The 144,179-nt window shown below is 38.3% G+C and overlaps 1 protein-coding gene and 1 pseudogene across 1 annotated transcript; both read right to left on the bottom strand.

The window, feature by feature from the left end:
- Nucleotides 1-63,511: 63,511 nt before the first annotated feature.
- On the bottom strand, nucleotides 63,512-63,832 carry LOC118851866 (eukaryotic translation initiation factor 1-like). Its single transcript, XM_036761440.1, has one exon. The coding sequence runs from the start codon at nucleotides 63,830-63,832 to the stop codon at nucleotides 63,512-63,514; it is 321 nt and encodes a 106-aa protein (XP_036617335.1).
- Nucleotides 63,833-78,392: 14,560 nt separating this feature from the next.
- LOC118851117 lies at nucleotides 78,393-138,494 on the bottom strand (annotated as a pseudogene).
- Nucleotides 138,495-144,179: the final 5,685 nt, after the last annotated feature.

The following is a 144,179-nucleotide window of genomic DNA, read 5'->3' as shown; positions in this document are numbered from 1 at the left end:
GAAGCCTATGTATTTTCTTTCATGCATTTAAAAATAGTGCTCCCAGAAAAGATCCATGTATTTCACCAGACTGCCAGAGGGGTCCATGACACATACACATAAAATTATAAAGAACCCCTGATCTAGACAGTTGAGACTTATGGATCAGCAAGACTTCTGGGTAAGGCTATTAATCTGACACTAAATTAAATGATACCGAACTACCAATCTTGGAAACATGGGGCATTATTTCTTGTATTACACTTGACAAAACCCAACTTATGGCACAAATGTATCAGCTATCTAGTTTATATTTACTGGAATATTTCTCTGAAGCAGCCCTTTGGTGGGGTGTGGGGTGGGGGGAGGTGTCAGGATTCTTTTCCCATTGTAAATGGGATCTAAATGCCTAAGAAACAAAGCTTCCTTTGTTCTCCTAGGCTTTGATAGAACAACTTTCTCAGGATTTTCACATTTCCTTTTCTGTACTAAGAATGCTTAACACATTGCAACAGTTACTACGATTTGGTAAATTATATGGACGATTATGATATCTCTTAGTATTTTACAGATGGTGGTGAATATGGATTTCCTCCATCACAGTGGTATCATCAGCCTAAGGTAAGAACTTTCTCAAGAAAGGATGTCCTTCTGGAGAAGACTCAGTTAGTAAAATATTCTGTAATACTTTGAACAGTCTGGAGTCTTAATCAGTACTGGTACTCCAGAGATGTTTGCCAGGTTTGAACATAGAAGAGCTAAGGTAGACCCCTTGTTACCGACATTCGATGGCATCCCTAAGGACCTTTGTACTTAGGTAGCTCATGTACATATAGTTCTTCTCACCCAGCCCACAGAGGCCTAGCCCCTACAAAAACTGAACAGGTGTATTTTTGCAAATGTCTCTCACAGAATTACTGAACAAAATCATCACCTGTGATCCACTATCTGCCAGAGTAGGACACTCTACACCTTGGTGTGGACCTAGTATTAAAATACAAGATGCAAACCTAGTATTAAAATTGCTTTTATCATAAGCATGAGGATTTTTTAAAATGGAATACAATTTTGCTATGAGAAATGATGAAAAAGCAGATTTCACAAAAATCTGGAAAGCCTTATATGAACTGATACTGAGTGAAGTGAACCAGGACAACATTGTACACAGTAACAGCAACACTGTGCAGTGATCGACTATGATTGACTTAGCTCTTCTCAGCAACACAATGATACAAGACAGCTGCAAAAGATTCATGATAGAAAATACTGTCCACGTCTAGAGAAAGAACTGATGGAGTCTGAATGCAGATCAAAGCATAATATTTTCACTTTCTTTGTTCTTTTTCATGTTTTTTTTCCTTTTGTTCTGTTTCTTTTTTCACAACATGACTAATGTGTAAATATGTTTTGCATGATTGCACGTATATTGCTATTTTGGGTTGGGGGAATGGGAGGGAGGAAAGGATAAAAACTTGGAATTCAAAATCTTATAAAAAACAAATGCTGAAAATTGTCTTTATGTGTAATTGGGAAAAATAGAATACCATTTACATTAAAACATAAAGATACTAAATACCTTGACTGAAGGGTAGTCTTGAGAGTCAGGAGGTGTGCCCCAGGTGCCACATAGATTAGCTCCAATAATTTTCCAGTGTCTTAGCCCTAGCTTTAAGGTAGCAGCAGAACAGCTTGAAATCTGCATATCAAAAATTTCCAAAGATGAAAATGAACCTTGAAGGATACAAAATAAGGGGAGGGTTTGTTTTATTTATTTATATTACATTTTAATCTTTTTTTCAGCTCTGAATTCTTTCCCTCCCACCCCCAACATCAATTGAGAAAGCAAGAAAAATAAAATCAGTTACAAACATGTATAGTTGAGGAAAACTAGTTCCTGCATTAGCCAGGTTCCTCTTCTCTCAATATGCCTCAGTTTGTATTCTGAGTCCATCACCTTCTGTCTGAAAGTGAGTAGTATATCTCATCATGAGGAATCTGGAATTATGGTTGGTCATTATGTTGATCAGAGTTCCTAAGTCTTTTAAAATTGTTTGTCTTTATTATATTGTTGTTATTGTATAAACTATTCTCTTGGTTCTGCTCATTTCATTTTGCATCAGTTCATACAAGTCTTCTCAGGTTTCTCTGAAACCATCTAGGGGAGAGTCTAAATAGCTGAAATAGCCCTGGAAGCAAGGGGGATTTAAACCAGCTACAACTGGCACCAGGAAGAGAATGCAAAGGATAAGACTGAACCAAAATGAACATGATATGTCAAGTTCACTTTGAGTGGATTTTCTATAGGGAAGAATGCCTGATTCCTCTCCCACTTACTAGTGTGTAAAGCAGTGTGATGGCTGCTCGTGAAACTACCTTCTTTCATTTCTTTTTCATGTTGAATTGGGTGTCTGTGCTGAAGACCCATGGATAGGTTCTGCATTCCTGACCTTAAATATGTCTTTGGGATGCTCATGTGTGGAAAAGGTTGCTGAACTAAAGTGCCTTTTCCTCTTTGGCTTTTTCTAATCCTTCCCCAGATAGACACCATCAAAGCCATAGCCAAGGAAGAGGGTACTGTGACTTATATGTTATTGAGGACACTTATGCTCCTTCAATAGCCTAGAAACAACTCAGTTGAGCACATAGTTTGCAAGGATAATTAAAATAGGAAAAGAAGAACTGGTAGCTCTCCACCTTACCACAGTAGTCCCACTCTAGTAGGACTCTTCCCTAGCTTGTCTCTGATCCATTCTCTTCTACCTCCTAAAAGGTATCCTAATCTCTCTCTCTTCCCACCATAGAGTTGAGTCTCTGGGTATTTCTTCCCATTGAACTATGTTCCAACGTCTCTTTTAATTTTTAAAATTTGATTATGCCCTAGGCATGTCTTATAACATGTGTTCCAGGAACCAAAGTTGATAGTTACTGTGCTGGGAATGATTCCTCATATCTCCTGTAGCACTTCATACCTTTCCATGCCCTTTTCACATTCCAATTTGTATTATAATTCTTTCAATCTCTTCTACTAAGCTGTTAGCTCTTTTAGGTTAAAGACTCTGTCTTACTAGTCTTTGTATCCCCAGTGTCCATGTACATTTCAATACTGAATTAAGTTAATAATTAAGTTGAATAATTTCAATATGAATTAAGTTTAAGCTAACTTTTTGCTGGGTAAGCAAGGCAGTGCAATGAATAGAGTGCCCAGCCTGGAGTGGGAAAGACTCCTCCTCCCAAGTTCACATCCAGCCTTGGACACTTACTAGCTGTGTGATGCTAGACAAGTCACTTTACCCTGTTTGCTTCAGTTTCCTCATCTGTAAAATGAGTTGTAGAAGGAAATGTGACCCAAAAGAGGTCACAAAGAGTCATACATGACTAAAAAATGTCTGAACAACAACAAACTCTTTGCAACCCAGGATCAGAGAAGAAGCCTCATCCTTAGACACTTGATAGTTATATGCTATAATTTGATCATAAAGCTCTAACTTACGTTCAGTGAGGTATAGAGAGCCATAAAATAGAACCAAAGCCAGCAGAGATCTAGAGTTGACCTTGGACAGCATACTAAGACACACATTTTTCACATAAAATGGCAGCAGAGTCGGGAGGCAATATATTTCTCTTCTAAGAGGCAATGTATCTCTCATCCTGACCATGAAATTGTTAAATTTGTAGTTGGATAACTAAAATCTATAAAAGTGAGCCAAGTTTTGATAAGAGAGCCCTGGAAGAAAGAGATCAGGAAATCCCAAAGATAAGGAAGAGAAATTGAATAAAAATTATGGGCCACCTTAGAAAACAGCTGGTTCCTTTAGAATGAAGTACCCATTTCTACAATGTGAAGACTCCACCAAATGAAGAATGCCTGTACCTTTCTGTTTAGACAAAAAACTTTTTAAAATATGTGTATTTGCACAGACTTCTCCCACGCCTAGAATGATCTCTCTCCTCACCTTTGCTTCATGGAACTCTTGGAACCCCAAGACTTGATTAAAGGCCAGCTTCAAGGCCAGCTTTCTCTGGTGTGTGTGCGTGTGTGTGTGTGTGTGTGTGTGTGTGTGTGTGTGTGTGTGTATCTCCTGTATTTATAAATAAATTGTATCTCTATAGTAGAATGGAACTTTCTTGAGGGCAAGAATTATCTCACTTTTGTATTTGTGGATATTTGTAGCCCCAGCACTTAATACAGTGTCCAGTACTTAATAGGAGATTAATAAATGCTTGTTGATTGATACTACTCATTCTGGCACCTCTGTTAGCTTGGTAGGGATGGTAAAAAGATGTTAAGACTTTTTTTAAGCCTGCTTATAAAAGAATCTGGTTCACAGTGCAAGTATGTACTATTATAAAAGCGAGTCTACAAAGAGAACAATTAAGAACTTGAAAACCTCTACTTTCCCAAGAAATTTCTCTTATCCGTAATGGTATAATATGGTAAAAATTACATAAATGGACATTTCACTTTAAAGGTGGCCCAAGCCACCCTCTGAAACCATGTAAAAGCCAATCCAAACCTTTACTCAAACTGACTTGATGTGTTTTTTATTTTTTCACATGATGACTAAGAATGGAAAAAATGTTCTCCTGAGCTGACCCATTCTGCTTGAGGAGGGATGGGATAACTCAGGCTTCTCATTGCATTTCTCTTCAAGGATGCCTAAAATTATCGTACTACCTCTAACTGTAAGTGGGTTGAAAAGTGAATAAAATGAGATAATTAATATGGTTCCTTGAAAAGCATAAAGTGTTTTTCTTTATGAAGGATGTCTGTTTTGCCCATGTAGGTTATATTCCAAGATACTGGGTTTGTCTAAATGTAACATGAAGGGAGGCGTGAATAGAAATTTCTGGAATTTCCTCCACCCTTCTCCAAGGGAGGTTTTGATTCTGGCCTGGAAGGGAGCAGGAGAAGAAGCCATAAGGCTAATTACTCCAGTTTCCTCAGAGGGTGGGTCTCAGATTAGAATTATACATCCACCATCTCCTTCAAAATTGTTAATCCAAGGTAAATGATTTTTTGAGTTTAAGTTGTTCTCATGGTTACTCTCTCTTATCAGAGGAGTGCCTCAAGCTTATATCCAAAGACTTGATTTCCCCATCAAATGTTACTTACACAAAAAAAAGAATAGAGAATAAATACATTTATCCAAGCCAATAGCAGACAGAAATCAGAGAAGTTATACAGATTAGTCTGTATCAGACAATCAGACAATCAGAACAAATGTGCTCTCTTACTGGGAGTGAGATGAGAGAGACAGAGAGAGAGAGAGAAAGAGAGAGAGAGAGAGAGAGCTAGAGACAGAGTCAGAGACACAGAGATAGAGACAGAGACACAGAGACAGACAGAGACAGAGAGACAGAGAAAGAGACAGACAGAACTAGACAGAGATGGGGGACAGAGTCAAAAAAAGAGAGAAAGAACAGATAGAAAGGGAGAGAGATAGAGACAGAGAGACTTCAATCTTGCCCAAGGGGAATTCCCCAAAGTCTCTAGGAAAACAAACTGGAAATCAGGGACTCGTTGAGGTGTTGCCTCTTCCCTCTACATATTTGCTACGTCCCAGAGTATTTTCTCTCTCTCCAGAAGTCTCTCCTTGAAGATCTTGGATGGGTTCTCTTTTTATGCTGGAAGCCAGAAGATCTTTCCACTCCTAAATTCTTGTGGCAACTCCACCCCTCATGTAGGCACACAGCATTGAGCAATGGTTCTCTTCACCAATGCGGAAAGTCTTATGTGAATCCATCGTGCTTGACCCCCAGCTTATATTTACAAACACAAGGTGTGACTTGGTTCTTATTGTCTTATTAGGCCAACTTGCTTCCTTATTTCTCCAATTGTAAGGATAAACAATAGAGCACTGAAGACTTGATTTCAAATTCTGCCCTCATTGAATACTATCTCTGTGACCCTGGGTAAGTCACTTAACCTTTCTCAGCCACTGTAAAATGAGCATAATAATAGCACCTCCGTCACAAGGATTATGATGAGGATCTATTGAGATAACTTAGGTAAGGCACTGTGCAAAATGTGAGGAGCTACATAAATGCTAGCTATTATCACAATTATTACTATGTAGGTCTTGAATAAGAGTCCTTTCAATCTAACAGATAATCCAAATAAAGTTTTATTACTGAACTTTTTCTTAGAAAAAGAACAAAGAGGAAGTAAATAGTCGGTGTGTTGAATTTCACTGTCTGGATTATTTTGGGTTCACTAGAGTCTGGTGTACGTAAGTGTTTTGAAATTGAATGTAGCACAAGTAAGCCCTACCAAAATCCTGAGTTTGTCTCTCAAATTTGAGAGGACTCCTTTTCCTCTGATCTTTCCTTCTCTTGCATACCAGCTAATGGCAGCCAAATTGGTACACATTTAAGAATCATATTGACTCTGGTGAAATAGAAATTGAATTGGGTCCTTAAGTTTTTTCTTTTGTGAAATTCTGATCACTTTAGGATATCTTTGCTTTCCATTTTAAGTCACTCAGAGTGCCACATATGCTAAGTATTAGCTGGTGATGATAAACTTCTTGGTGTCAGATGGGACCCCAAATGGAGGAATAGAAATACACTGACAAAAGCTGGCCTACTGCTATTTCCAAATAACTTGGCAAGTAAAAAGGGTGAAAATCTCATTAAAGAGACATCTGTCCTGTGATACTAGGCCAGAGAGGTTTGGATAATTTTGAGAAAGTTTAAATAGTACACAAAATTTTAATTAGCGCCTCAAATTGCAAAGTCTATTTGTTGTCTATATGTTAATTGTATATTCCAATGTCTTCCTCTTTGACCCATACCTTCCCAACATGAGTAAGGTGGCTTGGTGAACTAATAGACACACACACACACGTGTATATATACATACATACACATACATATAAATATATACACATGTGTATATGTATGTATACAAAAATGTATGTATATATCTTTTAATTGAATATAAAATATAAATGATCATAAGTTAACAATGGATTCTTGACTTTTCCAATGTATGTAAGATAGCTTCCAGACTTCTTCTTTTACGTATAGTGTGCTTTCACTTAGTCTCTCTATGTTCACTGCTGTTAAGCCTGTGTTAATGTTTTCCTGTACATTAAAAGATAACACCAATGCCAAAATCAGACTTCTGACTACTTTGAAACTTTCATTTGTCAGTAAGGAATTTTTTGTGGTTGTGAATCTTACCCACTTCCGCTTCCTCTGTTTTCTCTTTTCTGAGGCCAACCTTTCTAATAGTGCCCAGATCCCAAACCCTTCTGTTTCTTCCAGCTCCATTTTCCCTTAGTTATTTGCTCACTATGCAACATCTTCAGTCTCTCCCTTTCTTCTAGATTCTTCCTCTCTGCCTCAAAATATATAGACAGGTCTCTCCAATTTAAAAAACATATTCTTGACCCAGCTCTTCTGTCTAGGTGTCAATCTCTTGCCTCGCTTTCACTTTCGGACTGGATCGTTGAGCCACAGAGTCAGGCTCTATTTCTACTCCACTAACTCTCTCCTTAACCCTTGGAATCTGGCTTCTCCTCCCCTTTACTGAAGCTGTTCTTTTGAAATTCATCATGTACTTCCTAATCATCTAATCCATACATTTTTTCAGTCCTTATTCTCAGTGACATCTGAGCAATACTTGACTCCATTAACTACTCTACCCCTTCGTTTAGCAGAATTGTGAGATGACAAAATCCAAAGAAGACTCCACAGAGGCTATTGGCTCTCAACCAGCCATTTACTAGGAAACCAGGGCTACCCAGCACAAGCATGTTATTTGCCCTGACAGTGCCCACTTTTCTCCTCATGAGGACCTGGACACTCAGGGACCAAGATCTGAACTCCCCACTCTGGGGTAATTAATCTCATTAGTTTTTCTTCCCTGAGTTGAGTCCTAGTTGGCAGGTGAATGAGCAAAAATTCATTGAACCCAGCCCATCATATCCTGAATAGCCTCTTTCACATCACAAGGGTTAGAGTCACAGTGCCCCAGAGATCTAGAAAACCTATGTAAAATTTTTATCTCTCCTTTTGTACCAGAGAAGAAGTCTGAATTATTATGGTATTAAAAGATATAATATGTTAATATTATACATACTCTACATATACTTTATGCATTTCTGGATTTCTAAATTTTTTCTATATTGTCTACTGGCCTTTGTGTGTTGTCTGCAGCTTCTGCAAAACTCCCCACTAACATTCTCATTTAATTTCTTATGCCACCCTGTGACATATTGAAATCATGATGGGAAAAGTTGCCATGTGGAAGGAATAACTATATTTACCTTTTTTAGTTGCAGTGTCAAAACATCGATTCATATTGGGTTTACAGTCCAATTACATCCTCAAATCTTTTTCCCAGAACTTTTCCTTTAAGGTTCACCTTCTCTTTTTATATTACACATTGTAGATCTTTGTTGCTACATCTACCAGCCTCTAGGTCACTATTTTCTCAAATAGTTTTGTACTAGGTTCCCAGTTTTATTCTCTACCCTAACACTTACCCTTCATGTTAAGGGATTTCAATATACATTCTGATATGCCCTCAAACATCCTGGCCTTCCAATTCACTAATGTCCTCAATTCTCATGACCTGCATTTTCATTCTACCTCAGTCATCCATAAGGATGATCTTATCTTAGATCTCACCCTTACCTATGATTGTGCCATTCACATTATCCTAACTCTGTAATTTGTCTCATTAAAAAAAGACCCTCCTGGCTTTCGACCTCTTCCACTAACTACCCCACCCCTCATAAAGCCACACTTCTTTCTTGTCACTCCTTCACTCCCTGTTCATGGGACCACTGCTGAATGGAAACTGCTTTAAGGTTTCCAATGATCTCTTAATTGCAAATCCAATGACCTTTTATCAGTTCTTATCCTTCTTGAACTCTCTGAACCTTTTAACACCATTGGCCAACCCCTTCTCCTGGATCTTCTGTCTTCCATCAGCTTTCATGCCAAAACTTACTCCTGGATTTTCTCTTACCTCTCTAACAAGTCTTCCCTATTTCTTTCACTGGATAACTCTACATGTCTCCTGAGTTTCTGCATTGGGTCACTTTTTATTTTCTTCTCTTTTTCATTGTCTCTGGATATGATCATCACCTTCTTCCATAGATTCAGTTGTGATCTCTATGCCAATGGCTCTAAAATCTATTCATCTAGCTGTAATTTCTCTCCCTCTCTCTCTCTCTCTCTCTCTCTCTCTCTCTCTCTCTCTCTCTCTCTCTCTTTCTCCTTCCTGCAATACCAAGTCTTGAAGAATACATCCACCTGGGTATGCCACAATATCTCAAACCCAACATACACAAAACAGAACTTGTCTCCACCCCACCCTCCACACTTCTCTATTTCCATCCAGCATACAACAATCTTTCCAGCTACCTAGCTTTACAATTTTGGAGTTATCCTTGAGTCCTCTCTTCTTCCTCTCTCCCTATTTCCAAGCAGTTGCTAAGTTTCTTTGCTGAAACCTCTGCATCATCTCTTAAATCTATTTCTTCTTAATCATGTGATCACTATCCTCTTTCAGACTATCATCATGTGTCACCTAAAATTTTTTAACTGACTCCTGATTGGGCCATTTGAAATCACCAATGAAATATTTAATCTTTCTCGCACGGTTTTACAGGGGCAGGGAACCTTTTGTTCTGTGAAGTTTGGATTCAGTCAAAGGATCACACTTGAGGACCTCCAGGGCCACATGTGGCCTTGGGGCCAGAGGTTTCCTACCTCTGGTTAGAAAATGAGGAACTATGCTGAGAGGAAAAAAGTAGATTCACAATCAGGCAATCTGAATCAATTGCTAGGGAACAGAGTTAAGAAGTCAGATTCAAAAAAAGTAAGCTGTCAATGCTTGAGAAAGCTGCAAAGAAATGACAAAGGCTGTAGTAATATGGGTTTGACTCAGAGAATGAGCAATACTTCTTAGATATAATCAGGAACGAAACACTAACCCCCACCCCACTGCACTACTGGCTCATCTCCTTTTTAATTCTCTTTCTCTCTCTGGGTTCAAAAAGGGCAGTGCAATGTGGATGCTCTGAAATACTTTTAAGAAATTACCAAAATTGCAGGATCTCTAATTGGCTCATGCTTTACCCTAGGGTAAAACTAAGAAAATCTCTTCTTCCATGAGTTTGCTTCCTCTCTCTCAGTTTTAAAACTTACAAGCTTAGATAAAATCACCATTAATGGTCGCTTAACTTTTTAGCTATATTAAGTATCATGTAAATGCTGATAAATATTCAAACAAAATTTGCTATAGAGTTTGCAGCTAAGGCTACTTTTCTTCTGCATCATACTTCCTATGGTTGCTGAAGAAAGGGACTGAGATTTCAACTCTAGGTATGGATTTTCCCAGCACTTTCTTCTGGGCCTTCAATTTTAGTGACTTCCATAACTGCTGATTTTACCTGGTCTCAGCTCCAGGACACTTCTGTAATATACCTTTCTTCTTTCTCTTAATCTCCAGTCTGCACACATATGCACTCATATCTCTCCATATCCCCTTTCTGGCAACCTAGCATTTGAATGCAAGTCCTTTTCTCTAGGCCATTGGAATGCTTATATCAGGAGAGCTCCAAATTAAGCTCTTCTAAATTTCTGTGAATAATATAATGCAAAGATTTTGTATTTTCCCTGGAAGGTCCTTGGGTCTCTGTGATGATGAAGTTGTCCTATGCCTCTGTGATTTAAGAGTATAGACAACCAGGGCTACAGAATGAAATACTCTCCTGAGCAGCCCATCTGAGGACAATTGTGAACTATTAAGTCACACACCTCTTATTTAGGTAATAAAGAAACATGCCAAGGGTGAAAGACAAAGTCATGGTCAGGAAGTCCGAGTCGGCTGCTAAGGAAGAAGGAAAGGACCAGAGACAAAAGAGCCAGGTTTAAGCAAATGAGTAAGGTTCGTGTCTGGAAAGCCTACAACAGAACTACAAGGGTTGAAACAAAAGTTTACGGGACTGGGAGAATCAGAGATACTATTCTCAAAGACTTTAAGCTAGTCAAAAGGGGACTCAGGTAAAAAGAGAAAGAGATGTTTCTGAAACCTGGTTCTAGCAGTTATCAGGAGAGGTTGAACGCTCTTGTTGCTCACAAATTTTTGAGTTGGGAGGGACCTTGGAGGCTATTATGTCCTTCCTATTCTGTAAGGGAATCCCCACTCAAATATACCAGACAAGTGGCAGTCTGGCCTCTGCTTGAAGACCTGCAGTGAGGTCTTCCACCCACTCCCTCCCAAAGCAGGAACAACTCTAATAGATAGAAAGTGTTTCTTGGGGTAAACCTGAAATTTGTCCTTCTTCAACATCTATTCATTACTTTTTGTTCTGCCCTTCAGCACCAAACAGAACAAATCTAATCTTTTCTACATGGCAGCTCTTAAAATACTTGAACATAGCTATTGTCCCCTTTGACTCTCCTCTTTTCTTTGTTGTTGTTCAGTTGTGCCCTACTCTTTGTTACCTCATTTGGCAAAGATACAAATGGTATGGCATTCCCTTCTTTAGCTCATTTTACAGATGAAGAAACTGAGGCAAACAGGGTTAAGTGACTTACCCATGATCACATAGCTAGTAAGTATCTAAGGCTAGATTTGAACTCAGGTCTTCCTGACTCCAGAGCAAGTGCTCTATCTACTGTACCACCTACCTGCCCTTCTCTACATTAAACATTCCCAATTCCTTCAGTTGTTTCTCACTTGGCATGAACTCATGTCCCTCTAATATTATGATTAACTTTCTCTGATTGTTCTCTAGATTATCAAGGATCCCTTTTAAACAATGGCACCTAGACCTAAACACAATACTCTGGATGTGGTCTGACCAGGGCAGAGTACAGCAGAACTATCACCTCCTCATTCCTGGAAGCTATACTTTTTTTTTTTAATGTAGCCTAGGATTGTGTTAGCTTTTTTGGCTGCCGTATCACAATATTAACACATGCTGAACTTGTGTTCCACTAAGACCCTCAGCTCTTTTTCTGACAAGTCAACCATGTTATCATCTAGCCCATATTCCTTATTTTTTTGTCCACATTAATACTATGAGATATTTTATCAAATGCTTTTCTAAGATCTAGGTAAATGACACCTATAGCATTTCCATCATGTACAAATTTAATGACTCTGTTGTCAAAATAGGAAATAAGGTTACTGTGGTGGAACCTTCCTAATGAAGTCATGCTGGCCTTTTGTAATCTATGCTTCCTTTTCTATATATTCACCATCTCTTTAATGATGCATAGTATCAGGTATCACACAAAGTGAGTTTAAAGGAAGCTAGTGATTCTAAAAGGCAGGAGGGTGGAAGGAGTGGAGCCCAGTTATTGATCAACAAGAAGATGAGAGATGATGGAAAGCTGATGGATGTGAGATACTGTGGAGGTAGAATATGTAACATTTGACAGCTGATTGATGAGGGAAGAGTCAAGATTTCTCAGAGACTGTAAACTTGTGTAACCAGGAGGGTAATGGTGTCCTCAATAAAACTAAAGAAGTCTGGAGGAGATATTTTTTTCTCCCAAAATGTAATTAATTCTGTTTTGGACATATTGCATTTGATATATCCATGGAAAATTCAGATGGAGATTTCCAATTGGCATTTGGTGATATAGGACTGATGTTTAAGAGACAGATTTGAACTGGATTTGTTCATTTGGGAGTCATTGGCAAAGAATTAGTAATTGAAACTATAGAAACTGGTGGTATCTCTAAAAGAGAGGTTATAGAGGAAACAAAATAGCCCTGGATAGAATATTGGAGCACATCATTGTTGGGGGAAGGACATGGATGATGACCTAGTAAATGAAACTCAGAAGAACTTGTAGGAAATACCAGTAGGGGAAGAGTCCAAAAAGGCCAGCGGGGTGAGATCCAAAGGAATAGAGTGTATTCTGGTCAATGCTATGGTGCAGGGTCAATAAAATCAAAAACCACTGAGAATTCAAGAATAATGAGGACTGTGCAATGAATAATCATTAATTTAATGAGTAAGAGATTATCAATTACCTTGGTGAGAGCATTTTCAGTTAAGTGGTAGGTTTCAAGGGATAGAGGAATGTGGAGATGGGGATGGCAAGTAAGTGGAGACAACAAGCATAGATGACCTTTTTCTAGAAGTTTGCTTATGAGAGATATGACAGCCCTTAAGGGAACATCAGGTCAAATGAAGTATATTTTTTTAGGGTTAGGAGAGAACTGGGTATATTTTTAGGCCAAAGAAAAATCTAAATACGTCAAGGAGAGATTAAAGATGAGACAGAGAAGGGATTGATGCAACCTCTCAGGGGAGATTATGACCATTTAACTTGTCTGGGTCTCAGTTTCTTTACCTACAAAGAGAGGGGTTTGGACTTTGTGACCTCAAAAGTCCTATCCAGTTCTAATATTCCATAACTCTATAACTGTGATGAAGAAAGGAGTCATTGAATCAGAACATTCCAAAGGTAGAAAGGATCTGAAAAGTCATCTACTCCAACTCCTTGTATGATGCCTGAATCTTTTCCGTAATATCCCTGCTAAGTGTTCTTTCTGCACTAACTTGAAAACTGCGAGTGGAAGGAAACCAGGCATCATGAGGTAGTTCATTTCATTTTGGGGCAATAATTTTCTAATGGTTAAAAAAGTATTCCTCACATTGAGCTTGAATTTGACTCCATATAAATTTGCCACATTCTAGTTCCACACTTTAAAGTTGGAATAAATTCCTCAACATGGCAATTCTTAAACTATTCAAAGACAGTAATCACGCCCTGCTTGAATCTCCTCTTTTCCAGGATTAAAATCTCCAAGTTCCTTCAATGAATATCAAGCCTTCTAAACCTATTTGACTATCCAGTGGAGAGATTTCCCCAGGATCCTGGGTTAGGCATTGGGCCAAAAGATGTGTGGCATCCTTAAAAGTTAATCCAGGTACAACCCTTCCAGAAAACAAGAGGGAATTATACACAAAAGTCACTAAACAGTGAATGCCCTTTGACTCAACTCTGCTGCCACTAGGCCTATGTCCAAAGGAGACTGAAAAAAGAGGGAAGGCCTCCATATGTATAAAAATATTTCTTGCTGCTCTTTTTAAAAAATGTATTTTTTATTTTTCCCCAAATTACACATTAAAACAATTTTTAACATTTTTAAACATTTTGAGTTCCAAATTCTATCCTTCCTTCCCTTCCTCCCCTCCCCTCACACTAAGATGGTAAGCAGATATAGATTACACATGTGCAATCATATAAAACATTTCTATATTAGTCATTTTGTACAAGAAAATTTGAATAAAAGAAAAGAATGAAAGAAAGTGAAAAATAGCATGCATCAGTCTGTAGTCAAACATCCGTTCTTTCTCTAGAGGCAGATAGCATACTTCATCATGAGTCCTTTGGGATTTTCTTGAATGAATAGCTAAGTCATTCACAGTCAATCCTCATACAATATCGCTTTGGCTGTGTACAACATGGATCTTCATACAACATCGCTTTTGCAATGTACAATGTGGATCTTCATACAATATTGCTTTTCCTGTGAACAATGTTCTCCTGGTTCTGCTCACTTTGCTTTTTTGGCTGCTCTTTTTGTGGTGAAAAAACAACAATAACAACAAAAAACTAAGAGGATATCTAGCAATTGAAGAATAGCTAATGTAAATTGTGGTATAGGAACGTGGTGGAATACTATTGTGCCATGAGGAAATCGATGATTTTGAAAAGACATAGAAAGATTTATATGAACTGATGCAGAGGGAAGTGAGGAGAACCAGAATAATAATTTATACTATAATACCAATCTTATCAAGATAGATAATTTTGTGAACTTTTATAAACAGATGAAGAATAGAATGAGCAGAACCAGAAGAGCAATTTGTACAACGGGATTTGTTGTTGTTGTTTGGTCATTTCAGTCATGTCTGACTCTCCATGACCCTATTTTGGGATTTTCTTGGCAAAGATACTGGAATGGTTTGCCATTTCCTTCTCCAGCTCATTTTACAGATGAGGAAATGAGGCAAAGAGGGTTAAGTGACTTGCCTAGGGTCACACAGCTAGTAAGTGTCTGAGGCCTGACTTGAACTCAGGTTCTCTTAACTCCAGGGCTGGTGCTCTATCCACTGTGCTACCTAAAACAACACTCCAAAAACAAAGAAGATTTTAACCTGTAAGAAGTATGATAAATATAATGACCTTTCATGATTCCTGTGGACTGAGGATGAAACGCATGTTATCCATTATAGAGAAGTGATGGATTTAGGGTGCAGAATGAGACACATATTATTTTATATATAGCCATTGAGGAAATTTGTTTTGCTTTACTCTTCATATTTGTTAAAATAGATTTGTTCTTCCTTTTATTTTTCCAATGGAAAAGTAGATGGGATAGAAAAAAATAGATTTCAGTTAATTAAAAAAATAGTAGAATGCTACAGATGTGGAATGTTCCATGCCCTTTCAGATGAGATCATTACATTATTGGTTTTATTGAATTATTTTGCTCTGTTGCAAGAGGCTTCTTACAAAGTAAGAATAATATGTAACTGTTTATAATGTAAAAACTTTTTTTAAAAAAAAGTTTAAAAAAAAGAAAGGAAATCTGGACTTATGCTATAGGGTGATGCAAGGCTTACATGTTATCACAAAACTTAAAGGTTTTGACAAGGGAACCAGAGAGAGTCCTTCACAAAGAGTGTTAAGAAGTATAGATTCCACCGAATCCTAGCCAAGATTTTGACAAAATATCTTTCAAGGTTTAGCAATAGGTCCCAGCCCAAGACATGCTTGGTCAATGTTTGGAACCTGATGTCTCAGAGTGAGTGTAAATAGCAATTGTTTCTGTTTTGACCAAAAACCTGGAGGGCCTTCCCATACCAGGTTGATTTATTTTTTTTTTTTTGACTAGGTAGAAGGGGTCATTCTTTGCCTCATTTCTTACCTAGCCTTAATCATGGAATGGGTGTTGCCTCAGACAAACTGAGACCTGGGAAAGACCTTAGCTTAAAAAGGCCAAGATTTCCCACTGCATCTGGGGCCATCTCCAGTCATCCTGATCTGTTATTGCAGAATCCAGATGGCTCCAAAGGATAAAGTGAGGCTTGTCACTTTGCACAGCCCTGACTCACTTAAATCCAATTCACTTGCAAGTCATGACATCTCTTTCCTGATGTCACAGTCCTCTTTGAGAATGAAGGACAAACAACAACAATGTGACCATGAGCAAGTCCTTTAGCTTTTCTGAACCCTCATTTCCTCTTTAGTAAAATGAAGGGGTTGGAGATTAGATGTCCTCAAATATCCCTTCCAGCTTTAAATCTTTCCTCCTATGACTGATTCAAAGTTCAGTGCTCTTTCTACTATGCTGAATTGCTTTGTCACACATAGTAGACACTTTATAGAGTCTTCTCTATGTTTTTCAAATTGAATTGATATAGTTATTAGAGCCTTTGTGACACTGTTATGATTGTTCAGCTATCTGGGTATACTATATGTCCAAGACCTCAGTCACTGAATACAACTTTTCTGAGACTGCATACAATACACAGAGACACACTAGGAAAGTCCCCTGGAAAACTAGATCTCCGGAGGCATGTTGCCCTGCCATGTGCCTCTTTTGGTCTGCCTCCTTGTGGCACATTTTACTCTTTACCCAGAGTATTACAGACAATTTGGGAAAAGAAGCTCAGAGCCTATGGCAGCATGCCTCCACTCACCCTCAGGGTGAGGGAGACTGGGGCATTAGTCCTCCTTATTATAGCTCAGCTGCTTTTCTCCCCAAATTGCTGTAAGTTCCCAAATTCTTGTTCTGCTAGATGACATTGGGACCTAGCACATGCATTCACTATATCATGTAATTACACTGACTGTTTCAATATGCTTTTAAAACTCTGGAAGTAAGAGAAGATGGGGAAAGATTCAGACATTCCAAATGGGCCAGGCACTTAATGCTATCAATTAGATACCAGTGTGGTAGAATGTGATGTGTATCTGCTGCCACAGCATTCATCAAAGTAGTCAAACACCAACCCCACCAGCAGCTATCTGATTCTCATATCTTTGGCTACACTTTTCTGAAACTAGCAGCCTATCATTCAATCACTTAGACTGCCTTCCTAAGGACGAGCTCAGCCTAGTAACATGGCCTTACTTAGCCTTATATTGTAGTTCTCAAAATTTTGTGAAAGCAATGTTGTGGTCTACGGGTGCTGGGCAACAGACACAGGTCCTGCCTTGAAAGAATTTGACCCAAGCCTTCTTTCAGTCAGAGACCAGGTTTATTAATACACTGGTTGGAGTGGGCGAGACTCCTAGAGAGTCTGTGCTATTGGCTAGATTTTAAGAATCTGAGCATTTGTATCACTAATGCAAGTGGCCATATTCTTAAGGAATCTGAGCCCTTTAATGGATGCAAGATGGACCTTTTATACCCAAGACTGTGAAATCTGGATGTGATCTAGGAGTGGCCAAGTAGTCTGGGGTGACTGGGAGGTAACAAGCGTAGATGGAATTAAGACAGTCTAGGCCACAATGAAAGGGCAATTGAAAGGATTATTAACTGGGAAGGGCTGTATGCCCCAGGTGAATGCCAGGGACCTGGGCAACATGGGAAAGTAGTGCCCCATCAGCAGAATGCTTCACTTTACATGAAACATCGACGGAAGCCTTTGCATTAAAAATCTTTTTTGGATGATATTTTCAAATGTCTAAAATGAAAGGGACCACATAAAAAAAAACTTCATTTTTTATTGCACTTTTTCAGATAAATTTTTTTCTGAACCTGACAATATTATACACAATTTACATAAGAAGTACGCAATTGTTTGTTCTCAGTAGATGTCTCGTAATTGGGAACAATATTGCATATGATAGCTTACCTTATCAGTTTCAGGGCCCTGAAAACACTGACTGCCCAGAGCCCATTATCATTGACATATGCTAGTACCAGAGAATAGAAAAAAGCTTACATGGTGTTATCAAGGATGCCAGCTGTCATTTACCTTGTGACACAACTTAATCACTGTCTAAAGCCTTTGGTGTTCATTGTGCTCCAAACCTCATTCAATGTACAGCATGACCTGGCTCTTGAGAGACAGTCAGGGATACATACAACACAGGTAAATGCAAAGACACACAGGGAACTCTATTCATGAAAAAAGAAAACCTCCCTCTCACCTCCATCTCCTGCCAGATTCTCACTGCTCCTTCATGGAGCAATTGAACTTGGGTTATTATTTGTCTCTCCTTCTTCCAAAAGGATTCCTACAAGTTGAAGTAGAATGGATTAACCTTATGAAGTTTTGCTTCTGCCCCCAAGTTTTGCTTCTCCTTACATTTTGTCCACTACCTGCAGGCAATTCCCAGAGGAACAGTTGCTGGAAAAGTCCTCAGGGCCAACCTATTCCCTCATATGTCCAAGAGATGAATTTCATGTTAGTCTCCTTAGGGAATTGTAACTCTGAGATCACAAATGTCTCTTTTGAGGCATTAATGCCTATAAACATGCAATGACCCCCCTCACAACTTTCCTTCGATAAAACTGATTCAAAATCACACTCCATAGCTCAGGCATGACACCTTCAAGTATTATGGAGTAAATGAGGAAAACATTCCATTATCTGAAAACCCAGATATCCTGGTGCTTAATACTTTTGAAATTTCTTTTCCATTATTTCCTTCACTAAACCCTGTGTCACAGAACTAAAATGGAAAATTAACTCTTTATCTTGTCTTTTCAGTGAGACCCAAGTCTCTTTGAGTAGGACAAATTATTTTTCTAGGAGCAACCAATCCCTGGGCATCGAAAGTGTAGTAACTAGCTATATGTAATGAGAGCTTGTAATTGTACCTAGGAATCCTATATGCAGGGTGTATTCTATAATGACATACTGCAAAGAATTTCAGAAGTTCCCTATATATAATGATGCTTAGTAAGCAAGGAACCATCTTGCATATTTAAGTGTTTTTACTCTACCAGCCAAATTAGCCCAGAATTCTCATTTCCTGGCTAGGCAGCAGGATGCAGTGACCTCGGCTTGGATGGGTATTCAACATATCACTCAAACAATGTGGGAGTGATGACTGGAGGTATAACAGCTGACATGTCCTCTATGCCACTATTCTTGGCAACAAAGCAATTTGTAACATCTCTGAGGGGAGAAATGTGCAAGCTCAGTATTTCCAGGAAGAATGAATGTCTTTATTCTACCTGGGGACCCAGAATGACTTTATTCAAGAATTGTAGAAGTAGGAATATATGATATAGTTGAGGATATGGTAGCAGGATATTTTGTTATTTAACATTTTACTTCTTGTGGGTGCCCTAATGCTGAAGTGACTATAAAAGCGTTTTCAAATTTGCTTCCTTAATCCTTTCTCATCTTCAAGGCAGAATAGGTGTAGCATTAGCTGCAGAAATGGAAATCCTAATTTACATCTCCACAGGTAATTTAAAAAACTGATTCAACTTGACGAGACCTAAACCTAAATGACTTCTTTCTCTGGCTAAGTGGAAAAGCACTTGGCTCTAGAGGCTGGCACACACCATCATAGATGAGCTAAGGTGCTTTTCGCTGTGAGAATCATTCAGTCAGTCATTGACTTGAGGGTTTGCTTTGGACCTGTTAGCCAGAAATAGATCTGTATAGCTATTTGGAAAGACGGTGTGGTTGATGAGTACAAGGCTACCAGTTAACGTACTTTCATGTTGCCTCTGATACTGACTTTCCTAAGTAGGCTTGCTTAAGTTAGTTAATGTAGATCTGCAAAAGGTGTATCCACCTACCTTGTAAATCGAGTGAAACAGCAATGTAAAAACTTCAACATACACAAAAAAAAAGGGAAGGCAAGAAGCAAGCAAGGAAGGAAGGAAGGAAGGGAGAGAAGAGGAGAGAGAGGGAGGGAGAAAAGGAGGGAAGGAGGAAGGAAGGAAGAGAAAATAGGGAGGGAAGGAAGGAAGGGAAGAGAGAAAAGGAAGGGAGGAAGGGAAAATAGGAAGGGAAAGAAGGGAAGGAAAGAAGGGAAAGGGAAAAGGGAGGAAGGAAGTATGGGAGAGAAGGAGGGAGGGGAGGAAGGGAGAAAGGAAGGAAAGAAAGAGAAAAAAGATAGAAAGAAATTCACCAAATTGAAAAATTAAAATTAATATGCCAACAATGTTGAGCTAGCAGTTGTGCTTAGAAATAATTGACCTGTTCTAGTTTACAAAGAAATAGTAATATTTCTGTGATCAACAATAAACATGATATTATGTAGCCTATATTCTAGTTTTATAATCTAAATAGCACGACAGTACTAGCACTGGATTCAGAGCCTGAGGACCTCAGCTGGAATCCCAGCTCAGCCACTTCAATACTGGTGTGATCTTGGGGAAGTTTTTCCTCTTACTTCCTCTCTAGAGTGAGTTTTTTGAACTCAGTTGCTTCTAAGATCCCTTCTATTTCTATACTATGATATTCACTTTTATAATAAGCAATCTTTAAGACTTTTATTTTCCTTTAGTCAATACCAGAGAGCTTAGTGCATAATTACATATTGTCTTATATTCTTATATAATCGTTTCATATGCATTTTTCTGGATTGTAACAACTAGATTGTAAGTTCCTTGAGGACAGGAACCAGGTATATTTCTGTTATAATAAAAAGCTATTGGTATTGACTATAAAGATAATTTCAAATAAGTGTGAAATCAAGGCGAGGCAAGGCAACAAGCTTTTATTAAGCAATTACTATATGCAAAGCACTCTGACTAAGGGGGTGGGGTGATACACATACATCGAAGAAGAAATACAATTCCCCCAAGGTGCTTAGAGTACTGATTGAGGAATTGAAAAGGGAAGGGAGGAAGAATCAGTGCAGACTCCTGTAATTAAATTTCCAAGATGTACTGCACAACAGTGTTCTTGCCCCACTAACCTTCTACTTACATCAGTATGGCTGATCTAAACCAGAAGTGGGAATGGAGACTGGGGTCAGGAGGATGAGAGGAAAATAATTTTGTTTCTTTGGGTTCTAAGGAGAAAGATGGTTTTACCATTGGGTTCTTAAAGTCTTAGAATAGAAGAGCACTTTGGGCTTATCTAGTCCAATCTTCTGCTTAATAGATGAATCTTCTCTACAATTCTGAGAAATGGTCTTACCATCTATATAAAAAGGAAGTAATGACTTCACAAGGCAATTGATTTCATGTTGGGGCATCTAACTCTGCTTGTTATTAAGTTCTTCCTTACAGTGATCCAAAATCTGCCTCAGCCTTGTGGAGCTACACAGAAAATGTTTAATTGCTCTTTAATATGGAAGCTCTTAGAATTACTGCCATTAGGTGTCATGTTCCTTCTTGGTCTTCTCTTCTCCCTACTCAATTTCTTTAAATATGAAATAGTTTGGAATTCCTTCATCATTTTTGCCCTCCTCCCTGCATGTGCCCTAGTTTTTAACAAAGCTTCTCCTAAAATGTTTCCCCAAACTGTACTTAGTACCACAGAAGTGGTCTATCCACTGCAGAATACTCCCCTCACATGTTGACCCTATTAAAGTGAAAATACCTTCACCATCTATTTACCTCTAGTTCTGGGGTCTGAGTGAAAGTATAGGTTTCATATCTTTGCAGTTTTGATTTTTAGTTGCATGCTTTAATTAAATCAAACTCTATCTGGAACTACGGTTTCTATTCTATATTCTGCTGATGCACAATAGCAATTATTGTGCCAGGGAAAAATATTAGTACTCATATTGGAAATGTCAGATTCTAATGGCTATGCTAATTCTGTACACAATCATGAGGGGATGTTGCTCCTGCTCTATTAGGTTGTATGATGTATGTATAGGGGTGATTCTGTGTTGTATGGACTCATGACTACTGAAGGGAAAAAAATATCACATAAACTACCATATAGAGCAAAAGAACATAAGTGAACCCATCATTATATTTATTATCTATGCTTAGCACTCATGTTTGTCAACGTAACTGCTTTGGTCAGGCTGATGAGGCATTTACTCAATATAATGACTATATAATAAATAATACAAAGTATATACAAAGTAATTTCAAGAAGCAGGGAAGACAAGTAAATGGACAGATCAAGAAAGACCTCATGCAAGACTTGGTGCCTGAGCTATATTTCAGAATGAATTAAGAATTTTACAAAGCACAGATGGGTCAAAGACAGTATTCCAGACATGCGGGACCACTTTTGCAAAGATACAAAAGTGAGAGATAGACTGCAATATCCAAGGGAGAACTAGTAGCCCAGTTGGGTCAGAATGGAAAGTCATTGAACCTGGGGGTACAAGTGGAGGTGGGGAACATAGGTGGGGCCCAGAAGGCTTTCTCTGCCAGGACATTTTGGTGATCTGTATACACTTACGCAAGGAAGTCTGTTGTTGCAGAAGATGTGTTGGGTTTTGTAGTTAGAATGCTCACAGGACAATATGAACTAGGATGTTCCTTGCCAAAATATTGGAATTCTTTGTCTTATTCACAGAATCACAGAATCTCAGAATTGGAAGAGACTCCAGAAGGTAATCTAGTGCAGACATACGTGAAAAAGACTCATCTACGTAACATACCCTGTGAGTGGTTGTCCAGCCTTTGCTTGAAGGCCTCCAGTGAGAAGAAACCCATTGTCTTCCAAAATATCCCATTCGACTTTTTTGTTAAGAAAGGTTTCCCCCTCTCTGACACTGGTATAGGCCCTCATCACTTCATGCCTGGACTATTGCAATAAATAGCCTGCTGGTGGATCTGCCTGCTGCAAGTCTCTCCCCACTCCAAGCCATACTCCATTTGCCCACCAAAGTTAATTTTTTTAAAGTGTCGGTTTGATCATGTACCCTCACTACTCAATAAACTATAGTGGCTTCCTTTTGCCCCTAGGAGTAAATACCAAGTGCTCTGTTTGGCATTCAAAACCCTTCAGAAGCTAGCCCCCTGCTACCTTTGCAGTCATCTTACACCTTACTCCTCAACTTGTACTCTTCAATTCAATGACACTGTGTAATGGCCAGCAAAGTGGAACTTTTGGTTTTGCTCTTTTTTTCTTTTGGGATTTCTAGTTCTTCTCAGCACTAAGGCAAACAAATGCCTTTGATTGAGCCTTGCTTTTGTTTGAATCAAGAGTCTTTGATTGAATCAGGAGTCTCTGATGACCTGCTTAAGTCACAAGAAAGCCTAAGTCACAAGAGTTTGAATCACATGGTTGTGATGCCCTCTGACTCTGAAGACGTGTGTGTGTGTGTGTGTGTGTGTGTGTGTGTGCTCTGAGGTTAGCATTTTGCTTTGGATGCTCACTCTTTGGAAGAGTGTTTGTGTGATTTGGCCAGATGAGACTCTGGGTAGCTGGTAAGGAACCCCTCCTCCCAGCTTTGAAAACCAGATGTTGGTGCTTCTCTCTCTGGTAACTATGTATGTATTGTTATGGACAGATGGTTTGAGGCCCCATCTGCTGATTTCTATTATTTGCTCTGTTTATATAATTTCTGCTTTGTAATTTCTGTTTGTGCTTTCTCTGAAGTTCAGGGTGCTGACTTTTTCCCCTGAGCCAAATGAATGATGTATGTATGTTTAATTAAAGTGAGATTGTAAACCCCTTAAAATTGCTTTCCTTAGAAAAGCAGATCAAAGAACCTGTGCTAGCAGCCCTCCTATGGGCTGGTATTGTTGGTCTTACACCTCCACAGCAGCTGCTAGTAACATTGTTGTTACACACTGGCCTCCTGGATTTTCCATGAACAAGACACTCCATCTCAACTCCAGGTGTTTTCTCTAGCAGTTCCCCATGCCCGGAATGTTCTCCCTTCTCCTCTCCAATTACTGGCCTCTCTGGCCAGTAAAATTATTTATTTTAAGTCCCAAATAAAATCCTACCTTCAGCAGGAAGCCTTCTTTAACCCCTCTTAATTCCTATGCTTTCCATCTTTTCTTTTTTTCCTATTTATCTTGTAAATAGCTTGATTTGTATCTATTTATTTACATGTTATCTCTCCTATTAGACTGTAATCTCCTTGAAGGGACTGTATTTTGCCTCTTTTTTTTTTGACTCCCGCAGAGTTTAGCATAGTACCTGGCACATAGTAGGGGCTTACTAAATGTTTACTGATTGATTAATTAAATCGCCTCTTTTTTTCCCCCATTTCTACTAATGAGCCTTTAGTGCTCCCCTCTGAAAATAAACAAAAGAAATCTTATCCTTCTCTGTTTCAACACTTCAAATACTTAGAGGCTGCTAACATGTCTTCCTTATGTCTTTTCTTTTCCGAAGTTAATATCCTTGCATCATCAAGTGGTAATGAAACAATGTGATACAGGGGATATCGCACTGGATTTGACATCAAGAAGACTTGAGTTCAAATTTCACCTCAGACATTTACTACCTCTGTAGCCCTGGGCAAAGAGCTCAGCTCCAATGGGATGGCCACATGGTTCAAATGCCAAATGTATGCTTCCTAAAAAACTATTTTAGGGAGAACTCATACAAGGTAAGTCAGAAGACGTGATAGAAGACACTCTCAAGGTCTCTCTGAAGAACTTTGGAGATGATTGTGAGATGTGGGAGACACTGGGGCAGGATGGTCCAGCATGAAATGCCTGCACCAAGGAAGGCACTGTGCTCTGTGAGCAAAGGGGAATGGAGGTAGGTCAAAAGAAGCATGAGATGTACAAATTTAGAGACATGTCCCTCCCAAATGGTCAAATGGACTGTTTGTGCCCAACCTGTGGTAGAGCCTTCTGAGCTCATATTGGTATGTATGATCAGCTACACCTGAACACACTGAATGTTGACCTGAACATTGTGATATTGTTTTGGTCCTCCTTGAGCACGAAGGACAAACAACAATAGTCCTGGGAAAGTTGATTGCTTCAGTTTCCTCACCAGTAAAATGGGAATAATTCTAACACCTAACTCCCTGGATTGTGAGAATTCAATGAGATAATATGTAAATTGAGCTTTAAAGTTCTCTATAAAGGTTAGCTCCTCTTATGGGATAGCTCCTTAATGTCCCTCATCATCCCGATTGCCATCCTTTGTATGTGCTTTGGTTTATCAATGTTCTTCCTAAAATGGGGTACCCAAACTGAACATAATACTCCAGATATAATCTGACCAGGGAAAAGTACATTAGTGCTACCACCCCCCTAATTTTGTGCACTCTGATTATTGAATTAATAGAGCTACCTTGGAACTCATCCATTCGGCTAGGCCCGGAGAACAGTGACTTGTCTGTGTGGCAATAATAGGCACCCACAAATAAAGGACCTATTTGTGTCTTCTATGTGAATGGTGGAAAGGAACCAGACAAGTGACTTGGGTTATCTTATTACAAGGAGTAGATATGGCAGATAAGATCTGGCAATAGGTAAGACTAAGAAGCCTCTTTCTGAGAACATAGCTCTGAGATGCTCTCTATCTCTAATCTACTGCAATATCCATGGAAGAAATAAATGCTGTCACCTTCCACTGTTCCCTTAGTACTCAGTTTCTTCCCTATAGCCCCAAATTAGGAAAAAAATACTTTAATGTGCTTTAGGTAGTCTTGATAAATTTTTACAAATTTTAGCTATGTCATTATCATGTTAATGAACATGTATTTATAACATAGGCGATAATATAATGGTTAGAGACCTGACCACAGAGTCAGTTACAGGTCTGTATTGGTGGAAGGAATTTCCTTAATCAGAAATCACAAGTCCAAATATTATCTGGATTCTCTCTGTCTCTGTCTCTGTTTCTCTCTGTCTGTCTGTCTCAGTCTGTCTGTCTGTCTCAGTCTGTCTGTCTGTCTCTCTCTTCTACACTCTCTCTCCTCTCTCTACCAGGGCAAATTAATAATTTAAAGAGTTGCCTGGGAGCATTGATAGGTTAACAGGATTACAAGGGATGGAACTTGAATCCAAGTATTTCTGACCCTGAGGCCAGCTGTCTATCCAATACATGGTGTAGCCTCACCTACCTATCTCTTCATCTATCCATCTACTCTTCCTTTCATCTACGTGTATATACCTATTATTTTCTTAAGTTCATATCATAAATAAGAAACTTGTTTTATACGGCTTTCACCTCTTATTATTTAATTTTGGGGCAATAGTACAGTATCGAATGAAAATGTTACTTGTTTATTGCCTTAAGCAATTAAAAACCACAACACTTTTTTTAAAAAAAAAAAAGCACTGAAGGTTAAAAGCCACCGGTATTTAATCATCTCTGTAACAATTTGGCTTGACTCTGAAACACATTTTAATTTGGGTAGCTGTTTTATTGAGTTAATTAGATTTCATCTCCAGTTTTAATAACTTTTACATCACAGTAATTGAGAAAGATAAGAAATGTATGACAGGACTTCATCTGGATGTGTTGCAAAGGTCATATAATCAAAAATGGTAAGTGATAATTCTATAACATTTTCCAATTAAAAAAAACATTAGAATAACAGCTATATGAATAATTATATGAGGCAACGAGTATGTCCATAGTAAACACAAATGGGAGTGTGAGGAAATAGATAGGTTGGATCATGTCATATTTTCCCAGCCCCCTTCACACCCCACACTGGCCCATTATTAATCTCTACCTTTTCCTCCAATTCTAGAATTTCATGGCTAAGCTCAGTAACTTCTTAAGGGAGGCCTTAGTTTTTTTCACATACTTGTTCTAGCATGATTTGGTCATTGTTTAAGAGCATTTGTAACTGCAGGCAAGAAAAATAATAATTTTAAAATGTGGTTTATATTAAACAAGAACTTTCTACTTTATTATAAATGAATAATAAAGCCATTGAATGCTAAAGCTGATTATGCAACAAACCTCAGCCAAGTTTCTTAAAGAGGCAGAAGCATAATGAGAGTTTTAAAAGTCAATTCCAATTTCTTCCCTGCCTCCAGGAGTTCTTTGTCACTAGAAATATATTAGCTTGTAAAGGAAAAGGGGAAAAAAAAAAAGCCAAACCCTGGCTAGACTGCAGAAAGTTGTTTTTAATCTTCTATATTGAATACCATTTCATAGTCAATTCATTCTTTCAACAAGTCCATTCATTTAGTAATCACACCAGATTTTTGGATACATTTCCCTTGTGATGCAAAAGATTTTTCTTCATGTGGCCTTATTTATTTAGCTTTTACCTTTGTCCCTCCCTTTTAAGAAAGTTCCACAAATATTGGCTGACATGTTGTGTGTGTGTGTGTGTGTGTGTGTGTGTGTGCACGCATGTGTGTGTGTGTGTGTAAAACTCTAAGCTTTATGTTATGTATTTATTCTAAAAGGCTTATCCAAAATTATAGCATGAATAATAATGGGTATCTACTTTGCTGACTCTGCTCTTTTAGGATTTTAATTAAAACTAAGCACTTTAGGTTAAGAAGGGGCCCCAACAGTGATTTAAATGTTGGTAACCCTGAGAGCTATAAATCACTCCCTCACCTTCTACAAATCTGATAGTCTCATGAGCCTGAGAGGTAGTAGTGCCAGCCTCCTACTGTAAAATCCTGTGGCCTACAATGTAAAAACTATTTTACCTTATGCAATGTACTCAAATTTCAGTTTCTACGTCTATGAATGTGAAATGAGAACACTGTTGACCATGGAGGATATCAAATACTTTGATTAAAGAGTACATCAAAACTGTAAATCCTCTATCTAAATGCTAATTATAAACTGCTTTGGAATCTTCGATTAATGTATTTTCTGGAATCCTGTTTATGTGATACTGTTGAAAAGGTTTTCAGAAATATGATCTTATTTTAGGAATGTAAAGGTTAAAATTGTAGGTGATTGATGTGAAAGGAAGAGAGCAGGAAAGGTAATTTATAATAGCCTGGCGTAATGGATAGAGGGCCAGGCTTGGCATCAGGAGCATCTGAGTTTATGTCGTGGCTCTGACACATATCGATCTGTGACCATGAACAAGTGACTTAACCTATTTGTAATTTCTTTAAGATCAATCAGTCAGTAAACATTTCTTAAACACTTAACGTACGCCCGGCTTTGCGTAAGAGATACAAAGGCAAAAGTGAAATTGTCCCTGCTGTCAAGGAGCTTATATTTTATTGGGGTAAGTAAAAGATGCTGAGCAGCATTTATCACACTGGGACTTCCCCGACACCGATGAAATCACAAGTTTGCAATGACAACAACACCAGCAACAATAGAATAATACCTAGAATAAAATAGCAAAAGCGAAAGAATTACGTAAAAGCCCACAGAGTAAAAAGGGAATTGAATTAAATGTACAACTTATATCTAATCTGACAAACTTTGTACAAACTGGGATCCATTTGGCTGAGTGGAAGAGAGGAGAGAGCAGGCTCAGCATTCCATGGTGCCGGTGGTGCTAAGTCATCTAGTAATGTTGACGATAAACCAGAAAGAAAAGGAGAGCTCCATATTTTCCTATTTGATGGATAAAGGCTGCAAAGATTGGATCAGCAGGAAGATCTTACAGAATGTCCACCTGGGCACTGACTTCACAGCGGGGGGAAGCCAATTCAAAGAGGCCCTGTTTGTTTTATGCATCTAGCTGAGAGTCTGGAGTTTTCCCCTTGGTTCTTTCTCAATAAAAAATGTCATGGGAGACCATGGTTGGCTTAATTCCTCTTTTTTTTTTAACCTTTTAAACTTACATATGCTTAAAATGAGCAAAACCTCTTTCTTGTTCCCATTTATAAAAAAAAAAAGGGTTAACTCTTCTGGGCTCTTTATTTGGTGCCTGAAAAATGTGATTCACTGCAAAAAGCTGGGCCTTTTAGTGTCAAAAATGTTTTCAGTGTCTCTCTAACAAAAGTGTCAGGAAAGCTAAACCCTAGAATGATCTAGGAAACAATGCTAAGAAAAACAAAAATGCCTCTTTTAAGTCAGCTGTGTCCAGTGCTGTAAGACCTCCTGGCACTATTGGGGTCAAGGACAAAGCCTGGTGAGTGCCAGAGAATAGCAGGTTAGTAGATCAGCAGGTTGGGCAGCTAGGGGGCCCAGTGGATAGGATACCCATCCTGGAGTCAGGAAGACTCATCTTCCTAAGTTCAAATCCAGCCTCAGACACTTAGAAGCTGTGGAACCTTGGGCAAGGCACTTAACCCTGTTTGCCTCAGTTTCCTCATCTGTAAATGAACTGGAGAAGGAAATAGCAATCCCCTCCAATATCTTTGCCAAGAAAATCCCAGATGGGATCCCAGAGAGTCAGACACGACTGAACAACGACTGAACGACAAGAGCAGACAAGAGCAGAAAAAATGTAGCTATTCAGTGATTAAAGAAACTCCATAGAGTCATGGCTGATACAGTCTCAATTCAAAGCCAGAGAGAATTAGGGAATCAACAGAGTCAACTCTGTGATTTTTAAGCATTTTGATCACATCTAAGGCCAGAAATTCCAAACACCCTAATATGAGTTACCAAATGGTAATTAAAGAGAATGTGGTCAGAAATTCATAACCCACGAGTCAATACGTGGGGCATGCAACCCAGAGCAGAATCAGGAAACAACACAGGAGGTCATTGGTGCCTGGTGATGGTTTTTGTCTTTGTTTTTCCAGTGCCTGACACATAGTAGGTGCTGAGCAAATACTGGTTTATTGATTTGCTTCACTCAGGGGCCCATCTGCTTAAATCAGTGCCATTTTATGGCAAGTGGTACGCTGGCTGTGAAGGCAACACAGTAATGACCTCGGACGATGAAACAAGACCCGAGATGGGATAGACTTACTACTTCACTCTAATAGGAGAATGTGCACAGATATCAGAGGCAAAGTGGATCTTCTCAACTCTCACTTTACTTCTTTTAAACTGTAAAATTGAGTGCTAACATGGGTAGTGGAAGGGTTGGGGGGGGTGGTGGTGAATGGGGCCTCCGTAGAGTACTTTAAACCTATTTTCATTCTCTCCTCAGGTAACCCTCCCTCAGGTAAGCGCATACTTGATTGTTCCATCATTTCAATCCTGTTGACTCTTCATGACCCCTTTTAGAGTTTTCTTTGGAAAAGATAATGGAATGGTTTGCCATTTCCTTCTCCAGCTCGTTTTACAGATGAGGAAACTGAGGCAAACAGGGTTAAACTTGCTGACTGAAAAAGACATTTTTGTTTTCCTTAGCATTGTTTCCTAGATCATTCTGGGCTTGAGCTTTCCTGACATTATTCTTTTTTAAATTAATTTATTTGTTTTTAGTTTTCAGTATTCACTTCCATAAGTTTTAAATTTTCTCCGCCTCCCTTCCCTCCCCCCCTCCCAAAGATGGTATGTAATCTGATATAAGCTCTACATATGCATTCTTATTAAACATATTTTCACATTAGTCTTACATTATTCCTGGAGTGATGCTAAAAAAGCCCAGAATCACACCCTTACTATGCATCTGATACAGTATTCAAGCTCATGTCTTCTGCCTCCAAGTCATTCCTTCTGTCTAGTACACTACCTTCCCACCTCTCAGAAAAGCCACTACTGGCCTGGATTAATTACATCCCAAGGAACTGAATGAACTTGAAGATAAGATAGATGAATAAAATGTTAGGAAACTTTGAAGAATTGTGTGGAGTAAGAAGGTTGCCAGGGTGCAAAAGCTGAGCAAATGTTTGCCTGGTTTTCAAAAAAGAAGAGGCAGATCGTATCAGCTACAGAGCAGTGAGACTGATATCAACCCCCAACAGAATTCCAGAACAGATTACCAAGGAGATGGTTGGGGAACATCATTAGAAATGCGAATGGTGAACCTTCTGTTTCTTGCATAGATTTAGTAAGGGTTGTTCATTTTCCTTTGTGATGGGGTTACTCATTTAAAAAATGTATTTATTTTATTCTGAACTTAAGAAATAAAACAAACATTTCTATAACACAGTAGGATAGAAAAAAAAAGTGATTGCACATGAAACTGCGAATCTATTATGTACAACTTGCTATTCTTTTAAAATATTTAGTAAAGTTATCATGTAACTTTTTTTCCTCTTGGTTCTGCCATTTCACTCTTCACTGTTTCATGCAAGTATATCTACGGTTTTCTAAGATCATCGAGTTCCTCGTTTCTTATAGTTTCATTATTTCTTAGTTACTTTTTGATGGCATCAGAGAAAAAGTATTAATAGTCAGTCAGGAACTGTGCTAAGTACTGGGGATACAAAAAGAGGCAAAAGACAGTCACTGCCTCACAATCTAACGGGGCAGACGATGTGCAAACTACGCACAATTAAGTTGTAGTCAAACTTCGACATTCATACCTAAGTGATTTTATTAGTAACCTCATTTTCACTTTCAAGTTGGTAACCACAGATATTATTGCACATTCACAGCTATGTGTAGTAGACACAGAGTGTCTAGACATCAGAGGTGATGTTGAGACCTAACCAGTCTCAGGGACTTCCAGCTACAGACTAAAGTCCCAGCTACCTCTCCCTTGTTTTTCAGAGGGTGACCAAGGTAGAGAGGTTTGCAGCAGCATGGTATGCAGTACAATGCTCTCACTCCTCCATTTGATGGAAGGTGCAATTCAGGTTAAAAAAGTTTTACTTTTAAGAATTTTATTTGCTGTACAATATTTATGGTACTGTAGATTTCATGTGTTATGAAAAGTGAATGTTGTCTGAAATCAATGTTTTTGGTTTTTTTGTTTGTTTTGGCACAAAAGGTCTTAGAATTCTAGGGAAGTACTAACAAGAAAAAAATATATCTTGCATGTTACCAATTTTATTTTGTGTACTGCTTTTTGTGAGTTATTTCATGGTTACTGTGTTAGGAAAAGTACATATTATCAGAATTAATGTTTTGTTATAAAGAACTGTATGCAGAAATATGTGTTTTGTAGCAACCTCTAGCAAAAGATTACAGTTTTTGGTGATCATGGGAACCTGACTCCCTATTTCCCATAGATTCAATGTGTCAACATTCATGCTTTTTATTTTCATGCTGTTTTGTCTAGGAATGATAGCCCTGTGAAAGTTGAGGATTGACTGTATATACAAGATATTAGTGATTAATCAGCAGAGAGAAGGCACTAGAATGAAGAAGGGTTGGGAAAGACTTCCTATAAAAGGCAGAATTTTAGCTGAGACGGGGGAAACCAGGAGGCAGAGATGGGGAAGGAGAGCTTTCCAGGCAAGGAGACAGCCAGAGGAAAATCCCAGAGCTGAGATAGAGAGTGCCTTATTTAGGAAACAATGAAGAGGCCTGTGTCATTGGATGAAAGAGCATGTAGGGAGGGAAGGACATTTATGTAATGTGTAAAAAGATTGGAAAATTAGGGAGGGGCTAGATCATCAAGGTCTTTGAATGCCAAGCAAAAGATTTTATGTTGGGTAGGGAGCCATCGGAATTTATTGAATAGAGAAGTGACATGGCTGAATCTGAGCTTTAAGAAAATCATCTTGACAGCTAAATGGAGGATGGACTTGAGTAGGGAGAGATTTAGCTCAGATAGAACAACCAGCAGGTTATTGCAATAGTCCGGGCATGAGAAGGGCAGCCAAGTGGCACAGTGGATAGAGTACTAGGCCTAGAGTGCTTCCTGAGTTCAAATCTTGCCTCAAACATGTATTAGCTGTGTGATCCTGAGCAAGTCACTTCACCCTATTTGCCTCAGTTTCCTCATCTGTAAAATGAGCCTGAGAAGGAAATGGCAAACTACTGAAAAATGACTGAACATCAACAAGGCATGAGGAGATTGGCACCCGCACCAGGACGGAGGCAGTGTGAGAATAGAAAAGGGGGCCTTCAAGAGATGTTGGAAAGCACAGTGAGTAGAGCACCGGCCCTGGAGTCAGGAGGACCTGAGTTCAAATTCGGACTTAGACGCTTGACACATGTACTAGTTGTGTGACCTTGGAAAAATCACTTAACCCCAATTGCCCTGCCTTCCCCCCTCCAAAAAAAAAAAGAGAGAGATATTGGAAAAGTGAAATTGACAGACCTTAGCAATAGATTGGTTATGCTGGGTAGGAGATCCTGAGGAGTCAAGGATGACAGTTAAGTTGACAGCCTAGGTGATGGGAGGTTTATGGTACCCCCTGTAGTAAGAGAAAAGTCTGGAAATGGGAAGTTCAGTGAGAAAAACAAAATCAATTTTGGACATGTTGAGTTTATGGTACAAATAGGCAGTTGGAGATGTGAGACTGGAAGTTAGGACTGGATAAGTAGATTTGAGAATCATCCGCATAGAGATGATAACTGGGTCCATGGGAGCTGATGAGATCACAAGTGAAGGGGTGTGGAGAAGAAGAGAAGAAGGCTTAGCACCTAGTCAAGTGGCACAATTATGGTTAATGGGAATGACTTGGATGAAGATTCAGCGATGGAAACTGAGAAAGAATCATAAAATATGTAGGAGGTGAACTGGGAGAGAGTAGTATTCTTCATTTTAGGCACAAGGCTTCCAGAAACAATTTTATTTATTTTAACATTAACCTAGATCCAAGACATTTATTCCTAGCTTGGAAAGAAAATTGATCAAACTTGGGAAAGGTCCCCATTGCCCTCATACATGACTTTCTCACTCAGAAACACTTGAGGAAACATTTCTAGGAATCCTAAACAAAGAAAAGACCATAATATGTTAAAATGCTGTGGTGGGGTGGGGTCCAGCTAGGTGGTATAGTGGTTAGAGCACTGACCCTGGAATCAGGAGGACCTGAGTTCAAATCTGGCCTCAGATCCTAACTAATTGTGTGACCCTGGACAAGTCACTTAACCCTGATTGCCTAAAAAAAAAAAATACTATTTGGGGTTAACATTCCAAAGTAATAGTTACAATTCCGTTCCTTCCTGGATCAAAACCCTCAAGGATTAGAAAGAGAATCTTCCCCACAATTAATATTGTCATTTCTAAATGGAGAAGGTGAGTCATTGCTACATTGCGAGGGAAGGTAGGGAAAAGGAGACAGCCCTTGGATGGATCCATCCTTGGATGGATCAATAGCCTAATGACTTCAGAGCTAGAGAAGTCAATATCCTAATCACTTCAGGGCTAGAGAAGGCAATATTCTGAACAAGATAAGCATTTTTGTTCCAAATCTTGGCTACTACCCTTAAAGGTCTTTTATCCACAACCCAACCAGCCTTCAAAGGGAAAAGTCTGGAAAGGGTTTTAGGCTAGAGAAAACATTCATTGTCAATATTTTCAGATCTACTAAAAAGGAGATTTTAAAATATGGTTTCACAATAGATTAGTGATAGATCAAGGATATACCATAGTCATAGGATCATAGATTGAAAGTTGGAAAGGAAATTAGCAGATTTTCTTTGCCAAGGGTCACACATTTAATTAAGTTTCTGAGGTGGGATTTGAATTCAGGTCTTCCTGACTCTAGGGCCAGCACTGTATCCACTATGTCACATAACCATCATGGTCTTTCTAGATTTTAACTACACAGTTAAAATCTCTGGTGACAACCTTGTGGAAAAGACAGAGAAATTAGGACTACACGACAGCACATTTAACTAGATTCATAACCATTTGCAAACCATATTGATTAACAGTTCAATCTCCACTTGGAGGCAGCCAGCCAGTTGTGAGCTGCAAAGCTAGGAAAATAGCCTTGTCAAATTCAACATTTTAAGCTATGACTTGTATTAAGGCAAAGTCTGATTTTCAATTTGCACATGATGTGAAGCTGGAAGGGATAACTGGTCAGATAGATAATAGAATTGAAATCTAAAAAGATCTCAAAAGTTTGATATCCTTGACCAAATCTAAGATGAAATTCAATAAGGAATTAGAAGTAGCATACTGGATAGAGCACTGTGCTTGGAATCGGAAGACTCATCTTTGTGATTTCAGATCAGGCCTCAGGCACTAGCGATGCAACCCTAGGCAAATCACTCCATCCTGTTTGCCTCAGTCTCCTCATCTGTAAAATGAGCTGGAGAAGGAAATGGCAAACCACTCCAGTATCTTTGCCAAGAAAATCCCCAAAATGGCTGAAATGACTAGAAAACAACCACACATTTGTGTTCCAGAAGTCAATTGTACAAGTATAGGATGGAAGAATTGCTCTTAGGAAGCAGTTCTTAGGAAAACAAAACACAACAAAAAACATTTACTACTACCACATTAAAGGAGCTGAGCCATGGGGCAACAAATAGCAGCTGTAGAGAATAACAGGTCTGAGGAGATGATGATTGCTTCTGCTGCTCTGAGACTATCTGATTTGCAGACAACAGATGATCATAACAGTCATAACAGCTCAAGACCAGTGGATCTACCAGACATTGACCCATGGTAGAGCAGTGAAATTTCAAGGGTCAGGTATTCTGGGTTACTTTCTTACCTGACCTCACACTACCTTGGGACCTTTCTGACTTTTCTACATGTTCCCACCTTCTACTCCACACCTGCCATCTCCTCCCACACCTCCACTTTTCAGCTTCCTTTTGTATTTTGTTTTCTCCCATTAGATTGTAAGCTCCTTGAGGGCAGGGACTGTCTTTTATTTTTTATGCTTGTATCCCCAGTACTTAACACAAAACCTGGTACATAGTAGGCCCTAATAAATGATGACTAATTGATTGACTTTCTCTGTGTATGTCTCTTTTGCCCTGTGGTATATGTACATACTTATGGAAGTTGTGTACCAAGATGTACTGCGCGTTGCCTAAAGTCATGGGTAAAAGAGAACATTGAAATTTTTGGGTAGCGATAAATCTCTGTCACAAGGTCAGCTATGTCCCTGACAAAACTTTGTGAGCCTCTCTCTGTTTTTCTCATATGCCTGGCACCTTTGACTTTTGGGGATTTTACTTGAAGAAAAGTTCATCTGAATGTGAGCAACAATTTGACATGAATACCAAGAAGGCTAATGCAAGCAGTTTTTGTGGTAGCCAAACAAGCAAATACTCCCGTTGAAAATAAATATGGATTAATCGACAACTGGCAAGAGACTAAACTATAGCATATGGATGTAATGGGATGTTACTGAAACTTAACAAATGGTGAATATGCAAAATTCAAAGAGGATGGAAAATTTGCATGAATTGATGCAGAGCAAAGGAAGCAAAACCAGAAGAACAAACTATTTTACTATGATAATGTAAATGAAAACAATGTTAGAAAGCAAAGAATCGGTCAACACTCATTTGTTAAGTGCTGTCTGTGTGCTAGGCCATATAAACAGCCACACTTAAAATAAATAAAATGATAAATATTGGTTCTAGCAGACATATAATGATATGTATTACATATAACAATATATTAATTCTATATTAATATCAATATATTATCAATGAATATGTTAATATTAATATAATTAATAATACATACAATGATATATTAATAACATAAATTCCCTTTCAGAAGGTCTGTGGTATCTAAGATTGCATATATAGTTTCCTTGTTGGCTAGTTTTGCTTTATAGTTTTTCTTTGAAGTATCACTAAGTGGACATGCCAACTAGACAGCCTGAGCTGTCAATAATTTCTCAGTTTGCACCCTGACTGAACATACCTAGGAAATTAGCTCCTCTCTTTCCATGGGTGGGGCTTCCCTGGAAGCTCACTCCTTTTTAACCAGTGGCTTTCCTTACAAGGAACTCACCCTAGTTCCCTTCTCTGAGGCATGGCTCTCTCTTCAAGGCCAGCATGGCCACCACCACCTTCAAAGTTAAATCAACATGTTACATCAAGTTTTTAATTAAATGCTTAGTATTCAGCAGGTATTGTACTAAGTGTTAAGGATATGGAGAAAGGCAGAAACTATCCCTGCTTTCAAGGACTTTACAATTTAATGGGGTAAACAACATGTGAACGACGTATGTGTGGGATAAACTGGAGGTAATCTCAGAGGCAAGGTGCTAGCATTAAGAAGGATTAGGGAAGGCTTTTTTTTCCAGAAGATGATATCTTAGCTAAGACTTTAAGGAAGACTAGGAAACTAGGAGGCACAGACAAAAGTGGAGAGAATTCCAGGCATGCCACACAGTCAGTGAAATGGAACAGAGTTGGGAAATGGGGTGTCTATATGTGAGGAATAGTAAAGAGGCCAGTGTCTTTGGATCATTGTTGTGTTTGTCCTTCATTTTTGAAGAGGACCATGACATCGGGGAGATGATGACATGACTTGCAAATGACTATGATTTGAGTGAAGGAAGGCTGTGCAAGGTCACCAGCCTCACTTTCTCCTCCAGAGCCATCTGGGTCCAGTGGCCAGATATTCACCAGGACAATTGGAGATGGCTCAGGAGGCACTGACAGACCTTGGCTCTTTTAGGCTAAGGCCTTTTCAGGTTCTCACTTTGAGTGAGGCAATGCCCATTCAGTGAATAGGCCGCTTTAAGAAGTTAATCAAGGCATAGCCCCTCCCTCTCCCTCTCCTTCTCCCTCTCCTTCTCTCTCCCTCTCCCCTTCCCTTTGGATCATAGCATAGATGGAGAGGAATAGGGCCTAAGAAGACCAGAAAAGGAGGAAGGGACCAGGGAATGAAGGACTTTTAAAGCCAGAGCATTTTATATTGCATCATAGAAGTAACAAAGAGCCATTGGATTTTATTGCATAGAGTGTGCCATGGTCATACCTGAGGAAGATACTTTAGTTGCTGAAGGGAGCACAGGCGGGAATGGGAAAAGATCTGAGGCAGGCAGACCCACTAGCAGGCTATTGCAATAGTCCAGAAAAGGCTGCACCAAGATGGTAGCAGGGTCAGAGGAGGAAAGGGGAACTAATAGGTTTTTTCAACTGAGTGGATATAGGGGATGAGAGAGTGAGGCATTGGGAATTAACACCTAGGTTTTGAGCCTGAGGGATTGAGAGGATGATGGGGCTCTCAACAAAAAAAGAGGAGAGAGTTCTTGGGAAAAGACAATGAGTTCAATTTTGGACAAGTTGAGTTTAAGATGTTGGCTGAATTGAATTGAACATAGAAGGAATTCATTGTAAGGAAGAGGGCTGGAAGTGTTAGCCCTAAGGTCCCTTCCAACTCTCAACACGGATTTATTTATGATATTTTCTTACAATTTCCCCTCACAGATTTCCCTATCCCTAATTTTAAGAAGAAAAACCTAAGATGAGCACACACATATGTGTACATAGCTTGTGGCAAATGGTTGTTTGCATGCTGTCTCCCTCATCAGACTATGAGCACCTTGACAGCAGGACTGTCTTTGACCTTTCTTTGTATCTTCAGAATTTATCATACTGCCTGTATAGTAGGCACTGTGTTGTTCAGTCATTTCAGTTGTGTCCGACTATTTGTAACCCCATTAGGGGTTTTCTTGGCAAAAATACTGGAGTGGTTTGCCTTTTCCTTCATCAGCCCATTTTACAGATGAAGAAATGCAGGCCAATGACTTGCTGTAGCACCAATGCGATACTCACAGTGACCACAGCCGCTATGAATATGCTGGCGTGGTTCTGAATCACAAAATTTAACAGACTTTCTTCATTGAAGGTGAAATCAAAACATTTATTCAAACACCAGAAAGCCAAATCCATCATAGCAACAAAGAAGTCTATACGCAGTATCCATGCAGGGGGCACTGCCATCCCCAAGCCTTCCCCGTGCCAGGGCCTTCCCACAAAGGAATGCCTTCAAGCAAAGTCACTCCCTGGCTCTCATTAGCTGCGGCTCTGTGTGTGTCTCTCTCCCAGCTCTGACTGCTCTGTCTCACTTCCTCTCAGTTCTGCTCTACCCATTCAGTAAGCTACTCCCACCACAGGCTCATGTGACTCAGACTCATGTGACTCAGGTCACATGGGCTTATTAATGAATGGGAAAGATCTTCCAATTGTATTAACAATAATCCTGTTTCATTAACAATACACTTGCCCAGGGTCCCACAAGCTAGGCCAGATTTGAACTCACTTCCTGACTCCAGGCCCAGCACTCAATCCACTGTGCCACCTAAATATTTGTTGATTGACCTAGTGACTGACATATGTTTACAAAGAGCTGTAGACAAGGCCTGGAGAGCTGTATTTAATCCACGTACAGGACAGAGTGATTAACTTCTGTTGCTCTGAAGCCACTCACAGCAGAGCTTCAAATAGCCTACTAGGAAAAAGATCAGGAAGTGGATTGATTAGGATGTAAACAAAGGACAGGGATTGAGGAAGACACCAGTTATTCTGTTGGCTGCAGTAGCAAGAGGCAGAAATGTACCTATAAATAACCGCACCTCTACTCCCATCTCCAATTCTCTTTTCCCTGGAAAACATCTGTCTCATAAAAGGGGGAAATTATGAAACTAAATACTATAATTAATCCTTACAATCTAGCATGATAACACTAAGTACCTAGGGAATATCTTAAGACTTAAATGTAAAGCATTTGGAGCTTCTTCGAAAGAAAGGACTGAGTACATGTGGGAAGAGCTTTAAAGCGGTATTATAGGGCTGAACATGGGTGTAAGGAGCTTGTTAGGAATGGAGCTTTCTCTTCGGAAACTGCTTTCTCGAAGAGATTTTAATCTACTGTTTATGATTTATATTCTTGTTTAATACTCTGTTCAAATCTTTTGTTCATGAATCTTGGCTCCATTTGAAAGTAACATGAGCTTCAAAACAGAAACTTCCCTAAAGTTCATAAACTGGGAGGAATTTTACCATTGACTAGATTGGAACAGTATTCCTCATCTTTCAGGGATTCAATTCTTCCCATTTTCCTGAATTCTACTATTTGGGTTGGACAGTTGCATGGAGGTTGATTACTGTTTCAGATGTACTTTAGATTCATAGATCCAGAACCAGGAGGGACCCTAGTTCTCCAGCCCAGTGGTTTCCAAACTTTTTTTTTATTTTGTACCCCTAGTAGTAAAAAAATTTGGAGCATTCACCCCCCCCAATAATGTAGGAATATTTACATATTTATTTACAAATTATTGTATTATATTATACTAATATATTACATGGAATACTTCATGAGTGCTTAAGCTGGGGTTAATCAATGGATCCCAAATATATGGATAAATTTAAGGGAAGGAAGGAAATAAGCATTTAGTAAGCCCCTACTATGTGCCAGGCACAGTGCTAAGCACTTTACAAATATCTCATCTGATTTGACCTTCACAACAACCCTGGGAAGTAGGTGCTATTATTATCCCCAATTTACAGTTGAGATAACTGAGGCAAACAGAAATTAACTGATTTGTTTGGGGTCATACAGCTAGTAAATGAGTGTCTGAAGCTGGATTTAAACTCAGATTTTCCTGACTCCAAGCCCTGTTCTCCTACCACTGTACCACCTGCCTGTCTCACGCTCCTGAGTGATGCTTATGAACTTGAATGGGGGGAAAATTTTATCTTTATTTTGGTATGATTAATTTCCTTTGTAATTCAACATATTTTGTTTTATACATTTAAAAACATTATGCCAAAAAGGGGTCCAGAGAGTTTACCAAACTGACAAAGGTGTTCACGAAACAAAAAAAGTTAAGACCATCAGTTCTCTATCTGGAGTTGGATCCATTTTGCATCATGAATCTTTTGTATTGTGGTAAATCATGGCATTGATCATAGTTATTAAGTCTTTCATGACCATTTCGGAGAATAATTTGGAACTGCCCAAAGGGCTATAAAACTGTATATACCCTTGGAATCAGCAATACCTGATTCCAAGGGGCCTATAGTACAAAGAGATCAAAGAAAAAGGAAAAGAACCTATATGTACAAAAATGTTTATTAGCAGATCATTTTGTAGGGGCAAAGAATGAAAAAGTGAGGAGATACCCATCAAGTGAATGTGAGGGAATACTATTGTACTGTACAAAATGAGAAAAGGGGTGGTTTCAGAAAAACCTGGAAAGGCTTAAATGAACTAATGCATAGTGAAAAGAGCAGAACAGGAGAACAATTTACACAGTAACAGTGATTGTAAAGATAATGAACTGCGAAAGACTTCCATGATCCACCACAATTCCAAAATACTCATGTTGTAAGATGCTATCCACTCCAGATAGAGAACTGATGGTCTCAGAGTGCAGATTAAAGCATATTTTTTCCTTTGTTTTTATGCTTTGGTGGGGGAGGCGGGGCATGGCTAATGCAGAAATATGTTTTGTGCGACTTCATATGTATAACTGATATCATATTTCTTGCCTTCTCAATGGGTGGGGGTTGGGCTGGAGGGAAGGAGAGAATTTGGAATTAAAAAAAAACCTATGGATAGTGGATAGTGGATAGAGAGCTCTCCTCAAAGTCAGGATGACCTGAATTCAAGTCCCAACTCCAGCATATTGGTTGGGTGATCCTGGGAAAGGATGTAATGTAATGTAATGACATTTCCAGTGTTCTAGGCAATTCTCTAAGAATAAAAGTTGAAGAGAAGGTGCTGATCTGCATCTGTAATGGGTGTCTCCTCATCTGAGAGAACACCAAAGACGTCACAGGCTTAGTTGCTATCTCTATAAAACATAAACAGAAAGAGAAATCAAAAAAGAGTATTTCCCCTGTGGTGCTTTGTAAAAATCCTCCTTCAGAACATCTAAGAGGGTAATGTGCTGTTTGGAGGGAACAAGGGAAAGAGTTACAGAGGAAGAAGTTAGAAGTTAGAAGTTTTTTCCACACACAGTTAGGAACAGGGATGCCAGGGAATAGAAGGAAAGTGGGGGCAGCTAAAAGCCAGTAGATGACATCATAGAGGAAGGTCCCTAGATGAGACAAAGAGTAGTGACCCATTAAGTAGAGGTTACCAGGAAGACAGTGGGTCTTATAAAGACTCTTCAGGCCTGCTGTCCCCACAAAATACATGTACTTACATTGGCCATTTTAATGTGACCGTGTCACTTTTTTAATAAGAAGGAGAAACATATGAAAAACACAGCACGCTTAGGAATTTGGTTAAGTGTCAGATTTAAATTTTGTCATCTCAGAAAGCACCAAATTGTTCCTTTTCACTTTCAAAAGGAAGTTTTGGCTTTTGTGTGACTGTAGCTAGAGTGTTGTATTTCTTTAGGAGCATAGATTCTTTGAGGCAAAATGAATCTTAGAAATTATCTTGTCCAGTCCCCTTATTTAACAAATGATGAAACCAATGCAAAGGATTGAAGTGATATCTGCCATAAAACCCAGTGCCTTAGGTCATCCTGTGTTCCCTTAGATAATTTTTTCTTCCCAAATAAAATCTAGAAAGGAATTCAGATGCCCAGATGCTCTACTAGACAAAGTGAAATTTTAAAGTCCTTCATCACAATGCCCTCTGTATTAGTATATACTATGTGAAGATGTATCTTGCAGACAACCTATAATTTCCTTCCACTCTCCCTCTGCACCCATACCAAGTCACAGACATAGTTTAGTCACCCCATAAGCTCTGTGTTCACATCCAGCAGCCCTGACTCACTCTTTCTGTGATCTTAATGAACCCAGGACACACTTTTCCTGAAGCTGTTATCTCTCTTTCTATGCCACCACACCCACAGTTCCAGACCATGCTCCCCACATACCAACTGAGGTAAAACAGCCCCAAGGGTTCTTCCTTGCCTAGAGTTGCAGACATTTGCCACAGATGGAAAACTAGGACCATAGGGTTGATGCATAGTAAGAAATGTCATCCTATCTAGTGGGCTATGGTACTTAAGACAAATAAAAAGTTTATTTTCCTGTCCATATATTTCTGAGGTCTGTCAATGGGCAGCTCTGTAGTGGACAGACAGACAGACCTGAACCTATATGACTAAGGGCTCCCTAAAGGTGCAATATTCAAATCTAAGGCAAACCACAAAACACCACAGTAATATAAGTCTATGCTCCAACCACTGTGCCAAAGTTGCTCAATTCTATGAAGACCTACAACATCTAGAAATAACACTAAAAAAATAAGTCACATTCATCATAGGGGATTGGAATGCTAAAGTAGGAAGTCAAAAGACAATTGGAATAACAAGCAAGTTTGGTTTTGGAGTACAAAATGAAGCAGGGCAGAAACTAATAGATTTTTGTCAAGAAAACTCACTGTTGCAGCAGATTCTTTTTTTAAATTTTTTTTAAATGTATGGAATAAAATAAGCATTTCCATAACAGTATAATAAAAAGATGATTGCATGTGAAACTGTAAATCTACTTTGCACAACTTGCCATTCCTTTGAAATATACAGCAAAATTATCAGATAAATTTATTTTTTTCTCCCCTCCCCATCTTGCCCTAGAGATGGCTACCATTAGATACAAATAGGTATACATGCACACACATGTATTTATATATAAAATTATTCTATACATCTATTTATCAGCTCTTGCTATGAATGCAGATAGTGTCCTTCTTCACATGTCCCTTATAGTTTATTTGGGTATTTGTAATAGTTTAAATATCTTATTCACTCAAAGTTGTTCTTAAAACAATATTGCTTTACTATATACAATGTTCTCTTGGTTCTGCTCATTTTGCTCTGCATTGTGTCATGCAAATCTTCCCATGTTTTTCTAAAATCATTGAGCTCATTATTTTTTTTATAGCACAGTAGATTCCATCACAATCATATACCACAACTTGTTCAGCAATTCTGCAATCGATGGGCATTCCTGGCAATTTCCAGTTCTTTGCTATAAACATTTTAGAACATATAGGTTCCTTTCCCTTTTCCCTAATTATCTTCAGAAATAGATCAAATAGTGGTATATCTGGGTAAAGGGTATAGGTAGCTTAATAACTCTTTGGGCATAATTCCAGATTGCTCTCCAAAGTAGTTGGATCAGTTCACAATTCTACCAACAATGAATTAATGTCCCAATTTTCCCCCTTCTAATATTTGTCACTCTCCCCTTTTATCATTTTAGCCAATCTGATAGGTGTAAAATAACATCTCAAGATTGTTTTAATTTGCATTTCCCTAATCAATAATGATTTAGAGCATTTTTTCATATGACTATAAATTGTTTTGGCAAACACTCTTTTTCAACAATCCAAAATGCAACTCTACACATAGACATCACCATAGTCAATATTGAAATCAGATTGATTATATACTTTGCAGCCACAGGTGGAGAAACTCTATGCAGTCAGTTAAAACAAGACCCAAAGCTGACTGTTGCTCAGATCATGAGATTCTTATTGCAAAATTTAGACTTAAATTGAAGACAGTAGGGAAAGCCATCAGACCATATAGGTATGACCTAAATGAGATCCCTAGTAAATATGTAGTGAAAGTGATGACTAGATTTAAGGGATTCGATCTGGTAAATGGAGTGCCTGAAGAAGTATGCATAGAAGTTCACAATGTCATACAAGAGGCAGCAATAAAAACGTCTCAAAGTAGGAGAGCAAGAAAGCAAAATGGCTGTCTGATGAGGTTTTACAAATAGCTGAGGAAAGAAAGAAAGCAAAAGGGAAAGGAGAAAGGGAAAGATATGCCCGACTCAGTGCAGAATTGCAGAGAATAGCAAGGTGAGACAAAAAGGCTTTCTTCAATGACCAATGTAAAGAAATAGAAGAAAACAATAGAATGGGAAAGACAAGAGATCTCTTCAGGAAAACTGGAGATATCAAGGAAATATTTCATGCAAAAATGGGATTATAAAGACAAATATGGCAGGGACTTAACAGAAGTAGAAGAGATTAAGAAGAGGTGCCTAGAATATACCTTCAATGATTCATATTCAAGAACGATTTTAACATCACCAGCAATCACATGTATGATTATTGATCTAGAGCCAGATGTCCTGGAGAGTGAGACTGAGGGACTGTAGGGAGCATTCCTAACAAGAAGGCTAGTGGAGGTGGTGGAATTCCAGCTGAGCTATTTAAAATCCTAAAAAATGATGCTGTTAAAGTGCAGGACTCAATAAACTAGCAAATTTGAACAACTTAACAGTGGTCACTGGATTGGAAAAGATCAGTTTATGTCCCAGTACTAAAGAAGGGCAATGCCAAAGAATGTTCAAATTACTCAACAACCATGCTTATTTCATCCTGAGCAAAGTTATGCTTAAGGTTCTGCAAGCTAGGCTTCAGCAATATGTGAATCGTGAATGGGTCAAGAAGCAACAGTTAGAACTGAACATGGAACAACTCATTGGTTTAAGATTGGGAAAGAAATACAACAAGGCTGTATATTGTCATCTTATTTATTTAACTTATATGCAGAGTACATCATATGAAATCCTAGGTTGGATGAATCAAAAGCTGGAATTTAATGTTGCTGGGAGATATATCAACAATATCAGATATGTAAATGATGCCACTCTGGTGGCAGAAAGTGAAGAAGAATTAAGAGGCCTCTTGATGAGGGTGAAAGAGGAGAGTATAAAAGCTGGCTTGAAGCTTAACATTAAAAACAAACAAACTAAACTAAACCAAGATCATGGCAACTAGTCCCATCATTTCCTGGCATGCAGAGGGAGAAGAAATGGAAGCAGATTTTATATTCTTAGGCTCAAAGATCACTGCAGATGTGATTGCAGCCATGAAATTAAAGGATGCTTGCTCCTTGGAAGAAAAGCTATGGCAAATCTGGATAGCATACTAGAAAGCAGAGACATCACCTTGCCAACAAAGGTCAATGTAGTTAAAGTTACAGTTTTCCCAGTCATAATATACAGCTGTGAGAGTTGGACTATAAGGAAAGCTGAGCATCATAGAATTGACACTTTCAAATTGTGGTGCTGGAGAACAATTTTGAGAGTCCCTTGGGCAGCAAAGAAGTCAAAACAGTCAATACTTAAAGAAGTTAATTTGGACTATTCATTGGAAGGACAAATGCTGAAGCTGAAATTTAAATACTTTGCTATATAATGTGAAGAAAGGATTCATTGGCAAAGACCCGGAAAGGCAAAAAAGGATCTAAGACAACTCCAAAAGACTCATGATGGAAAATGCTGTCCACATCCAGAAAAAGAACCATGGAATTTGAATGAAGATTGAAGCATACTATTTGTGCTCTCTCTCTCTCTCTCTCTCTCTCTCTCTCTCTCTCTCTTTCTTTTTCTCATGGTTCCTCCTGTTGGTTCTAACTCTTCTTTACAACATGACTTATGTGAAAATGTTTAATATGAATGTATATGTAGAGCCTATATCAGATTGCATGCATCTTGGGGTAGGGGGAGGGAAGGGAGGGGAGAAAATCTGGAACTCAAAATCTTATGGAAGTAAATGTTGAAAACTAAAAATAAATGAATTAATAAAAACAGAAAAAGATTGAAAGCAAAAGGAGAAGGGGATGGCAGAGGATGAGATGGATAGATAGTATCATGGAAACAATGAACTTGAGCTTGGACAGACTTTGGGAAATAGGGGAGGATAGAAGGACCTGGTGTGTTATGGTCCATGGGGTCACAGAGTCAGACATGACCGAATGACTGAATAACAATAAAAGGTACAAAGGTTGTTCTATTCCCATTTATATGTTGCTTTGACTGCTTATAGTCATTGCAATTAACCAGGCAGTCTTTATTTCACCCCAGTGATTATCAGCCACAGAAAGTATTATACACAAGATAAGTACAATGAAAAACTAAGGACTGATATTACAGTTTGTGTGAAAGGATACATTTAAAGTCAATGAGCATATTGTGTTACTATAAAAAAAATCTAAAGGTGAAAAGTAGGATAATTCCATCATCTTGATTATAGACTCTGAGATACTGTTCAAGGAGTTGGTTTCTGTGGGTGGGGATGGGAAGATGAGAGGTGAATTACCAGATTCAATTCCATGAAGACAGATGCAAAGTTTTGAAAAGGTCTAAGTGGTGGCCCACCATTGAACTGCTGTGACAGAGATACTCAATATTACCTATTGAGGCTTAAGAGAAATAAGGGAAAATATTCGGATATGAATAGAGCTTCAGAAATCCACTGAAAACATCAGGTGCAGAAATCTTGGCGGGGGTGGGGGAAGGGGAAGTGTACCTGAATAATGCAAATTAGAACAATTTTGAAGATACACTTCATACTCATTAAAATGATAAAATATGTTGGAACATGGCAAAATCCAATGTTAGAGGGGCTGTGGGAAGACAATAGCATTTATGCATTCCTGGAAGAGGTATGAATTAGCCCAACCAATCATTTTAGAAAATGATCTCAAATTAAGTAGGAGAAGCAACTGAATTGTTCATATCCTTTGAATGAATAACGTCACTAACACCAAAGATATTGACAGCAACAGGAGACCCATATGTATAAAATATCAATAGTATCACTCCCAGCATATTTTCACAATAGTACCATTTGCAATAGCCAAAACAGGAAACAAGCTATGTCCAACCACTGGAAAATAGCTAAATAAATTTTAGTTCTGCGAATGTAATTAATGGTTCTATAATTTAGAATTTAGAAAAACATGACAATACCTATAGGGAGTGATGCAGATTGAAGAAAGGGTAGTCAAAGGAACAATATATAACGAATATGGTAATGTAAATGAAGATAACACTAAAATGCAAAAAAAAAATAAAAACCCTCAGATCAAGCACAATGGACAATGTTGGTGCCATGTTTTTGAAGTTAAAGCACATATATCCTTTCAGTTAAAAATAGTAGATTAATAAAAATAATTTTTAAAAAAAGAAAATAGTAGACTAAAATAGTGGAAAGTGGCATGTACGATCAATCACACTCATTCTTTTAGATAGTTTTGCTTTATTCTCTTCAACAATGTACTTTTGGTTGATGTGAATTTGTTGGGATCTGTGTGCTCTGTTAAAAAAAGTATCAAACAAATAAATCATATTTCATAATGATGGAAATTGGCAGACATCTGGCCTGAAGACTGTAGCCTTCTATTTATCCACAAAAAGACATTGAGGAATTATTATCAGTGACTCATCCCTGGTCTGGAGTATTCAACCATGAGATGGGAGGGCAATTTAGTTTCTAGTCTTATTTAGTTTGCTAAGAAAGGTATTAATTAGACAAAATAGTTGCTGTGACTCCCCCATCCTCCTTCCCCCCACCCCATCAACATCTGTTCCCTATGAGCTGGACTAAGAACACTAAGGCATTTCATGGAGATACCTCAGAACATTGGATAATAGTAATTCTGAATATGGCTAAATTAACCTACATTTAAAAACAGAGATCTATTAATAGGAAATAACAACTTAATATGAACCCCCTGAGCTTTCCTCTCTAAGATGATAGTGTTGGTTATTTTTTAAAATCTCTGAATAAAAAGAGATAAGGTTGTTAGGAATAAATTTCTTTTAGAATACACTCATGGAAAAAATTAAGTGGTGCCTTGAAAAATGATGGATGCATTTTTTACTAAATAAGGGACAGAGGACTATGAAGAGGAAACAATTTCAATTTTATAAAACTGCAAAACTTTTGAACGGAAAAAAATGAACTTAGAAATGAATGAGGAGTAATCTAGGGAAAAAATTTTTTTACAGCAAAATAAAGGTCTGATATCTTGTATATATGGGGAGTCAACATTGCTATATATAGAACCCAAATAATTCCTTAATAGGTGTGTGGTCAAAGAATATGAAGAAGCAGTTTTTTTAAAAAAGAAATAAATTAAAGCTATCATTAATCTTATGAAACAGTGCTCCAAATCACTGATAACAAAAGAAGTACAAATTTTAAAATCTTTGACTTTTAAATTTATACCCATCAGATAGAATAGAAGGATACTACTGTGCTATTGGTAGAGTTGTAAATACTCCTAACATTCTGGAAAGCACTTTGGAATCATACTAAAAAGATGATTTAATTGTATATACCCTTTGACTCAGGTTTATTGTTACTAAGCACATACACCCAAGTAAGTCAAAGTCATAGGAAAAGTTCCCATAGGGTTCTCAAATTTCTGTAGTTCATGGCAGAATACTCTTTGCCACTGTGACTCAAGACACACAGAACATTTCATTTGGCAATAAAGAAGGGTTCCTGAGCAGCTGGGCTTCCAAACTCATCACACAGACCTTGGGATTCCTGTGCATCTCCTTTTCTTCTTCCTTATCCATTTCTTTCTTTATATTCACAGGACTCAAAATAGAGTGCCCCACAATAGAGTCTTTGTGCCTCTGCGGATAGTGCTGTTACTAGGATCTTTGTACCCCATATAAACTCTGATCCTTCGCCCAAATTCCACTCTCACAGATGATTTGGATTCTCAGAGCTAGGCTATTCATAGCATTCTAGCAGTGTCACTGAAGGTACAGAAATGATTCTCCAATGCCATTCATTGGCTTCAGCCCCAACAAGTATGTTTTCCACAAGATGATCAGATGAGAATCATTTAGTCAGCCAGGCTTAAGTAGATTTTAGAAAAGTATATTGGTAGAATAAAAGGAGTTGGAAGAAAGTATCCCCCTAAAAGTTGTTGTTTGTTCTTCATTCTCAAAGAGGACCACAACATCAGGAAGGTGATGCCATGACTTGCAAGTCAATTGGATTTAAGTGAGAGAAGGCTGTACAAAGTCACCAGCCTCACTTTCTCCTCCAGAGCAGTGGCTCTCTCCTCCAGTGGCAAGACATAGATCAGAATGACTGGAGATGGCGCAGGTTGCAGTGGGTGACTTTGACCTTTTTAAGCAAGGTCTTTCTGAGTTCTCACTTTGACTGAGGCAATTCCCATTTGGTGATTAACACTAGGTAAGAAATGAGCCAAAGAATGGCCCCTTTTACCAAATTAAAAAAAATCAATATGGGAGGGGAAGACCCTCAGAGTTTCTGGTGAAAACAGGAACTATTACTATTTATATTCACTCTGAGCCATCAGGGCCAAAAAAAATGACCATTAAGTGGGCTTGGGCTACGATCTATTGTTGGCCAATCAATGAGAGCCAGAGTGAATTGGGTTTAAGGTATGGTCTTTAAGAAAGATAGCCCTTAAACCTCAAGATATCTTGCTAGGTTTCAGCCATCAAAATTTACATTCTTTTGGGCAGGGTACCTGCAGGTGAGGGTATGATACCCTATCTGGACAGAGGGAGAGGAAGGAGGAATGGGAGAGGAAGAGGAAAGAAGAGAAGGGAAGGGAAGGGAAGGGAAGGGAAGGGAAGGGAAGGGAAGGGAAGGGAAGGGAAGGGAAGGGAAGGGAAGGGAAGGGAAGGGAAGGGAAGGGAAGGGAAGGGAAGGGAAGGGAAGGAAGGAAGGGAAGAAGGAAGGAAGGAAGGAAGGAAGGAAGGAAGGAAGGAAGGAAGGAAGGAAGGAAGGAAGGAAGGAAGTGCATTGCCCAACTGGAACTGGACAGTTGGGTCCCCAGTGGGGCAGCTTGGACTACTCACAGATCATTGTTTGTCCTTAATTCTTGAGGAGGACCATGACATCAGGAATGTGATGCCATGACTTACAAGTCAATTGGATTTAAGTGAGGGAGGGCTGTGCAAAGAAACCAACTTCACTCTCTCCTCTAGAGCCATCTGGGTCCAGTGGCAAGATATAGATCAAAATGACTAGAGATGGCCCTGTCCCACCAAAAGCATATTTTAGGGAGATACACCCTCTCACAAGTACTTACATAGTCCAGCAGGAAGTGGGCTCAATCTTAGAGAGTACATGTAGCTAAGGACTAAATCACAGTTCCTGTTTGCTAGAAATTTTTTTCTCCCATTCATGAGGTGCTCAAGAAGTTTCCCTTAAGCATTTTTGCTGGGCTCCTTATGTGAATACAAGAACAGTCTATCCTTGACTCATAATGATGTAGACACTGCCACCAACCAATCTGGGAATAACATTTAGGAAATTATTGGGAAGATGCTATTTTCCACAGGGGAAAGGAGTGGTTATTATGTGAATTCCAAGAGCCTTCAGGCCTTTCAAAACTGGAATGTCAACTTCCAATAAGGGAAGAGGCCAAGGTTGGGGTTTCTCCTACCTCAGATGGTTTCTTCTTAAGGCGTTCAACTTGACAATTTATAGAACTACCTACGGTATGATCAAATTTTCTCAGGCCGACCTGATTCTTAGGCAAAGTCATGTTATTCGAGTTCTAGCAAGACTTTTTTTGCAATCACTTTAAGGCCTTTTGACTGACTGGTTGAATAATTGATTTATAGTCAAAGGCATCTGAGATAAAATAGGGTGGGAAGGTTTCTATACCACCCTTAAATGTTCCTGATGCCAGCTGGGAAAATAGGCAATAAACTAAAGTTGAGGGAGGGGACTGGGGAATATGGAATTCTTGGAGCAAAGGGAGAAGTTTTGAGAGATGTCTAGCAAAACTTAAGCCACATTATTGTGCTGCAGCACACCTTTTGAAAACAGCAGTCCCAAATGTACAAAAATATTTATAGCAGCACTTTAAGGGAGAAGGCAGAGGGTGGCAAAAACAAACAAACTAGAAACAAAATGGTACCCATTATCTAGAGAACAACCAAACAAATTGTGGTATATGAATATAGTGGAATATTATTGTAGCATAAGAAATGGCAAATATGAAATTCAGAGAAATTTGGAAAGACACATTGATGCAGGGTGAATAAGCAGAACCAGTGGAACAATACACACAACAGCCAAAACAATGTAAAAGGAAACAATGTTGAAAGACTTCAGAACTCTAATTACTTCATAGTAACCAAGCATGACTTCAGAGCCTTGCTGGTGAAACATGCCTCCCATGTCTCAGGAGAGAGGTGTTGTACTCTAGGCACAAAATACGGAGTATACTTCCACACATGTCCAATATGTTGAATTGTTTGCTTGACTATCTTTTTTTTGCTCCAAGAGAAGATTCCAAAATGATGGTTTTGAGAAGTGTCAATAGGAAGTGACAAAAATCTTTTAAAAAAGAAAAAAAGTCAATAAAACTTTTAAAAAGAAGAAAAAGAAATGTCATGACAATATCACTAGTCTAAGGGCTTTGTGCTTGTATGGCTGTGTAAAAGGCTTTGGAACTAAATGGTAAATATATCAATGTGTAATAGAAATCCTATTGCCACTTTAATGAGGATAATCTTAGAGAAGGAATCTTTCTTATCTTAATATTTAACATAAAAAATTATATGCAATTTTACTTAAAGTAAATTCAAATAGTGTGCATGTCCGTGTGTGTGTGTGTGTGTGTGTGTGTGTGTGTATGTGTGTGTGCATCTTGAGTTTTTCCTGGCTAAGAAATGTAAGAGCTACAGTTAAAAATCTGTACCAAGAAATCAGTTCTCTAATTTCTAGTTAAGATGATGATATGACACATTATAGTGAAGTTCAGCTCTTCTACATAAACCCCAGCAAATATCTGAAAAGGATCCTAGGTAAAAAATAATAATTAAAACAAGAAAAATGGAAATAAGTTCATCTTCCCAGTCCACAAAACAAAAGCCAGCAGGCAGCAGACGTAGGTAAGCCAGTTCAAACTCCTATAAATAGACCTGTTTTATAGGGAAGTCCTAAGCCAGCAGGACCTCCAATAACTGGGGATCAAAAGCTAGGTCCCAATCCTGGCTTGTTTGAATGTAAGTTCAAACGTTTTCTCTCATGTTTTTAAAATTGCTTACAGCCTTAGTTTCTCACTGATGTGATATACTGGATTACCTTCATATATCCCAATTTTATTTTAGTCATCTACATCTATACTACAATCTTGCCAATTCCCACTAATTTATGAGTAAGAGGAATACATGGTTCAAGATAGCCTACACTCAAAAAAGAAACGAGGGTGGCCTAAGACCTAGGAGAAGGGGTGGTCATTGGCCCAATAGGAAGTTATAGGAACCATGAGATAAAATGCTCATGCCCAACAGATCTTGTATTAATGTGATCTCACTGAGTCACAGCCTTAGGTTCTGAGGAAGCATTCGAGTAGAAAGGAAGCTGTCCAGGTCCATAGTTAAGTTACTAAAGTGAACAGAAAAACTCAATTAGCACATTAGCATGATAAAAGAAAGTAGCCTTGGCCACATCTTGACAGATACTATCTTTCATTTTGCTGATGCCTACATTCCCCTTTGTGGTGTATTTCCTTGACCAACAAGTAAAGGCTAGAAGAACAGTAGTATTCAGGAAAACTGAAGAATCACTTACACTGATGTGGCTTGCACCTTATGTAGATCCAGCTGTAAATTCTGTTGACCTAATTGTTCCAACAATTGGGCTAACAGCTGTTGTGGGTGTGAAAGACCAACACAAGCCCAACAACAAGAATGCTACCAACACGCTGCAAAAGCACAAGATTCTTTTGATCTGCTTTAGTAAGGAAAGCAACGTTAAGGGGTTGACAAGCTTACTTTAATTCAGCATACAAATATCATTCACTTAGTTCAGGGGAAAAAACCAGCACCCTGAACTTCAGAGCAAAATACAAACAAAGTACAAACATTGACAGACAGACCTTGTCTGATTCAAATCCCAATACATAGTTACCAGAGTTTAACAAAGTCCCAGCAGCCGGGTTTACCAGCTGGAGGGCTCCTAGCTACAGCTGCCCGGAGTCTCTGCGAGCCACCAAAAGTGAGAGCCATAAACAAATTACAAACATCGACAGACAGACCAAATACAGATTCATAGTTCCCAACATCTAGGTTTAGCCCGGGAGCTCATAACGAGGGCTGGCCCAGAGTCACTCGCACCACCACTGCTGTGGGAAAGAGCTCCAAAAAAGAGAAAGCTGACCCCTGGTTTTGTATCTTTTTCAGGGTCAGGGGTAAGTCACACATGCGAGACTCACCCACGTGACCTAGAATCATCACAAAGAGGCAACTTAAACCCATGTGGTCTAAAAGCCTCTGCTGTCCCAGACATGTCACTCAAACTCATGCGTAAACTAGGCCCTCCCCTGAGGCAAGGAGGTACCAAGGACACCCAAATCTAATCAAAGAAACAAAGGCCAAACTCTTCAAGGGCACTTGGTTGAACTAAGTGCTAAGAGCCCATTTTACTTACCAACACACTAATACATGCCCCAGAAATTTCACTTGCTCCTTCTCTAATTGGAAATTCTCCAACTTATCAAATAGCCAGGCTAGAAGACCTACCTACTGGTCTTCCATTATTAACCTCTTTGGCTTTCTATCACTACTAGGAATGCCTTCCAATTCCTTTCTAATGCTTGGATTTGCTCACTCCCCAAAAACTCTAAGTTGAACCTACAGAGCATTCTGCTTATTCTCCATTATCACAACTTGGACCACATTTTCTTTCCCAAGGATCATCTCCCTTGGGTCCTAATAATATGCCATTAATTTCCCCTAATCACTATGATCACCGTACCTTCATACCCTAAGGAGCAAGGATTCCACAATGCCTACTTTTTCCCCCTATTTCACATTTTAGTACCACCTAGTTGGACCAATCTTAATGTAGCAAGCAATAATATATCACTCAAGTGTAGTAATGTTTACATGTGTCTCATTTGCATCTGCAAGGTGAGTTTCTCATGTCACCCAACTCCAGCATTTTCATCATGTTTTTGAGTTGTGAATTGAAATTACTTCATTTCATTTCTTCATTTCATATTATAACATTGGTATAAACTCACAAAGTTGAAAAGGAACATCCTACCTGTCTGTAGGATTTAATTTCATCACATCAAACAGAACTATTTTCCTACTGTTACGAGAAGTCTCCAAGTTAAAAAAAAAAAGTTGTTTGCTTTTTTTTTTTTTGCAACATCTCAGTCCTAAGGTTTCAAACACATATAGTATGACTACAAAGCAATGAGAATGATTGTCATAAGTCGCACACAAAAATCTGTCTCATTATTTTATAATACTACCTATAATTTTCAGGCCCTCATAATATTCTCTTGTTGTTTTGTCATTAAATTTTTATTATTTTTTCTCAGTTGCCATAAACATGGGAATGATGTAGCTTTAAAAAAAATCAAGCCACTCTTCTTTTCTTGAACTTACTTATCCCCATTTTCTCCTATTGGTTCATAGTAGGAGATGATAGTCTTTTTAAAAGCATCAACTGTCCTGAACTGCTCTATTTCCAATTAGAGGATTTTTTGTCAAATGGCCAACTTTCTTTTTATATGACTCTTAGTAATAATACAGTCCTACATTTCAAGAGATCTCAAATTGTCATGACCTTTCTCTTGCAGGAGCTGAGGATGTAGTGATCTGTTCGATATCATACAGTACAAGACAGTTTCCCAGATGAAATACTAATGCTATAGGAAAACTAACTGAAATCCCACTGGAAATTGAATAAAAATTTAAATTGATGTAAGTCTCTGTTGGTTAATATAGTCATTAGAACTAAATTTTAATTGTTGGATCAAAAGGACTCATAAACATTTGGCAGAGGTTTCATTGCCAGGTGCAAGGAACTTTAACATTCCCTCTGGAGTGTTAAAATATAATTATTTTACTAATAATTTCTCAAGTTCTTTTTTAAAATCACCTTGACTATTACAACCTCCAAAAATGAATTTCTAGCTGGAGAAAATGATTGAGGGTGAGGGTAAGTTTGGTGGGGTGGATATCGTGGGGAAACAACATTGTTCAAAAGAACAGATATCCTGCTCAAATAGTAATTCACAAAATAGCTTACATTCACTATTCTCACAACAACCATAGGAGGCATTATTTTAAAGGTACAGAATGTGGGATTCAGAGAGATTATATTAAAAATAATTGACTAGGTTTTATTCAGAAGCCATATATTATAGCCTGCCCTGAACAGATTGACTTGTAGCAGTGAGTAAGCCAGTAGCTTCTACTTGTGAGAAATCTTCAGAGAGAATATCAAACTCCAAAATGGAGCTAGAAAAAGAACCAACAGAGCACAGCCTTCCTTTTTAGGGGAACTAGAGAGAAAAATGTTATTTCTGGGACAGGAAAACAAAAACAAAGTGTTTTCTGGGTTCCACAATAAATCTCAACAGCAATGAATTCCAAGTTGTGTTCCAAAGAAGCCATTGTGGACATACTTAAACTGTGTCTATTACCTTCAGGAACTGGGAATTCCAGGGTGTGAAAAAAATTAAATAATCCATACTAAAAGTTTGAAACTGCTCTAAAATCCTGAAATCAGAAGAAATTAATTGCTATAAGGGTTTTAGCCACCTACTAATGGAGTTTTCTTGTGCAAGGGTCTTCAAAGAGTGAGTGATTCAAGATTATTGGTCTTAGTCATAAAAAACTTCATTATTCCCCTCTTCCTTCAACTGCTTACACAAATACAATGAGAGCTCAAAAAAACCCCTCTAAATTATGTTTACTGCCTTGGGTAGGTGGTTGGGGGAGGAGAGAAGAGTATATAAACAAAAGTAAAAGGGTAGTCCTTCATTCCCTTGAATATGCTTTCACTCTTACTTGACATTTCCAGGTGACTCTCACTGTCTTTTTATTCCACATAGCTGTTGCTGTTGTTTGTCCTTTGTTTTTGAAGAGGACAAATGACCTCACAGGGTGATGTCTTGCTGCCTGTGTGAATTGGATTTAAGTGAGACAGTTACACAAAGTGGTCAGCCTCTAAGTCAATATGACTGATGATGGCCTGGGATGCAGTGATGACCTTGGCATCTTCAATGTCTGACCAAGCTCTAAGTGCTCCACAGCACCTGTTTTAGCCACCTTCATGGATACTGGAACAAGTTGTTCTCCTCTGCCCATTCTGGGCAGGGAGGAGTCTTCACACATTTGGAGGAGACATCCCCCTGATTCACAGGCAGGTTTGAGGCCCTTCAGTTACCCTCAACCTGATTTAGTCCCTCTATTGAAATGGTTTACTGGGGTATGGTCACTAAACATGCTACAGCTTCTTGGAGCCACAGGTGAGAGTTGAGTGCCAGGTGGACACCAAAGGTGGATGAACAGCCCTGAAAAGGGCTCAGCAAGCCCTTACACCAGAGATGCTAGTCCTCTTTGAACAACCCATGCACCCCTTCACACAGCTAAAGGAGGATAGAAGCTACAAAGATGAGGAATTAGATCAAAGGTCTTGTCATATCTATGAAGTAGGTTCTATTATTATTCTCATTTTGTAGATATGGAAATTAAAACCTCAGAAAAGTTAAGTATTTTGACCAGAGTCATGAAGCAGTAAGCATCTGGGGCAAGATTCAAATCCAGATTTTTCTAACTCCATATCCAATGCTGTACCTATCACTAGTAGTTTTAGTGCAAGCAATTTTTTATGCTCAACAAGTTTTTATGAGCTAAGAGACTACCATAAAGAGTTGCAGCTTTTGTGCCAATATCCATTACAGAAGATGAGAAGGTGGAGAAATTCTATGAATAACTTGACAAGGCCCTCAAAAATTAAATCAACCTAAATTTTAATATGTGATGACTTTAAAGTAAAGGCGAGCTTAGGTGAGGATGGTGAAAAATACTTCCAAAAACATGGTTTAGGAGTAAGAAATCAAAGAAGCAATGTTGGTAGATTATAAAGTGGCTTCATCCCTATATATTATGAATATTTTCTTCACAAAGAGAGTTAAAAAGCAACAGACATGGTGACTATCAATAATACCTTTTTACAAAATTATTATTTTATTTTTTCAGTTACCATTCATTCATTTATTCATCTAACTCCCACCTCTTCTATCAACTGAGAAAGAAAGAAATACAGAACCACCATATATGTCAAGTAAACATAGTAAAGCAAAAAAAAATTGCCCACATTGGTCATATCCAAAAATGTATTTCTCATTTTGCACATTAGTCCATGATCTTTCTGTGATGAGGTGGGCTTCTTATAACACAGGAAATGACTGTTTACTGATGCGGGAGTCACTTATGAATTAGCTATCAGACCACAAACTCATTAGAACAAAGATCAAAATCAAAGCAAAGATAGGATAATGAAAATAAGAAGGCATAGCTTGCAATTAAAAAACCATCAACATGACCTATTGAAACAAGCTATTGATGACAAAAAATTGATATTTTAAAAAGATCTCAAGAGAGACTATTACCAATTCCTAAGGAAGGTTAGTGGACATGAATCAATTATCATAAAATAAACAGGCCGAAAGAGCCTTGAAAACACCTCAGACTACAAATGCTTATATCTTCTTACTCAGCAGATATGGTGGCCAGTGTCCCCTCTCTAATCTATCCTCCATGTAGCTGGCAAAATGATATCCCTAAAACATAGGTTATGCCAGACCAACCTTATTTAATTTTATGATAGGATACTAAACTAGTGAATGAAGAAAGATTTATAATTATTTCAATAGAAGCAAAAAAACTTTGATAAATAACAACACTGTTGAAAAAAATCTGAACAGTATAGGCATTAAAAGCACCTTCTATAGGTCTTTGAAAGCAAATGTCTAATATGTACCAAAATATAGCAAAACTTGTGGTGGAAATAAACTAGAAACAAAGTGTGCGCCCTTAGATTGAGAAATGACTGGAAAAAAAAACCCTATGATATATTAATGTTGAGGAAAATGTTCAGTATGAAAAAATAAATATGAGGAACTCACAAGAACTTGGGAAGATTTACGTGAACTGATGCAGTATGAAATAACACAACCAAAAGAACAAAACACAACGACTACAACAAAGTAAATGAAAAGATCACTAAAAGGAAGCTGAGCTATGAGTAATAGAAGAAAAAAGACAATGGAGGTACTGGTGAGCAGATTCTGAGAGATACCATCCCACTCATGACATAGAGACAAGGACTCTTTCCCCCCCTGGACTTGAGAACAGAGTTGCGTGTATTTTATCTTGTGTGGCTGCTGTATCAGCTCTCTTTTGTTTAAATTATTTCTCTTTATTACAAGAGGGGGAAAAGTTCAATATGGAGTGGGGATAAAATGATTATGAAGCAAAGAAAAAAGGCATCAATAAAAATATTTAAAATTAAATTAAAAAACAAAGCAAACATTTTCAAAGAACTGGGGAGGAGAGATCTATTTTGGTACATGATCTGTTTACAAAGTTAGGAAAACGTGTAAGAAGACATTCTTTCCCTTTGCAGAGTTTTAGTTAGTAATGCTACCCCTTATATTCAAAGTATGAAATCAGGGTGTACTTTATGCACATGAAGGAAAAGGAGGGATTTAGAAAATAAGTCTTATTAAAATAGTGAAGACAGCCAAGGGAACTACATTTTAGAGAGCAAGGAAGGTAAATAAAAATGATTAAAGGTTTTGAAAATAACCTCTATGATGAAAGGAACTGAACATATTTGGTCAAAGAAAGACACCTGAAAGACCATTATAAAAGGTCTACTATTTTTCTTAGTAGTCAGTGATAGGAGGGAGAAAACGGATGCATAAAGTAATCATGTTCATTATAATGATTCTTGTACTCCCATGCGGGTGAGAGCAAATAAATTAGCCTGTGGAACATAACAGTCACTTTCTGCCCCATCTCTTCTCTTTTTCTTATTTCTTCCTTGGCTTTTGTTGTTTAGTCATTTTTCAGTTGTGTCTGACTCTTCTTGACCCCATTTTCTTGGCAAAAATACTTGAGTGGTTTGCCATTTCTTTCTCCAGCTCATTTTATAGATGAGGAAACTGAGGCAAACAGGGTTAGGTGACTTGCTCAGTCAGCATCATGTCTTTAGTAAGTATCTGAGGCCAGATTTGAACTCACGAAGGTAAGTCTTCCTGACTCCAGACCTGGTGTTCTATATATGTTGCCACCAGGTAGGCATCCCTGGTAGGATTCATTTTATCCTATAACTTATAATGAGTACATAATACTACCTCTCAATCAGTCCATGTGACCCCTAAATTCACTGCTCAATCTATTTGACCAACAAGACAATGTATCTGTCAGGCCACTTACCCACTTGGGAATAATTCTCCACCTTTGTGCTTTTACTTGCTGAGAAGCCACATAGCATGGTGGAAAGAGGACAGGCTTTTGAGTCGGAGGACCTTAGTTCATATCTCACTTCTGTTAATTACTACCTATGTCACCTTTAACAAGTAACTGCACCTATTTGGGCCTCAAGTTCCTCATCTGTAATATAAGAGGGCTGGATAAGAGTCTCTTCCCACTTTGAATCTATGACACTACGATGAGTCCCCCTGACTCATCTCCATCACCAGTCATCAATTTGTTTACTCGATCGGCGTCACTTGTGACACCCAGAGACAGAAAGGAAACTTCTTATTCACTGAAGTGACTTGATAACAGAAAAATGCAATATAAATAACAGTGACATAATAAGGATAGATACTCTTGGAAAGCAAAGTGGGTGACCCAGAAGCTAAAGTTACAAAATGGATGAGTTCTAAAAGAAGGAAAGGGAGGGGTAGATTGCCTGGTGTCAAAGGGACAAAACCAGAAATTCCCATTCCCTTCTGCTTCTGAGGGTCCTGTCAATCATCAAAGCATATCAAAAGCAATCTCTCTTTGGCAGATCTCTTCTTAGACACCTACTCATACCATGTGATTGTTACAAAGTGAAATTAATATTAAATCGGAAACATCTCTCACTTCTGTCCCTTTCTCCATTTCATTGTCTTATCCAGATGTGAGTAAAGTGTCAGTTTGTTTAACTTAATTTTACTTCATTGTTATAAGGGAGGACTCTGGAGGTCAAGGAAAGAGGGACTTTTTTTAAACAACAGCCTAACATTTAAATAGACAAATGATTAGGAATCCACAGTAGATTTTTGGGCAAGGGAGTGACACCGTTAGGTCTGTATATAATTGTGGTCATCCCTGCTGGGAAGCATAGCTGGCACGGGGTGCATTCCAGTTCTGCATTCATCCTGGACCTTTCCAGTGAGGCACTGGTTGGTACCCATATGTTGGTTCTCCTCCCCACCTGATGATGGAGGAAGGTGGAGGGGACTGAATCAAACATGATCGGACACTGAACAGTATACTTTAAAGGGGGGGCTTGGATTCTGACATCTCTCATTTGAATTTCTCCTTTCTTCTTCTCTTTCCTCCCCCTCCTTCCAATCATGATGACTGCCTATGCATATCAGTAAATACATGCAGTAGTGTGCTGGCAAATGTTTAACAACTGGTTTCTTCCCCCCTTCAAAAAAGTGTACCGATGCCACATGTTTAAATTTAATCTGCATCATTAACATTTTCTCCATAACTTTCTTAAGTCTAGACAATCAACAAAACAATAAATCCAGCCCTGATTTGTTGTATTTGCTGATTTCTGAGGTGTAATGTTCACACTAAAAATTTAACAGTTGGCTCCCAAGAGTCCATTTGAGCCTATTCCAGCATCTCCTTGCATGTGCTCCCCTAGGTAAGCCTGAGACTGGATCTCAAAGCATTGACTGCCTCTTCTGCTTTTTCTTTCTTTCTTGAAGTAACACTGATCGTGACAGAAGTGTTCCCTAGCCTTAGCGTCAGCCTCATAAATTAAAGAAATGAGGAGCAGTAGAAGTTGACCTTCAAAGCAATTTACCAGAGGAGAGGATCAAAGAATCATGGGTTTAGAGCTGGATGGGAACCTGCTGTTGCTGTTGTTCAGTTATGTCCAACCCTTCATGAGCCCAGAGACCACAGAACACAAGGTCTATCTCTCTTCCATTATCTCCCAAAGTCTGTTCAAGCTCATGTTCATCGTTTCCATGACACTGTCTATCCATCTCATCCTCTATGGACCCCTTTTCCTTTTGCCTTCAATCTTTCCCAACATCAGGGTCTCTTCCGATAGGTCCTGTCTTCTTATTATGTGGTGTTTCAACAATTCAGCTAGCAGCTGCAGTGGGGGGTGTAAAACCACCAACAACCAGCTCACAGAACTCTGCAAGCCCAGGTTCTTTTGATCTGCTTTAGTAAGGAAAGCAATGTTAAGGGGTTGACAAGTTCACTTTAATTCAGCATACAAATACCATTCACTTAGTTCAGGGGAAAAAACCAACACCCTGAACTTCAGAGCAAATACAAACAAATTACAAACATCATCAGGCTCACCTTGTCTGATTCAAATCCCAATTCATAGTTACCAGAGTTTACAAACTCCCAACATCTGGTTTACAAGCTGGAGGGCTCTTAGCTCCAGCTGCCTGGAGTCTCCATATCAGCGTACCACCAAGAGTGAGACCCCTGAGCAAATAGCTCTGTCTTTCCTTTTTATGAAGTTTCAGACATCATCAAACTCATTTGAGTGACCAGAACTTTGGCTCCTTCAATTGGTTCTGGTGTTAGCACCTCCCTTCACTGGCCCCACCTGGAGTCCCACCTTAGTTACCAATTCACACCCACATAGGCTTAACACCTAATAGGGGTTTGGGCCTGGGGCTTAGCACCTAGGGAGACTCAATCAAAGACACTTAATTAATCATTTTAAAACAGTAAGAAAGTCTCAACTTAAATGATATCACACATGGCCAAGGTATTTAAACTTCAGCTTCAGTATTTGACCTTTCAGTGAATAGTCTGAATTAATTTCTTTAAGAACCTAGAGGTTATGAAATCCAACCCTTCAGAGAGGTTAAATGAATTACCCTGGGTCACACAGTTAATAAGTATCTGAGGCAGAATTCAAGCCTAGCTTTTCATAATTCCAAGTCCAGCACTTTATCCACTATTTGATTTCTAAGGCAATTTATCAGAGGAGAAGATAGCCATCACCAGTGGGCAGTGTAGGTCAGGAGGGGGGAATTTGTGGCCTTAAGGTCACATGTGGCCTTCTGATCAAGTGGAGCCCTTTGGATGAATTCAAACTTCACAGAACAAATCCTTTTTTGGGCCACACTTGAGGACCTAGAGGGACACATGTGGCCTCAAGGCCCCAGGTTCTCCATCCCTGGTGCAGTTCAAATGGTGTAAAGCCAAAGTAAAGGTGAAATGCCTATTCAGCAGTCCCAAAAGTATTTCACATCTTAACATTTTAAGCATCAACCTCCCAGGAAAGTATAGTAAGAATTATAGATAACAATTCAAGTTTTAAGTATTTTTCAATGCATACTTGTGAATCTTTTGTGTTTTGATCATTTTCTTTCTGGTGGAGGAAATAAATAGCTGTCCTCTACCTGATCTACTTTGTATATTTAATGTTTTGTTAGAAGAAATCTCTATTAATCTCTAGACATGAGTCAAACTTAAGTTTCGTTTAAATGATTGTCCCTAAAGTTCTACCCTAGGGTATAGCCATGAGAAGCCAGGGATAACAAGGAAAAAACACTGGCTCTGGTTGAGACCCCCCTGCTCTAGCTGCCATATGGTAGCGAGGTTTAACTGTATTTACTCATACTCTCTGCAGGCATCTAAAGAAGCAACAATTTTGAGCATGGATCACTTCAAAGGTCCACTGAGTCATCAGTTCTCCCTAACTCAGTGGCCTAAAGGGAATTGCTTTAGTGCTGAGTCACAAATGATCACTGGAAATAGCCTATGGCTTCATCATCCTGAAACATTCAAGTGCTGAACTAGCAAACATGGTCAGCTGGAATCAGGAAGGGAAGATGAGCAAATGCTCATTGTAAACCTAAGTTATAAGCATATTTATCACCAATAGGGAAAAGCCCCTTCCCATATTTCCATGCCATATAATGAAAACTATTCAATTCCCCTAAGGTTAGTAAAGGGGATCCTCAGTCAGGTACACCACCTAAGGGACTATCTTACCACCCTAGGACTAAGGAATACTGATTGGAATTTGGTGGCTTGGGAATTCAAAGGGTTTGAGTGGTTACAGGCTGTCAGGTATGGACCTGTGGATGCTGAGAACTGGCATTAGATTCTTTTTTTTTTTCATGGCTCTTTTCAGTTTATTACATGAATGAGTTATATTAGTCCAAGTTAAACAGCAGACCCCAAATGGTTACATTATACAAGCTGTGAGGTTTTTAATCTTGTGACAAGGGACAGAAGGGAATTTTTCTACTCATTGCAAGGAAATCCTCACTTAAGCTTCAGTGAGCTACCAGCACTTAAAACCCATGAACCTTCAGCTAATCGTCCTTAGCCAGTCCAATCTCGACGAGGAACTGGCATATGTTCTTGCACTGGTCATCCTGTAGCTGAATTACTTCTCCATATTCTGGATGCTCAATTACAGTACCATTGCAGGCAAATTTCTTCTTGAAGGCCTTCACTAGTTTCTTTTTATCGTAATCATCAGCGATCCCCTGGACAGTAGTGAGGGTCTTCCGGCCGTTTCTCTGTTGAATTCTCATATGGATATAATCCTCAGTCCCAGCAGGAAGCAGGTCATCACCCTTACTTGCATCAGCAAAGGGGTCGAAAGAGTGGAGGTTCTGGATAGCGGACATACAATACGATTCCTTTTCCTCGGTGGAAACTGCCTGAGGAAGGCGGTGGTGGGAGAAGGCGGGTGGTGGGGACGAGCGTCGGGAAGCAAGGGGGCTCGAGGGGGAGGCTGCTGAGTCCTCGGCGGCAGCTCAGTGACTGGGGCCTGGCATTAGATTCTAATGGTACTGATAAATTGTGAAATTGCTGCCAGCCCTCCACTAGCACACAGGAGGTACCTGGTGGGGTTATTCCTCTGCTTACCAATATGAACTAACTGCTTGGAAGAGACTTTTGTCAGCAGTACAACAGCGGGCTAGAATGTTACAGTCAATAGTGGTGTCTTCCTCCTGGTATGTTCTGGATTAATGGGCATCCCAGCCAACTGGCTTAATAATCACATAATAAATATACAATCAACATCCAAAAGTGTTTGTGCCAATATACTAATATCATTAACATATGTGGTTATCACATATTCTAGTAACAATTCATAACATTTCTGGTTATCCTAGTTATTGGAAAAAACAATTACCTGCCCATATCTTTGGCTGCCCTGACCAATATATTACCATTTTACTTACCTGTTCAAAGTGCTAGGGGATTTGCATACTTATTCAAATTCAAGAAGAGGTCACTGATTTCATTTGTGATCTTTAATATCATACATTAGGAAGATCACTTTGGGAGCTGGTCAAAAGAGAGAAGGGAAAAACTGAAGACAGAGAGGACAGTTTAAAAGGAGGCTATTAAAAAGTTCTGGGTTTTGAGGGTATGAACTAAAGTAGAGCCTATATAAATTGAGAGAAGGGGCATATGTGAAAGATATTGACTTAGCATGGTTGAGCTAGATAAAGATCAACAAAAGATGCGTTAAAGGTAGGATTAATAGGATTTATATGCAGATAAAAGAGACAGAGAAGATCATGCATAACTCTGAGGTTATAAATATGAATTATTTGAAGGATGGTAGGGTCATCAACAAAAATAAAGAAGTTGGGAGAGGCAGCATGACACAGTGGATAGAGAGTTGGCCTTAGAGTCAGGAAGTTCTGGGTTCTATACCCATTCCATCATGTACAGGATGTTTAACTCTGGGTGAGTCACTTGGTTACTGAGTATCCCCAAGCAATTCTCTGAGATTGTAAATTGTAGAACACTTGCTAATCTGCATTGACAGAGGGAGATTCCTTACGTGGAGTTCCCTAGACCAACAAAATCATAGATTTGGGACCCCCCCAACCCCCACCAAAGAAAACAGGAGACATGGGGCAGTTCTAGTGGGAAAGATGGTAAATTCCATTTCAGATATGTTTAATTTGAAGTGCTGGCGGCATATCTAGACGGAGATATCCAGCAAGCAGTTGTAAATTGAAATAGGTAGATTGATACAGATAGAGATATGTATGCATAGATTATCTTTATATGTGTGACTAATCTTCATAGAGATGATTCACTGAAACCACGAAAGCAGATGAAATTGATAAGGGAATTCACATAGAGAAGTGTGCCCAGCATGAAGCCTTCTGAATATTGATGGGGTAGGAAGAGCATGATTAATTTGCATTGGACTAGATGACCTCTGAATTCCCTTCAAATTCTTAGGGGGGACAAGAGGGTGGGGTGGAGTACATTCTGACAGAGATTCATACCAAAAGAATGTCAACAGTCATTCATAATGAATAAAAGTCTAGATTACACCATCTATGAAAGTTAATATGTTCCAAATTAGTTGAACAACTAAAAGATTGCACTCATTTAAAAGGCATCCAATGCCTTTTAAATGAAAAATACTATAGTAGGAAGCTCTGGCAAGTGACCTTTGAAGAAGGCCTGACTCCAAAAGCTATTCCAACCCTCTGTAATGAATAACTCACATTTTAATAGCATTTTATGGTTTGCAAACTGATTTCCTCACAACAAACCCACCAGCTAATTTGTATAAGAACTAGTATGTCTATGTAATAGATCAGGAAACTGAAGATAAAAAAAAAGAAGTGACAAGACCACCATCACATGGTTAGCAATTGACCCAATTGACAGCAATCTTTGCCTTTTCCATATTTTCTTACAGCACTTTCCAACTCTCTTTTGTTGTTTCATTCTACCTCACATCATACTTTTATGACAGAGGCATCAAACACACATCCCAAGGGCTGTATTGCTGCCTCCAACATTCTGGTGGGAGTCTGAGCCAGATTAAAATGTAATTGGGAAATATTTAGACAAAATTAATAAAAATACAGAACAATATAGATAATGTTACTGTGTAGTTTTCTGAGTCAATATGCACCCACAGGGATATTTATGTATGGTTTAGCGGTCCCCCTCTGTAGTTAGTTGAGTTTGACACTACAATTTCACAAGACTAGAATTTGCTGTGATTTCATTGCTGAAGACCTTCAGTCATTGTTCAATCAGGCCTCCTTCCATTCTACACTTCCATTTCATGCTTCCTGAAATGCTACCTGAAATCAGTTTACTTTTCCACAATTGTAGTTATGATACAAGAAACTAAAAACAAGTGTCAAAATGTGTTTTTTCTCTCTAGATTGAGCTAGTAAATAAAGCTGCTAAATAGAATTATTTAGATTAAGATTCATTCCTTGCTATACTTTTTCATTATATAATGAGTTTTATTAAAATACTGCAAACTCACTGTCGCTCATTGCAAAACACCAAAGAGATCTTCTTTCATATGGAGCTCATTGAGAGCTTGTGGTGTTTTCTCCTTCAGTTAGTTCTGCTTTCTACCATTTCAGACTGGGTTATAAAGAATATGACCTGAACCTTGATTTCCTCAGCTGCAAAAAAAATGAAATGGTTGGACTAGTTGATTTCAATCATCCTATCCATCTCTGATGTAGACGATGAGCTCTGATATAGAGTTTAGTCAGGCTACCACTTCTATTGAATCTCTGGGGAAATCAACAGTTCTCAAACCCTTATTATTCATGACACAGCAGTATTCTTTGCCTGGAGGAATCACAGTGCACTGAATATTTATGTTGCCAACACTATGCCAGAGACATGAGATTGGCATGCCCATTCAAAAATGATTTTAGTTTCAGGCCAATTTGTGACTTAACTTGCAAAATTTGGTTGCACCAATATGTCCAAGAATACTCTGAAAACTACTAACAGTAAACTAACCACTGGATGTGGTAGAAAGTTACTCAGTGGCAATATATCGGGCTCTGGGAATTTCGGGTTTAGTAGCCTGAGAGACACAATAAATCTTTGTAAGTTCAAATGTTTCAGTAACTTCTATAGGAGTAAGCCACTAGGATAGCATAAGGAAGATCGTACTCTTCTCTTTAAAAAAAAAAAACCATTGTGGTGCTAATGTGATCAAAGCTCCTCCCCACCCATTCATTAGACCTCAGGTAGAGCTAGTTAAGGAGAGGTTGCTTGTAGACAGGCACACCCTTTTGCTATTAGGCGCTAAGCCCCAGGCCTACACCCATTTGCTACTAGGTGCTAAGCCCCAGGCCTACACAAGGTGTGTATATATATATACACCCTGTGGGTAGCCATTAAGCTCAGACTAGGTTGCTGCTGAGTCCAGAGAACTGCAAAGAAGACAGAACTGCGAGAACAAGGGAGAACCGCAAAAGAGAGAACTGCAAGGGCTCTGAGAACTGCAAGGGCTTTCAGAACTGTAGGAGGAGAGGACACAAGCAGACAGACAGGATTCATGAGTGAGGGTTTACAGGAAGGCCCTAGCAGAAGGGAAGGTTACAGGATAGCTTGGCTTTTTGCTGTGATACTGTGTTTTAATCTCCTTACTGTTACATTGAGGTGGTCTTAATGGTTTGGGGATACAATTACTGCTATGTCGAATTGGGGTTATTGGTTTTGGGTTTGATCCTCTGGTGTCTGAATAAATGTTTTACTTCTTCTGCCTTCTATACAGAGGTCTCTTATACTTTGCAATTCTGAACTATACAGGCATATTCATGGTCACCATCAATAACATGAATCTTGCCTTACTGATACAATCATTTTTTCCAATTATATGTAAAAACAATTTTAACATTCGTCATTTTTTGATTTTGAGTCCCAGATTCTCTCCCTCCTTCTTCTCCTTCCATTAAGAAGGCAAGCAATTTGATATAGATTATATATGTACAGTCAATATCACAATCTTCCAAGACAGAAAGAAAAATTTGACTAGCAATAAACTTAGAGGCAGTTTGGTATATGGATAGAAATCCAACCTAAGAAAAAGTAAGGATTGAATTCAGGTCTTATCTCTGACATATACTAGTTGTTTGACTCTGAGCAAGTCATAGAATCACAGAACTAGAAAGCTGGAAGGAACCTCAGCAGTCATCTAGTTCAATTGATCAATTTAAGGAATCCCCAATATTACATACCCAACATCTGATCTTCCAGTCCCTTTCAGTGCTGTAGGCAGCCCTCTAAGACTATAAATAACAGAGAAGGTGTCAATCTGCTTTAGTAGAGAGAGTTTCCTCTTCTGGAAGTTTCCTATGTTGATGAAATCACAGGTCCGGTCCCCATTGCTAAAACTAGTATTTAATTCTAAAACATTTCATGATTGATTTTCCATTTTTTAAAATTATGGATTACAAAGGCATAATGCTTTTTGGTGGGAAGGAGAAAGAATACATTCAAAATTTTTGCTTAAACTAAAATTAGTGAATTATTTCTACTTGTTCTCAATGCTAAGGAAAGACCTGATAAGAAGATGGTAGAAACCATTGCTGATGTTGAAAGGGTTTGAGAAGGGTATTCATTCAGCCACCTTACATCTGTCTCTCATAAGCCCAGAGAGCTGGCACTCTGTTTCCCAGTAAAGACTCCTTTCTACAGAGGTGAGCCGAGCAGACATGTTAAAAAATATTTGTTTAGGGAAATTAACAACTAGTGGTCTGTCCCCTCTGCTAACCTTTAGAAAATTCTCAAAATTATTGAAGATTTTAGCATCAATGCCTTGATACTCTTAATAGTCTAAGATGAGTTTTTGCTTTTAATTTCTACCCTAGCTAATGAAAGGAATTCTATGGAATCAGTGACAGATGAGACCAAATTTTCACTTATCTAGAGTGATTACACTGCACAGAATAACAGCTGTAGCTTCTTTCAATATGCATGGGGCTGAATTCTGCACAAAGCTGTTATGCAATTAAGAGAAGTAGCATAACAGGCTGTCAAAAAGTGGCATGTGGAGATGACAACAGCCTCCTATGCCCCAAAAGACTTTGGGGGAAATACAATGTACTGAACCTGCAAGATACAGCGAATGTAGCCTCAGAACTAGTAGGCAGAAATAAATGCTGAAGCCCAAGGAGATTTGGCACTGAAGCTCTGCTGATGTTTTCTTCTGAAATCAGTAATAGTCCTTTTTTGCTGAGATCTACCAGATAATTGAGTAGAAATAATTTTTAAAAAATTGTTGTGTGACATGTCCCCCAAAGATAAAGCCAACATAAAGTAAAAGGAAAGTCAGTTGAAGAAGAAATTTAGAATTATTGAGCAATCTCTCTTTGCTAATATACACAATATGTGAATTACCTAGGGCAGCTAGGTGGCACAGTGGATTGAGTACTCAACCTGAAGTCAGGAAGAGTCATCTTCCTGAATTCAAATCTATCCTCAGACACTTAGTAGTTGTGTGACTGGGAAAGTCACTTAACCCTGTTTGCCTCAGTTCCTCATCTCTTTGCCCTCTCCAATCTCTTTGCCAAGAAAACCCCAAATGGGGTCATGAAGAATCATACAAACATGAGTGAATGACAAGAACAAGATACAATTAGCAAACCTAGGAGCTATCTCTGAGCAACCAATTGCCCTTTTTTTGTTGCGCTAATAGAAAGGGGTTTTTATAATTTCAGCATTCGGAAATATTTCAGTTTTTCCTCTAAAATATAAGGAATAGTCCAACCACATTTTCCAAAATCTGAGAAATCATCTTAGTAGGACATCCTCAGTTGTTTTGTTTGTTTGTTTTTGTTCTTTACTTACCTCTCATTTAATATTCCTTACCTTATTCACAACTTACCAAGTATCTATAATTTCATCAGCATAGAGACAGTCTCCCACCAATACAGATTCCCATTGACATGTCTTAGAAACAAATCCAAGGGAGGTACATGAGACACAAAGCAAGGAAGTGACTTACCCAAGGTCATGTGGCTAGTAAGTATTTCTATACAATTCCTAGTTCCTTTTTTTGGGTGCTGAGGGGCATGACACTCGTTATTTTATTGGTTTAGGGAATTCCTAATGAGTAAACTTCCTGTACCAGTACAGATCAACATCTGTTCAAGAACTTCTAGTCTTAGGGAATTGTTTGGGGGAATTGAGAGGTTTAGTGACTTGCTTAGAGTCACAGTCAGTATATAATGTGTCAAAGATGGGACTTGCAAAACTTAAAGTGATGTATAAAATACCAATGATTATTAATACAATTATATTAATAATAATATAGAAATAAATATATGTATTTATAATAAATATTTAATTATTTACATGTTTATTATATTATATTGCTGTATAACATATAACATATAAGATTACATTATAATAATATAATAAATAAAATAAAATACCAGTGATTTTGCTAACTTCTTTTAGTCCTTCGTCATTTCTCAGCTGTTCTAATGAGTACCCTCCTAATGGGTTTCCCTTCCTCAAGTCTTCCTACACTCCACTCTATCCACACAGCTATGAAAGTAATTTTCCTAAGTACAAGTCTGGCATCACTCTGCATTTCATGCTTTTGTCCCCAAAGTTTCACATCAAATACATTTTTCTTCTTTCTTTAAAAGATACCAATTAGCCTAATCTTGAACTATTTCTTTTTAAATAATAAGCTCTGGCAAACGTGCTTTCACAAATTTGGTTTAATTAGGACAACGATGTCATTTCATGCAAAGAGTATTAAAAGTACTAACCTTGGGATCACTGGGACCAGATCTCTATTTTCTCTCCATTATGGGCTAATACTTCATCTGATAAATACTCTAAATTTTCTTCCTTAATTTCTTCTATAAAGTAGGGAGTAAAAAATAATTTCTCCTTTTTACCATATTGGCATATTATGAGGATGAATACAAATTTTGCAAATGTGTGAAGATTTCCTCACAGAAAGGAAAATTCATTACAAAATTACTAAAATTTCTTAACTAATGTATGAATGGAACTTTTTTAAAGAATAAGTTTATTTGTGTTTTTTGTATTACCAAAATTTCCCCCAGAATTTCTGCCTCATTTCCCGCAAATTATTTTTAAATACTATCTATGCTATCATATATTGGAATTTTTTAAAAATAGAAAAGTTAATTACGTATTTATAATATGGTTTCATTTTTTTTGGTACCCTGTATCTTAGGTGACCCTCTCCCATAGGATGTTTAACTTACATAGAAGGGGTTGGATTTGAGGAGCTGCCCTCTAGGAGTCTTTTTTTTTCTGTCATTATCTGAGCTTACCCTGGGAAACAGCCAAATGCACTCATGTCTAGGTTTTCAAAAATATAGGCAACATGATCCACAGCTTAAACATAAGCACTCAAGGTAAGAAGTGCATATCAGGTAAAGGATAGCCTTTGTTTCACCCCAGAGAAAATGCAGAAGTTGAAAATGCAGTATAGGAATCTATAAACAGATACCAAAAACACATAAAGAGCTGAAAAAAACTCACAGAAGTCTAATATGTACAGAAAATGCACGATGCATGTTTTTTTAGTAGTTCATAGGCTCCTTTCAAAGGGAACTTGAACTTCCATTTTCCATTAGGGTAAGCCTTTGATATTCTGGTGAACTCCTACTTGCCCCCAGAGTATTACACAATCTTTCCTAGAATCATTGTATAGTAATTCTGCAGCTAAGATTTCCCACAGAAGTGAGGATGGGAGGGTGGCTGCTGTTCTCCAATTAAGTTATTATTTTTCTTTTTGGAGGACATATACATTTTGACTATGCCTTTGTATGGCTTGTCTACCATGTAGTTTATGAATTTTGTAGTTTTTAACAAATATTATTTTCTTAATTAACAAAAATCTATCTTTTCTTCCTCCCATCTCTCCCACTCTCATTAAAAGAGAAAGAAAAACAAAACTTTTATAACAAATAAGTCAAACAAAACAAATCCCCACATTTTCCATGCCCTAAAAATATTTATTAATTTGTACCCTATGTCTATCACATGTCTGTCAGGAGGTGGGTAGTTTGTTTCATCATGAGTCCTCTGGCATCACGGTCAATCATTTCATCAGAGTTCTTAAATCTTTTAAAGTTGTTTGTCTTTACAATGTTGTTATTGTATACAGTATACTCCTCGTTCTGCTCACTTCCGGTTTCTCTGAAACCATTCCTTGCATCATTTCTTATAGCACAATAGTATTCCATTACATTCACATACAATCATTTGTTTAGCTATTGATGGACATCTCTTTAATTTCCAGTTTGTTTTTGGTTTTTTGCCATCACAAAAATAGCTGTAATAAATATATTTGTACATATGGATCCTTTTTCTTTTCTTTGATCTCTTTGTTGTATAGACCAAGTATTGTATCACTGGGTCAAAGGGTATACACTGTTTAGTAATTTTGTGAACATAGTTCCAAATTGCTTTCCAGAATGGCTGGACTCATTCATATCCAAAATATTCCTTTTAGCTATTAATATACCTATTTTCTCACAGCCCCTCCAGCATTTGTCATTTTTTGTCAACTCTGCCAATCTGATGGGTATGAGATAGACTCTCAGAGTTGCTTTAATTTTCATTTGTGTAATTATTGGTGATTTGGATCATTTTTTCCTTCATAGCTCTTGATAGCTTGTATTTCTTCCTATCAAAACAGTCAGTTTATATTCTTTTACCATTTATCAATTAGGGGACATTTCGTATTTATTTTGAATGTAAATTCTCTTTCTATTTTTCCTTTCTATTTTTCCTCCAGTACTTCTCATTTATATGGAAATGTTATTCATTCTTGTAGCTTTATTTCACATCCTGCTACTTTATTGGAGCTATTGATTGACTCAGTTTATTTGCTAATTCTCTCGGATCTAAGTAAACCATGTGTGATCAGCAAATAAAGAGAAGGCTTCTATATAACTGGGAAACTGCCATTTCTAAGTCCCTGCCATACAATTTTTGCTATATAAATGACCTGTAACAAATTAGATAGATTAAATGTTTCTGTTCACTTTGACAAAAATGTCAAACTTTCATCAGTCTCAAACTTGTAATGTCATCTTATTTAAATATGGTACTTTCCAGTTTACAAAGGCCTTTCTTCACAATAACCCTATGAGGTAGGCAGTTCAAAGGTCATTAACCTCCTTTTTAAAGATGAAGAAATTAAGACTCAGAAAGATTAAGAAACTTGTGCAAGGTCACATTAATCATGAGTGACAGAACCAGGCCTCAAGTCCAACTCTTTTGGCACCAAGTTCAGTATTTTTTTCTAAAATCACTGAAGGGGGACATTATCAGCATTTGATAATAATAAAAAAGCTATTGTTCAGTGATTAGGATAGTGTATAGGTAGTAATTTTAAAATAATGCTAGAAATAATGTCTTCAACATCAAACTCCTTGATAATACATTGTTAAAATAATGTATTAAAAAAAACCAAAGAGGGAAAATAGCAATTTTAAAATCCAATTTTAAAAGCATTTTCCTTCATCCAAAAACATTTTGAAAAAAAAAACTTCAAAGGGGGAAAATATCAAATGCAATTAAAAAAATGTTTTCCTTCTTCCAAAATGACCAGTAGATTCATTTTGTGTCTTGAGGCTTTGAATATATTTAAGAGTGCTGATTTAGTTCCTTACTTGACTGTATTTAAAACATCCTATTAAGTTTTTGAAGCTAGTAAAGTCTTATCATACCATTCCTATATTCTGTTTATTTTCTTTAATAATTAATTTCATTTGTCCTTTTGTAAATTCTGTCATACGTTTTATTTTAACATAGTAACCTGCCTTTAATCTTAAAGTTATGTTTAGACAAGGAAAATGGAACAGCACATTTAGGGAGAAAGGGTGATCCATTATTTTATTCTCAAGACTGACACATGGTAACAAAAACATCTGGTTTCAATCCAAGAAATATTTGTTAAATAATTAGAGTGCAAGGCACTGCGCTAGAAACTGGCAATAATAGGATGAAATAAAACAATCCCTGCTTTCTACATGCTTACAGTCTAATAGGAGAATAGACTATGTACACAAATAACTATGATCCAAGGTAGAATATGATAAGCTTAAGAATGGTCCAAGAAAAGTATTCTGAGGAATTGGAGGATAGATCATTTTCAAATGAGTAGAGGAAGAAATATCTAAGAATACTTCATGGAGAGGCTAACTCCTGACTTGGGCATTAAAGATAGGGAGGAATTTCAACATATAGAGAGTTAGTAGGGAAATCCATACTATCCAGGGGGCACAGTATAAAAATAGGAGACGGTAGGATCAGAAAGGGAGATGCTGAATGGTTTGGCTGCAACTGCCTAGATCCCTAATAATCCTTAATAATCTAGAAAATGAAATCACTAGTACCTGACTAAAAGAGATCATAAGAGGTTAAAGCATAGGCATGCTCTTAGCACAGGGCAGAAACTTTCTCAATTTTTTCTAAGCAAAGCAACTATATTGTAAATTTTAAAAAGTTAATGGCTTTTGTATACAGATCGACCTATGATGATATAATTTTGTTTTTCTTCCTCCCCTTCTGCTGTAGAAGGTGTCAGCTGCAGAAAACCTTGACTTGTGGAAAGAAAATGGTTGTGCAGAAACATTTGAGGAGGAACTTTGCAGGATTGGATTCCCTATTTTGTCAAGTTGCCATTTTTGCATAATGTGCTAGACATTTCTAACACTTGTGGTTTGCTAAGTGCTTTGCTATTTGGCAAAATTGAGCAGCTCTTTCGAAGACATATTTAGCAGGTCAAGAAAACATAATTTTTCTTTCCTAATCCTATCCCTTTTAAAAACTAGTCTTATATAATATTTTTAATGACATTTAATAGCAAAAATCTGTTAGCTCTCTACCTTACTAACTCTGTTTAGCTTCATCTTAAAAAGATGAAGATAAACCTTAACTAGAATACATGAACTTAGTTGACAATTATATTTCAATAACTGATTTTCCTTTGATCCTATGTATTTTATCTTATGTATTTAAAAACATTTTTCTGAAAAAAAATTTCATAGGCTTTATCAAAATGTCCAAGAGGGTCCATCACACAAAAACAGTTGAGAAATCTTGCTCTAAGCCTACAAAGTGAGAAAATATAGAGCAAACTAGATCTACATAATCCTTTACAAATATTCCTAGATGTAAAGAAAACAACTCCAATTACAGAATGTAAATTTGTTCTACGTTGACTTAATCTCTATAATATACTGAATTCCAGGAATGAAGCACTTAGTTCTGGTCATAGATCTATAGAAGTTATCCACATCCCTATGCTTCCAACATAGGCAGTTAACAAGTATTCCCCTCCATGATCAAGAATTCCAAGATCTCCTTACCTAAATATAATTTATTGTCTTTTTATCTGCTCATCTGCCTTCCCTTACCAAACACTCCTCTTTGTCCACATCATGCTGAGCCCTCTCCCTAAACCTGCCACTTTCTCCTCTTTTGTCTATTTTGACTCCTTAGTGAACTAATTCAACATTACACTGTCTTCCTCTCTTGAATCCCTAGCCCCTTTATTACTTCATCAATTGCACCATGCCAGACTTCAGTCTGGTATTACTCCTACCATTTGTTGTATTCATACCTACATATGTACTGCTATGAAAAAAACAAGGTAGAGAAAATCGCATAACAATTCTGACTTGGTTCACAACAAAATTTATGTTATACAACCTCAACTGTGCTCTCACTGCTGCTAGGTGATCCTACTAGGTGATCCTACTATTTCTCCCTCATCAAGTCAATATTCTACTCTCTACAAAGGCTTTTCCAAACCTTTTCATCTCTCCTCAAAACTCCCATGGCTCCACCTTTCCCTGTCTTCTCAGCTAAGAACTTTGTCTCATGTTTTACAGAAAAAAAGTTGAGGGCATTTGCCATGAACTCTCTCTTCTTCCTTATTCTTCCTCCCATCTAACTCAAATGCCTTCTGCCACTCTCTCCTTCATCCCTGTCTCACAGTGAGATGGCCTTACTCCTTGCCAAGGCTAAACCCTCTACTTGCTCAAGTAATTCCATTCCATCCCATCCAACCCTTTGAACAGATTTTCCCCTCTGTCAGTCCCACTCTATTACTTATTTTCAATCTCTTCCTGTTTACTGGCTTCCTCCTTACTGTCTATAAAAATGTCCATGTCTCCCCATCCTGAAAAAAACTCTCACCTGATCCTTCTGTGTCTGCTAACTTTCAACCTATATCCCTTCTGCCCTTTGTGGCTAAACTCCTTGAAAAGGCCATCTACAATAGGTGCCTCCACTTTATCTCCTTTCGCTCTTTTCTTAACCCTTTACAAGTTGGCTTCTAACCTTATCATTCCATGTCCTTTCCAAAAGTTACCAGTGATCTTTTAGTAGCAAAATCCAATGACCTTTTCTCAATTTGCATTCCTCTTGACCTTTCTGCAGCTTTCCATATTGTTGATTGTCTTCTTTCTAGGTTTTTGGGACACTCCTCCTCCTACTTATCTGACCACTCTTTCTGTCTCCTTTGCTGTATCCTCTTCTAGATCATGCCCTCCAACCATGGGTGTACCCCAGAGTTTTGTCCTGGGCCATCTTCTCTTCTCCCCCTATACCAAGGCTTCTTAAACTTCTTCCATTTGCAATCCCTTTTCATGCTGCAGTGAAGCTGTGCAATATAAGATCAGCAAGCACTGCCAGAAACACCTCAGATTCAGTTGCATGTAGGATTTTGAATTACTTTTTGGTTATTGTGCATTCAGAAAGCTTTTACTGTTGCCAAGATTTTGATCCACAATTTAAGAAACACTGCTTTACACTATTTCACTGGTGTTCTCATCAGCTCTTGTGGATTTTTTAAAATTTTAATTTAATATTTTGCTTTTACCCAATTACATGTAAAACAAATTTTAACATTTATTTTTAAAAAAAATTTGAATTCCAAATTCTCTCCTGCCTTTCATTCCCTCCTTCCCTCATTGAGAAGGCAAGCAATTTGATATAGGTTATAAATGTACAGTCATGCAAAATATATTTCCACATTAGCCATGTTGTGAAAGAAAACATAGATTAAAAGAAAAGCAAGAAAAATAAAGTAAAAAAAAAAGTATTCTTCAATCTCCATTCAGACTCCATGAGTTCCTTCTCTGGAGATGAATAGCATTTTTCATCATAAGTACTTCAGAATTATCTTGGATTGCTATATTGCTGTAAACAGCTAAGTCATTCACAATTGATCATCATACAATATTGCTGTTACTGTATACAGTGTTCTCCTGGTTCTGTTCATTTCACTTTGCATCAGTTCATTTAAGTCTTTCCAATTTTTTTTGAGACCGTCTTGCTTGTCATTTCTTATAGCGCAATAGTATTCCATCACAATCACGTGCTACAACTTGTTCAACCATTCCCCAATTGATGGATATCCCCTCAATTTCCAATTCTTTGGCACCACATAAAGAGTTGCTACAAATATTTTTGCACATATGGGTCCTTGCCCTTTTTTATGTCTTTGGGATAAAGACCTAATAGTGGTATTGCTTTTTTTTCAAGGACTAAATTCTACTTTGTTAAGATAATTAAAATAGGCATTATTTTTATTCCTGGGCAGAATTACAAAACAGGTTGGCATGGAGAATATGAGGTAACGTCACCATCAGCATTTCCCCCATACTCTGTAGAAATACCTGAATTCATGCACCATCACCACCACCAATTTAAAAAACAAACAAACAAAAAACCCCTGAGCCTCCCCATAATGACCAAGCACAAAGAAGTCCCAGACTCATCTTCCTACTGAGCCCATTTTCCCACCATACCAAAAGCTATGTTTTCATCAAATTTAACAAGCTTTTCTCCTCTATGGATTCTATTGTTTTATTAACAATGTCTGAGCTACATTCAAGGCTTTTGTTTTAATCATTCATTTTCCTATTTATAAATAGAAGGAAAAAAATTCTCTATTTGCCTTATAAGGTTGTAATGTAAGGTTGAAATGTTTTCTGTTAAGTTCTTTAGGTTTGCTGAAAATCAGAAATCTGTGATAATGTGGTAATGCTTTTTTATTGCTACAATTCGATACATGATTCTGGAAATGAGTGAAAAAGTTCCCATGCTAATGGATTACCTTATTAAACCATTAATTCATGTCCGGACTTGTGAAGTTACTTGCTTAGCTCCAACATTTTTCATTAGCCAAGGCAAGGCTGGCCTAAGGAATATGTATTTGGGTGAGGGGGCACTTTGCCAACACAAAAGCAAATTGTTTTTGTGAAATGTGTTTTAATATCCAACTCTTTAGTTTTAAAATTCACATCCAAGCTGCTTGGCTTTACACCAGTATTGTTTTTCTGGGAAGAACTGAGCCTAAAGCTTTAAAAAGTACTTTTCTAGCAAGTATATCATATGATGCCTGAAAATTAAACACTTGGTTTCTCTCTCCTATATAATTTCATGTCCAGTGTGTATTCTCCAGTAGGCACTAAAGTATGAACTATTGTCGAAGTCTTCTTCACCCTTAGCACATTTGTAGGGTTTTTCTCCAGTATGGATTCTCTGGTGTATAATAAGGCTTGAGCTCCAGTTGAAACATTTCCCACATTCACTATGCCTACATGGTTTCTCTCCTGTGTGAATTCTGTTGTGAGTAATAAGGTTGGAACAGTCATGAAAGTTTTCCCCTTATTCCATGTATTTATACAGTTTCTCTCCTGTGTGAACTGTCTGATGAGCTTTGAACATTCACTGAAGCATTTCCCACAATCAACACATTTATATGATTTTTCACCTGTGTGGCCTCTTTGATGGTTAGTAAGGGTTGAGCTCTTACTGAAGCTTTTCCCACATTCTGCACATTCATAAGGTTTCTCCCTGTATGGATTCTTTGGTGACTAGTAAGGGCTGAGCTCTTACTGAAGCTTCCTCCACATTTATGACATTCAAAGAGTTTTTCTCCAGAGTCAGCTCTTTGGGGCCCAGGACAAATTAAGCTCATACTGAAATTGTTTTCTCCTAGCTCTTCAGAAATCTTCTCCCCTATGTGGTTTTTCAAATGTGCCCTCAAAGATGGATTGTTAGCAAAGCTTTCCCCAGGCTCATTATTTCTCAGTATTTCCTCCCATGTGGTTTTTCTTATTTTAATAAGATTTGAACTCGGGTTGAAGCTTTTCCAAGAGTCATGACATTATAAGGTTTTTCTCCTGCATGGATTCTCTGATGGGTAACTAGGTTTGAATGATCACTAAAGCTTTTTCTGCATTTAAGACATTTGTATGGTTTCTCTCCAGTATGGATTCTCTGATGAAGCTTTTCCCACAGTCAAGGCATTTGTATAGTTTCTCACCTGAGTGGATCCGTTGATGGGCAATAAAATGAGAGCTCTGACTGAAACTTTTCACAGATGTATTGCATTTGTAGGTTTTTCTGCTAGGCACAATCCCTGGTGAGCTATTAATTTTTCTAAATCCTCTACACAACCACATTTCTCCCACTGTTCCTCTGAGGGACTTTCACATTGTCTTGATGATTCATATTCATCCTCACTGTCTTTCCCCCAAAAAGGCTTCTTCTTCAAAATGTTTTGATAATGTCTTGTGCAGCTCCTCAGTATCTTCCTGCTTTGAATTCTGTTCTTTGTTCTCACACTTCATGTCCACACCAATGCAGCTTTTAAATGGAGCTGCAGCATCAATGGTCTTAAAATGCTTGGTTGGCACATCATTGCAGCCATGCTCTTTAGTGGCTTCTTCCTCCTTCTCCTCCTCTTCTTCCTCTTGTCTCCAGGACCTTTGGTCCTGTTCTTCAGCATCCCTCCTCCCTAGCCTTTCTGAGAGGTGAGTACATCTGAGAACTACTCACACATGCCTGAGAGTGTCCAGCTCTTCCCAAAAGGGGCAAATCCCTGGGGGCTGGCTGCTTTTAGCTTTCCAGTAACTTCAGAGAAGGTTTTTGAACCTGTAGTGACACTGTTCTAGTATCTGGAGAAAACCCTGTTGACACAGCTGCTCAGAACTTGGCTGTTCTGGTAACAGTTCTGAAATTTTTTGGAGAATAGAGATTCACCAAGAATAGCAAGGAAAGTCTTGGTTTCTTCATAGCTCCAGTGCACACCTGCAATATGACTTTGAAAAAGGTTGAGCCACTAGACATCCTGGATCCCAGGATTGGTTCTTCAATGACCATCTCATCCCCATTACAATCTTCAGCTGCCATGGCTTCTGTAGCTGCCTCATGTTCCCAGTTCCCTTCTTCCTGCTCTTCTGTCTCAGCATCACTATCCCTCAACCTGGGGAGACCCTCAGCCTTCTCTGAGATATCTGTGGTTCTGACAATACCCTGAGCCTTCACCAGAGTGTCCAGCTCCTCATAAAAAGGGCAAGTGCCAGGGGAGTGGCTGCTCTTGGTTTTCCTATAATCTCTTAAAAGGTTTTTGATCCTATATCAGCATTGTTCCATAGTTTGCAAGAAACCCTACTCTTGCAATCACTCATAGATGGCATAGGGTGGTTCTGAAGACAGGTCCAGATTTTTTTGGAAAATGGAGACTCACCAAGGATTGCAAGGAAAATCTTTGTTTCCTCATAGCCCCAATGTGCACCACTCAAGTGCCCAAAAAATAACCATTAAGTGGTGCTTGGGCAGGGCCTTCCTAGCTCAGAGTGAATGTAAATAGTAACTATTTCTCTTTTGGCCAGCAACCCTGAGGATCTTCCCCTCCCAGTTAGAGGGTTTTTTTTTTTGACTCACTTCTTAAAGAGTCCTATTCACTGAATGGGCATTGCCTCATTCAAAGTGAAAACCTGAAAAGACCCTAGCCTAAGAGGGCCAGGGTCTCCCATTGCATCCTGGACCATCTCCAGTCATCCTGATTGATATCTGGCCACTAGACCCAGATAGCTCTGGTGGAGAAAGTGAGGCTGGTGGCTTTGCACAGCCCTCCCTTGATCAAATCAAAGTCAGTTGCAAGTCATGCCATCATTCCCTGATGCCATGGTCCTCTTTGAGAATAGAGGACAAACTACACATATCCATACAATCATATTCCAAGCCCTCTGATTCTTTAATGTAGAAGATGCTAATTCTTGTGTTATCCTGACTGTGGCTCCATGATACTTGAATGGTTTCTTCCTGGCTTCTTGCAATATTTTTACCTTGAACTGGTAACTCTGGGATTTGGTTATAATATTGCTGGCAGTTTTCATTTTGGGATCTCTTTCAGGAGGTGATTGGTGGATTCTTTCCATTTCTATTTTACCCTCTGGTTCTAGAATATCAGGGCAGTTTTCCTTGATAATTTCTTGAAAGATCATGTCTAGGCTCTTTTTTTGATCATGGTTTTCAGGTAGTTCAATAACTTTTAAATTATTTCTCCTGGATCTATTTTCCAGGTCAGTGGTTTTTCCAATGAGATATTTCACATTGTCTTCTATTTTTCATTCTTTTGGTTTTGTTTTATCTTTTCTTGATTCTCTCATACAGTCATTAGCTTCCATTTGGGCCATTCTAGTTTTTAAGGAATTATTTTCTTCAGTGACCTTTTGGACCTACTTTTCCATTTGGCCAGTTCTGGTTTTTAAGGCAATCTTCTCCTCATTGGCTTTTAAGACCTCTTTTATCATTTGGCCCAGTCTGTTTTTAAGGTATTATTTTCTTCAGTATTTTTGTGCCTCCTTTACCAAGTTGTTGACTTGTTTTTCATGATTTTCTTGCATCACTCTCATTTCTCTTCCCAATTTTTCCTCTATCTCTCTTACTTGATTTTCAAAATCCTTTTTGAGATCTTCCATGGCCTGAGACCAATTCTAATTTTTTTTGGAGGCTTTGGATGTAGGAGCTTTGACTTTGTTTTCTTCTTCTGAGTGTGTGTCTTGATCTTCCTTGTAATCAAAGTAAATTTCTATAGTCAGAGTTTTTTTTCCCCATTGTTTGCTCATTTTCCCAGCCTATTACTTGACTTTTACCTCTTTATTAAAGTCAGGCTCTGTTTTCAGGGTGAAGGGTGCACTGTCCCATGCTTCAGGGGTTTTGTGCAGCTGGTTTCAGAGACACTTTTAGGGACCTGTAAATTTTCAGTTCTTCCAAGGTGGTATGATCTAAGGCAGGGCTGGGGAACCTGAAGCCTTGAGGACACATGTGGCCCTCTAGGTCCTGAAGTGCATTCCTTTGACCAAATCCAAACTTCACAGAACAAATCCCCTTAATAGAAGGATTCTCTCTGTAAACTTGGACTCAGTCAAAAGGCCACACCCAAAGACCTAGAAAGCCACATGTGGCCTCAAGAGGACAGGTTCCCCACCCCTGTGTTAGACACTGCAGCACTGACTATGACAGAACATGTATTTCATATTTCAAAATAAAGTTATACTTATAGAATTAATGTAATGTTTGCTTATTGGGATGTAAAGAAAGAATCTTTAGGAGTAAAATTGTAAAATAGAACATGAACTTGAGTAAATGGGAAAATACCAAGAGGTCCACTTTAAAGAAGTGTTAATGAAGGAAATTTTGACAACATATAGAGCTTATAATATGATGGTGCTCTTGTAATGAAAAAGGTAGGTTTTTTGGTAGTCTGAAGTGGTATTTCATAGTCCCACAATCACAGAATCTCAGAGTTGGAAGTTATTTCAGAAAACTATTCTATAAGAACTTCTGACAAAATGGGAAGACAATTTGATAGAAATTAAGTTTAGATGAGAATCTTATATCTTAGACCAAAATAAGCTTCAAATAGACAAGCAAAAAAATATAAAATGTCACAACATTTTAAAAAATTAAACAACAGAAGTTACATTTTTTTCCAAGGAGAGAATTCTGAACCATACATGTGGCAGTGATGATAAATAAATATAAAACAGATAATTTTGAATACAAAAAATTAAAAAATGATGCAACTAGAATAAGAAGTGGTTAAGTAGAAAAAATCATTGTATTAAATATTTAACAAAAATATGATATTTAGCACATCTAGGTAACATACACAATTATGTAAGGCTAAATACCAGTCTCTAATAGCTAAATGGTCAAAGGATATGAATAATAGTCTTCTGAACATGAATTATTCGCAACCTTTGAAAGATTGTTCCAAAGTTCTAACAATAACCCCAAAGAGGTTAAAGATATAAAGAAAGATCCTATATATAATGAAATATTTATAGTAGGACACTGTGATAGCAAAAAATTGGAGGCAAAATGGATGCCCATCCATTGGGAGCCTGAGGGGACAAATCGTGGTCTAGAAATGTAATTTCTAGATAATAATATAATAATAATAAATGTAATTTTATTATTGCTCAGTAAAAATTAGGAATATGAGAAATTCAGAGAACTATCTGAAGATTTATATGAAAAGATGCAGAGTGCAGAACATAATAACATACATGATAGTAGTCAAAAGCGGTTGAACTCTAACGAATTGTGATGATCAATTTTGGTCCTGAAGAACTGATAGTGATGTATGCCTTCGTCCTATTACAAGAGTGGTGGAGACTCTAGATGTGGAATGAAGTATGTATGTCAGACAAACTCAATGTGTCAGTTAGCTTTGCTTAAATATTTTCCATTGTTAAAAAAAATTTAATGTTTAATATGTATGGGGGGGGCATGTTAAGGAGAAATTACTGTAGTATTAAAAAGCTAAAGTTTTAACAACAAAAAGAACATACCAAACAGAAAATAAAGTTAACTGATCCTCTTACTGTGTGATCCAAGCAGTCAATCATTCTAAATTCCATTATACTGGAAGAAATAGAAAATGTTGTTGAAAGACATTATAGAAATGACTACTAATTTTCTCATCTTTTTGTTTCCAGTAACTGGATACTTGAAAGTCAATCTAAAAAAATTTTATCATTCAAAAGTCTAAACAGACTTCTGGAAAGATAACAAGGTAAGTCATAATGTCAATGTCAGGTTCCTTTCATAATTTTTTTAACAACAACAAAGAGAAAGAACAACAGCAAAGTAGTCTTTAAAATTCTAACAAGGAAAACCTGTAAGAAAATCGAGAGACTAAAAGAATGATTAAACAAACAAAAAAAAAGGATTACCTTATGTCATGAATAAATATTATGGGGTAAAGGAAAGGGAAAATATCCAGGAGAAAAAAATAATAATTCAATAAAGAAAATTAGACCAAGTATTTCATAAAATATTGGTTTTCATTACCTTTGAACGTGATAAAGCCAACCCTATCATTTCCTTTATTTGCCTCTCCGTAGAAAACTGATATGCCTTTACTCCATTTAACTTCCTTTCTTCTTCTCAATTTGTTTATAGTGAGCATGTGAAGAATAATGCAATTCAGTTACATTGGTATCTCTACTTATTGGCCATCGGGCAGAGGTTTCACATTTAGAGGACCAAGAGCTAGGTTAAAAGTTATGTTATTGTTCAGTTATTTCTAATTCTTCATGAACCCATTTGGATTATTTTTTGTTTGTTTGCTTGGTACTTTTGGCTAAGATACTGGAGTGCTTGGCCATGTCCTTTTTCAGCTCATTTTACAGATGGAGAACTGAGACAAACAGGGTTAAGTGACTTGCCCAGGGTCATATAGCTAGTAAGTATCTGAGGATGGATTTGAACTCAGGAACAGGAATCTTCCTGACTTCAGGACCAGCACTCTATACACTTCACCATCTAGCTCCTCAATGTACAGATGGTCTAAAAACTTTGTGAGTCTTACCAACTCTTGTTTCCCTTTCCAGCACCTTTCCACTATCACTACCGAAGTGCAAAGGAGCCCAACAGGAGTGAGAACTATTTTGTCTATTTCTTTGTTTTATGATTGCCATGATCAAAAAATGCATTACCAAAGAACCAGTCTTTTGATGATGAGCCTCTCCCTACTTGGACTCTCCTCAGAGATCAGATTTGGATTGTTACTAACACTTTACCCAAAATCTTTTGCAGAATGATAGGACTAGGAAGAACTAGTGTTCTTCTGGCACCCAGATGGTTATGGAGGAGAAAGTGGGGCTGTAACCTTGTACAGCTCTCCGTCACTCAAATCAAAGTCAACTGCAAGTCAAGTCATCATTTTCCTGGTGTCATGGTCCTTTTTGAGAACAAAGGGCAGATACACAACATAATAATCCCATGGTAACAGTATGCCATGATGAGACATCAGACTAGGACAATAATAAAGTGGTAAATGAGGTAATATATTCCAATGGAAATATCTGGAATCTGAAGAACTGAGTTCAAATCCCACCTCTGCTGCTTATTTCCTACCTGATGCTGGGTAATTCACTTAATCACTTTGGGCCTCAGGAAGGTCCCTGCCCACTCTAAATCTTTGATCTTATGAGCTCATGCTAAAGTGCAAATCGTTCGCTAAGAATGATGGGAATTTAAAAGAAGATGTATTGATCAATCAACAAGTATTTATTAAGCTTCACCTGTGTGCCAGGTACTGTGCTGAAGACCAGATAAAGCATGGAGACGTTTTAGAAGCTATCAAAACAGAATCAGTATTGGATAGAGTTGGATGGAGTCTTACCACCTGTGGAATAGAGAGAAAACAATTGAGTCTGGTGGGCATATAATTCTAGCCTTTCAATATTTGTCTTGCTTCAATTCTCTACTTGATGCAAGGATAAATCTGGACAACTTTGAGACTGTGGTTGCAGCTATAATTTGTATACTAACTTCAAGTATTTTATATTTCTGTTTTTTTCTCCTCTTCCTTTTGTCCCTCTTTCAACTTAAATTTAACCAGATATAGCATAAACTTCCCTCCCTTCTCTCTTGAGTTGTACTATGCCAAACTCTCTGTATCATTGTTAGCAAATGTCTTGCCTTTATAAAGCTCCATTTTCTGTCACACATCTCTTTGTCTCTTCTTTCTCACCTTTCATTCGAATAGTAAACAAGTTGCATCAATTGAATTTTTTCTAAAAAATAAAATAAAAAGGTACAGCTGGAATCTTTTTCATACTATTTTTAAAAAATAAAAGTGTATTCTCTCTCTGTCTCACCATCTCTGTCTCTGTTTCTGTGCATCTGTCTGTCTCTTCTTCCACATCCATCCCCCAGCCTTCTTGTGATTCTATTTCTTCTCTTTACCCATCTTTAACTGATTCAGGAGAACAATTGCTTCTAATAGTTGAATACTTTTCATCAGGCTGTGGTGAGCAGCAATTAGGCAAGCAGAAAACGTTTGTAGGATGCACTGATACATAGACAGAATAACATCGAGCTGAGTTACTGAGAGCTGGGATGGGGGGAGAGCACCATATTGCATGTGATGGGTTGTGGACTTTGGAGGTGGGGTTGTCCTATTTGAATAAGATTTTGTAAATGAGGGTGGGTGGAGAGGGAGGAAGGGAGAGAATGTGGAAAGGCAAATATTAAATATTGTTTTTACATGCAACTGGGAAAGAAGATATACAGGCAATGGGGTATAGAAATCTATCTTGCTCTACAGGAAAATAGAAGGTAAGAGGATAATAGAAGGGGGGGATGTTTTCTAAACAGAGCAGGTTGGGGGAAGGAGTAATCAGAACACACTGTCTTGCAGTAGGGGGAGAGGAGAGATGGGGAGAAAATTTGGAGCTCAAAATCTTGTGGAAGTGAATGTTGAAAACTAAAAATAAATTAATAAAAAAAGTTGCAAAAAAAAAAAGATTTTGTGGTAGGAAAAGCTGCATAACTATGTAGCCACAAACAGTATAACCCTCCTGCGTGTGAGGCCAACTCCAGTTGTCTTGATCTATATTTTTCCACTGGACCCAGAGTGCTCCAGAGGAGAGAGTGAGGCTGGTAACTTTGCACAATCCTTCCTCACTTGAATCCAATTCACTTGCAAATCCATGACTTGCTGATGTCATGGTCTTCTTTGAGAATGAACGACAAACAACAATCTATGAGTAGTAGTAGCTACCACACTGGGGACCAACTGTCAAGTTCCAGTTGGGCAATGCAGCTCCCTGCTTTCTTTTTTCCTTTCTTTCTTCCTTCTTTCCTTCCTTCCTTTCTTCCTTCCGTCCTCTCCCTCTGTCCATGTAGGGAATCATACCTTTACTTTCAAGTCCTCTGACTAAAGAAATATAAATTTTGATCATTCTAACTTTGTGAGATATTTTGAGGTTTATGGGCTAGATATCTTTTTTTTAAGAACCATACCTTAAACCCAAATCACTCTGGCTCCCATTAATTGGCCAAAAATAGGTTACAGCCCAAGCCTCACTTGGTCATTGTTTGGGCTCTGATGGCTAGAGTGAGTGTAAATAGCAATTGTTTCTCTTTTGACCAGAAACCCTGACACTCTTCCCTTCCAAGACTGATTTTTTTTGAGTAGGTAAAAGAGGCCATTCTTTGCCTGATTTCTTACCTAGCTTTAATCACTGAATGGGCATTGCCTCAGTCAAACTGTAACCTGGGACAGACCTTAGCTTAAAAAGGCCAAGGTTTCCTATTGCATCTGGCACCATCTCCAGTCATCCTGATCTCTATTTGGCCACTGGACCCAGATGGCTCTGGAGGAGAAAGTGAGGCTGGTGACTTTGCATAGCCCTGCCTCACTTAAATTCAATTCACCTGCAAGTCATGACATGATCTTCCTGATTTCATGGTCCTCTTCGAATGAATAAGCCTGCTGTGAGCAGCATGTGTAATGTTAAGCTCAATCAAGGAACATGAGTTTTTGTCTGTATCCACTAACCCAAAGATAATGCTGTGGGCAGTCTCACATTAACTTACTAAAAAGCAATAATAGCTGTATATCTCCTGTTTTGGGGGGGAGTCTAGCACATGTCAAAACCACTTAAGATGGTGTCATCCACAAGGAATACCCTAGAAAACAGCTTCCTGGACCCTGGATCTGTGGATATTCTGAAAATCCTGGATATCTGAGAATATTCTATGTTGGTCTACCACCTGGTTGAGAGTAGCTTTGTAGCTAGAACTACCTGTGTCTTTAAAATGGCTCAAAAGCACCTGCCAGGGATTTTGCAGCATTTACCTCTAATATGTGATTCATTCACACCATGCAGTATAGAGGGAATGATATCCCTCCTCAAGTTTTTGGGAAGATTTTTCTGCATTTGTCCTTGCTGTATCTTTGAAATAAATATTCCTTTGTAAAAAGCTAATACTCTTTTCATGAATGATTGAAGTAACTGAGGTTATCCTAAATACACACACACTCATGTGTATATATATGTATATATGTATGTATGTATGTATGTATAAATACATGTGTGTGTATATACATATGTATGTACATACCTATATATGTATATGTGTGTCTGTGTGTGTATACATTATATATATACAATATATATAATATATATAAATACATTCAAATATCCAAGGGCTATTTTCCATGAATATTGTTAACATTAATTCTTCGTATCTCCATCATGATTTGCATGGAGTTGTTTGGAGGCTTACATTCTTACAATTGTAAGGAACAAAATTGTTCCCCTCCAGGTATTCATAAGATGGTAAACTAACGTGTCTAAATGGAACTGGACCCCTAAAAATAAGAGGAATAAAGTTGGCAGGGGTTCAAATTGATGGTAGAGAAGAGAGGCCTGACATCTAGAGACGATTCTAGGAAGATGACAGAGTAGGTCAGAAAATTCCAAGCTCTCCAAATTTCCTCTGTGAACAAGACAAAATAGCACATCAGGGTGAACATAGAGTGGCAGAAATAAACAAGAGTTGAGATGGAACAGTGGTCCTTCTGGCATAACCAGAGAAGATCTGAAGAAAGATCCCAGGATTGAGGTTCATCCTGAGTGAAGTGTGAACACCTCCAGGCTAGCTCCTGTAGCAACAGCAAGCAGTGAGCCCTGGGAGCAACTGGATTGAGAGGAAGCCTTGACATCAGCCACAGGAATTTTTACCTTCCAGACAGCGTAGGGAGTTGGGCGTGTGAATGGGGGACAATTGAGGGAGACTCTGCTGAAAAGGGACGCCAGGCCCAGCTGTGCTGAACAGGATACAGTCCTGGATTAGAAGAAACCAGCACATACCTGGTGAGTGCAGAAGCAGGGGGACAGGGATGCTGCTGATTGTGGGCACTTATAGGAAAGCTGAGCTCTTGGTCTTGGTTCCAGGCCAGTGGGGAGAACTGAAGCTTGTTGCCACTGGAAGGTCCTCAGGGAGGAAGAGAATTTCCAACATAGTGTGCTGGGGAGCCCTAGCTGTACCTTGGAGGGGGAAAGAAGTGCAAAGGTTGAACCCAGGACAAAGCTCAAAAAATAACTGCAGGAAGGACCCATCCCCCACACCACAGGATTCAGGTGGTTATAATAACAAGCTGCTAAAATATAAAAAAAAAAATTTTTTAAAACAGGCAAAGGAGAAAGAACCTAACCGGCATTCATCTTCAGAGGAGGATACTGAAGCAAAAAAAAAAAAAAAAAAAAAAAAGAAAAAAAAGAAAAAAGGCTTCTCCTACCCCAAAGAGTAATGTCAAATGGCTACCTGCCCAAAAAGAATTCATAGAAGAGCTCAAAAAAGACTTTAAATGAAATAAGAGACATTGAGGAAAAAAATTTTTTTAAAAAAGAACAATCCAAGAAAAACAAGATTACAAAAAGAAAGTCAACCAACTGGAAAAGGAGACCCAGATTCTTAAGAAAATGACTCTTTGAAAATTAGAATGGGACAAGGGGAAACCAATCTGATATTTCACAAGCTCCCAATAAAACATTTACATTTACTTCTCAACCAGTATAATAATAAAAATTAATAATATATGACAGTTTTGAAAAATATCTGCTTGTTAAATTGGATAACTATGACTTTGGAAGTAAGTGTAACACCCAGGCCCACCAGCTACCATCAGCCTCTATTCTCATGTTGTTTTTATTGTTGAGTCATTTCAGTTGTGACCAACTCTTTGTGACCCCATTTGGGGTTTTCTTGGCAAAGATACTAGAGTAGTCTGCCATTTCATTTTCCAGCTCATTTTACCGATGGGGAAATTGAAGCAAATAGGTTTAAATGACTTGCTCAGGGTCCCACAACTAGAAAGTGTTTGAGGCCAGACTTGATCTCAGGTGTTCCTGACTCCAGGCCTGGTGTGCTGTCTACTGTGCCACACCTAGCTGCCCCTCTATCCTCATGTAAGACTGTTAATTTGGTATTAAGTTTTGTTACACATGTACTTTGCTGAGACTATTTAATGCATGTCTTTTTGGAAGAAAATTGAGACAACAATCCTTTCAATTTTCTTCCAAAATGATAGCTCACAAGCTATTTAAAATATTTATATTTACTTTTCAACAAGTACAATAGGAAAACTAATAATTTTTGACAGTTTTGAAAAATGACATCCGCTTGTAAAAATTAGATAATTATGACTTTGGAAGAAAGTGTAATACCTAGGCCTACCAGCCATAATCAGCCTCTATCCTCACTTAAGACTGCTAATTTTGGTATTAAGTGTTGTTACTCATGCTTCTGACATTGTTATTGCCTTCTGATAAAGTCATAATGCGACTGTTTTTGGACTTGAGCTCTGGCCTCAGAGTATAGTTTCTGCCAGACATGTAAACTCTAGTGGGCATGGGGTCTCTACTTGGCATATATAGGAGTACTGGTCTAACTCCCCCTAGCATTGCTCCCTGATGATACTGAATTTGCACTACTTGATGATCCATTGGCTCCATCAATGCTAGCCAACACTTGTCTACCAGGCCCAGTTCCACTAAGCATAAGGTTGTGGATTTTCTTTCCACTTCTAATTTCTTCTTTCAATTGAAGTTCCCAGCTAAGAGGCCAATACTTCTCTGTAAGAGGAAGAACTACTTCTGTAATCCTCTTTAGCTTGAAACCCTAGGTTAAATGGCCAGTTCTTTTAGGAAAACAAAGCACTAACATAGCCATCAGATTAGGGAAAAAGTCTTACATGGATTTTCATTCCATAAGGAAGGTCTGTCTGCCTATTCTCAGATTTCTGGCTCAAATAAATATTTCTTTCCTAACGGAAGATTTCTTGCCCCAAGGACATTGAGATAATTCCAGCTAGCTAATGTTAATTAGCTTAAATCTTCCTGCTCAGTAAAGTCACAGTCTCTATCAGAAACTTCACTCAGAAGTACTTTATAAGTCAGAAACACTTTAAGGTTCCCTACTTAATATCCAATTGTTAAACCCTATCAGTCAGCAAGAGGCAGCTAGGTGGTACAGGGGATAGAGTGCTGATCTTAGAATCTTCTTAGAAAGAAGACCCACTTTTGAATCTAGCATCAGATATGATGTTAGACTCTGGTCAAGTCACTTGATCACTGCCTGCCTCAGTTTCCTCAACTGTAAAAATGGGAATGATAATAGCACCTACCTCTAGAGTTGTGGAGGATCAAAAGAGATAATATTTCTAAAGCTCTTAGCACAGTGCCTAACATTTAATAAGTTTTCGTACTCTTTCCTTCCCCAATTAAGAAGCTACTATTCCACAAACTGTCAAAGGCTTTCTAGTTCCAGAGATCCCCAGTTTATACTCAAAAATTATTTCTCACTCCCATGAAAATGAATGGAAGAGTGAAAGACGTAGGAACAAATACTAAACCAAGAAGGCAAGGCTATCGTCTTCCTCCTTCCTAGACACATTATTGCCTTTATTACGTATTTGTGGCTGACAATGTAATTCTACATTTATATATCTAGCATAATATTTAACAGTAATAAGACTTTACTTGAAAGATTCTATCTTTAGGTTGCTGTATTCTGTGTTACTCAAAAATGACTTCACATAGAGATAACCTTAAATGAATATGTTCCCATAAAAACATTAAAAATGAACATTTTAATCATCCCCAATAATTACAAATCCACGAAATGAACATTGTAGCATGAGTTTGCAGAAATAGAAATCTATGCTTTAGCTGGCAATTATTAGTCATCAGAGGTACTTTCTCTCCCTCCTCCCTTCAGCTTTTTTGCATGTGCTGTTAACCCCTTTAAAATACGAGCTCCTTGAGGGATGGTATTTGCATTATTAATACTTAACACAGTGCCTGGCATGTGCTAAGCACTTAATAAATACCGCTTAACTAACAAAAGGAAAAGTTCTCGGTTCAGTTACTATACCTCTGAGCTCCTGGTTAGAAAAATTCCTATCAGCTAGGTAAAGATATGATTCTTGGGGCAGCTAGGTGGCATAGTGAGTAGAGCACTGGCCATGGAGTCAGGAGGACATGAGTTCAAATCCAGCCTCAGACACTTGACACACTTACTAGCTGTGTGACCTTGGGTAAGTCACTTAACCCCAATTGCCTTGCCTTCCCCCCCTCACAAAAAAAAGGTGTGATTCTCTGCCTAATCTTAGATCTCTCTCTCTCTCTCTCTCTCTCTCTCTCAATCTCTCTCTCTCTCCCATTAGCCTTTGGCTGAGGCAAAATTCAGTTTATTAGAAATATTTCAGTAATTAAATAGCCAATTATATTATAGTGTCTATGTCTATACAGGCATCTGGAGGGGAGGTTGGTTAAAGAGCCAACTTTTTCTTGGGACTTTCCTCAATCTGGTTCCTTTACTCTGAGGTGCCCGTGAAGGTAATGACTCTCTGAAACATCTTCCTTCTCTTCTATAGCTCAGTCTTCCCTTTGTTTCAAAAGGGTATACTGGAAACTCCATGCTTGCTCCAACCTCTTGAATATCTCACTTCAATTCAGAGAATGGCATTTTCCTTTTATAGTTAGGTCTTACTTAATGAGATTAATGGATCCCCTGAAATAGTGGCATTATTCAGATTCACATTATATATTTCTGTAAGGCTGGAACCAATCTTAAATAATTATGTATTACATAATTATAACTTCATATATTCTACGTAATTATAAATTCTAATAGCACAAATTCATATCTGAATGCATGTGACTATTACAGGGGATTCATTATTTGAGCTAATCTAGACCTAACTATATATAATTTGTTTAGGGTTGACCTGTCTCCTGAAGGCTTTCATTGGTTCAAGACATGTACAGGTCCTGTTTACACTTCATACTAATTATTTGACTTAATTAAAAAGTGTTCTTATCCCAAGTATCAGAGTTAAATGGGAAGTTTCAAACCCATCCTTGTGGAAAGTTGAATGTGTTAGTATGTGTAACAACAATGCTGCTTGCTGCTGCTCTGGCTGTGAAAGGCCACAACAGCACACAGAAGGGCTGCCAGCACAGGTCCTTTGATCTGCTTATCTAAGGAAAGCAACTTTAAGGGGCTAACAATATCACTTTAACCAAAGATACATATAGCATTAGTTCAGGAGGAAAAGCCAGGCCCCTGAACTTCAGAGCAAATACAAACAGAAATTACAGAGACAATATAAACAGATCAACATTTCTGTCTAACCAAATCACAATATATATAGTTATCAGAGAAGTACCAACATCTAGGTTTTTTCCAAAGCCAGGGGGCTCTTAAAAATGGCTGCCTAGAGTCTCGTCCAGTCAAATCACACAATGCTCTTCGAGTGAGAGCCCCAAACAAAATGCTAACCTCTGAGTTTATATACCCTTCTTAGGGCCTGAAGGCTTCAAACCTAATCAACAAAAGGATGTGGGCCTGGGGCTTCACATCTAGCAAGACTTAATCAAAGGCATGGATTACTTTAGCATTGTAAAAGAAAAAATAGTAAAAAAAAAAAAAGTCCCACCTTAATTACCAATACAGTATGTTGGTCAGTTTTGCTGAACTGCTTTTGTTCCGTCTTATTTTCTGTTATAGGAATGGCTCTCTGGGTTGGAGAGAGGAGAGATATTGGGAAATGAAGGTGATGTAAAAAGAAGAGATGTCAATAAAAAGTGAAACAAAATTTGCCAATTCTGAAAATGGAAGAACTAAAAGAATTACCTTTTGTACAAACCTCTATTCACTGACTTTAGACTCTATTTTTATAAGGTCATTGTCAAATTCTAAGAAGCACATAAAGAAAAGCAAACCAAAAAATGGAATAATTGTCTTGAAAAATTTAGCAAGTATCAACACAGTTTTCCATTGTCATCTTCTGGAAAGCTGAATAACAATTTTCATTAAGCCTTTTGTCCTAAATAATCTGGTTTTACATGTACTCTAGTAATTGCTTTGGTCTTGCCAAAGCTCTTAATACTATTTATCATTTGTTGAGGGCCAACCAGGGGAAAAGACATACTCCTTTTGTGGCAGATTGTGGTCTGGATAAGATAAACAAGACGAGACAGAAAGCTCCAAGAGACAGTGTATGGACTTGCTGGCGAGAATGAAGTGTATCTATTTGACTTTAATTTTGTCCTGTCTGTCATATTAGCCTAAGAGATGTAGAAGAGTAAAATCAGTTTCAAAAGGGGTCAATATTAGTGACAGAAGACAGAAGAGAAGAAAAAGAACAAAAGGCGGCTAATATCTGAAACTGCCAAGTAAGAATACTCCTTATTGATCTGGTTCTTAAACTGAGGTCCACAGAATCCTCCCCCCACCCCCCAAATGCACTGGGGCTGTAGACAGGTTTCAGGGTAGGAAAAAAAATACATCTTTATTTTTATGAATTAAAAAGCTAAAAATAATTTTAAAAACTGCAAGTTAGCAATTCCTGCTATTATTTTAAAATATTATTGTGAGACGGGGTCTATGATTAATCAGCTTGCCGAAAGGGTCTATGCCACAACAAAAGAGTTAAGAACCCTTGGTCTAGTAGTGAACTGTTTGAATTTGTAAAGATGGAAAGGGAGTTGGTGGTTTCATTAATATTCATTTCCATAAAACACGCACTGAAGTATTGACTTTATTATCAACATTTAATCTTAATAATTGGCCAATAAGAAGCCTCTGTGTGAAGTGAATAGAGAACTGGCCTCAGAGCTGGGAAGATCTGAATTCAAGTCGTGTCCCAGACATACATTGACTGTATGACTGAAAATGACTCACTTAACCCCTTAGAGTCCCCAGGTTACTCTTTGAGTCTGTAAGTTGCCAATCAGGTGCTGATCTGCATTGATAGAGAGAATTTCATCAAGACTGCCCCATACCAATGAAATAGTAGGTTTAATCTTTTTTTTAAAATAGCATTCAGGACTGATCAAGTTATTAGACTTCTCTTTTAAACTTTCTCTTTCAGCACTTTACCCAGTGGCCCCTTTCTACATTAAATGTCCCGAGTCGATATTGAAGCTGTATGTACGTATTGGTTGCTTCCATCATTAGAAAGTAAGGTCCTTGTGAGTAGGGATAGTCGCATTCTTTATATTTGCATCCCCAGCTCCTAGCTCCTAGTTCCTAGCATATAATCATAAATACTTGTTGAGTGCATGATAGACGGATAATGGGGGGATGGATGAAAAAAGTGCAACCTTTGGGCTATGTTCACCAGCTGGTAGTTAAGTCAAGTGACTGACTGTGTTGCCATTATTTGTGAATACAAAGCCAAAAGTGATGATAAAGCCTGAAAGGACAGGTTGTGATCATAAAGTTTAGCGCTAGAAGGGATTTAGGAGTCCAATCATTTTGAAATTATAAAAACTACCTACTTTTAGGGACTTATACCACCATGTAATAAACTTATTTGGTTCCTATTCTAATTAAATTTCTTAAGATTCAGAATTCTAAACTTTGGTAGTTGCTTTGTCAGTTAAAAATTTTTTGTTATTTTATGTATGCTTCAAACCCTTTATTTATGAGTTTTAGCTATTCAATTCAACAACATTTGTTTAACTGCTACTATGGTCAAGATGTTGCTTACCACTGTTCATAGTTTTCTTTAGTTATCCAAAATTATAAAGATGCATATGCCGTTCTGAGCCACTGAGAGGAAGGATGACACAGTGGTTAGTGGACTTATGGTCAATTAGAGCTGGGGTCAAATGGAATCAAATGTAAGCAGGAAGGAATCCTCAGAAGCCACCTAATCCAACCCTCTTATTGAATAGATAAATCAAGTGAGGCCCTAAGACATGAAATGTTTTGCCTAAGATCAAACAGATAGTGTCAGAGATGGGATCTGAACCCCATCCCTCTGCACCTGTGAGCTCAGGTAAGTCACTTAACCTCTCAGCGCCCTAAGGCAATTCTCTAAGACTATAATTATATCACAGAATAGGTACTGATCTGCATTGCTAGAGGGAGTTATCTTATTGGCAGTTCCTGTGGAGGTCTGGTCCCTCCACTCCCTCCCACCCAATTAATCCTGTAAATATGACAGATTGAGTTGTAGCTTCTCTTTTAAAAAAAAAAAAAGGTATACTTTTCTTTAAAATGCCATGCTCTGGTCACCAGTGGACAGCTCTATTCCATCCCAAAAGATATGAAAGTCTAGAGTTGGTCAATTTAGCAAGGACCTTCCATTTAGTTGTCAGAGGTCGTCAGGAAAAGGTCATTACTTTCAAGGGATGGGGTTTTAAAGAGGGGTGCAAATTAAGGATTAGTACAAGTACATGTAGAAAACTGTTAGAGCATTTATGTTTTTCATTCTTACAAGCTAAAGTAATTCATAGAAATGGCCACTAATTCTATAGGAGAAAGTGAAAAATCTTTCCACATAAAATCAGTCTTAGATGTGGTCAACTGAAAGAATTCTCTCTACTACCTCTACCTGTGAAGGGCTTTCTTTTTTTAACCTAATAGTTTATGTTTTTGTTCAGACACTTTGTCTTGTAACTTTAATCAGTGGAAAAATTCCTCAGACCTAAAGTTTTCAGAGATTCAGACGAATTGTCATTGCTTAGGGGGCACAGCATGGACTGCATTTCCCACAATGGTTTGGCTTGGGGAACCCTATCATTCTGGGCGATTCTTGTCTATCTTGTCCAATAGATGTTCTAAAAGGGACCCAATCAAAATACTGAAGATTTTCTTTAGGTCTTTTCATGTTTTCTAGTTATCAGTGGAACACTATGTCCTGTTATCTCTTGTTCTTATTACGTGACCAACTCAACCCATATTCTTTTCTGATCATGACTTCAAAACAATGTTGTGCATTCTTGCCAATTCTACTTTATATAGTATTGAATATTCTAACTTTTGCAACATAACAGGGAAAAAAGATGTTGCGAGATTAACATTGAAACAGAAATGGCCTTGGAAATTGGAAAGAGCACTGATGGGAGTAAAAAGGTCCTGGATTCAAATTCTGATGCAGAAACTTAATACTGGTGACTTTGGACAAATAATTTCTACCCCTGTAGTCCCTTCCTTTAATTATTTTTTTTTCTTTCCAAAACCTCTATTTTAAGGAAAATGCCCAGGTCATCCATGTCTTCATTCTTCTTTGGACTCTATTCTTGACTCTGAAATTTCTCTACCACGTTGCAGAGGCTTCCTCATTCTGGATATTCACTATATTGCTGGTTTCAGAGCCTGCTTCTTACACACATTAGCACAATGAGTCCAGGCACATTACTGAGCCTCACAGAGCCCCTAGGCAACTTTTTAAGACTCAAGGTTAAAGAGAATTTGCCTTTGAAGGGATTTCTTGAATCAAGGGTCCCTCTTTCCAGTGAAATCATAGGCCTTGTACACATGCAATTTTTGGAAAAATTGAGCCATATCAATATTGATATTCTCATAGTAAGTAAAGTCAGAAGACAAAAATGGAAGGATGACTCACATGTTCTCCTTGGATGGATGAACAAAGAAATTGGGGGGATGGGTGTCTCTTCATGTGTCTGAAGACAAGAACCATCATTTCATGGAGCACTTGATCATCTGACTTTTTGGTGCTTATCACAAGAATAAGCCAAAAAGACCACCGTGAATATAATCATAGTTTCTATACCAACACATATTGGAGAGGAGATAGAGATCAAGTAATTATATTAAGAACTTGATAAGATCCTCCAAACTGAATTGACATAGATTTGGATAATCAGTCACCTTAATGCAAAGGAGAACATGAGGAGAATTGAGAAAGTGGATGGTGACTTGTTCTCTTTAGCTTCAGAGGGCAGAACTTAATTCACTCTTTTCTCTCATCCCTAACAATTATACGCAAATTATTACTGTCTAATGATGAGATAACTTGACCCACAGGGCAAGAGAAGTTATAACTAAGGAAATGTTGGAGAGAAGTAACTAGCAAGCTGGCAGCTGTACTTAGAGGCTCCTGGCATTTATTTCAGAGAGAAGCTTAGAGTTATTAAAAGCACTCCGTGAAGTGAAATGAGCAGAACCAAGACAACACTGTACATAGTAACAGCAATCTTGTAAGGGGGATTAACTGTGAAAGACTTAGCTACTCCAATCAATACAATGATTTAAGACAATTTCAAAGGGCTCAAGAAGATAAATGCTGTCTCCATTTGAAGAGAGAATTGGTGAACTCTGAGTAAAGATTGAGGCATACCTTTTTTACTTTATTTTTCTTGCTTCTTTTTGAAACGTGGTTAATATGGAAATGTGTTTTACAAGGCTTCGTATGTCACATTGCTTGTCTTCTCAATAAGTGGGGAAGGGGCTAGAGAGAGAGAATGAATTTGGAATTCAAAATTTTTGAAAATGTATGTTAAAATGAATTATTTTTATTTTTAAAATTATTTATTATTTATATTCAATTTCTTTTTAAAGCACTGCGTGGTTTCTCAAAGGCAATCCAGTCTACTATATACCTCCCATTCAGGGTCTGTACATTATATATTTAATGATGGAACAGTTCTATGGTTTGTTCACCTTTCATCACATTACAGTCTGGACAATAAGCATTTTTCATTCATTTGGGTTTTTTTCTATGTAGATGTTTAGGTAGAAACTTTTTGAGTTACATTGCGCAATAATGATATTCTGTAATATTTTAGGGCTTGATGCAATCAACAAATGTCACCCACAAGCTGAAGCATTTTCACTACATGCCAAATACATTCCATGACATGGGCAAGCACCTTTGGTATGTGTGTCTATGTTTTGATTCATGTGATGTAACAGAGCATCATCAAAGTTATTATTGTTGTCATTAATAATGATAGCTATTTATTATAGTGCTATTATTAATAGTCTCATTATTATATCATATTATTAATAGTCTCATTATTATATCATATTATTAATAGCTATTATTATAGTGCATATAGTGCTTTATAAATGTTATCCCATTTTGTCCTCGCATAGCCCTAGGACTAAGGTATTATTATTACATCCTCATTTTATATAAGAAAACAGAGGCACCTAGAACTCTAACTACTTGCTCAGGCTCACAGAGCTGGAAAGTTTCTGTGGCCAAATTTGAACTCAGGTTTTTCTGACCACAGACCAAAATTCTATTACTGTGCCACATAGCTGCTTCCATGACCACATATCACAAAGAATTTGCATGAATTTGACATATACATGAACACACCCTGCCATAAGTGATTAAAGGGCCATTTCATTCTAACATAAAATTCCTTTTTTGACAGTCATTGAATAATAAATGCATTGACATTCTGACATTCTGTATTCTCTATATGTTCCATTCAGCTGTGTGACTAAGGATGTGTTGTACTCTGGAGTATCATTTACAAAAACCTTCCTGTTCCCTTCTGAAAACTTCACCAAGAATACCTTTAATCTGTATATGTATTAATTATTGTGACAAAGACTTTTTTAGACAAGAAAATAATCTTTGTATGAGGAATAAAATCTGATATATGTCTGTGAATTGGGCAAAAATGTGCTTATCTTCACAAAACTTAAATGCTTCCTTTGTATGTATCTAAGACGACGATAAGTCACGTCCTATCTAATTTTTTAAAATGCAACTTTTAAAAATCAACCTGGTTCCTTCCAATATGTACTCTGTTTAAAAAAAAAATTCCTTCTTTTAAGAAAATAGAAACTGAGATTTGGTGAGGATCTTGAATCCTGGTGACTCAGTTTCCTAAACCAGTGAAAACCATTTAATCATGGCTATTTTCTGTAATGGCAAATTATACAGTTAAAAAGGCCGGCTCTGATTGACCACCTAACTTGATAATATCTGGGGAAGAAGCTTATCATTAGCTATAATTTGTGCTATGAAGAAAGCCGCTAGTGGGGAAAACCACCTTAAAATTGGAGCTTCTGACAGTCTGGTGTTGTTATAACAAGCTATAAATATGAATTGATTTATACAAATAATGGATTCATAGCCAGGTCTCTAACAGCCTCTTAATGACTGTCAAAATACATTAAATATACTTTATAGTTCCCCCAGTCAGGCATTGTTGATTCAAAACTGTCATTTACTGGTATATTAAAAAACAACCTCCTGTGCATTAATTCTAAATGAGACATGTTATTAAAAATGGATGCATTGCTCTCACCTTTGCCATACTTCACAGTTAGCCAAGCCTCATTATATGTCTTTATTAGAAGGTGACCACAGTAACTAATGTGTCAGGCACAATAAAAATCAGTCCTCTTCAATGACAAAAGGAAAGGCCCTAGATACACCAAAATATGTATAGCAGCATTTTTTTTCAATAGCAAATAACTAGAAACAAAGTGGATGCTCATTAATTGGGAAATGAACAGACAGATAAACAGCACTACGTGAATGTAATGAAATATTATTGTGCTGCAAGAAATGATGGAGATGATGAATACGGAGAGGCATGGATTCATATGAACCAAAAGTGGCATAAACAGAACAATGAAAATAGTATGCAAAAAACAATAATATAAATGGAAGGAATAGTAACAATTAAGCAATTGAAACTGAGTGATGTGAAACAACAGTGGTCCAGCTTGGCCTTAAGGAAGACATATTAGAAAACACATCCCCCACACCTTTGCAAATGTGGGGGACCATGGGTGTGGAATTAGAGCATCAGCTTCTTGAGCGCAGAGAGTACTTTTACCATTCTTTGCATCCCCAGCACTTAGCAGAATGCTCGGCACAAAGTAGGTGCTTAATGAATGCTTGTTGGCTTGAATCTAACCTACATATAATGGCACACTTTTTCAATATATTAGAGAGTTTGGGTGAACAATTTTTTTGTTCCTCTGAGAAGGGATGGAGAGAGGGATACAGTAGAAAATGGTGATAATGTAAACACAAAATATATCAACAAAAATGCATTTTAAATGTTTTCGATGTTGTACCCATAGGCTCTCTTTAGACCTTCTTCCTCTCATATTCTGAAAAACTAATTAACCAACTGCAACTATATTTTTTTTTCCAAAAGTTTCCCATGACTATGAGACGCTGTATTTAGGTATATAAATTTTGTACAACCTAGCCATCTCCCTTATCTCAAAGTCTACTTTAAAATAAGACAAACCATAGAAAAATACCTTAAGCAAAAGAAATGTAAGCATGAAGGCATGCTATGAACCATTATTCTATTTTGCATTACTTGCATGTTTATGCTATGCCTTTTTAAAAATAATAATCCTTTTTCTAAGTGCATGTAACAACAGTCTGGCTAGCAGCTGTTGTGGGGTGTAAGACCCAACAACACCAGCAACAAGAGCAGCCAGCACAAGTTCTTTTGATCTGCTTTACTAAGGAAAGCAATGTTAAGGGGTTAACAATCTTACTTTAATCCAACATACAAATATCATTCACTTAGTTCGGGAGGAAAAGCTAGCACACTGAACTTCAGAGCAAATACAAATTATAAACATACACAATATGAACAGACAAAATCACAATTCATAGTTACCAGGAAAGCATCAACATCTGGACTGACAAGCTAGGGAGCTCTTAACAATGATTTGCCCAGAGTCACATGCCACTCTTCCAGTGACGAGAGCCCCAAACAAACAACTCTGTTTTCTCTTTTTATATAGTCCTTAGATGTCATCCCATCAACTAGAACGTCATCTGATTGACCAGAACTTAGGCACATACCATTTGCTCTGGTCCTAGCACCCTTCATTACATCTTTCCCTACCTTATCTCAGAATTTTGTCTCCAACAGATTTCATTAGTGATGAAATGACCTTTATATCAATGAATTGCATTCAATACTCCAAAAGAGATCAAAGAAAAAGATAAACATATACATACAAAAATATTTCTAGCAGTTTTTTTGTGGTGGAAAAAAATGGAAATTATAGGCATGTTCATTGGAGAATGGCTAAACAAATTGTAGCATACGACCATGATGGAATGCTATTGCACTATAAAAAGTGACTGGGGAGTGGGGGGGATGGGAGTGTTCAGAAAAACATGTCAAGACCTACATAACCTAAGGCAAAGGGAAGTGAGAAGAACAGAGAGATCATCGTACATAGTATTAGCAATGTTGTAACGATGATCAGCTGTAAAAGAATTGGCTACTCTAATCAATACAATGATCCAACACAATTCTGAAGGACTAATGAAGAAAAGTGCTATCCACCTGCAGAGAGAGAACTGAGGAACTCTGAGTGCAAATTGAATTAAATTTTCTCACTTTTTTTTTTGCTTTTTTGTGATTTGGCTAATATGGAAATAGGTTTTACATTATTTCACATGTATAACTGATATAATTTTACTTGCCTTCTCAGTGGGGGGGAGGGTGGCAGGGAGAGAATTTGGAACTCAAAATTTAAAAAGAAAAGAAAGCTAAAAATAAATAAACAATATTTTTTTAAAAATCAATGAATTGCATTCACATCATCCTAACACTACAATGACACATAAATAAAAATCATTTTATTGATTTAATAATTTGTGAAGAAACAGTGATAATAAGCTTCCTAACTTGGTGAAACATCTAATGATTTCCAGAGTGATGCAGCATAATAATTGAAACTTCTGTCGAAGTAAATAACATTTCAAAAAATGCTTTCTCAAATGAAGCACGTTCTCCATGTGCCACAGAGAGCTGTCAACTAATTTAAAGAATGGAAAGAGAAAATCTCTTCTCATGTTGGATGAAGATCCATCTTCTCATTTGAATATATTTTCTACTCACTCCCCAACAAAATGAGAGCAAAGCTAATTAACTGCAACAAGATTTTGGGTCTTTGGTTTGTTTTTATAGATGGTTGCTATATTTCAGCTCCAGTTGTTTTTATGCTTTACCAAAATTCCACTATAGTAGTAATAGCTAATATTTATATAGTGTTTTAAATTTTGCAGAACATTTTACATACATTATCTCATTTTATCTTCATAAGAAACCTAGAAGAAAGGGTCTGTTATTATCCCCGTTTTATAGACAAGAAAACTGAGGCAGACAGAGGTTAAATAGCTTGCCCATAGCTAGATTTGAGCACTGGTATTTCTGTCTCCAAGTCCAGTGTTCTATTCATTATGCCTGCTAACAGAGACCAGCAGGTGTTCAAAGACTGACCCTGGTAATTTAACTTAGCTCTCCAACTGTTAAGTGTCAAGCAAAGCCCCATCAGCCAGCTCTTAAAATAAGAAACCAGAAACACAAAGGCCATATCTATCTGCCTGGAGCTGATTTGGACAGAACTAAAAAGTCTTGCTTCCTTAGCAGCAGAGAGCTGAGAGTATCTATTCTTCTATTTATGGGCCTAGTGAGGGAGCAGCAGGAAGGTGTGTTGAATTGGCTGGGCTCATTCTTTCACCTCTTTTGATAAAGTACCCATCTCAAACAAGTCATCAGTGCTGATTACTGACATTCTTTGGCATTATTTTAGACCACTGCTTGAGTGTACTCGTGTTTATAACATTTAAAGATACTTGAGCACCCCATTGGTGTCATAAGTGTGGAGGAACGAACCTCGTCTTCTAACTACTTGAGTCAGAACCAGTGTTATAATTCCTTCAGCTCAGATTCAAACCATAATTATTGGATTTGACTGTATTAATAAAGAAAAAAGTGCTCTTGCTGGCTCATGCCCTTGAGGGATTCATAGTATTTTCAATAATTCAGTAGTTTGTCAAGGGAATAGGGACTAACATCTCAGGCCCTTGGATAAAAGCCTTGAGAAAAAACAAAGGACTCTCTTATCTCTAGGAGGGTTAGACAATTAATTGTCCCCACCCCAAAAAAGTTGATATAATTTAGTTTTCTTTTTATTAGATTTGATTATATTACCCCTGGAATGCTGGTCACTCCCAATAAAGTCCTTCCCTGCCTTCCTTCAAGTCCTAGCTAAAATTCCATCTTTCCTGATGCTCCCTGATACTAGCGCCTTATCTCCAATTTATCCAGTCTATTTAGCTTGTTTGTATATAGTTTGTTTGCATGTTGTCTCCTATTAGATTGTGAGCTCCTTGAGGGCAGGAATGTCTCCCTGTATCAGGGCCTCATACATGGCAGGTATTTTTTAAAAAAATGCTTATTGACTTACTAATTTGCAACAATAACAGCTGCTATTTATAGAGTACATTAAGGTTGAAAATGTTTTATGTACATTTGACCCTCACCATAGTCTTATGAAGTGGGTACTATAGGAATTATAACTGCCATTTTACAGATAAAGACTTGAAAATTGCAGCTGAGAGAGATTAGGTGCCTTACTGACAGTCTTATGGCCAGTATCAGAGCCAAATTTTTAACTCAGGTCTTTAGTACAGCATTCGTTCCACTGTACTGTCATGCCCCTCCCAAAAGCAATAACTATGAGCAGATTTTACAGAGAGTTCACATACTGGGAGGGTTTCAAAGCTTGTTTTTGAGGCAATGAATCCTTCTGATGGAATAGATTTCTGCGTTCATTGATAGCAATACATTAAACCTGAGATCAGTAAGGTTAAACTATCATATTTCCCTGCCAATATTCGAGGAGGTAATTCTCTAATCTTCATCTTCTCATGGTGGTGAATGCTTAAATTTTACTTACTCAATCCTTGAAGTACATAATTTCAGTACTTGAAGTACGTAATTTCATCCCTGTGGGTACTCATACCAAACACCAGATCACAGAGCCAGCTAGCTGGTGTGGAGATCACGGAGCCTGGAGTTAGGAAGCCTGAAGTTCAAATCTGGCCTCAGACACAGTAGGTGCTTAATAAATGTTCATTGGATTGACTTGACATGACTCTAAGTCTCTTAGCCTGCCTCAGTTTCCTTAATAATTGTATCTACCTCTCAGAGTTGTGAGGATGAAGTAAGATAATATTTATGAAAAGCACTTTGCACATCTTAAAGTACTATAAAAATATGACATTATTATTATCATCACAAACCCCTCTGTATCATGGAAGATGATCCTTGTCTATTGCTGTGCTCCCTCTTTTGGACTTCACTTCTATGACTCAGCTACCTTTTCACTGTGGAACTTCCTTCATATCCTGGTACCTCTTCACTAGAGGATATCTCTCCTTTATGTTGGGTCCCTTCTCCCATTGGTGAGTTCCGTTTTGGGGTGGGGGTGGGGCTCTCTTTTAGGTGTGTCCCCAGGCCAGCCATGCTTCATTCCCTTCCCGCTGGGCTTCTGACTCCTTGGACTTTGTCACCATGTCCCACCAGTTTTTCTTCTTCCTACTCCCACAGCCCTCATTTTTCAGCTCTAATTTATGTGTTGCCTCCTGCTACATTAGAGTGTAAACTCCCTGAGGGCACAAATTGCTTTTCTTTTTGCTTGGATTTGTATTCACTAAGCACACAACACTAAGCACAGTGCCTGGCACATAGTAAGTTCATAATAAATGCGTGCTGCCTTTCCTAGTAATGAATCTTTCCCAGGATGTGCCAAAGACTGACTCTAGAGAGCAAATTGTTAAATTTTTACCGTGAGCATTTTATACTTCAGATATCAATGCTACAAATAAAGGCTTGATTTATTGTTTTTATGATTGTCTAGACTTAAATAATAATGCAGATTAAATTTAAAGTGTGTGCGTGTGTATTCCCCACTTACCCAGCCCTGTTGTTAAACATTTATCAGCATACCCTTATATTGCTACATAAACATTGCTTGAGCTCAGCAGACATGAAGTAGAAGTTTAAGGGAATGAAATCATTGTCAGATTGAAGGCCTGGTGACTTAATGATGATGACGAGGCGGAGGAGGAGGAGGAGGAGGAAAAAAGAAAAAGATGGTGATGATGATAACGAATTTATAAAGCTTTAAGGTTTTTAAAGTGCTTTACACCCATTATCTCATTTGAGCTTCCTAGCACCTGTGGCCTGGAAAGGCCACTTAACTATGCTGCTCTTGGCACAATATACATGTGGTCAGCGTCTGGCCCCATACTTGAAGATTTTTTAGCTTGTTAGAACCTACCAGAATTTATGCTCTATTGGAAGACCTTTTAAGAATATAGGGTCACTTGATTTCCTCAGTGAAACAGGGATAATAGAATTGTTCGGGGGATTAAATACAAGGTCATTAAAGGGCCATTTGGTGGCAACCCAGCTGTGACATCTGTCTCTCCATTGATTGCCAAGGTTGATTCAGTTGATCTAGCTGGATGAGGCAGCATTCCCTTCCTCTTATATTATGTGTGTCCCTGGCAACACTACCCAAAAGCAATACTATCCTTCAGTCAAGGCCAGTCTTGAGGGAGCAATGAGGCCAGAGCAGAAAAAGCACTGGCTCTTGAACTTGGATTGAAACCCCATCACTGACACTATTTGTGTGACCTTGAATAGGTAACTTAACCTTAGTTTACCTATAAAGTAAAGGAGTTGGACTAGGAGATCAGCTTCATCTGTGGCCTTTTTTTTAGGCAGAAAATAGACATTTTGCCTCTGTTTCCAATACCAAAGCAAACTTGCCGCTTCAGGCAACTGGATTTGTATCATCTGGATACATATTCATCATTTCACTGGTACCCCTTTGTACATGCTGTTGTTTTTCTCTTCTTAAATACTTCTTGTCTCCCAGTGTATTTTCTTCACCTCCCTCAACCTTTGCTCAAAATTCCAGGGGACCAACAAGTCCTCTGTGTTGTGTAGTGAAAAGGACCCTAGATCAGAAGTGATATGGCCTGGATTCTAAGATCAGCTCTCCCTTTCACTAGTTGGGTGAGTCCAGTGAAGTCCCCGAACTTCTCTAAGGTCTTGGTTTCCCTTTGCATAAAATTGAGATAAGAGATCTATTTGAGGAATTAAGTGAGATAATGCATGTAAATTGCTTTGCAACTGGAAAGTTCTACATAAACATAAATTATTCCCGACCTTCTCTAACTGATCATCCCCAGGCATATGTTTAGTTTCTAGTATATTAATTACTACTTTAAAAAAATTTCTTGTGATAGGGGCAGTAGAAAAAGTGTTTCAATTGTAGTCAGGAGACCTAAATCTAACAATTATTAGTTTTGAATTGCTTAGCCTCCCTGAACCTCAGTTTCTTCATCTGTAAATTAAGAAAAGGGAGGAGGAAAAGCAAGACAATGCCCCACACAATGTAACACAATTCAACAATCACTTATTAAATAAGTGATAGATTATTTTTAAAATGATAAATAAATAAATCACTATTAAATACCTATGTGCAAGGAACTGTACTAGGTTGATTGGAAAGCTTTTTAAACCTTAGTAAATATGAGCCATTGCCATTAACTTAAATGTTGTTCCCATATATGTTTTCTGTCTTTTCAAATAGATGACCTCTAGGTGGACAGTGGATGGACCTCTGGACCTGGAGTCAGGAAGACTCAATTTCAAATTCAGCCTCAGATTCTTACTAGCTATGTGACCCTGGGTAAGTCATTTAACTTCTCAGTTTCCTCAGCTATAAATAAAATAATAATAGCACCAAGGTTGTTGCAAGAATCAAATGAGATAAATACTTGCAAAGTTATTTGTCAACCTTAAATAATAAATGTTAATAATAAGTAATACTAAATAGTTAATGATAAGTAATAATAATGATAAATATTAATAATAAATGTTACCAAGTTATGACAAAATCACATCCTAAACTAAGAGTCAGAAGTTCTGGGTTCAGGTCCCAGCTCTGCCACTTAGTTGGATAATCATAGATAAATCACCTCTTGGAATTCCAGCTTTCTAAAAATGGGATTAATATAGAGATGCAGGGTAGACTTAAAACTTGAAAAACCATTGCTGGTTAGGTAGGAGGTGAATAACAATCTTGCCCCCAGGCTTAATTTTTGTGCTGGCTTATACTCAGTTTGTTTTTTTTTTTACAAAGTAGGTTTAGTTTTCCTCCTTTCCCCGAAATACAGTAAAGCATCAAGCCCACACAACTCTATGGGGTTTCTTTGGCAGAATTTTCTTAAATCTATTTGAGGGTACATGACTTTCTAGCCTTGAGTGACAGCAGAGTCTTTGACAGAGTAGTGTGCCCCATTGACCAGAAAATATAGCACAAAAAGTGCAATTAAGCCTGAAGATATTAGAAGTAGGAGTGATTCTGCTTTATGCTCTAAAGAACTTTGCACTTGGGGCAAAGGCTCTTTTTGGAGTAGAAGCTCCTTCTACACCAGGCTCTAAAAACATGTAAACCATTGGAGAGGTGGGGGGTGCAGAGGGTAGGGGAACTAGGAAGTTTTTTTTTTTCCCTCTAGTCGGATGCCTAAGTATATTAAAGTGCACTTTCTCAAAGAGACGTAACCAAGAAAATCTCAGGGCTTTAAAATAAAAGGGTATGGCAGAGATCACTTATCCTACTAGAGACAAAATGATATCATGTCAGCTAAAGGCTCCAGTAGAAACCAGAAACTGGAAACCAAAAGAAACTGCACAACTTCATATACAGTGGAAACACACCTGGCAGTGACCAAGAGCGACCATGCACAGCAAGGTGGAACAGCCACCATGTAGAGCCAACAGGGAACAATACTTGGTACAGACTAAACATCTATTCAGAGACTACGTACCATGCCAGACCAGTAGGGATCAGGCTTAGCAAGAGCAGGTCATGACATCAGCAGGAGATAGCAGCAGGCCTGCCTCCTCAGGGATATAGATTGCCTTTCCACACTTATGCCTCAACTATGTGCTTCTCCACGCATGTTCTCTTTATGTAGCCACTTTTCCCACTGATATCATGTGTATTTGTGGTAGGGTATGTCCCAGGATTAAAGTGGAAATGCTTTGTTATCACTTTTCTTATTATGCTACGATGAATTATGTCTTCTGGTTGACTAGTAAAGCTATTAAATCAATGAAGGTCTTCACAATAAATTTTGTTGTTATTCAGTCATTTCATTAATGTCTGACTCTTCATGACCCCATTTGGGGTTTTCTTGCCAAAGATACTAGAGTGATTTGCCATTTCCCTCTCTGGCTCGTTTTACAGATGAGGAAACTAAAGCAAACAGGGTTAAGTGACTTGCCCAGGGACACACAGCTAATAAGTATCTGAGGCCAGATCTGAATTCAGGTCTTCCTGACTCCAGACCCCTCATGCACCTAGCTGCCCTTTCTCACAATAAATACTCTTTGTAAAAGTTAATTCAACTGAGTAGGTTAGATGACTCTGGAGTATTAGTCACTGGTGATTCACCTTTGGGAGAACATGTAGAAGGGGAGCTTTAGAGAACAACAACTCCTAGTCCTGTAGGGGTACTCAGAGGGGAGATATAGCCTTGATTTGGGGGACCTGACTCATTCATGAGAGCGGAAGTAGCAATAAGAATCCTCAGAGCTTATAAGGGACCTTATTGGATGTTGTGAGTCAAACATCGAATGGAACCTGTCTTATATTTGATATGCTCCTTTGCCCACTTTTGCAAAAGGAGCAGACAAGTGGGGATTAAACAAATAAACTGTGTCTTTCTTGGAATTTTTGGATGTAGAGTATATCTATATACAGGATGAGGCAGCCTGGGTCTAGAAGAAGCTTCAAACATGCAAGTGTGTAGGAGATATTTTCTCATATATTCTTTATTCCTTTCACTAATTCCATGGGAAAAGAGGAAAATGCATAATATAAATATGCCTGTTGATTTTTCCCAAGGAAGACCAACTTCATTATGCCAAAGTTTTGTGACTACAATTCAGTGAAACACTGCAGATTTAGGGAGGAGAAAAGGTTATAGAAAGATAGGTGGGGGCACAGAGCTAATTAGGGCAGCCTCAGCCTATGTGGATGTCACTTCCTGGTCATCTAAGATTATAAAGAGGCCCATCCATGTGAACTTAGGGCCCTTCAGACTTGGGGAATGTCCCAAATGAGGTCATGGGGAAAATCCCAGATGGGATAATGAAGAGTCAGGCATTGCTGAAGTGACTGAAGAACAACAACAAAATTTATTGTGAACATGTAGCAAGAACAGAAACAAAATTCACCTTGACCCCATGATTAAAGAACCAAGCATGACTATGAAGCAATAGGTAGTGATGGTGGATAGAAAATTGCAATACTGAGATTCACCCTTCCTCCACATAGATTAGACTATTTCTTTCCCTAAAGTGGAGCTCTTAACAATGGCTTGCCCAGAGTCTGAGAGTGACTGAGAGCCCCAAGCAAACAACTCTGTTCTCTCTTTTCATACAGTCCTTAGACATCATAATGACATCTGATCATCTGACTAGAATTTAGGTGCATACCATTGGCCCTGGGGGCTTCCCACCCACCTCTCTCAAACTAGTGAACTAGTTTGCTAACCAGCCTGGGGCTTTAGGCACCTAGTAAGACTCAATCAAAGACACTTAGTTAATTTAGTATTCTAAAACAGTAAAAAAATCCCACCTTAATTACCAATACAGTGACCCATACAGGCACTCCTTCCTTGGAGCTACTCATTGGAGGCGATGTCAGACCAGGTATTTTTAATAAGCATCAATATATCTGGATGCAAACACTGAGAAATGAGCGCTTGGATTTAGCTGTGATATTACACTACCTATTTCCATAAAGGTTGCTCGAAAAAGATGATACTGCATTAAAAGAGATGAGATATCTGAAGCTGCTTGTAAACCATAAGATACTTTATAAATGTCAGAAGCTATTATTGGTATTACTTGTTATTAACCTTACGAGATAGTACCTGAAAATAGACAGAACCATCCATAGGCCACTTAAAATACAGAGAATCAAAAATCACAGAATCTCAGAGTTGGGAGGGTACCTCGGTAGATATCTAAAATTCAAGCCAGAACTGAAAAAGAATGCCCCCTGCAATGTACTTGACCTTTACTTAAAGAGCTCATGTTGGACAGGTTCCACTTCTTCCTGAAGCATCCATTTCCACTTTGGGAAAGTTCTAATCTTGGTGAAGCTTTTTTTTTCCTTTTGCATCAAGCCTAAATTTTCCTCTTTGCAACTCCCGCTCATTTCTCTTAGCTCTACCCCCTCAGGCCAAGAAGAGTAAATTTAATCCCTCTTTCAAGTGACAAATTTTCAGATAATTGAAGTCAGCTAGAATGTCTTCCCTGAGTCTTCTCTTCTCTGCGCTAAACATCTCCACTTCCTTTGTTTTCATTTAATAACCTAAATTCAAAGAGCTTGAGGTGGTGTAATGGATTGAGTGCTGGATATGGTGTCAAGAAAAATCTGAATTCAAATCCTGACTCAGACACTTACTAGCCCTGTGATTCCAAGCAAGTCACTTAGTTTCCCTTAACCTCATTTCTCTCCTTGTTGTGTTCGTCCTTCATTCTCAAAGAGGACCATGACATCAGGGAAATGATGACATGACTTGCAGTTGCATTTGGTGTGAGTGAGGGAGGGCTGTGCAAGGTCACTAGCCTCACTTTCTCCTCCAGAGGCATCTGGGTGCAGTGGAAAACCTGGCCCAGAATGCAATGGGAGACTTGGCCTTCTTGGGCTCAGGCCTTTTCATGTACTCACTTAGAGCGAGGTAACACCCATTCAGTGAATAGGCCTCTTTAAGAAGTGAGTCAAGGGATGGACCCTTTAATTAAAATAAAAAAATCAAACTGGGAGGGAAGACCTTCAGGGTTGCTGGCTAAAAGAGAAACAGTTATTTACTATGTAAAATCAGGATCATTAATAGCAACTGCCTCAGGAAAATTGGAAAAATATCCACTTTGACAAATGGAGCAGACCAGGTAAGCAAAACCCAGAAGCAACTGGGCATCATGGCCTAGGACTCAATACACTGAAGGACACCACCTTCTGGCATTGGGGTGTGGCATTTGACTTGAAAATGGACTGGAAAAATTGGAAAGCAGTTTGGCAGAAATTAGCTTTAGAAAAGCACTTTCTACTATATACCACAATAAGCTTCAGTTGGATAGACATCTAAATGCAAAAGGCTATATTATTCTTAAAAAGTAGTGAAGAGTAGATGGGGGAAACATACAATCATGGCCAGGAGGAGAATTCTTAATTAAGCAAGGGATTGAGGAGGTCAGAGGAGGAAAATATGGACAATTTGATCATATAAAATTGAAAAACTTTTTTTGCACAAACAAAATCAATATAAACTGTTCTGGATAACAATTTGCAATTAGACTTTAAAAAATCACTAAATTGTATACACCTCTGACCCAGAAACACCACAAACAGCTATATACCCTAGAGAGGCCAAAGGCAGATGAAAAAGTTCTGTCCATAATTCCAATTATAGCAGACACAAGCTGGGAGGGAAAAGTAGGTTCATATTAATTGGAGACTGGCAGAATGACTTTTACACAAATGATGGAATATCGTTGCTTTGTAAGACATGACAAAGAGTGGCAATGAGGGGTGGTGGCTAGAAAGCTGATGTGAGTCATGAAAATCTAGGTGCAAGTCCTGACTGAGAAATACTGGCTAAGTGAACTTGGGCAAATGCCTCTATGTGCCATTGCCCCAGGCAACCCTCTGAGACTATAAATTATTTTAAAAAAAATACTGACCTGCATTAATAGAAGGAGTTTCTTTTTGGGGAATTCCCTTTACCAATAAAATCACAAGCCCAGTCCCATTCATTGCAAGATACAACAAATATGAAGAATTCAGATAAATAATCACAACAATTATAGAGCATTTTGAAGTTTACAAAGTATCCTCATAATAAACCTATAAGGTAGGTGTGATTCTCTCCTACGACATTTGGGATTTTTTTGATATATGTAGTTATAAATTGTAGAACTCCAATATGGGGTCTCTTGGATTAAGTGGTTCTAATGACCATAAACATGTAGCCAATAACAGCCAGACCATATTTTCCATTGCCCTGACTCATTCTGACCCTGTGAATTACTTGATTCCTGATTGAACAAGGGACCTAGTTGATCGCAGTCACTATGCACTGACACCCATTCCTGGGGATTCTGATTACCAACATGAGCCCTCATCCAAACTGGTACAGATTAGGAAGCTCCTCCACCGGAGTCTAGTATTGATTCCCACTGAACCCCTTCAAATTTTTCCATCACATTTAGTTCTGATTAAGAATGACCCCTCCCATATTTGGTGCTGATTGTGCCAACCCATAAGACTTCTCCACCCCACTTTGAGCCTATACTCACACCAAGATATCACCACTAGTATCTGTCTCTCTCCTGTGAGTGACCCCTATCCTGTGTGACCAAATCTCCATCTGTCTGTGTTGCCATGTAGGATGTGTGTATGTTTTCACTTTTTCTCTGCTTGCTGTCTCACAGGGATAAAGCTCGTGCTTATACCAGCTTCCTGAGTACCCATTTTCTGTAAATCCTCCAACTTGGGTCTTGGCTCTTACCTGAGCCACAAGGTCAAATAGAGCACCCTCATTTTATAGATGAGGATGCCAAAGCAGACAAAAGTGCCCCGGGTTCCCACAATTTACTAGCTTGTTGCTGTCGTTCCATCCTTTCAGTCATGTCCAATTCTTCACGACCCCATTTGGGGTTCTCTTGGTAAAGACAATGAAGTGACTTGCCACTTCCTTCTACAGCTTATTTTACATATCAGAAACTGACGCAAACAGGATCAAGTGACTTGCCCAGGGTCACACAACTTGTAAACGTTTGACATAAGATTTGAGCTTAGGTCTACCTCACTCCAGGTCCAATGCTCTATCCACTCTATCACCTACCTAGGACAATAAATTGATTAAATTAATTAATTTAATTTAATTTAATTAGTTAAACAAAATGATGAAATGATTGGAAACAAATTACCTTCAATGCCCTATTTACTAGCTTATTAGTTTCTTACTTCATATAAAGGCACAAAGGTGGGAAGAACAGAGAATGATGATAATAGGGAATTGTACATAGACCAGTCTGGCTAGACCAGGGGTGGGGAACCTGCAGCCTCAAGGCCACATGTGGCCCTCTAGGTCCTCAAGTGTGGCCCTTTGACTGAATCCAAACTTCACAGAACATTAGTTCTGTGTTAAGCCCTCTAGGTCCTCAAGTGTGGCCCTTTGACTGAATCCAAACTTCACAGAACATTAGTTCTGTGTTAAGCACTTGAGGACCTAGAAGGCCACATGTGGCCTCGAGGCTGCAGGTTCCCCAACCCTGGGCTAGACAGTAGAGCATATAAAGGAGCAGTATTCTGATATATCTAGAAAAGTAAACTGGAGACAAGTCATGAGAATTTTGATGGGCAAACTGAGGGTTTCTATTTCATACTAGAGGTAAGAACCTAGAGGAGTTGATAATGTAATAGGAGGGATGGGATAATAAACTTCCAGTGATAAATTTACAATACATTGTAACTGATTACTAGCCCCTTTCTTCTCCCAACTTGAATGCAAATAAGGGACATAAAAAGATCAAAGCTTCCACAAGATGATATTAAAGACATTTATCTGATCTAGTACATGCAAACTGTGTTCATTAAATTTTACAAGTGAATTGAAAAGCCTTGAGGCTGAAATGGGAGCTTTCAGATTTATTCTAAATTTCCATTTTATTTATTCGTATATTTATTTTCAATCTCATTTTGATTTTAGTGTACACTGGGATTGAGCAAATGTTCTCTCTTCCCTAGGGAGCAGATTGGAATAGAATAGGATGAGGCATTCTGATCATGTTGGCTCAGCTTATTGCCATTTGAAATAAGCCTATTTACTTCCAAATAGGCTTTCAAAATAATGGTGGGGAGATGAGTGGCTTATCAAGCCAACATCTGCTCTAAGCCTTAGGGATACACACTGGAGCCAGTGGCAGGCTGATTGTCTGAGGAGTCAATCAAAAAAAATGCATTTTGATGACTGTAAACAGGCATTTTTTCACAACCACCATTAGGTACAGGCAAATACTGCGGGAAAGGAAACACTTCAGTGCAGCTATGGTATTATACTTCCTATTTCCAGAATGGATCTTCCTAAATACGATCCTACATTAGCCTTCTAGACCTTCCAACAAAACACTCATAAATCAGCAAATGACTTTAATCACTTGAATTAGACCCAAATTTATGAGTACATTTTAGTTTTTCTCTGTCCATTGAAAACAGTTAAGAAACTACAATGATTGGAAACAAATTTCCTTTAATGTTTTTAAAACAAGGCAGGGTATCATGCGAATGTGCAACTAACAGCACAAAAAAAAAAGGAAATGCAGGGCTTTATTTTACATTCACCTTTAGGTGTAATTAACAAGGCTCCCACATGGACAAGCCTGTACTTAAGAGTGGACTATGCAGCCCATGTGGTCAGAGCTCCATTTCCCAGGAGACAGTTTGCAAATGGCATTTGGTAATTGTAGCACAAGGAGAAATGAGGCATCCAGGGCACATGGAAGCGATTGAGTGAGGGGAGTGAGAGAGACTTCAGATCTGGAAGAGAAAGAAGAGCCATGTAAGGTGGGATAACCAGGAGCTCAGGAATCCTGCGATATTCCCAAGAGGCAAAAAGTTATTCCCAGAAGATAACTCCCATAAATATTAACCAAAAATTGAGGGCCTAGGGTTGGCTGGGACAGAACCAACATTGTGGCTCATCTAGGGTATACTGTAGATCGGATATGTCAAGAGCTTTCACTCAAGTAGTTTTAAGATAGTAGGCCACTGTGTGCATTGATAGTTGAATCTAGGCTATAGGGATATATATATATATTTTTTTTTTATTTTTTAAATTTGGAGGCAAACAGGGTTAAGTGACTTGCCCAGGGTCATACAGATAGTAAGTGTCTAAGGCTGGATTTGAACTCAGGGCCATCCTGATTTCAGGACTGCTGCTCTATCCACTGTACCACCTACCTGCCCTAGGCTATAGGAATTTAAAAAATTATATGGAAGGCTCTCTCTCAATCCCACCCCTTTGCAAAGGTGGGATTGTCATTGGTGCTGTACATTATACATATTTTCAGACTTTTTCAATGTATTGATCAGTTATGTGGATTTTTTTCCCTCTTTTTCCCACTTTTGGCTAAATACTATTTGTTATATGGGATAGCTCTCTGGGAGGGGAATAGGAAAGGATACTGGACTAAACTACAGTGTTTAAAAAAATCCACAAAAACTTACCCTAAAAACTATATGACTCCAGGAGCCAGGTTTGGTGGCATTCTATTCAGTACAAACCTTGCTAAGAATACAGGCAAATCCAATTCTAGTGTTAACTATGCTGGGACTGGACCCTTCTCAAGAGTGATTGATTAGGGAGCCATAGGCTGTGAGGTTGAATGTACTGAAGGTATTTTACAATATGGTGTGCTGCAGTCTCTTGGGATGGATGAAAAGTAGTAAAGAAAACATACAGGAAAGAGGACAATGCAATTGCTGAACTGTGTAAGCTTCCCGAAAGTGCCAGATATGCCCAGATCCCCAAGAGATAACTAACAAAGGGAGAGCTTGGGAATTAGTTAATACTCCCTCTCCCACTGCTGACCACACGTTTCGAGCCATATTAAAGTCCTCATACTGAGAGTAGTGTGGACTGAGGAAGGTATAAAAGGGCTGATTAGGGGAGGGTCACCCTCCCCAAGAGCCAGTGGTCCAGTGCCAACACACTTCAATCACCAGTGCCCCAGTGCCAATACCTTCCTCTTTGGGCAGTGAGCCACTGGAAATATAGACACCGGCTCAGACTTTCAGACGGGCTGCAGTTCAAGCAGTGTAGCCACAGGTGGGGGAGGGGGTGGTACTATTATGGACAATTAAGGTTATTCTCAGAGGGACATGACCTAGAAAAGAAGCCTAGATTATGCCACAGATATGATGCAAAGATGGCAGGGTACTAATGCAAAAACAATATAAATATATATTCCAGATTGCTAGAGAGCATCAGCAAATCTGTTCTTTATACATACATATTACACATGCAATGACTCTTCTGGTCACGGTACTCAAATATTAGTAGCTACTGCATTATCAATTTGGCAATGATTAGAGTATTAAGGACTTCCACATAAAGTTCTTATCTGTCTCACACCAGGAGGAAGAGGTCTCAGATTTTGTGCTAAGATTATACAAGCTGCCCCAGAGGGCTAGGATAAGGTATATGCAATGCCTATGGAGCACATGGTAGGCTTAGCCAAGGGTATAGAAATGTGTATGTGTATAATTTTATCACATCATAAAGTCATACATTTGTGGATGTATGAGTGGCAAGACCTGCTACTCAGAACTGATCTGCTGTAAGTGGGAGATAATGGGAGAGTGTATGGAAAGGAGTATGCGCAGAGGCAATAAAAATGGCCTTACAAGGTTCCATATTGTGACTTTTAAAAAGATCGAAAGACATAGTGTCTGGGTAATTAATAATTTTATTAATAATGCTGGCCTTTTATTAATAAAAGGGCCAGTGACACTCTCAAATGCCAAAGACCAATCATGGCAGTGGGCTTACAATTTATATACCATTAGAACAGTGGGTATTCCTGAGGCTGACAATGAACTCTGATTGGTTAACAAGTAATGAGAGAGAATGAATATTACAATGAGAAGCAGACCTATTCTAATGAGGGGCTAGGCCATGTAACTTTGATAATACCATTTACTTCCAATTCACCTCCAGCATAAGGGAAATCTAGACAAAGAATTTATACCCTGCCCCAAGCCTGAACAGAAGGCAACTGGCTGAGAATTCACTTTAGATTAAATCCTTATAAGGTTGGGTGGGTAACGATACCCAGACTGGCAAGAATGTTAATACTATCTGCTATCAGTCTTATCCTTCAGAGGCTGAGTTTCAAAATGAGGATTTTAGAAAAAGGGGGAACTCTGGATCTCCCCAAATCATTGGTTATTAATAATCATTTCTCTTAACATGATCACTATGGACAATCAATTCATAAACCTTTATTAAGCACCTACTATGTACAAGGCACTATGCTAACACTATTGCTATTGACCACTAGGATTACTTATGGAGACCAAGACAGTCCTAGACGTTTGCTAGACCACTTTCATAGAGAGTCCTCCCAGAGAGAAAAGGGGCTTGAGGCGCTAGTGACTGTTCTTGTTGAAGCACTAGCAACCGAGAGTGCTAGAAAGCATACCTTCTCCACGGCAAGAGGTATTGTTCGAATTGAATCTTGAAGGAAGTTCAAAAATCTAAGAGGGAGAGGTAAAGAAAGATTCTTAATTCCACATACGGGGGACACCTAGTGAAGAATTTTCCATATCTTCATTTTTTATCCTCTGAAATTTTTGATAAGAGTTCAAACTACGCCTCTAAGTCACTGACAAAAAATATCAAATAACCCAGATTCAAGGAATCACAGAATCCAAGAGCTGGAAGGGATTTTAGCAACCATCCATTTCGACCCATCTCCAAAGTAAATCTAAGATATCATATACCCTAAGAATGGGTTTCCAATCTCTGCTTGAACACTCTGAGTAGGAGGAACCAACCTCTGAGGAGGAGGAGGAGGGAGGAGGAGAAGGTGGAACCTCTCTCTTTCCAAAGTATCTCATTCTACCTTTGCACAGCTCTAATTGTTAAAATTTGTTAAAATTGGGTTTTTTCCTGACAGCAGTCCAAAATTTGCAGCTTCCACCAATCCCTCCTGGTTCTGTTCCACCAGGAACCAAGAGCACAAATTGAATCTCTCTTCCATATAACAATCCTTCAAATGCTAAAAAACTGCTATCACATTCTTAGAGTCTTCTCTTTTCCAAGCTAAACACCCCAAGTACTTTCAACTCATCCTCATAGCTTTTAACATTCAATTTCACTTTTTTTCAAGACCCTAGGATAACTTTGATGATGGATTTCATTTTTCATGTTGCTTAATTTGTAATAAAACATTAGAATAGTATTTCAGTGGGAGCAGGTTTTGGCAGATTCTCCCAAGCGGGGAAGATTTTGTACTATGAACTCAAAGAGCGATGATATGGCTGTCATCTGAAGACCATCCCCACTAAGATTAGAGATGCTCATCACTAGAAGGTGAAGTACAAAATGATAAAACTTTTTTTTGGGGAGGGGGGCACTGTAAAGCATAAAGCTCTAGTGTGCCAATAGTCAGTCAGTCAGGCAGCTAGGTGGCACAGTGAATAGAGTGTCAGACCTGGAGTCAGAAAGACTTGAGTTCAAATTTGGCCTCAGACACTTAGCAGCCACGTGACCCTAGGCAAGTCACTTAACCCTGTTTGCTTCAATTTCCTCATCTGTAAAATGAGCTGGAGAAGGAAACAGCAGACCACTGCTGTATCTTTGCCAAGAAAATCCCAAATGGAGTCACAAAGAGTCAAACATGACTGAGATGATGGAACAACAAAGTCAGTCAGTCTATAATGAAGTCAGTGATACGTGAAGTTTCACTCTTTTTTAACATTGGGTTTGCCTGATTGTTCTCATAATTTATAAATGACAGGGATAAGGGAAGAATTCTACAAATCTTCAGTGTTTAAATAATCAGGAATGAATTGAATAATGTCATTAAACACTTGGACTATGAGGTCGCTGCCTTAGAACACCCAAAGTACCTTGGGCCTTTTGAAACGTACCCATAATTAAGTCACTGTCATTGTTAACCCTACTAGGACATTTCAGTAAAGCATATTCTGGCAACACATAACCCATTAAGTTCCTATATCTTGTTAAAGCACAATGCTCTTCCATAGGACACTGTATCCATGTGTAAAGAGCATGTGTATATGTAAGTGAGTTTGTGCATGTGAACTTTTGGAGTCTCGCTTTGGAACAAAGTTAAGGTCACCAAAGAGCTTTATTGACCTTTTTGGGAAGAATTTCCCCAAATCTTTGATAAATAATACAAGTTGGGGTTAATTGAACACTCCTATTGCACCTGCTTTACCTATGGAGACATAGCCAGAATCTGTTATCTCCTTCACTCACGAGAAAAAGAAAATAGATGAATCCGAGGAAAATCATATTCTAAGTTAGAGGTAGGTTTTGGTATAATGAAACAGGATGATAATCCCAGCAAGCTCCAATGAGCCCTTCAAAAACTATAGTAGCTAGACTAAGCATGGTGCCATGCATTCCAAGTCAGAAGTGTAATGTCTAATGTCTCTTTGCCATTTTTAATGTTTTCTCAGTGTATGTTTTTATATTCACTGTCCTAGCCAGAAATTCTGATTCAGCTTCTCATTAAAATGCTCAGATTATAAAACATTTATGAATCTCCATATCCTTTAAAACTTGCTAAAGGAGTTTTCTTTAGAATCCAAACATTCCCAGTGGGGATCCACTGCCATCAAGAATGCCAGTGAGCATATGCATGGAGAGGTGAAAAAAATGATACAGCTCTGTGTTAACTTCAAACTATGTTGTAAGACTTGTTTCCCTCTATTTCAAGCTTAGAGTCCCAGAGACAGCTGGCTTACAAAACCTGTTAGATTTCTCAATGCTTACCTCCCAAGAACGTTGTAATGTAGCAAGTGTCAAACTACATAAATATCATAACAGCATTTGTGTTAATAAATTAATGAATCTAGAGACTTATATTTAGTCTTCATATGAGTGGAAGAAATTTCAAAAATTGGTAGTCTTTAAGATATTTGCCTTTAAAATATTGAAGAAAACATTGTGTGTTTGTATATACATATTCAATAAATCAGTCAATAAGCATTTATTAAGCACCTATGCTATGCTTGGTGCTGGTAGCACAAATATAAAAATGAATCCCACTCCCCACCCCCACCCACAAGGAGTTTATATTCTGCGGGAGGGAAACAACATTATATTCTCTTATGAATATGATATTCTTTGCAATCCAAGAACATTTAAGGATAAATTTTATTTTCAACAGGTTGAATTTTGTTTTTTGTTTGCTTTGAAATCAGGCATGAAATGAACAAATCATTTCTCCAAGTAAATGTAAAATCTAAACAAAATAGATTTCACTACAAAGACTTTTTTTTTGGTACCAACACAAAATACATTTTAAAAGTAAAGTAGATTTTAAAAATTAAAATTTTGTGAAAGGAAAGACATGGAGTCTCAGAAGCAAAACATTACAATCATTAGTGAGCTTGCAACCTTTCCAGTTTTCAGCAAGGGAAGTGTTGTCAAGACAGCCAGACAACTGCTTCCCATCGACGTTGAGAATGAACTGCTGCTCCAAGATCAAGAAAAAATAGTCAAAAGAGAAGTAGTATTGATAAATTTCATTGTTTCAGTTTAACCAGCCCTTTATGAGGTTGAACTGACTCACTTCTGGCATTGATACCAATCCACAAGAGTCCATGATCACTTTTTCTGAAGTTTTTGGAGTACTTACTTTCTTTCTAGAAGTTCTTAAAATGTTATCTCACTGGTAACAGGAGGTTTTAACAGAACATCAATGTAAAGCCTCTTCACTTCTTCATTCAGTCTTTGATCCCTCTGCTAGCCCGGGCCAGATTTGTTGTTGGTTGTCCTAGGCAACCATTGGGCAGATAGCTGCAGTGAATTTTCCACCACGAGGGCAGGTTTTCCTTGTGCAGGGCTTTGACCTGGCATAGTAGCCAACAGAAAGCATTAAGAAATGATAGGCAGGTTATAATAGCCAGCAGATGGAACAATTATTTATTGTATGAAAGTGCGTTGCTTGACTGACTCCGGTATTTTTATGATAGCACAAAAAGTCTCAAATGGGATTGGGTTACAGAAATACGCTGGTAATTGAAAAAATCTGCAGTCTAATTCCTATTCCTTGAATTATCCTTTTGAAGTTAAATCATATTTGTTAAAAAAAATTATCAAAGAACAAAATTTCTCTGGGTATGTGGTACATGATGAAAGTGATTTTTCTCTGAGTTGTTTATCGGTTGTCCTATCTCAGAGACACAATAATCTGCTCTTTGACTCACAGAAAATTCCTCCTCAACCCCCTACAGGAGTTCAACCATATTTTTGAGTCAGCCTTTCAATATGGAGTTGATATGATTTCCCAGTTTTATTTTACACATTCATTTCCTGTTCACATAATGTTTGCATCCTTTAGGAATTGGTTGACATTACAGCTTTTTTTTTCTGCAGCACAGATGAAAAGTGTATGTTTTTCCACTCTCATTAGAATGCTGTCCTTTGAAGGGCATCAGTGCCTCACTCTGAAGAGGGTAATTTTGCAGCAAGGTTAATTCCAATGTGAGTTTTTAAAGACCTGTAAATGAATCATGGGAAGCCTTAGAAAAATATCCTATTTATAGGCAGTCCTGTGAATAAAATAATTTCATTTTATGTCTACCTTTTTACGACCTGAAAAAATGAAAATAAATTAGTCCTTCATTTCTTGAAAGAAGTCTACAGTGCCTGGTTATAATTAAGAGGAGAATACGTTTTGGTTTAGACCTGCACATCCGAGATTTATAACTTCTAAATAAAAATTCTAATGCAAACAGTTACCTCCCACTTTTGCTTCCTTCATAAGGCTGACATCATTGACTCAGGTCATTTCCTCTCCAATTTACTGACAGCATTAATAAGTAGTCTAGGATTTTTTTTTATTGCAATGTTTACCCCCAACCTCATCTTCCACACAGTCATAGTATTGGGGTAAATAGCAATTGTTTCTGTTTTGGCCAGAAACCCTAAGGGTCTTCTCCTCTTTGTTGACTTTTTTTTTTTGACTTGGTAAAAGAGGCCATTCTTTGCCTCATTTCTTACCTAGCCTTAATCACTGAATGGGTATTGCTTCAGACAAACTGAGACCTGGGAAAGACCCTAGCTTAAAAAAGGCCAAGGTCTCCCACTGCATCTGGGGCCATCTCCAGTCATGCATTTTACTGCTGGACCCAGATGGCTCTGGGGAAGAAAGTGAGGTTGGTGACTTTGCACAGCCCTGCCTCACTTAAATCTAATTCACTTGTAAGTCATGACATTACCTTCCTGATGTCATTATCCTCTTTGAGAACGAAGAACAAACAGCAATAATATTGGGGAAGTGTTTTCTGAGCCCACTGACTGCACTGGCCTGTCCCTAAGTAGATCCGCTCCTAAACCACCTGAGATTGATTGGTGTTTATTCTGCTGTACTCTTTAAAGCTTAAATTAAAGGGCTTAGACAAGATAATCTCTAACATTTCTTCCAGCACTAAGATTCTATGACTTTAAAACTCTCCAGGGGACCCCATTAGTAGCCAATTAGTGTTTTATAGCCATCATGGTCAACTGTTCTAATTTTAAATCCATCTTAAATCACTACTTCAACTGAACCAAAATACAGGAGATGCAGCTTTTTCATTGTTGTGAAAGCTACTGGCTTTCACAGATATAAATTAACTGAAACAGAAATATTAGAAATGATTTAAGATGTGAGACTTTCTTAATCCTGTGTTGTGTCTAAATTGGAAGGTAGTAGGGGGAAACAAGCAATTAATATAGATGAGGTACCTAGCCCTAGGATTTAGAAAAGAAAGAAAAAGATAAATATTCCTAATGAGGCTGGAACTCCTTGAGGGCAGGGATTGTTTCATTTTTGTCTTTGTATCTCTAGGGCCTACCACAGAGCCTGTCACAGTGACTTAACATGCGCTTACTGAACTGCATTCAATTTTTGTTGTTGTTCTGTCATTTCAGCATGTCTGACTCTTTGGGACCTCATTTTGGGGTTTTCTTGGCAAAGCTACTGGAGTGGTTTGCCCTTTCCTTCTGCAGGTCATTTATAGATGAGAAAACTGAGGCAAATAGAGTTAAGTGTTTTGCCCGGGGCCACATAGGAGCATCTGAGGCCAGATTTGAACTCATGAAGATGAGTCTCCCTGATTCTAAGCCCAGTGCATCATTCTTATTGAATTATTAGACAACTCCACTGTGAAATGGAACTAAGAGACTGGAATATCTATAGAACAAATAATACTGATGGGACTCTTACAGGAGGCCATATTGCAAGGGAGAAAGCCTGCCATTTTTCTACCACTAAATATGACAGAACTTCTTTAATGGAAGAGACTAGAGAGAAATTCAACTCAGCATCAAAAATTGTGAGAGTATAGGCTTTTACAGATATAAATAAGCTGGAGGAGGATGAAAATGGTTTAAGTAATTTAAAAGGCACAACTAACCTTTATCTTTAAATATTGTTTGTAAGAAGGAAATGAGGTTGTTTAAAAAAAAACCCAACAACAACCCACAATATCCTTGTACTCGCCTACCTTTAAGACTCACTATAATTCTGCCCTTTAGGCTGATTTCAAGCACTATATTATCACAGAACCACAGAATGTTAGAGTTGAAAGTCACCTTAGAAATCACTGCTTTCATTTTATAGTAGAGAAAACTGAAAGCCAAACAGTAAAAGAGACTTGTCCAACATCACAAAAATAATAAGTGATAAGACAAGACTCAAATCCAGGTCTTATGCATAGGTGTGCATATAGCTGTCAGTCAATAAACATTTATTAAGTACCTACTATGTGCCAGGCACTGTGCAAAGCACTAGGGATACAAAGTAAGGTAAAAGACAGTCTCCACTCTCAAGGAGCTCATGATCTAATGGAAACAGTCACAGAGAGGTTAACAGGTTAGGGCCAAGAGTACCAGCATAGCTAGGACGTGTTACATGCATGCCTATGGCACCATGACTTGAAGTCCAGTGTGTTTTCTACCATATAATACTTGGACTTTAGATATTTTCTTAACTAAGCCCTCTTAGAAGCCAAGCCAGCCTCACAGGAAATTTTGCTCCCTAGAAAATAGTTTGTAGCCAAATTCTAGACTATTGAAAAATTCTAGTATCATCTTCAAAATTGCTATTTACATTTTTTTTTCATTTGAAACATATCCAGACTGTAATTAAAATGATGAAGCTTTCCTCTTGAGAAGTGGTGAGAAAAAGTACTCCCTCACTTCATTGCAGAGGTAGGAGACTATGTAGATATTAATTAATAAATCAACATTTATTAAGTACCAGCTATGCTCCAGGAATTATGGTAAGTGCTACAGATACAAAAAGGGCCAAATATAGTCCCTGCCCCCAAGGAATTTATAATCTAATACAAACACACACACACACACACACACACGTACATGGAATCAGCAAGATGTGAGCTCAAATCCTACCTTACATACTTTTTGAATCTCTCTCCGTCTCTGTATCTTTTATTTGTAAAAAGGGGATACTCTGTGTGTGTGTGTGTGTGTGTGTGTGTGTGTGTGTGTGTATGTGTGTGTTTTGCCTTTATAGTTCCAGTTCCTAGAATAGTTCTGGTAAGCTCTTATAGAGTGCTAATTGGTGGATTAATTGGTTGAATTGCCCAACATTACACAACTAGTTTTGACAGAACCAGTAACAAAACTGAGATCTTCTGACTTCTGGTTCAGTTTTCATGCCACTACATTGCATTGTCTCCCTTGTTCAATAGTAATTTATTTGTATATCCTTAATATAACTTCCATATTCTCTTAGCTTGTGAACTTAAAAATTAAAAAAGTAATGATCATTCATTTATTCAACAAATATTTAGTGAATGACTCAGTAAACAAAGTGAAGTTTTAGGTTGACCATTTGGAAATGAATTATTTGGCCATCACAACCCAGAAAAGAAGAAAAATTCAAAACGGCCCTCCATCTGTTATCCCCTTCAGGGTGGCCGAAAAGGATAGAATGTGCTAAAAAAAAAAACAAAACACATCATTTTTAGACTTTTAGCTGTTGGTAGCATAAATGTGAGAAACTTATCCAATGACTAATAAGTAGATGTACTATCCAGAAGAACTAAAGCTATATCAATTTTTATATTCTTCGCATAAAAGAAACCAAAAGACATACTCTGCTTTAAAGAGTTTACAAAGTCAAAACTATTTTCATAATAATGCTAAGATGTTTTAATTTCCAATACAGCAAATATTGATAGATATAACCCTCGCAAAAGTTTTTGGGATCCTTAATAATTTTCAGAGTATGAAGGGATTCTAAGACCAAAAAGTTGGAGAACATCCATATTACACCATATGGCCTCCCTCAGTGTATAATCATAAAAGTCTCTTCTCTGATATCTAAGTCCTTTTCTTGTGCCTAATATAAATTCTTATTAAATCTTTTATTTAAAGGATATATTTCACAAGTCACAAAATTTTACATTTTTCATGACTCCAGGCCTAGTACTCTATTCACTGCAACATGTATCTAGCTGCCCCAATATATGACAAAGAAACAGAAATTCATATTAGTTTCTCTCCAGTTCTTCTCTACTATGCCTCCATCATATACACTGGCATCCATTTGTGTGTCATCTCCATCAGAATATATTTTTCCTTTTGTCTACATTTGCATTTCTAGTTCTTAGCACAGTGCCTGGCACATAGTAAGCGCTCACTGAATGTTTGTCGATGGGCTGAATTCGATTATTATTCTTTGTCACTCATTAACTTTCCTACTGTCCTATCCTTAGAGTTAAGGTTATAAGTGCAAGATTCCAAGAACAGCCAGGTACCAAATGAAACCCGGTGGAGTAGAAGGGTATTATTCAGAGTAAGAGGAAATGGATTCGAATCCTACCCCAGCTGACAGCCTATGTGACCTAGTCATTTCATCCCTCTAGACCTTAATTTCCTCATATATAAAATAAGGAAGTTGGACCAAATGGTGTCTAAGTTCCTTTCCAGTTCCAAATCTGTGATCTTGTGATTTCTCTGTTTTTATTCTAATCAGAACAGTCTGTTACCGACAATAATTCAAAAAAGAGTTAAATAGGAAGCCTTCCCAAGTGACTTTCCAATTAATGGACACTTAAAAAGAACTCTTTTGGCATTTCATTCCAAGAGATTTTTTGTTTGAATTCAATTGGTTTATTTTCTTATTTTGAATGTTTTGTCCTCAAATGTTGGAAGAAGTTTGCTAGTTTCATGCTTTTATGTGAAAAAAAAAATGTCTCCAAAAATATCTCCCTGCAGTCTTGGCAAACTCTTCTCTGATTCAAGCCAAACAATTAACCCTGTCTTGATATAATCAGTGCTCTACCTCCAGACAAAACCTAATCTTTTCTTCTTTTCAAGCAGGACATCAAATTGGCTTCATATTTATTAACAGGTCCCTTAATTTCTTCCTATTGCTCTTATTTGAGTTCATTAGTTTTGTGAATAAAACCAAGCAGGTGTTTATAGTGTTCGTTTGTTTTTACTAACTTTGAAATCATTCTAATATTATTAATTGTTGTTTTGTTTTGTTCAGTCATTTTCAGTTGCGTCCAACTATTTGTGACCCCATTCAGGGTTTTCTTGGAAAAGATACTGGGGTGGTTTTCTTTTCCTGCTCATTTGACAGATGAGGAAACTGAGGCAAACAGGGTTAAGTGACTTGCCCAGAGTCACACAGCTAGTAAGTGTCTGAGGCCATCCTTGAATTCAGGCTTAAGTGCTATCTATTGTGCCATCAAGGGAGATAGAAAATGCAACTTCTCCCACCTTGGTTTGTGGAAAGTATTGCTTGTCATGGTCTTCATTCAAGAAATGAATTCAAAATTAGGCCTCAGTCACATTAACCACATCAAGGCAGGATGGAATAATTTTGTCTATCATGTTGATTTTTAAATTAATAGGTTTTAAGAAAAAAGGACCTTTAACAATAAAAGTTTTGCAGACTGGTGAAAACTTGCTATAGAATAACGTTAGTCCACAAGTTGGTGATTAGGAGACATTGTTCTACACAGTCAGGGTCAAGGACAAGGCCTAATGGCTGGAAGTCTTCAGGGAGGCAATTTTTAGCTAAATATAGAGAACTTTCTAATAATGAAAGCAGTACAGCATTGAAATGGGCTGTTTCATGAAATAGCAAGCTCCAAGTAACTAGAAATATCCCGAGACTGTCAGGCCACTTTGGGAAGATATTTTAGAGCAGAAGTTCTTAATGTGGTGTCTGTAAACTATTTTTATTTAAAATATATTTAATAGCATTTTAATATAATTTGTTTCCTTTTGTAATTCTCTGTATTTTATTTTATGCATTTAAAAAGGTTACTCTGACGTTTTCATAAGGTTTCACCAGACTGTCAAAGGAATCTACGATATATAAAAAGTTTAAGAAGCCCCATTTTAGAGAAAATTTATTTATCAGGTAGGAGACTGGTAGAGACTATCTAGACCTCTAAGGTTCCTTCCAAATCTGAGATTTTATGAGCTTTCCCAAATTTTTTTTCTTCTTACAGATTGATGATAGATAGGATAGATATTATAGCTATATCTTTAGAAGATATGTATGCATATAGCATATATATGTATAGCAGATATGTATATATATGTATATTTACATATCTATATCTAAAAATTGGGGGGGGGGGCCTCAGACACTTACTAGCCGTGTTATCCTGGGCAAGTCACTTAAGCTTTATTTGCCTCAGTTCCTCAGCTGTAAAATGGGGACACACATGGGAAGGAAATGGCAAATTACTCAAGTATCTTTGCCAAGAAAAAAATTCATGGGGTCCCATAGAGTTGGACATGACTGAGCAGTGACAACACATATAAATAAAATCTTCTGACTTCTAAGAATCTGTTCTTTTCACTACTACTTGCCCAGTGCCGTGTGCATTTCCCAGTTAACTCAGAGATGCTTCAATCCCTGGAAGATGGAAGTATTATTATACATTTTTTATTATTTCTAGCCACTCTGGTTAATACAGCTTACAATCAAGAACAAGCTCATAATGTCTAGATTTCTTGGAAAATCCTTACCACTCCCTTTAAACAATCACTTGACCCAGAGAATGTTTGAGTTAAACGAAAACAGTACTTTTGCAGCAGATTAGGAAATTTTCTTCTAATCCAGAAACAAAGCTCTGCATTTATAGGGACCAGGCTAAAATTTAGCAGCTTTTCGATGGCTTTTGACCCCATTCAGGATTTTTTTCCTGGGGAATATCAGGATTTGACTCAGGGTAGGTCTCCACAGCAAAAGGAAAAGTGGCCCCCAACCTTTTGTGCAAGTACTCAGGCCACCAAAAATAAGTAAAAGACAGATTTTATTTACCACCCCCCAAAGACACACATACACACACATACATACACACACACACACACATACACACACACACACACACACACACACACACACACACACACCACAATAAAGATTTGCACCAGAGCCCATAAATAATCAGGACAACTTCCCTTCCTTTGCTCCAATGACATGTACAGTCCTCCAGAATTAGGGTACTACCCCACTCCCCACTGCCTGTTCCTTCCCTCTAAGATCACCTTCCATTTGATATCTTGCACTCAGGTAGTCATTTGCACATTATGTTCCCCATTTGAAAGAGAACACATAGTTATTTACGTGTCTTCTTCCTCATTATGATCGAAGCTATGGGAGGGCAGGGATCCCTGTTTTTGCATTTTTGCCTTTCCTTGTATCACCAGAATTTAGTACAATGTCTGCAAACAGTGAAATGTTCAACATATGCTTGTTGATTGACTGGGGGGAAGGGTCCCCAGAAGGAGAAAGCAATCAAAGTCTCTAGAAAGTTTGTCCTTCCACTATACTTATACAATCCACAGAACTCACAGTGTCAGTGAAAAGCAAAGTTGAGGTTTGATCTGACACATTATGGTTCTGATCCTTCTTTTTCCTTAACTGCAGGTACCACTTGGTCCCAGGAACTCGTAGTGGTCCAGTTGTTCCTCCATTCAGCAGTTAAGTAGGCTAGTAGATAGAGTGCTGGACCTAGAGTCAAGAAATTCTTAAGTTCAAATCTCTAATCAGACTTTGTGTGACTTTAGGCAAATCATTTGACATCTGTCTGCCTCAGTTTCTTCATCTATAAAATGAAGATTACTAATCTGATCTTAGACACTTACTGTGTAACCCTAGGCAAATTACTTCACTGTGTTTGTCTGTTTCCTTATCTACAAAATGAGCTGGAGAAGGAAATGGCAAACCACTCCAGAATCTTTGCCAATCTTTGAGGTCACAAAGAGTTGGACATGACTGAAAAAAACAACAACATGGACAAAACATATTAGGTGTATTAGCAATGAAATCCAACACTTTCCTTTCATAGCTGAGGAAGCTGTAACCCAGAAAGGGGAGAAGCATTGCCCAACTATTAATTGTAAACCAGGGGCAGACCCAAGAGTCAATTTCTTGTGAGGACCAAATGCATTAACATTTGTAAAGTGCTTTGCAAACCTTAAAGCTCTGTATAAATGCTAGATATTTCATTTTGTTTTATTAGGTCCAAGAGGGTTGGCCCCAGACTCTCTTCCCCAAGTCCCTCCATTCCATTTCTCCATCTGTCATCTGCTGAAGCCCTACTTTCTATTGCTGCTGGTTACCTCCAGTTCCCAGTCTTCCTCCAGCACACAGGTGCTGCCATCTGACTTCTTGGCTACATACAAGCCACGCAAACACCACTCTCCTTCTGCCCCTGAATGACATTTCTCTCTTAGAGCGAAACCATCTCTAGTAGAAAGATGCCTTGGGGCTAACCAACACTTTTGCTGTTTAGTCTTAATCTACCTCACTGGCTCTACTTCACCGAAACCACAAAAGGTGCCCTCCGGCAACTAGGAGACTTTTTTTCCCATTTACACCTGGTCTTTCACTTCTAGTTTGGTTAGTGACAGCGAATTCCTTACAAGAAGTGTATTCCATGTTCTCCCTATCCTGCCGCCCCATATAGTCATTCCATCTGATGAAGCGGAGATAAACACAATGCAGCCCTTTCCTTTCGTCCTTTCAATTCCCATCATGCCACCTGGTAACCATTGCCTGGCCATGCTAATTGTCTTGATGCTTCAATAAACCCCAAGAAGGCATTAGAAGCACTGAGAGGAAGAAGGGCAGCATTCCAGTCATAACGGTAAAGCCTATGCTTTTCTTAAATAATTTCTTTAATTTTTTTTTGATTTATGGGATAAAACAAGCATTTTCATAACATAGGATAATAAAATTTAATTTAATTTAAATCTTAAATAATTTCTTAAAAAATCTTAGCCTCAAATACTATATTGATAAACCAAGGATAATTTATGGCACTCCACCTTGATCTAAACAGAACATACTTTCAACATTCCTCTGTTGTACGGGAGCACAGAAATTGGGAGACTCTGAAGCAGCCCTTCCTTTATGGCCCTATCCTAGTCTAACGAATACCCAAACCTAGCAGAGTACGCTGCTCAAAGTAAGTTTTCACAGGCTGTTGCCCATGTCTGGAATGACTTTCCTGGCCCCTTCCTTCATGTCGCAGTTAAAATGTCTCTTTCTACAAAAAGCATTTCCAGACCTCCATCCATCCTTCTTAATGGTAGTGCCTTCCTTCTAGTGCTTGCCTCCAATTTATCCTGTACATATACTGTTTGTACATAGTTGTCCCCATTAGACTGTGAGCTTCTTAAAAGCAGGGACTATTTTTGTATCCCTGTCACTTAGCACAGCGCCTGGCACATAATGGGTATATAATAAATGTTCATTGGCTGACTGACTAAATGTATATTGGCCCTAATCTCTAATCCTTCCCTCATCCTCCTTATCTGTCTCTTTTGGCAGAAGAGCCTTACTACTAAGTAAATTCTTACCAATCATCTCATGGAAAACCGATGTTACTTCTTCTTACTCTTCCTTGTAAAATGTCATAGCACTGATTTCTCTTACAACTGCCCTGTACAGGCAAGGAGTCACTTTGGGAGACATATCAGAGGAGTAATTCATTTTAATAAATGAATGCATCCATTTCACAAGTATTTATTGAACCCTTACTTTGTATTCAAGGCCCTGTGGGACAGTTAAGAAGAGTAAGAATAAGCATCTTTTTCCTTCTTAAGGAGCTTACGGTCTCCAGTACTTAAAAGAATAACATGAAATACATGAAACCCCAAATCTAGGACACCCCCACAACTTGTATGCACAGATTAGTTTCCCTGGGAGGACAACTACCCTAGGTTCAAGGTACTCTGTGGTAACTCTGAAACGCAAGAAATTATTACACTACTGGCTGGTTACCGCAATTAACTCAAAGCAATGGCATTTACTCTAATAGCGTGATAAGAACAACAGTAATAAAATACTTCCACCATAAACCTCGAGTACACTCTTGTATAAAATCCAAGCAATACCAGTGGGAACAGGAGAGTAGAACAAGAGAGGGAAGGCATGGGGCCCAATGGTGGAGGCAGCTCATACTTGTGACTCTGCAGGGCAGTGCACTTTCTCCTCTCATGCTGTCCCCAAGCTGCTCTCTCTCCCTGGGAACAGCTTATCCTTTGGTTAGGTAGCTCATTTGGGCGGAAGGAAGAAAGGAAGGAAGGAAAGAAGGAAAGAAGGAAAGAAAGAAGGAAAGAAAGAAAGAAAGAAAGAAAGAAAGAAAGAAAGAAAGAAGGAAAGAAAGAAAGAAAGAAAAAAGGAAGGAAGGGACAAAGGAAGGAAGGAAGGAAGGAAGAAAAGAAAGAAGGAAGGAAGGGACAACGGAAAGAAAAAAAGAAAGAAAGAAAGAAAGAAGGAAGGAAGGGACAACAGAAAGAAAGAAAGAAAGAAAGAAAGAAAGAAAGAAAGAAAGAAAGAAAGAAAGAAAGAAAGAAGGAAGGAAGGAAGGAAGGAAGGAAGGAAGGAAGGAAGGAAGGAAGGAAGAAGGAAGGAAGGAAGAAAGGAAGAAAGGAAGGAAGGAAGAGCTGTGGTGCTCAATTGGCCAGTTTCCGTTGGGTTCCCAGTGGGGCAGCTTGTATTTTCTAGTCATAGAGGTCGTTGTTTGTCCTTCATTCCCAAAGAGGACCGTGACACCAAGGAGGTGATGCCATGACATGCAGGTGAATTGGATTTAAGTGAGGCAGGGCTGTGCAAAGTCACCAGCCTCACTTTCTCCTCCAGAGCCATCTGGGTTCAGTGGTGAGGTATAGATCAGGAAGACTGGAGATGGCCCTGGATGCAGTGGGAGACCTTTGGATGAAGGCACTGCTATTCTTACTCCAGTTTGACAGATGAGGCTTAGAAAGATTATGTAACTTGTCCAGAAGGACAGCTAGGGGTGCCGTGGATAGACCAATGGGCTTGGAATCAAGAAGATTCATCTTCCTGAGTTCAAATCCCCTCACTATTTACTAGCTATGTGACCTTGGACAAAGTCACTTAACCTTGCTTGCCTCAGTTTCCTCATCCGTAAAATGAGCTGGAAGGAAATGGCAAACCACTTCAGTATTTTTGTATCAAATAGGGTCACCAAGAGTCATACACGACCGAAATGACTGAGCAACCATGAAAAACTTGCCTAGGGTCACGTAGCTATCTCAGTAAGGTACTATTGAAGTTTGGTCTCTCCTGAATCCAAAATCAGTTTTTCCTCTTATGCCAAACTGTCTGCTGTGAATTAGGGCCAAAGTAAGTGGGAGAGTAGATAAGTGTATGTTAATTCAAAGAAAAGAGAGATTAAAAAGTGGATTGGAGTGATTGGGTGGGGGTATGGGGAGGGGGGAGACTTAGGTTCTGGAGACGGCACCTGAAAGATGGACAGGATTTAAGTTGTCAGAGATAAGGGATTGGGGGTGGATGGGGTATTTTCAGGTGATAATGAGGAGCTTCACCTGGCTAGACTTAGTTTTGCCATTGCCTTACTCTGAGCCCTTAGGCATGGCGCCCATATTCCTTGTTTTCCCATTCTTCATCAAAAGTACAGTATGTGTTTTCATAACAGTTGGTTGAACGATCCCCAACTCTGTCAGTGGACTACATCCTCATTACTATCCAGCACCAGCCTCCTTCATTTCATAAACTCTGGATATCTACCTTAGGAGCCCTTCAGCTGTCACAGGCTTTTTTATGGCTTTTGGATCACAAGCCATCCACCAACACCTTTCACTTTTATACAGAACCTTATGTCACACTTCACTGAGTCCTTCTTTCACATTGTTGGTTTCCTTTGCTCAGTGTACCTTACCAAGCTTTTGTCATGTTGTCACTAAAACATTTGCTGTAGTCTTTTGCCAAGTAATTTCAAAGCTAGTTACATTCATCTTCCTAAAGGCATACAAATCAGAAAACTCCACCAAGGGTTTGGTCTGTCAGAGGATTGGGATAAAAATGCAAAACAATGAGTCAAAGTAAGATCTGTAAAGTTCAATAGATGGCTTATTTTTCTTCCTTTCCTCCCCTTCTGATCATAACAAAGTCTCTCAGCATACAGTCAATTGACCTTTTCCTGATTGCTTTCTTTTCTGTGACTCAGTTCCTGTCTTTCTTCAAACCTTTAATAATATTAAATTACTCTTTCTCAGATTTCTTGTTCTGTTAAGTAGTTTTTCACTAGCAAGGCTAATATTTCAGGTTACTTAATAATAGGGGATAGTATTTATATAGCACTTAAAAGTTTGAAAAATCTTTTAGTCTCATTTTATGTTTCCATCAACTCTGTGAAGTAAGTACTTAAGGTACTTACTCCCACTTTACAGACGAGGAAACTGAGATTCAGAGGGGTTAAAGCTGATCCAGGGAGAGACCTGACACCAAAGTTCAGCATTCTTTCTATGACAACACACTTCCTGTCATAATATTCTCAATGCCCTTAATAAAAATTTTAGCCACGAGTTGTGAATACAAAAGCTGATATGAATACATGATATCACTGATTCTCTAGGTCAGAGGTTAAGCTTTTGTAAAACTGTGGAAAAAAAATCATTAAAAAAATATACACATTGAGGTGATAGGAGGCCACCTATTCCCATACCTTGAAGCAAAATCCCTATAAGCCTTATCCCCTATTCCCAATGAAGTAATTAAGGATTAGATAGATACCTCTTATGATTTTTAAATTTGAGTTCCAAATTCTCTTTTGAGAAACTTTTGAGAACTCTTTTGAGTTCCAAATGCTTCCAGTCCACCCCCATCCACTAAGAAGGCAAGCAATATGGTATCAATTATTTGTGAAAGCATGCAAAACATATTTCTGTGTTAGCCATATTGCAAAAACAAAGTGAGAAAATTATACTTCATTTCGCACTCAGTTCATCAGTTCTTTCTTGGAGGTCTATAGCATTTTTTCATCACCAGTCCTTTGGTATTATCTTAGATCATTGCATTGATCAGAATGAATAAGGCTTTCACAGTTGATCATCATTACAATATTGTTTGAACTATTCTACTCAATTCATTTGCATCAGTTCATATAGATCTTCCCATATTTTTCTGAAACCCCCCCATAATTTCTTATAGCACAATAGTACTCCATAACAATCATATGCCACAACTTGTTGAGTCATTGCCCAGTTGAAGAGCACCCCCTCAATTTCCAATTCTTTGTCACCACAAAAAAAAAATTGCAATAAATATTTTTGTACAAATAGATCTTTTTCCTTTTACTTTAATCTCTTTGGGGTATAGACCTAATAGTGGTATTGCTGGGTCAAAGGGCATGCAGTTTTATAACCCTGTGGACGTAGCTCCAAATTGTTCTCTATAATGGTTGGACTAGTTCACAACTCCACCAACAATGCATTAGTGTACCTATTTTCCCTCATCTCCTCTAGCATTTGTCATTTCTGAAAGGTATGAGGTGGTACCTCAGAGTTGTTTTAACTTGCCTTGCTCTAATAAATAGTGATTTGGAATTTTTTTTCATATGACTATAGATAGCTTTGATTTCTTCTGAAAACTGCCTGTTCATATCCTTTAACCATTGCTTGAGAAATAACTCGCATTCTTATTATTTTGACTCAGTTCCCTATATATTTGAGAAACAAGGCCTTTATCAGAAAAAAAACAACTTACTATAAAAGTTTTCCAAATTAATTCATTATCCATGGTACCTTTTGGCAAAATGTAGTTTACTTGGTTCTCTCTTTCAATTAGGTGTCTTTTTGTTTTGCTTTGTCTGAGAGCTGATTGCTACCCCTGCCTTTTTTACTTCAGCTAACATATAATAGATTCTGCTCCAGTCCTTTGTTTTTAACTCTTTCTATGTGCTTCTGTTTCAAGTGTGTCTCTTGTAAATAACATACTGCTGGATTCTAATTTCTAATCCATTCTACTACCCACTTCCGTTTTATGGATGAGCTCATCTCATTCACATTTTACAATTAGGATAGCTCACTGTCTGTTTCTCTCCATCACATTCTCTTCTGTTTATTCTCTTTTTTTATCTTGTCCATCCTCAAAAATCTGTTTTACTTCTGACCACTGTCTCCCATAATCCACTCACCAGTTTTATCACAGCCCCTCCCCTTTTCATATCTCCTTCTTCTCCTATTTCCCTGTTGGTTAAGATGGATTTCTATACCCATTCTTTGAACCAATTCTGAGGAGAGCGAGGTTCAAGCATTGCCTGTTCCCTCTACTTCTTCCTCCACTGTAAAACTCTTTCTTGTGTGCCTCTTTTAAGCAAGAAAAATTTCTCCAGTCTATTACTCTCTTCTCCCACTGCATTTCTTTCTCACCCCTTCCTTTCTTTTTTGCGATGATCATTCCAATATAATCGACTCATACCCATACCCTCTTTGTAGACTCTTTCTAACTGCCTACTAATGATAAAGTTCTTACTGTTCATCTTATCACATATCATCTTCCCATGTAGGAATGTAAACATTTGAACTTTATTAAGTCCTTTATGGTTTCTCTTTCATATTTATCTTTTTCTGCTTCTCTTGAGTCTTGTGTTTGAATGTCAAAATTTCTAGGCATTCTAATCTTTTAATCAGGAATGCTAGAAAGTCCTCTATTTCATTAACTATCCATTTTTCTTCAGAAAGATCATACTCAGTTCTGCAGAGTAGGTTATTCCTGGTTGCAGTCCTGGCTCTTTGACTTTTGGAATATCATAGTCCAGTCTTTCAGTGTGGAAGCTGCTAAATTTTGTGTGATCTTCACTGAGTCTCCATGATATTTGAATTGTTTCTTTCTGGCTGCTTATAATATTTTCTCCTTGTCTCAGGGGCTCTGGAATTTGGCTATAATATTCCTGAGAGTTTTCATTTGGAGATCTCTTTCAGGAGATGATTGGTAGATTCTTTAAATTTATCATTTAAGCTATAGATCTAAGATATCAGGAAAATTTTCCTACATAATTTCTTGAAATAGGCTCTTTTTTTTTTATCATGGCTTTCAGGGAGTCCAATAACTTTCAAATTATCCCTACTTGACCTATTTTCTAGGTCAGTTGTTTTTCTGATGAGATATTTCACTTTTTCTTCAATTTTTTTCGCTTTTAATTTTATTTTGTTGTTTCTTTATCTCTCATGGAGTCATTAGCTTCCACTTGTCTAATTTTAATTTTTAAAGAATTGTTTTCTTCATGGAACTTTTGTACCTCTTTTTCCATTTGGCCAATTATGCTTTTTTTTTTCCCAGAGGGGAAGGCAAGGCAATTAGGGTTAAGTGACTCGCCCAAGGTCACACAGCTAGTAAGTGTCAAGTGTCTGAGGCCACATTTGAACTCAGGTCCTCCTGACTGCGAGGCCAGTGCTCTATTTACTGTGCCACCTAGCTGCCCCACCAATTATGCTTTTTAAGGAGTTCTTTTCTTCAGTGAATTTTTGTTCCTCTTTTAACCATTTGGTCAGTTCTGGTTTTTAAGGTATTATTTAAGGTATTACCTTGGGGTAAGGAGGCACTGTCCCAAATTTCAGGCTTTTTCATGCTGCTGCTTTCAGACCTACTTCTGGAGATCTGCCAATTTTTAGTTCTCCCTGAAGGCTCTTCCCTGTCATCCAGGGAGGGGTGTGATTGATGAGGGGTACTGTCTCTGGGAACCCCCTTGAACTCTCCTTGAATCTTCCCCCTAGACGGCTTTTTCCTGAGGCCATAAACCTTTCATTATCATTAGGCCCAAATCTCTACCTAGCCTCGCCCTTTATTGTCCAGCTACTTCCCACCCTTGATACTATCAATATCCATGCCTTCAGCTAGTTCCCACCCTTAATCCCAGTCTCTTGGTTCCTAGAGTCTGACTTCATCTCTGTGTCATTAAGTTCCTCCTTAGACTCCTCCTCAAGACACTCCCTAAACCCCTCCTCCCAACACCCCAGGACCACCCTAGATCCCTCCTAGAATCTTTGTGTATATAACTCTCATCTTGCCTCCATGAAGGTGCTCAGATTCAATCTAGCTCAGATTGAGTCTGGCCCCTTTGTGAAAACAAGCCTCACAAGGAGTAAGATTTCTTAAGACAATCCATTATGGTGAATCCCTAATAAACTTTGTCTTGTTTCTTGGCCAAGAAGGCTTGAGTCAAATTCTCTAGGCAGGACCCGGCGTGTCGGTATTTTGGGCGTCTTGAGCACCCCTAGAAACCTATGGTTCCCACCATCATCATTTTTCTTTAACCTCTTCATGGTTATTGCTCTTCTGGTCTGTTCTCTGGTCTTTACACAAGAAGGGCCCCTGTTCCTTTGTAGCCACAAACACTTGTCATCCTCTTGGTCCTAGAACTGTGATTAGATCCTTCACTTTCTTTTAGCCACAAGCACTGGTGCTCCTCTCTGCCCTGGAACTACAACCCAGAACTGCATGTGTGCAATACAGTTGCCAATCAGTCTCAGTTGAACCCAGTGCCAAAAAAGGGTCTTCTTTAACTGTTTTCTTATCAGTTTTCTGACACCCTTACCATGCCTAGATTGAGAGCACTCAAAGCTACTGCTTCTGCTGTCGTAGCTGCCTCCTTTAAGGCTTGCCACTGGTGCTGCCACCACATGGCTTCTAAGGCAGTCCCCATCCTTGTGTCACAGACCTCTCATGCTGAGCTCCTAATTTACCTTAGATTAGAAAAATGTCTTGAGTCGGGGGGGGGGGGGCAAGATGGTGGCTGGAAAGCAGGGACTTGTGTGAGCTCCCTGCTAGGTCCCTCCAAAAACCTATAAAAAAATGGCTCTGAACAATTTCTAGAACTGCAGAACCCACAAAATAGCAGAGGGAAGCAGGGATCCAGCCCAGGACACCTGGATGGTCACTGGATGAGGTCTATCCTGCACAGAGCAGATGGGAGGCAAGCTCAGTGTGGGCAGCGGCAGGACCAATCAGACCAGGAGCCAGGTGGAACAGGCCCTAGCGCCCTGAATCAGTGAGCTGTGGCAGTTACCAGACTTCTCAACCCACAAACACCAAAGACAACAGAGAAAGCTAGTGGGAAAAGCTGCGGGGGACAGAGTTCGTGGTTCAGCCACTGCCTCAGGGGCAATGGGGGAGGTGCAGCTACAGAACTACAGCTGCAGTTGCTTCTGGTCACAGGCCCACCTGGTGGGAGGAATGAAGTGGAGGATCAGAGCAGGAGTGCAGAGCCTGCTTAAGATTTGTGTCAGGTCCGGGTTGGCGGTTCTTGGGGAAGGAGGAGTGCTGGTGTGGCAGAGCTGGCTGTATAGAAATAGCTCTGAAAACAACAGCACATCCCCTCAAGCTTGGAACAAAGTACTCTTTGCTCTACAAGCAGTCATACCCCAACAAAAAACTCAAGGATGAAGTAAGTTGGCTGGGAACATGGCCAGGCAGTGAAAATGCACTCAGATTCAGTCTCAGACTTTGGAATCTTTCTTTGGTGACAAAGAAGACCAAAACATACAGCCAGAAGTCAACAAAGTCAAAGAGCCTACATCAAAAGCCTCCAAGAAAAACATGAACTGGTCTCAGGCCATGGAAGAGCTCAAAAAGGATTTGGAAAAGCAAGTTAGAGAAGTAGAGGAAAAATTGGGACGAGAAATGAGAATGATGCAAGAAAACCATGAAAAACAAGTCAATGACTTGCTAAAGGAGACCCCCAAAAAATACTGGAAAAAATATCAAAGAAAACAACACCTTAAAAAATAGACTAACTCAAATGGCAAAAGAGCTCCAAAAAGCCAATGAGGAGAAGAATGCCTTGAAAGGCAGAATTAGCCAAATGGAAAAGGAGGTCCAAAAGACCACTGAAGAAAATACTACCTTAAAAATTAGATTGGAGCAAGTGGAAGCTAGTGACTTTATGAGAAATCAAGACATTATAAAACAGAACCAAAGGAATGAAAAAGTGGAAGACAATGTGAAATATCTCATTGGAAAAACCACTTACCTGGAAAATAGATCCAGGAGAGATAATTTTAAAATGATTGGACTACCTGAAAGCCATGATCAAAAAAAGAGCCTAGATATCATCTTTCAAGAAATTATCAAGGAGAACTGCCCTGATATTCTAGAGTCAGAGGGTAAAACAGAAATTGAAAGAATCCACAGATCGCCTCCTCAAAAAGATCCCAAAAAGAAATCTCCTAGGAACATTGTCACCAAATTCCAGAGCTCCCAGGTCAAGGAGAAAATACTGCAAACAGTCAGAAAGAAACAATTTGAGTATTGTGGAAAAACAATCAGGATAACACAGGATCTAGCAGCTTCCACATTAAGGGACTGAAAGGCTTGGAATACGATATTTTGGAGGTCAATGGAGCTAGGATTAAAACGAAGAATCACCTACCCAGCAAAACTGAGTATCATGCTCCAAGGCAAAATATGGACTTTTAATAAAAAAGATGACTTTCAAGCTTTCTCAGTGAAGAGACCAGAGCTGAATAGAAAATTTGACTTTCAAACACAAGAATCAAGAGAAGCATGAAAAGGTAATCAAGAAAAAGAAATTGCAAGGGACTTACTAAAGTAGAACTGTTTTGTTTACATTCCTACATGGAAAGATGATGTATATGATTCATGAGACCTCAGTATCATAGTAGTTGAAAGGAATATGCATATATAGATATATGTGTATGCATATATATACGTATGTGTCTATGTGTGTATATGTGTAGGTATATATATATAATGTGTGTGTGTGTATATATATATATATATATATATATATATATATAGAGAGAGAGAGAGAGAGAGAGAGAGAGAGAGGGCACAGGGTGAGTTGAATATGAAGGGATGATATCTAAAAAAATAAAATCAAATTAAGGGATAAGAGAGGAATATATTGAGAGAGGGAGAAAGGGAGAGATAGAATGGGGTAAATTATCTTGCATAAAAGTGGCAAGAAAAAGTGGTTCTCTAGGAAGGGGAGAGGGAGCAGGTGAGCAGGAATGAGTAAATCTTGCTCTCATCAGATTTGACCTGAGGAGGGAATACCATACACACTCAATTGGGTATCTTACCCCACAGGAAAGAAAGAGGAAGAAGATAAAAAAGGAGGGAGATAGAAGAGAGGGCAGAGAGGGGGAGGAGGTAATCATAAACAAACACTTTTGAAAAGGGACAGGGTCAAGGAAGAAAATTCAATAAAGGGGGATAGGTTAGGAAGGAGCAAAACATAGTTAATCTTTCACAACATGAGTATTGTGGAAGGGTTTTACATAATGATATGCATGTGGCCTATGTTGAATTGCTTGCCTTCTTCGGGAGGGTGGGTAGGGAGGGAAGAAGGGAGAGAATTTGGAACTCAAAGTTTTAAAAACATACATTCAAAAACAACAACAAAAAAAAAAGTTTTTGCATATGCAACTAGGAAATAAGATACACAGGCAATGGGGCATAGAAATTTATCTTACCCTACAAGAGAAGAAGGGAAAGGGAGATGGGAGGGGAGTGGGGTGACAGATGGGAGGGCGGACTGGGGAACGGGGCAACCAGAATGTATGCCATCTTGGAGTGGGTGGGAGGGTGGAAATGGGGAGAAAATTTGTAATTCAAATTCTTGTGAAAATCAGTGCTGAAAACTAAATATATTAAATAAATTAAATATAAAAAAAAGAAAAAAAAAAAGAAAAATGTCTCACCCTGACCTTTTGTTGGCTCTGCTTCTCCAATGTTTCATTTGAGGCATTTAAAGAAAGTGGTTTGGAGAGAAACATTAGGAGCATTCAGCTAGGTGGCTACCCGTAGCAACAATGTGGCTAGCAACTGCTGCGGGGGTGTAAGACCAATAACCCCAGAATACAGAAGGGCTGCTAACACAGGTTCTTTGTTCTGCTTTACTAAGGAAAGTAACTTTAAGGGGTTAACAATCAGTTTAATCACACATACAAATATCATTCACTTAGTTCAGGGAAAAAGCCAGCACCTTGAACTTCAGAGCAAATACAAACAAACTACAAACATCAACAGACAGACCTTGTCTGATTCAAACCACAATTCATAGTTACCAGAGAAGAACCAATGGGTCTGGGTTAGCAAAGCCAGGAGGACAGTTACAACAGCTTGCCCAGAGTCTCAACACTCTTTCCATGAGTGAGCCCCAAAAGTCAAACACCAAAGTCCCCTCAATTATATCCTGTTTGGAGCCCTGAGGGCTCTGACCTAACCCAGGCTGGGAGAAATTTCCCCATCCCCAGTATCACATCTTATGCAGTTCAATGACTTTTGATTATCTTAATGCTGAGAAACTCTCCAACCCAAAAGATTCCACAGTACCTGCCCCATTCAAACAAAGAACAGTGAAAAGTCCCATTTTGCTTTCCATTACATTTGAAAGGCAAGAATCATTAAAGGCACTTTAGAGAAGACTGGCAAAAAGGACACCCTGATTACCATTACACTACTTCTACTCCACCATCTTGGCTCCACCCCTCTCCTGTGTTTCCAATAAGGTCTGAAATTTATAGTTAAGAGATAGCTCCCTTGGGTTAAACCAATACCTTCAGACATCACTTCTAAAACTGTCTTTGCAACTCTGGGTTAAAGCCTGGAGCTTTTGTGTAAGGTTCTCCTAATTGTGCTCTCAACATGTCCAATAAGCATTCTATTTACCAATGAGGAGAATCTTATGCAAATGCTTCAGGATTGAATCCAAGGTTCAAGGATGTACATTAAGTCTTTGCCTAGTCTTTAACTTTAATAGTTTAGTTTGTTTGCATAAGAAAGAACCTGTCACTTAAAATTAAATTTGTTATGATTGAGTGAAAAATTATAATATTGCCACATCTCTGCCACTCTTTGGCTCCTCCTCTTAGCCAGGAACATCCTTAATGATATCAAATGGGAAAGACTGAAGGAAAAGTGATGTAAATTTTTACCATCAGAAACATGAACTCAGGATCTGACATAAAAGGCTAGAATGATGGCAGACTCCTTTCTGGGGCTTGCTTTTGAGTTTACTCCCCCACCCCACATTCTTCAAGCGATGAATGAGAAAACATGACTAGAAGTCCCTGCTCACTAGAAGATAGCCTCAGGAGTTCATAAGACCCAGATAGTACCCATACCACCTGGACTAGTGCTATGGAATAATCAGTGGCTGAGTTCAGAGTGCTATTGACTGCATTGAGAAGTTTTGCTAATTTCTGAATTTTGAATATTTCATTGATAATTGAAGATATGTGGCATGCCAGAGGTACTGGCTAAACCTAGGCAATGAACTATCTCCTAAAATTCCTGGGTTTGGAGAATTCCTGTGTACTGGTTGGGGGTAGTCTTGGTCTATGAGAATCTTCAGACAGGCAGCTCTATGGCAATGTTCTATTATATGTTATGTTAATTATTTTATTGATTCTATTTAAAAAATAAAACCATGATATACTGTTAAACAGGTCTGTTTGCATGGATGGCCAACTTCATTTATGATCAAATCAGATAATGTTTGTAAAGCACTTAGCACAGTGTCTGACACATAGTAGGCTCTATCCAAATGTTAGCTATTGTGTTTTTGTTAAAGTTATGATTAGGGTTCAGTGAAATACAGTAAATTCAAGGGAGAGGAAGTATTTTCCAGCAATAGGGGCTTAGAGCTATTCTGATTGGACAAATCCATGCTAACCACAGCCTCTATAAGAATGAACTAAGTTCAGCCAGAGAGAGAGAGAGAGAGAGAGAGAGAGAGAGAGTGAGAGAGAGAGAGAGGTAAAGCTGGGGAATAGCACTCTCCTCTCTGAGAAGTCCAGAGAGTTTGGCACTTTCCTGGCATTCCTTCTAGAGAGGGGTGGGGTACATAACTGTAAACATGAGAATGAGATTTCACAGGAGGTTTTCCTTTTGAATAGGTGAATAGAATTAAGTTAATGAATAACAATGCAATCTGGTGGTTAAATTATTGTTTCAGATCTTATTCAAATGACTTAATAATAGCCACTCTAATAATTATAGTTAATATTTATAAAGTGCTTTAAGGTTTTCCAAATGCTTGTTCATATAATATTTCGTTTGATCCTTGTAACAACCCTGTGAAGTAGGTACTACAGGCAATAGCACTGACATTTTTCAGATAAGGAAACTGAAATGCAGAGAAGCTCCACACTATAGGCAAAACAATTCGAAGGCAGGGAGGGATTAATTTTAAATACATTTGGAAGAAGAAAGGATAACAAAAGTATGTGACAAATCTCAAATGTTATTATATAATGAAAAAGATGTGCCACAGACTGTCAAAAACTCCCAACCTGTGTGCTTATCTTTCCATCTATGCAACGTATTTGTGAGAATAATCTACACATACCTAAAGGGCATCTTG

Source organism: Trichosurus vulpecula, chromosome 5, assembly GCF_011100635.1.
Source record: "Trichosurus vulpecula isolate mTriVul1 chromosome 5, mTriVul1.pri, whole genome shotgun sequence".
In the NCBI taxonomy this organism is placed as follows: Eukaryota; Metazoa; Chordata; class Mammalia; order Diprotodontia; family Phalangeridae; genus Trichosurus; species Trichosurus vulpecula.
The sequence above is the reverse complement of the archived record's forward strand: the minus strand, read 5'-3'. Positions and strand labels throughout refer to the sequence as shown.

Coding starts and splice junctions, on each gene's coding strand:
- LOC118851866 (XM_036761440.1), bottom strand. CDS start 63,832: ATGTCCGCTATCCAGAACCTCCACTCTTTCGACCCCTTTGCTGATGCA.